This window comes from Aythya fuligula, chromosome 6 (assembly GCF_009819795.1).
Source record: "Aythya fuligula isolate bAytFul2 chromosome 6, bAytFul2.pri, whole genome shotgun sequence".
Taxonomy (NCBI): Eukaryota; Metazoa; Chordata; class Aves; order Anseriformes; family Anatidae; genus Aythya; species Aythya fuligula.
The window spans coordinates 14,101,371-14,218,739 of NC_045564.1; the positions used below are offsets into that span (position 1 = coordinate 14,101,371).

General features: G+C 40.3%; 3 protein-coding genes across 6 annotated transcripts; 1 reads left to right on the forward strand and 2 right to left on the reverse strand.

Annotated features, from left to right (window-relative positions):
* Positions 1 to 504: 504 nt before the first annotated feature.
* IDH1 (isocitrate dehydrogenase (NADP(+)) 1) lies at positions 505 to 13,301 on the reverse strand. Of its 2 annotated transcripts, XM_032190089.1 has the most exons (10): positions 13,218 to 13,271; positions 10,971 to 11,052; positions 10,733 to 10,860; positions 8,821 to 9,112; positions 7,004 to 7,109; positions 4,287 to 4,464; positions 3,740 to 3,891; positions 2,930 to 3,070; positions 1,961 to 2,123; positions 505 to 1,442 (listed from the first exon to the last, which is right to left on the reverse strand). In XM_032190089.1, exons 3-10 carry the CDS (start codon positions 10,852 to 10,854, stop codon positions 1,349 to 1,351), a joined length of 1,248 nt encoding a protein of 415 aa, XP_032045980.1. In that variant the 5' UTR covers positions 10,855 to 10,860; positions 10,971 to 11,052; positions 13,218 to 13,271; the 3' UTR covers positions 505 to 1,348. The 2 variants fall into 2 exon arrangements, with proteins under 2 accessions (XP_032045980.1, XP_032045978.1); XM_032190087.1 differs by lacking the exon at positions 10,971 to 11,052 and having other exon boundaries at positions 13,218 to 13,301.
* Positions 13,302 to 15,487: 2,186 nt separating this feature from the next.
* On the forward strand, positions 15,488 to 72,494 carry PIKFYVE (phosphoinositide kinase, FYVE-type zinc finger containing). Of its 3 annotated transcripts, XM_032189810.1 has the most exons (42): positions 15,488 to 15,502; positions 15,617 to 15,798; positions 17,283 to 17,462; positions 23,364 to 23,482; positions 26,561 to 26,732; positions 27,386 to 27,593; positions 30,049 to 30,138; positions 32,064 to 32,202; positions 34,892 to 35,049; positions 36,061 to 36,172; positions 37,918 to 38,065; positions 38,555 to 38,722; positions 43,630 to 43,692; positions 45,713 to 45,842; positions 46,128 to 46,308; positions 47,584 to 47,658; positions 48,323 to 48,430; positions 49,712 to 49,852; positions 50,299 to 50,425; positions 51,486 to 52,672; positions 54,730 to 54,830; positions 56,000 to 56,071; positions 56,575 to 56,746; positions 58,034 to 58,212; positions 58,724 to 58,837; positions 59,120 to 59,228; positions 59,341 to 59,495; positions 60,103 to 60,193; positions 61,207 to 61,267; positions 61,848 to 61,991; positions 62,096 to 62,216; positions 63,332 to 63,427; positions 64,086 to 64,169; positions 64,640 to 64,731; positions 65,559 to 65,723; positions 66,165 to 66,224; positions 66,701 to 66,877; positions 67,487 to 67,590; positions 67,858 to 67,986; positions 69,219 to 69,480; positions 70,036 to 70,110; positions 70,978 to 72,494. In XM_032189810.1, exons 2-42 carry the CDS (start codon positions 15,627 to 15,629, stop codon positions 71,091 to 71,093), a joined length of 6,357 nt encoding a protein of 2,118 aa, XP_032045701.1. In that variant the 5' UTR covers positions 15,488 to 15,502; positions 15,617 to 15,626; the 3' UTR covers positions 71,094 to 72,494. The 3 variants fall into 3 exon arrangements, with proteins under 3 accessions (XP_032045701.1, XP_032045702.1, XP_032045703.1); XM_032189811.1 differs by lacking the exon at positions 38,555 to 38,722; XM_032189812.1 differs by lacking the exons at positions 15,488 to 15,502; positions 15,617 to 15,798; positions 17,283 to 17,462 and adding an exon at positions 22,476 to 22,548 and having other exon boundaries at positions 70,978 to 72,493.
* A 7,166-nt stretch (positions 72,495 to 79,660) lies between these two features.
* On the reverse strand, positions 79,661 to 103,436 carry DNAJC10 (DnaJ heat shock protein family (Hsp40) member C10). The gene is made up of 23 exons (XM_032190239.1): positions 103,353 to 103,436; positions 102,731 to 103,088; positions 100,638 to 100,803; positions 98,791 to 98,841; positions 97,679 to 97,761; positions 97,361 to 97,492; positions 96,356 to 96,449; positions 96,047 to 96,124; positions 94,353 to 94,396; positions 93,850 to 93,987; positions 92,503 to 92,592; positions 91,734 to 91,847; positions 91,080 to 91,194; positions 89,935 to 90,062; positions 89,544 to 89,660; positions 88,168 to 88,269; positions 86,979 to 87,134; positions 85,519 to 85,652; positions 84,024 to 84,077; positions 83,493 to 83,640; positions 82,622 to 82,741; positions 81,296 to 81,409; positions 79,661 to 80,740 (listed from the first exon to the last, which is right to left on the reverse strand). The coding sequence occupies exons 2-23, from the start codon at positions 102,926 to 102,928 to the stop codon at positions 80,729 to 80,731; spliced, it is 2,388 nt and encodes a 795-aa protein (XP_032046130.1). The 5' UTR covers positions 102,929 to 103,088; positions 103,353 to 103,436; the 3' UTR covers positions 79,661 to 80,728.
* Between the last annotated feature and the right edge of the window lie 13,933 nt (positions 103,437 to 117,369).

A 117,369-nucleotide genomic window follows, 5' to 3' on the forward strand; every position in this document is an offset into this window, starting at 1 on the left:
TTTTTTAAGAAGATTTAGCATATAGTGAGTGAGGCTTTCAGCACTTCAAGATTAGTTTTACAAGGGGCTCCTTCAAGTCAGGTGTTTGTTGGTTACTTACTGTTGTAGGTAGGCCTTTTTGTTTTGAAGGGTTTGAGTCCTGCTTGGGGACCTGCAAGGAATAAGCCAGCCAGCCCTGTGCTCTGCCTCCAGCAGCATGGAGTTGCTAGCCTGTACTTACCAAAATGGTGCCCTTAGGCTCAGGAGAAAATATCAGTGGAAGGGGTACTTTTAAGTTCTTATGTACTACCTGATGCTTACCCCCCACCTTGCAGCTGACATATGGCCATCTCAGTCACAACAATTAACTTCTCTCCCTTCTCGGAGCAGAGTTTTATTTCATGTTTGTATCACATTCTGATGGTCTATCCTAATATGCACTTTGCTGAAAGGTACTAGAATCTGTTTCTGAGGTAGAATTTGGCCTGTAGCTGCTAATCACACAAAGGAAAGAGAAACAAAGAATGTTAGTTAGCTTTTATTTTAGTCTGCACTAAAATATTCTTTAAAAAATGGATGGAATAGTTCTTCAGTCATAATCTGACCTGCTTTATCACAATACGAAGTAAGAGTCCAGACAACTGGAAAAAAGTTTTGCACCGTTATGAATTACATGGGAAGGGAGGAGGGAACGGTTCCTATGTTCACATCCAGTCAGACAGAATATAACAACACATGTACTGCATTTAGGACACTGCAGCATGGTTTTATTAGGCTCTTAGCCTATAGGGTTTGTTTCCAGCATTTACTAAGTGCTTCTTTCCAAAATGCTAGTCCTCATTTAAGAAATACCTTGTAATCAGGATACTATGCTCCAGTTGGCACTAAAAATATACATTAAGAGAGGGGCTGCAGTGGAGCTGTGACAGTCCTGTGAGCTCATTTGTACTCAGTGGACACTACTGGAGCAATAAGGACGGTTCTGGTTTCTAAGATCTGTTGGACAGTAAGTCACTGCTGGTTTGACCAGAGGTGTGACAGAGACTGGATTTCAGTCTGAGAGGAAAGGAGGGAAAAAAAAAAAAAAATAATCACAGAAAGTCAGAGAAGAACCTCAACTCTGCTATGAATGACATAAGGAATCTAGTCCCACATTGAACTTGAACACTACCACATTCAGCTGCTTAGAAAAAAGTAAGGCATAGCCTAGCAGCTCAAGGGGTTTAAGAAAACAGTATCTTTTAAACATTTAAAGTTTACATTTTTTTGTCTAGTATTTGAAATGTTACACAATAGTGATACAGTGTCACTTAAACCACAGTATATGTGGGAATTTCCTTGTTAGCAGAGCTTGAGTAGAACCCATGCCTTAAAGTTTGGGCAGAGAAGCTAGCTTCCCCTTCAAGTTTTCAGCAAGCTTGTCCATGAACTCAAAAGTGTTCAAGTAGTCAGAACGTGTGACACTGTGGGGGAAACAAAACAAGACAGGCATTAGTTATAAAGCTTGTCACTTTGAGCACTGAGCTAAGACTGGTCAGAGGGGTGTTTAAGCCCTTCTCTGAAACCAGCAGAATCATCTGTTCATCAAGATGTCTTTTTTGTGAAAAGGCTCCAGAGAAGAGGTAGCTAGGTGGTAATTTGCAGTGAAGCAGGTATTTATCCTAAGAAATGGACAGGATGACATCTAACCAATGCACCCAGACTTAAAAAAAAAAAAAAAGGAACAGCTAAGAAACCTTTATATTATTTCCCCCCGCCAAGCACTTGTCATAAGAGCAGGGGCAGAGCAACCTAGACACTAAGCTACTTGGGGCAGGGAGTGTTACATGCTCTCTCTGTATAGCATCAGCTGCAGAAGAGCCCAGTTCTGTGACCAAGCACCTGCAATTCCTCACCATGTCCACTAGTAAAACAACATTACAACAAACATCAAGTAAAACCAAACCCCTTCCAAACAGAGTTGATTACTTCATTTACTTACTTAGGTAGGCCTTTGATACAGGCAGCAAGGTCTTTTGTCATGAAGCCTGATTCAATGGTCTCGATACACACTTCTTCCAGGGCAGCTGCAAAGGTCTTGAGGCTAGTGTTGTTGTCCAGTTTAGCTCTGTGAGCTAGTCCTCTTGTCCATGCAAATATGGAGGCTGAGAGAAAACACTAGATCAGTGTTCTTCTAGAACTCCTTAGATGTTGTACTAAACATATGTGGAACTGTTATTTTAACATTAGTAACACTGAAAACAGAAGGAAGTTTGGTGTTCTCTTTCTTATTACCAAACTTTCCATCTTCAGCTAGAAAAGCAGAACTTGGAAACTATCCCCTACCTCCAATAATCTCCTCTGTGTATCTGCTACTTTACCTTATTTTGTTCCTTCCCAAGTCAGAATGAATGACCTGTAAAGAGGCTCTGATTACAAAGAAAGCTGCCCTCATGACAGAGAACTTATGACAGCTGCCCTTAAGACACTCTTCTTCCTGGTATTACATTACATAGCATGGTCCTTATGCAATTGTAGAGGACTCTTCTCTTCATATACCATTCTAGTTGCATTTACACTTTAAGCATGTACATGGCTTAGAGAATGGCTGGGTTTTATCTGAGCACCAGGGAGCGGAATGGCTGGGTTTTATCTGAGCACCAGGGAGCGGAATAAAGTAACTAAACAACCTAAACCTTAAGCCCTCTGTGGCTATACACACATTATTTGGGGAAGAGCGAAAGCATGTTTCAAATTTTATGCTTATGTCTAGCTCATTGCTCACAAACTCCATTCCAGCCTGCTTTGGCTTGAGGGATCTCCCTAGTAGACAAGTGCATTATGAACTACCAGTGTCACTACTACTAGTGTTAGGCTCTCCAGAAAAGATGTTCTTATACCAAAAAGGTGTTCTTATACCAAACCTGTTCTTTTATGTGTAGAGATCAAAGGGCACTGAAAGGCAGCTCACCAATGGGGTTAGTGGAAGTTTCTTGGCCTTTCTGGTGCATGCGGTAGTGACGAGTAACTGTGCCATGAGCAGCTTCTGCTTCAACAGTCTTGCCATCAGGGCAGATCAGCACGCTGGTCATCATCCCCAGGGAACCATAGCCTACAGGATACATGGCTCAAAGAGTTTAGTGTCTCCTTCAGAGAGCTTTATCTAAATTGCTCTTAATCCCCCCATCCTACAAAACTCTCGTAGCCTTGCTGTATTCATCAACAGCAGAGCTGCTGCTGCAACTGACTGACTAGTTTTGACTGTTTAAAGTTAGACAGCTCATCAGAGCAGAAAGTACTGCTGAACCATGAGATAAAGACATGTAGACATTCTGTCCCACTTCAAGAACATTAATATTCTCACCTTAAGACTTTTTTTTAAACTGAAAAAGGGCAATCTGAGACTCCTAAGCAAGCAGCATTCATCTGACAGTTACTATCTCACCCAGATGGGATAGGAAACGAATTTGGGTTCTGAAAATTTTCTTGCTCATCTGTCTAGCACCTGCCAGTATGCTCACCACTGGTCAACCATTAGAATAGAACACATCTTGGTTATTATATTGCTAGGAACTCCCATCCAGTTAAGAAATACAACTAAATACATGGTTTGCATTCAGTGGATTTTCTTGTTAAAGTGAAATCAGAATTGTTTGCTTTTTTGATAGCCACAGGTGTGAAGTTTCCAAGACCCAACACCACATCTTGGGCCACTACATAAGATATGACAAAGAGACTGCTACTGAGTTTACTGCAGTACAGCACAGAAAGCATCTCATACCTTGTGCAACAGAATCAGACTGCACATCCCCGTCATAGTTCTTGCAGGCCCAGACAAAGCCTCCTTCAGATTTCAGGGCCTGAGCAACCATATCATCAATGAGCCTATGTTCATACCAGATCTTCTTGGCTTCAAACTGGGACTTGTATTCTCTAGAAAACAAAACCCAGAACACCCTGATATATAAAAACAAGCTGCACAACTCATGCAAGTAATGAGTTGTATAGGGGTGAGTTAAACAATGCTGGAAGAAGTGTGTGTCATCTTTGCTTTTTTCTTTTTTCTTAATTGTTATGGTCAGTGCAAGTCTGTTCAGAAACATAGAAGAACCAATATAGAATCCTATGGCTTTCTGTTAGAAGAGATGAACACCATAGCCTTAAATAGTAGTGTGTCCTGCAGGACATGGCAGACTGTGACAGGGAAGGCGCACAGACCCCCAAAGTAATTAACAGCAACAGCTCATAAGACTGCAGAAAATGTTTCTGCTACAGAATGACACACTGTAGTAGGAAGTTAGTAGGAAGTAGACAACCACCATAATTACCTGTCATAGATCTCTTGGAAGATGTCTTTGAAGCGGCCATCGTATTTCTTCAGGATGGTATTCTTAGTGCTCATGTAGAGAGGCCAGCCTTTAGACAGCGCCATTTGGAAGGAACTGTGGGCAAAGTCCTTGATAGACTGGTCAAGATTGTACATTCCCATGGCTACACCACCACAGCCTGTTAGCAGAGAGAGAACAGATTTCAATTGGATTTAATTTTGCTTAAGAATTCGCCAGTCTTATGGCAGGTAGGCATTATTCCCAGATAACAGTTTTCATTTTAATGCTGGTTCTTTCAGAACAAGATTCACTTTGCACCATCAGCTCAAAGCTGGAGCAGTCCCGTGGATAAGAAAGGTTCTTGTTTTAAAGGTCATAGTATTAAGATGTACTTAGCTAATACCCTTAAGATGCTTCTACCTAATCCACATCTAAGAAGCAAAACTGTGACAGGAGTGAGCATGCTTGAATTTCTACTAATGGGATAAATAATGGAGACTGTTTTCCATTAAAGCAGCAGGAGGAGGTTTGGAGTAGGGGACTCAGTCAAAGCAAGAAGTGGGTTTGCTCCCATCAGGCTTCCACTACACTGCAGAACTAGCTCCAGCAATAAGAGCCTGCCTTTTTTTTTTTTTTTTAAACCCAGCTCAGGTAAACAGGCCCCCACATGCATTCCTGCCTCTTTGTTTGCATGTGTTTGGCATACCCTGCAGCTTTGTTTCACCTGCTCAGGCTCACTTCCTGCAAGTTGTGGAGAGAATATACCAGTCATCTGGGTGCAAGGTAAAGTCTCCAAAAGAAGACTGAGGAACCATCAGTGTTCACATGACTTAGACTGTATAATGCATATGGATTAGCAGCCTGAATGGGAGTGCCTTAAACTTACAGCCCAGCTCACCTGGGGGAAAGCAGTATTCAGATCATGTGAAAGGCTGGTTGGGGGAGTGAAGGTAGGGTCTAGGGCTTAGTGACAAAGCTTTGTCATCTTCAGAACAGCTTTTTGTGCTCTTAAGTGAAAAAGGAGCTATGTTCTTCATTTCAAGCATCTTACTATTGTCACTTCTGTGGTTTGTTGTGCCTTTATCAGGGATCTTTGCTCTGGAAACAATCCAGGTTTATTTTACTTTGATATTGTGAAAAAAAAAAACACCTTTGTTTTCAATCTGTCCTTACCTCCAGATTATTATATGGATATGCATGCTGGATAAGCCTCCTCTGGCTTTTCCCCTCTTTATCTGCTTGCCAAGATAGCAAGGTCATTTAAGTTGGTATTGGCAGGGAATGGAATTCTTGCTGTTACCAGTGAAAATACATGTTGTCCCCCTGCCTCAGTCAAGGGCAGAACAGGGTCTGACCAAAGACTGTTGCCTCAGGAGCCATGATTTCATAGGTAGCTGGACAACAGCTATTACGTTTTACTCAAATACTTATTTGCATATAGGTAGAAAGCTTGTTGCAATCATGCAATCCTACAGCCAATTAAAGCCTCTCAATCCAGTGTCAGGGTTGAAGATATTAGTATAACGATGGGACAAGCTTCCTTTATGCACAGTGGAGGTGTGCTGGCACAGCAGCTGCCTGTGGGGTGGGGAACTCCCCCAGAGCAACAGCAGTAACTTGCTGTGTCTGCACTACCTTGCTTTCTGCTTGCTGACTCAGCACACCAGAGCAGTGAATCAGTCCGGCAGCTAGGACTGCCAGACACCTCCAGTACAGGCTCTCCAGTCACTTAGCGAATGAAAACATACTAGAACTGACAGCGAAGCAGGTGAACTCTGGGTGAGAGACTGCAACAAGAGACACTAGAGATTTGGTTTCCTGTGAGCAAGAATGCCAGAGAAATCAAGCATTACATACAGTCAAATAGTAGTTTTGGGACTTGGTTCCCAAGCTAAATGCATACAAACTAGGATTCTGTGTTGTCTGTGTTGTTTATGTGGACATATTAGGTCTTTGCAGCTAGAAATAAAGCATTGCACACTCACATACACAGGTCAGCATCAGGCTTCAAATCCTGAACCCTCTGATCACTGAAAGGCAAGATAGATGGCTGATGTGATGTTTTCCTCAGTCCTGCCTCTGAACACCGTGGATTCTAGCAAGGTGTATATAACTGTTTTCACACAAAGCCCAGTAGTGTCAGCACTCCCCCTCCAGAGACTAGCAATGCCTACAACCAGCACAACAACATTGCCCAAATGCCTTTGTGACTCCATCTGTTAAAACACAGAGCCTACACATCCAGCATCACCCTTGTCAAATCTCCTTTCTACCTTTTAGAGTTATTGTCAGTTCTCATTTCTATTGAGAAAGACTGCTTAATAAAGAAGGGTACAAACTGAAAAGGTGTATAGAGCCCAGCAAGACAAACTAGAACCAGGAAGAATTGTACCTGAATTGTTCTTAAATACTGTTCCCCTCGGGTCAAGCACTATTTAGCAAGTTTCCCTCTAATCAGAGGTAAAAGCATGTTATTACCAGAGTCATTATACAATAACACAGCAGGTGGCCAGTCTAGTACGGTTGGGTATTTGATGTGCTGCTTTGATCCCAGGAAGATTTGAAGTAACTTTCAGTACTTCCCAGATGAATAGCAAAGGCTCTAACCTTCTCCTACCTCTGCCTCCTGAAGTCATATTGTACCATCAAACATATCCAACTAATAAATGAATTAAGCCAGAAATACCAGTTCCAAGGAAAACAGGGGTAGTACCTACTTTCAAAGTTATGGACCAGATAGGTGACTGGTTTGCCTCCATCTCCTGGAGTATATGTCATCTCTACTTTTCCAGGCCCAGGTACCACAAAATCCGTTGCTCTGTACTATAAAAATAAAAAAATAAAATCACCACGATTACTTTATGTATCAGGAGGACAGAGCCATAAAGATAATGAGGGTAGGGTAAAGATGTAGAAATAAACAGTTTTAAAAAAAAAAAAAAAAACACACACAACAAAACAAAGGGCATTGAACAGGCTGTTATTTACTCAGCCATGTGTTCATTGGACTATCCTACTGGAGAGGAGAAAGACAAGAACTCAAGAGTCTGCCTGTGTCAGAAGTGACTTTCCTCTTCAGGGGAAAAAGCTTGCAGATTCTTGAGCTCCATCAATTGTCAGAGCATTTATTTTTGCAAATGCATAGAAGTTTTAAAGTGACAAGTATCCAGAGTGTTGTGTCGTTTTTGAGTAGAAATCTTTCTTTCTCCCCTCCAAGCTATTCATATCCCAACTGATCACAAAAATAAAGAAAAATCATACAGCATCTAAACAAAAGCCACTACTTCTATCCATTGTATGACACTTATAAGGCCAACTTGTAGTAAGAATTCTTGGAGTTCTGTAAATTGCTACACATTTTGCTCCTTTGAGCTGCACGGACTCAAGAGCCAACAGGTACTTCAAGTTTTTTAAGTGGTGTCTCATCTTTCCAACTGTCCAGAAGAGTACTATTTAAGGTCACATTTCCTTGAAGTCTATCATCCATTTTCATGTAGTTTCCCTTTTATGAGAAAATCTGTTCCTGTAACTTCAGAACAGCTCAAGAAGTGTCTTGCTAGCATGTCCTTCACATTATTCCTTCCATTTTTATCTTATACCTTGGCAGGGTATTAATCCTCCCCTTCAATCCATTGTTTCTCATTATTTTGACCTTCTCAATTATTCGGTACTGTTAAGTATTTTGGGCCACATTCTTTTCCACTGTCGGGACTCATTTTACCTTCCCACCCCAGCTAATCTTACAGCTTGCCCTCAGTGTTGGATTTACTCATTTAAGCAGTTGCCTTTTCATGGAAAACTTCCCTTCTGTCATGCCTGGCTGCTTTACAGGGCATCATTTCCTAAGGATAACAGTATGGCTGATACTTATCCTCTGGACTGCCCAGAGGCCACTACACTGAGTGCCACACAACTTTTCATTGCCTTGTACTACCTCTGCCAATGGACATTTCCCTCCTTCCATTCTGCAGCCTGATGTGTCTACTGTGAATACCAGCCCTGCAGGAGCGCTGTCTGAAACCCAGTTGTTGATGTCAAGCTTAAGAGGCAGAGCACAGTTTAAAAGAAAAACTGTGTAAAATAACTTCTCCCATTTGAGAAGTCACACAGATCTTTCACCATGAGCAACATTTGCCACCAGGAAGCCCTTATGAGAAGCAAAAAGATGGGCTGTGTAAAGCATATTTTCTAAAGGCATTTATGTGTAGGGAGGAGGGTTCTGTAGAGGTGAAGAAAACAGCTTAGAGGAAAGGAGTTGTATCCTGCATTTAGGTATAGCCCTGTCTAATCCAAGCAGGGGTCCCTGAACACTGTTTGTTAAACAGTGCAGCTGTATAAACAAAGGCATGAAACAGACTCTCCCACATTTTGTCAGGTGCTGTATCAAGTGCTAGCAAGTACCCACTCCCAAGTGGACTGCAAGGGATAAAGCAGCAGCACAGGGATATCTGAGTGCTCTGAAGCTCTACACTAGTTTAGGACTAAGGCTGTTTGTATAGCAAGAGAAGAAGGGGTAAGCACTGAAGTGACTCACTTGATCCCCATAAGCGTGACGGCCAATGACAATGGGTTTTACCCATCCAGACACCAACCGAGGGATGTTCTTGCAGATAATAGCCTCCCTGAAGACAGTTCCACCTAGGATGTTTCTAATTGTCCCATTGGGAGACTTCCACATCTGCTTCAGCTTGAACTCCTCCACTCTTTTCTCATCAGGAGTGATGGTTGCACACTTTATGCCAACATGGTATTTCTTTATGGCTTCAGCAGCTTCCACGGTCACTTTATCATTTGTAGCATCACGATGCTCAATGCCCAAGTCATAGCTAGAACAAACCCACAAAGACAGTCAGAATTGCCCAGGGCATTGGTTCACATCCAACAGGAAAGAAACCAGACCCCATAGTTCCAGCACTTTTCCCTAACTGAAGTTATTTCCCTTCCACTCCAGCAGCATTCACACTGGAAGAACATAGAGGCTGGTGGGAAGGTGGACAAAAAAAAAAAAAACAAAAACACAAAAACCACAAAACAGCTTCAGTTTATGTCTGAGTCTCTCTTCCAGTGTGGGACATAGCCAGTATCTTCTTCGCCTTCCCTCCTAGGCTTCCTGACAGTGGAGCTTCCAGCCTGGGTTTCTCATGGCACGGAACAGCACAATGCCCAAGTGAATATAGGCCTTTATTTCAAGCCTCGTACTGAGGGTTTTGGCTTCCTTTATATACTGAGTGTGTGAAGCAACACCAGGCTTCAAATTGAAAACTGCTTTGACAATGGACCCACAATCCTGCTCTGGCAGCACAACTGCTGAGAGTCCCCTCAAACAGTCAGAGGAAGCATGTTTCCTCCACTGTTTCACTAGCTTTTTGAGAACAATGGGTGCCCAGTGTGGGCTAGTCCTGAAGCATAGCCAGCTCTACATGAATCTAGCTATTGTGCCAGCTCAGCTGGGGGTCTGTTTTGCCTCCTCCCACCCCTCTTTGAAAAGGGAGGTTCTCCAGTCTGTGTGCATGTATTATGCTGCTGAGTTCCTGTTTGTCTGGGTCTCAACACCAGCAAGAAAAAGCCTGATGTAGGTGGCATACAAATGACATCAGGAACAGGGGAAGAGGTCAGACCTGTGGGTTTAATAACGGCAGCTACCACTGAAGGCCTTTTTCCACACAGCTAGGAGCAACACAGCTGGATATTTATCTAATAATTATAGCTCAGAGGCTAAAAAGGAAAAGGAATTGTTTATTCTGCTTGACCAGATGCTGTACATAGCATGCATGTCCTTTTTGCCTTAACAGCTGTATTTATTTTTTCCAAAAAGGAAGCATAGGACAGCCTAGGTTCAGGGAATAATTGCAAGTTGCTCACACTGCCAGCGGCAGAGGTCAAGCTTAGAGACAACATGGCAGAATTTGTGCCCTACAGCTGCCCTTTTGCCCTCTAGGCAGGTCTCCAAAAACCTGCTCAGAGTTCACAGATGTTAGGCTTCAAGCCAAAGAATGGCTGAAAAAAATAATGTTTCTAATTTTTTAGGCTGCAGGAAACCATGCAGGCTGCCCAGGTACTGGAAAGAAAAGACAGAGGAGATGAAGACGCAGACCATGGCCATAAGGGAACTTCTTAGAGGCACAGCAGAAAACAGGTAATTCGTTATTAAACATTCACTGCCTACTGCTGTGAAGAACCCCCAAAGGTGCTGCCAGTGGAGAGTTAGCCAAACTATCTTCATCATGAACCCACATTTTCCACAGTACTTAGTGAAATTGGTCCTTTAGGTAAGCTGACCAGGAAGTCAGCTTGGAATTCTACCAGTGTAAAAATGGGCTAGTAGCCTCTCTGCACTAGTGCTGGAAGAGCTACAAGTCTCTCAGTGATAAGTGAAACCTGATCAATGCTTAATGACACATGCAAATTGTAGCACCAGTCAGCTGTATGTCATAAAGAGCAATTACCTGTGCAAATCCAGATCTACATAAGGAAATATCAGCTTTTCTTTAATTAGATCCCAGATGACCCGTGTCATTTCATCTCCTTGCATCTCCACAACAGAGCCTCCTTGGATTTTTTTAGACATCTTTGTCTGTAGTAGATTAAATAAAAACAAAACCAAATCTGAGTTAAAATACACCAGTGATATACCAATACATGTACCCTGTGCTTTTACAACACAATGACTAGAGAGGTACTAACACTGCATACAGGACCTCTCCTGAGGTCTTGAGAACAACTAACTGGTATTTTTCTTGAAGCCCCAGCTCCCAGACAGATCTACCTGGAAATAAAATAAAAAGATTAACAGCTGAGAGTCAAGGGCCTGTGTTCTGAGCTTTAATTATGGCTTTACAAGGGAATTGGAAAGCATGACCAAACTGCCCCCCCCAAATTCCACAGAAATAGATGAGCACTTTTTAAGATTTCATGAGTTCTAGTCCAGTTGCCTATTTTCCTCTTTTTTTTTTCTGGAAAATGGTTGTTAATGAGCATATATTTTAATGACAGTTCAGATTACTGGCACTATTAATATTAATACATTATCAGATTCTTTATTAGCTTCCTTCCCCAAGGAAGATAGAAGCAGGTACAGAAACCCAAGGGCCACATCAACAGTACTTGCTCCTGGCAAGGTTTACTTCTGCTGTAAAAATAAATACCAGACTTTTTTTTTTTCCTGCATGGTACAGAGGTTTCCTAAGATATTTGTTCAGGCTTTAAAAAAATCAACCCTGAACTCTACCCTTCCAGTTGCACTTTGATCCTTGACAAAAAAACAACCTCACAAGCCACTGGACTTTCTTAACATAGTGCCCGGCTTTCTAACATCCATAGTTTCTTGATTCTTAACTCTGATTATGCAAGAGCTATGACTTGGCATTTTCTTCCTCCCAAGACAGTCCAGTTCTTGTATGCAGCTGCTAGGATAGTACAGTGAGATACCAAGCCCTTGCACCTGGATTTACAGTCTCACAGATACCAAGGCCCATGAATGGCTTTACCTAGATGAATAGACCCAGTGTTCAGGAGGGCTCCTAATTCTGGATGCAGTTATTCAGAGGTAAAACGTTTGTAGTGCAAGGGCCCCAGGCTAAAAATGCCTGGGGAGACTGCTCCCAACAGCAAGAACTACAATGAAAAAAAGCAAGCAAATACTCAGTAACTCACAGCCTCATATTGCTCAATTTCACATGAGCACATAAACTTGAAAGAATGAACTAGTCAGGCACTTTTATCCCAGAGGAAGATAAAAATCTTGGCTCATGTTAGATCTTTCTAGTCCTCATGGAACACTAACTTGTTTGCTCACACACAGTGCCTGTACTCAGTTTATTTATGCAAGTATTTCATGCCTAATTTTCAGTGATGACAGCTTAAATAGGGACCTTCTCACACTCCTGTGGCCAAGGCACAGGGTTACCAGCCAGGAGACTTCAGTTTTGCTCTTGGCACTTACACATTTGGAGAAACTTTGGTGATTCATTTAAGACAAAATGTACACCAACTCTCACCCACCAGGACTTGTTTTGTGGTTTGATCCCTACTTAAGCAAGGCAAATCAGACAATGTCAGTCTCCCCAGAGCAACAGGTTTTGCAAAGCTAGCTTAGGACCTACACAGCAGCATTGTCACGAGGGGAAGACATGGTACACGAGATGTGCCTGCACTTGAGATGCACACCTCCACCAAGATGTGGAAATCGCAGCTTCTTTAGCAACTCTGCCAGTGCCGTATGTGTTCGTCCGATCACGGCAGCAGCACCTTCCCTCCCCTGCAGCCCTTGCCCTGCGTACAGGCACAGCCCTGCAGCATCCTCCTTCCTCTGAGCGCCGGTGCTGCCGCGCCGCCGGCTGCGCTTCCCCAGAGCACACCCTACCCTGCAGTGTCAGTCGTCCCCTTGGATTTTGCACTCTCCAGCACTGCCAAAGGTCAGCAGGGTCCTTTCCCCACCCCTCCCCTTCTCAGCCATTTAACCAGAGCAGCTAAACACCAGCGGGTAACAACCCCCGAGCTCCCCTGGGTCTGCAGCGGGGCCCACAGCCGGCAGTTTGCGATTTCGACACCTCAGCTCCCGGCTGCAGAAGCCGTCTCCCGACCAGGCCTGCCCGGGGGCGAGCCGTGGCGGCTGGGGCAGGCCCTGCCTGCACTTGTCTCCCGGCCCCAGCCCCAACCCAGCCCCAGCCCCCCCAGCCCCAGCCCACCGGCGGCGGGGCGAGGCCGGGCCCATCGGGGAGCGGCGCCGAGGGGCGGTGGCGGATGGCGAAGGGAGGATCCGCCCGCTGCGGGTCTCCAGCCCGCAGCACCAAAACAAAAAAAAACACAACACAAAAACCCGAAAAACGCCAAGCCGCCGTTCCGGGGTCTCCCTGCGGGGAGGGGACACGGCACACCCGGGGGGCGAGGACAAAAGGCACGGCCCCGTCCCCAGCCCCCCCTCCCCGCTACCTGCAGCACTGCCCGGCTCCTCCTGCGGCGCTCCCAGCGGTGCGGGCCCGGCCGCCTGCGGAGCCTCTTATGGGGCCGCGCCCCCGCCCGGCTCCTCCTTGCTGCTGCTCCTCCTGCTGCTCCTCCTCCTCTTCCTCCTCCTCCTGCTCCTCCTCCTCCTCCTCCTGCTCCTCCTCCTCCTCCTGCTCCTCCTCCTCCTGCTGCTCCTCCCGGCGGCGGGGCGGGGCCCGCGGCTGCCGGACACGGACACGGCCCCGAGCCCGGAACCGGCCGCCCCCCGCCCGGCTGTGCGCCCCGCTGCCGGGCAGCGCCTGCCCGCCCCGCTCCCTGCCCGGTCCAGCCCAGCCCTGCCCGGCCCAGCCTGCGGGCACAGGCGGCACGGAGGCCCGGCGGGTGCCGCAGCGCTGCCCCCTGCCTGCGGGGCCGGCCGGGGGGGCTCGGCGGCCCCGTCCCGCAGGTACCCGGCCGGGGGCGGGCGGGTCGGGGCCGGTTGGCGCTGCCTCGGCCGCCATCGGCGGCGATCGCGCAGGGCTGGGGCGTGGGGGGCCGCCGGGCCCGGCCCGCAGGCGGCAGGCGATCGGCCCCGGGGGCTTGAAACGCCGCCGAGGCCCCGGGGAGCCGGGCCCGGCCCCGCCAGGCGAGCGCCGCCCCCGCGGAAGCAGCGGCTGCGCCCTCCGGCTCCTCCGGGCCGCGGCCGTGCGGGTCCCGCCGGGCCCCAGCCGGGCAGGGAGCGGGGAGGGGGGCTCAGAGCTGCTGCTCGCCTCCTGAGGGGGCTTGGCAGGCGGCGGCGGGGGCGGCGTAGGCCTGGCTTGCGTTTAGGAAGCAAGTGCCCAGTGGCCCGAGGTGTCGAAGGAAGGATTGCGGATCTGCCTGAAGGCATTTCCCGTGAGGCGCGGTGTCCACGCGCCTTCAGCTATCTGTTGTCTGAATGGCTTCGCAGGAACGCACAATAGTTGATATATACTATGGCTTGCAGGAGGGAAAGGTGTGGAAGCCTTCCAGCCCATAACACAAACTTACGTAAAGTACGACCAAAATTGCTCTTAAAACTTTGTTTGTGATGTCTTTTTTCCTTATGGTTTTGTGTATATTGGGAGAAACTGTTCCAGAGGTGCTCGCTGTACCGAGCAGTAAGCAGGCCCTGCAGAGCCGTACAGCCTCCAGATGTGTGCCTTTGTGCGCTGCTGGTAGGAGTGGTCAGGCCCCGTGGGCTGCAGCAGCTGGGGAGCAGTGCCCCTGCCACCCGGCAGCCACGTGGATCTCCTCTGGACTGTGCAGACTTTTCCTGTGGGTTCCTAGAGCTCGGATGAAAGCATTCTAGCCAGCAAAATACACGTATGCCCAAGGGGAAACTTGAAACCTTCTCCCATGAAGGAGCGTGTATCAGCTGCAAAGCAGGAAGCGGACTTGGAGAGCTTTGATCCTTGGTGTGGATAAAGGGTGTCAGCCGTCACTCGTGTGCTCTGTCAGCTGCCGGGGTTCCAGCTCTGTCAGATGTTTCATCGAGTCTTGCTTGAACAAAGATGAAGGTAGTAAGCGCCTTAGCTTGTGGGGAAAGACGTGTAGGCTTTGTGAGGGGGAGTGGAAGAAATCAGGTGTGTATTGAGGTTAAATAATACTGAGTGTGGGAAGGTATGACTCTTGGCCATATGAAGGCTTTGATACACAGCAGGTGGGGTCAACAAGTATAGACAGCTTTTTTTTTTTTTTTTTTTCTCCTTCCCTTGATGTAGCTACTTGTGAAAATAAGGAAGATGGGAGGTGTTACATATGAGAAGAGACCACAGGTTGGGTTGCTGCCCTGGTGACTTGCACAGGGTCATTGTACCACAGAGGGAAAGGAAGCAGTGCGCCACCAAACAAACTTAATCTTTCAGTCATGCTTTTATTTGCATTTAATTTATTTCTCGTTCTGAAGTTAACCTGGCCAAATATCCAGTATGCCGTGTGCTTGCTGAGGTGTTCCAGGTTTCTTGTTACAAGGGCTGTAGAGGTTGCAGCACTGACAGGTCTTCTCTCTTTAGATGAAGTTGGAATGGTAGTACATTGCATGTGGAGCCTCCATGTGAAAACTTCAAGCAAGTCAGTTTCCATAGGGCGTCAACCAGAGCATGCTGCCAGACAGCCGAGTGGCTGTTTACTTTCTTAGTCTGGTTGCTCTGGATGTTGCTCTAGCAGCTCTGAATTGCTATCTCTGAAGATGCTGCTGTCTTGCCACTGACCAGACAGGGGAGTTGGGCTCCTAATTTTGGCCATCTGACCTGTGCTAATAGCAGATGTTTGTGGTAGGTAGGGTGAACACCTCGCTCAGCATCTAATGAGACACCTCCTCTTCAGCTGACTGAAAATGTTCTGCTTCACCACCCTGTGTATAATGCATGTTGCTGAACTCTTTCCAGGGCACGTGAAATGGCAGCAGATGACAAACGGTCTCCGACGCTGGATTCTGCCAGTGATCTACCTCGTTCTCCTAGCAGTCCATCTCATCTCACTCACTTCAAACCCCTGACTCCTGACCAGGATGAGCCTCCTTTTAAATCGGCCTACAGCTCTTTTGTAAATCTCTTTCGCTTCAGCAAGGGTAAGTGCTTGGAGGAACATGTATATGTGGATTTTGCATCCTATTGATTTTATTGATGGCCTCTGCTGCTGCATAAACTTATAAAATCACCTCCAAACATAGGAGTATATTGTAAGACTACTGGCCAGTCAGATGATGAGCCAGTCTTTTGCAACTTGCTCTTGGGTGACATAGCAGAGCTGTGCCATGGGAGAAGACGGCCAGCATCTTGCAGTTAGTACTTGTGGCTGCCAGTGAAGGTCGGAGACAAGCTAGTCTGCAGACAGTAATATATATAGCTTCTTATCTGGGTGTTTGGATGTCCCTTGTCTTTATGAAACTTTCAGGGCTAAAAGCAGGAGTAACCCTCTGTCAGCCTATATGAGCAAAATACATGCCTGCCATTTCAAAGCAAGTTCTTATTCCTGTGTGTCTTGTACCTTTATTTGGGTGGCATACAGCTGAGCTACAATAAAGCAGCATGCTTATATGAGGTCCATTCTTAATTTGCATGGCTTAGGTGTTCCCAAATGGTGTTATGAAAGTTTTCTATATTTAAAAAGTCCTATTTGATGTTGGCCTTTGTGTTGCATGTGTCAGAAAACACTTGTGTTTTCAGTAAGCAAGCTCTTAAAGAACTGAGTTCTTGCTTTTTGCTTCTTAGGTGAATCTTGCATTATGATAGCTTGCAATCTTGCAGTATGATATTTGCATCATACTACAAATATCTTTGCTGAAGATGGCAGCCTGGTCTCCTGCTTTTGTGTAGTGCGTTCGTTTTCCAGCTCTGTCAAGCATACGTCTGAATACGTCAAGAATACGTCTGTTTGGGCTGGGGAAAAAGGGCCAAGATTAGTTTTTTGCATAAGTAAACTGATCTGTTAAGAATAATTACTTCTTATGACTGCTGTTAGTTTGTACAGTAGAATATCACTTGTCCTGATTAATTTATTGACAATAACATGAATTTGGTCAGTATTGGCTTCACTTGTTTGTCTCTGGTAAATGTAGCTGGAGTCAGCGAAGTTTTGTTTTGAAAGTATGGGAAAACTGCTTTGAAACAGCACACAAAATGGGCATGTTGCTGGAATCAATGAGAACCTGTCTATACTTGATCCTCTGATGGAGGAGGGTGGTTTATTAAAGACTGCAGTAACTGTAGTGTGACCACAGTACTGGCTTCTAACATAACTGAAAATCTCCTCTCAGGGCAGAAACTGATAATAAAAGGTGACTATTCCATATGTCAAGAATAATTCACATCTGCCATTTTTTTAATCACTTTTCACATTAGGGATATTTCTGCAATAGCTTGAGCCTTGCCAGACAAGTTCTACATACTGGCCTATTTCCACATTTTTATGCCACTTTTCAGACTAAAAAGTCATGTCCTTTTTATGTATAATAATGATCCAAATGAGCTGTTCATGAGGGTTTTGCATGTGATACTGTTTTTTTCTGTCACATATGAACCGTTGATTTCTTGTTCTTTTTGTCACCTCCAGATGATGGCAGGCTTTCATCCTCAGCAGAGAGAGCAGAGGCAGCACAGGCTGATCCACAGGCGCTGAGTGGTGGCTGGTCCAGTCCTCAGCATCCCACCAGAGCTCAGTCTCTGAGGTCACCAGTTCCTTACAAAAAACAACTATCTGGTGAGCTGCAAAGAAGAGCTTCTACAGCGCTGGGTAATTTCTACTCTTTATGCTACAAGGGAATATTGTACCGGCCGGTCTGGGATGCTTTGGAGTGAGGTGAAAGGAGGTAACAAAGGGTTCATTATGTAGATTGATAGCAGAACTTTTTGGTGAGCTTGAACTTTGATCTCAGAATAGTCCCACAACATTTCTCAGTGTTCCAGCAAGACATAGTTTGTTGTTCTGCTGTTTCAGTTGCAAAGCACTGGAACAAAAAAGCCTGCTAAAACATGTCCGACATCTTAAAGCCACTTGAACCTTGATTGTGAAAATCGGTGTTGTCTTGAGAGACTTCAGTTTCTTAACAGCTACAAGCAGACTACAACTTCAGAGCTCACACTGAATGGGGTTGATGTTGATGTCTTCAAGGAAGCTTTAAGTGCATTTTTTTTTTCTTGTAGCTGTTATGAGGGTAATTGAATAGGTACTTGTCTGAATCTTTTTATTTGTAACCTGGGGACTATTATCACATGCTGTGGTGTATTTCTTGTAGGTGGAATGGGAATCAAATGTCATCTCAGATGTGCAACTGTGTAATGGCATTATGAAAGGCTGGAAGAGCTTGTTAGTAGATTGCAGGGACTCCTGTTGAGATCTTCTTGCTTGTTGTTAGCAGTTTAAGGTAGTCTTGAGCAAACTGCTAAGCTGGGTAAAGATCCTGTACCAGACAGTATTTCAAAGACGATGGTACTCAATGCAAACAAATCTGATATTAAATATTGTTAATTTGTGTGGGTTTTTCAGAAAAGTGTCTAGTCCTGGTAACCATGCCTAGTATAGACAACTTGTATTTTCATCTTTTTAAGTTATTTGCATTCTGTCTCATTGGATATGTTTATCATCTTCCTCTTTCCCCTTCAGTGCTGTTTGTGCTATTCAGTTGTACCTGTCACAACAAACCAAATAAGTCAGCTTGTTTGATGTTTTTTTTTTTCCTTTCTTAAGCTTTTTCTCAGGCACCACAAGTACGGCCGTGTGCTCTTGACTGATTTGCCAATTTACCTTATTTCATTCTTAGTCACCTCTTGTAAATCACTTAAGTATTATCTCTGGATTGTCGGTTAGAACCCTTGAGGCAAGGTAGGTCATTTGGTACATAAAAGGCAGGAATAATCTTCATGTTTGACATTCATCGGCAGTAGGCAGTCAGGGAACTGAGATTTAGTCAAATGTGTGCTGCAACAAAACTGTTGCTGCATTATTCCAACTCCTTTTCAGGACCTCCATGCCTGTCCTTGGGTTTAGATGAAAGTATGCGTAGAAAAACATGATGTTGAATCAGCCTGGCAAGGAGTAAAGCTAGACCAAGTAAGACTTGCTGACTTTTTGAAGAGATTTCTGTGATATTGGGTACTGAGTGGCCTGACTCATGGGTGAGTACCTTATCCCAGATGTGCTACTAACCTTGGTGCACTGTATCTGGCTGGGATGGAGTAAACTTTCTGTCCCCACAGCAGCCTGTATAGTGCTGTGCTCTGCCCTTCTAGCTAGAACAGCCTTGATACTGCACCCAGGTTTTGTCTGTTGCTGAGCAGTGCTGGCACAGCACCAAGACTCCCTCTGCCCCCCCCACAGCCAGCAGCTGGGGGTGGGCAAGAGCAGCTGACCTGAACTGAGAAAAGGGTTATTCCGTACTGTGTGCTGTCACGCTCAGCAATAAGAGGTGGGGAAGGAGAGGTGTGTGTGTGTGCATGTGAACTCTTGTTATGAAAACATCTGTCCTCACAAACAACCACTGTGGGAAGGCCCTGCTTCCCACAGTGTGGCTGAACATTGCTTGTGGATGGGAAGTAGAGAATAATTGTTTTCTTTCTTTGCTTCCGTGTGGCCTTTGCTTGTGTTTTCTTTTTTTTTTTTTCCTCTTCTTTTTTTTTTTTTCTTTCCCTGTACTTAAATTTTCCTTATCTCAATCCATTAGGGTTTTTTTCCCCATCATATTTTCTTCTCCCCACACACCTACTTTGAGGGGTAGGGGGAACTGAGAGACTAGTTGTGGTTCTCATTTGGTACTCTTAACAAAGATGAGCTGTGTAATTCAAGTAAAAGTCTACAGGGTGGGTGGGGAGGTTTCAGAGGGGCTTTTCAGGTCCTTCTTGCTGTATTTGAAGAGGGAAAAGGCCTTGCATCTTCCCTCTCCCAAAATCAGCCTTTCTGTTGAAGCAAGCTTTAGAAAATCATTTTTCCTGCTTTCTTTCCTCTTAAGAGGTGCTGAATAAACAGACCATTGAGGATTTCTGAATATGGAACAGAAGAGAATTTTACTTCTGCCATTGCAGCTGGTGCTGGGTTGCACAAATAATCTTAGAGATTATTCTCAGTAAAGAATCACAAATATATTTATAGCTCCTATCACAAGTATTTTTCTTTGCTCAGATACCAAAGGGTTGAAGTAAGTGATGTGATATACATAAACAAACACCTAGATGTGTAGATTGACTCACCCAGTCAGTTCAGTGACAGTGAGGTGTCTGATTGAGCTGAGCTTTCTTGCAACCTCATATCTGTCAGTCTCCAAGTGCTCTAGGCCTGGCCATTACTCCTAAGAGGTGCTTCTTCCTAATCGCGTGGGCAAGTATAGGCAGGAAAATGTTTAAGTCCCTCACAAAGGTCTCCCTAGCCTCCTTGAGTTTAACTAACACACAAAGTTTAAACAAACTGAAATGAATAAATAAAAGACTGAGCAAGGCTGCGGGTGCCTCTAAAGAAAGGCGGAATGCAATTGCTCCTGAAGATGCAAGAAGATGACTCCTATCCCAGTCTCTCCCTCAGCCAGCACTGTCTGTGCAGCAGATACTTCTGGTCCTCAGGGACCGTGCTTTCTGACAACTGCAGGTGCAGAATAAGAAGGGATGATGGCTTTTGTAGGAAAGTGTCTAGCATCAAATATGTAGGAATTCAGTCATGTGCTTCCTTGTGACTGCTTACACTAAAACATTATAATAGCATCTTCATGGCTTTTGCAAAAATAGGAGAAGTTGCTGGATACTGGGTTAGGTCAGAGATGTTTTCTGGGTTGTGTGGCGGAAGAACCAGTACTGAAACTCTGCACTGGCTTGTGGCCTCCCTCTAGGGTAATCTGTTGTATCCTTATTTACAGCAGTAGGGTGCTGGAGAGCTGGAACCACTTCTACAGAGGCAGCGTGCCCAGCTGGCTGTACTGGAGTGTGTGGTGTGTGTGCCACCTCTGTGTGCTGCCAGCTGAGTGATTTCAAAGTGCTGAAATGAACAAAGATAATCTGGTACTGAGATGATGTCACAGCTTCCATTTGAAGGAAAACTAGAAGTGCTAACTTATTGGAGGTGGGGGAATTGTTAGTAAAAGCAATTCTAGCTTGTCCCCCCCATCTTGCAGGATAATGCTGTTGGTGCTATGAGATTGTAGCTGACTGGCAGTAAGACGGAATGGGAAAGGGGCTTAGCAGGAGTAAGGAAAGGCCAGCCAGTGCATGAGGGAGGAAAAAGGCCTGAGGAAAGCCTGTGGTGGCTATTGGGAAGCATCAAGTACGTGACCACAGCCTCTTTTCCGTTGGAAAAGGCCTTGGGAAATGAGGTATTTCACATCTTCCTCGAGTCACTGACGTACAGTGTTTGAGCTGTCAGAGTGCACTTGAATGTGCAATTATGTACTTTGGCAATGGATAACTAGAAAGCAGTTTGGGTTGTACTAGCAAAACTGTGGCATCCCTGGCAGGGTTGATTTTTTAGTGTTGAAACTGTGTGAAGCTGCCTGTTCTACATCTGCAGGTAGTGTATGGTCAGCTGCCTGTAAACTGAAATTACCAGTTAGGTTGCAACAAAGGAGTTATTGTAACATTTTTAACTTGTCATTCACCTTAAAATGAATAGCTGGGATGGTATTCCAGGTTCCCAGAACTGATCACTGTTCAGATGAGGAGAAAAACATGCAGTGTTTCAGAGGGTATGTTTTTTGGTTTTCCCAAAAAACTTTTCTACTTTGAATACATACAGGAAGGATGAGGCTTACTGTTGACATGTGTAAATGTTTTTTGGATCTGTAGGAGTTAATTTTTTGCTTATGGAGAACAAATAGCTTAGAAATAAGCCAAATTGGAAATATAAATGTTGTTCCTTTCATATGTAGAGGTTGTGTTTAGTGAATGTACAGATGAGAAAGAAAAGGATAGAAAACATGATTGCTGCATAAGCTGGTTGTCCTGAAAAGACTTTGATGTTTGTGAAAGTGAAGGTGATTTTTGCAGATTTATTGATGAAATAAGCAAATACAGATGTTTATGCTTTCAGTACTGTAACGGTAAATCATGTATGCATTAACTAAGAAGGTGACCGTGGTGCTTACAGTGATGGAGTTTGAATCAGGAGCAAGAGTTAACCTTGCTCCTTATCAAGTTGAGCTTGATAGAGATGAATCCTGTTGTGAGAGTGGTGTTTTGGACAGAGTGTGTCCTGTACTGCAGGGACTATAGCTTATTCCAATAATTTCCTGACAATGATTTCCTGAATTGGAAGCAACATTCCTGGAAAGAAGATACTCTTGAAAAGTCACAGCAGGAAAGTCCAGGAAGTAAATGCAGCATAGACCTTTTGATAGAAGTAAGGAGGAGCCAAAGACTTCTACAGTATTATTGTTTTCTTGAAATATTAAAGTCACTTTATTCACCCTAAAATATTCAACTTGGTCCTGCCAAAAAATATATTTATTTATTTTTTTCAATAAATCCCAAGTGGCTGGCCATGAAACTGCATTTAAGCACTCTAGGGTCTCTTTAAAATCCTCTGTGTATTCTTTGTTGCACAGAGGTCACTATGTGCACGTGTGGGTTGATTAACTAAAAATACCTACTAAGAACCTGAAAAGGAGGCACGGAATCCCACAGTTTTAATCACATTACTCTAAGGGCTTTGATCTCCTGCCCAGAGAGGCACAGCCTGCTTCTTGCTGCACTGCAACAGTTAACACCCTTCTGCTAGCGCTGCTGCCAGCATTCCGCTGACATCAGTGGTCTCTAAAGCAGTAAACAGAAAGCCGCCATGTCTGCTCCTCCTGGACTCGGGAAATCAAAATGAAATGCTAGTCAGATGGAGAGCAGCGAAGCTGGTAAGGAAGTTCAAACTGTTCAGGAAAGTTGTCGATATAGAAAAGTGACTCTGAAAACGTTTAGATGTTAAGGTAAATACAGCACTGTCTGCAGATCCTTCCGGAGAGAAGGACCATTTTTGCTTTGAATTATTGCTGTACTAGTTATGATCAGGAATTTTGTAGGAAAGAAATTATCTGTTACCTTCTTATTCAATATTCTCTTCGGTATAGTTAAACAAGAATACCTGTACAAATTCTCAACAGCTCCACTTTTTAAAAAAAAACTTTTTCAACAAAAAAACTGCCTAAACTTCTGGATAAATTTTATTGTGAGTTACTGTTTTGTAATAGAAACTGAGTATGGAGTCCTTAGACTTGCTATAGTCATGTTTAAGTATGTTCAGGTTAAGGCATTGGCTTATACCAGTCCTAGAATGAATGTAGAAATTATTACAGTTATTTTTTGAGTATTAATATCCTAGAAGGCATTTTTAAATGCCTTCAGTGCTTTCTAAATGATTACAAGATTCCTGTTGTAGACTGAATCTCAATTTTCTACTGTAAAAGATGTTTTTATTCTCAGAATTTAAATCAGTTCTTGTAAACACTTGGAGACTAGGATTTTAAATGTCAAAGTAAGCTATCTGGCATTAGAAGCTCCTTTTGGGGAAGAGGAATGTAGGGCAAGAAATAATAATACACACTAACTTTGTAATGTGCATATATATATACACAAACATTTTTCTCTCTAATGCACTTTCATATTGTCATGTAAATAATGTAAATATGTATATGTCATGGAAGAAATATTACTGTTCTCCCTTCCTTTCCAGACAATCGAAGGAAAGTGGAACCACCTCTTGGAAGTCATGATCCTCGAACAGCAGTTCAGTTAAGAAGCCTCAGCACTGTCTTAAAGCGCCTCAAAGAAATCATGGAGGGGAAGAGCCAGGTACTTCTTTTAGGAGGGCTTGTAGGCCGAAGTATCTAGAAACTGAACGGTTTACTGGGCTTCCTTGAGCTTTGTTTTTGGATACATCATGCAGATTTTTTTTATTTAGATGTATGAAGAATGAGTGAATAAGTTCAAAACTTACTGTGTGAGCCCAGGGGAAACAAATTTAAGTTGATGCTGACTTCTGACATGTCAGAATCAGAAATCTGCCAGTTGTTCAGTTTTCTGAACCTGGACCAGGTGTTCTCATTTTACATTCCTTCCTATTTCTGTATTACCTTGTCTTGTATTTCCTGACTGTTTTCTTCCTTGAAGGAAGGAAATGGGAGGAAGTGAAACACGTTGACAGTCACAAGTAGTAAGAATTCTGGGAGTGAATTAAATCTACTTACCATGGTAATAGATATTCAGCAATATTTGCTTGAAAATCTTGTCCTATTAACCAATTTGATTCAAATGGCTAAGGGTCTGGTGGTTGCTACTGACTTGCTGCTTTTGCCTCCCTCTCCTCTTTTGGATGATGCCTTTAAAAGGAGGATCTAGTTGAGAAAAGAAGCCACAACTATTTATAAGTCATGATATAAATAGCTGTGTCTGGGACCAAGATGTGAGGAAGCAAAAGTAAAGGGGGCTTATAAAAAAAAAAGATGGAGAACAACTTTTTGCTTGGGCAGTTAATGAACAGAGCAAAGGAGAATGGTTTTAAACTAAAAGAGAAGAGATTTAGATTAGATGTTAGGAAAAAATTCTTTACTCAGAGGATGGTGAGGCACTGGAACAGGTTGTCCAGGGAAGCTGTGGATGCCACATCCCCAGAAGGTCAGGTTGGATGGGGCCCTGGGGAACTTGGTCTAGTGGGTGGCATCCCTGCCCATAGTAGGGGGTTTTGGAACTAGTTTTTAAGGTCCCTTCCAACCAAAGCCATTCTATAGTTCTATGAAAGTACATTTAATCAAATTGTTTAAACTGGAAAAAGGCTTTTGGCTTGATAATCTTCTACAGGTAGACTTTGAGTAAACTCACTTAACTTTCAGTCCCATTCTGCTTGTAAAAATAACTTTGTTTTGTCAGAGTGATATTTTTGAGGGCAAAACTCAAGCCTTTCATTGCAGCGAGCAGTACAGTGAGGGTGGCCCCTACTAATTTTTCAACTTGGGTCAGCTTCTGAAGGCACTGGAAATTCAGATGTCTTTGAGGCTGTTGGAGAAGTTAGTGCTCAAACAGGCAAGTTGCAGCAGTAAATGAATGAGTTAAGATGGAAGCAGTCTGTTGTCAGCATCTGTACAAATGGTAATGCCTTGCTGCCTCTGCCTGCATCTATGTCTTGCTTGAGTCACTTCAGGCAAGAGTTTCTTTCACTGTGGAGTTGGTTTAGTTCTACAGAAGGCCACTTTACTATTGTAGAAAGCATGTCAGATCCTGAAAGGTGCTGTTCAAAGCAACCTTTACTGCTAACAGGGGCCAGACCTCTTTTCCGAATCCTACCTTGAAGGCTGTTCCTGTCATGAATGTTGGTTCCAGCGTGAGTGAAGCAGAGAGCTGGAAGGTGTCTCTAGTTTCCTGCCTCCTTACTTCTCTCTAAATACGGAGAAACCAGCAATGGCAGAGTTTCTGAACACCCAGCCACGTGCAAGTGTGGCAGAGTCAGTGTGGGAGGGATGGTGGGCAGAGGCTCCAGAAGCTATGCGCTGCTGCTTGGAATAGCCCCTCTGTCCATGTGGCACAGAGACTTGACTCATCCTGCAGAGCCACAGCAAAAACTGTTTATCGGGGTCCCCACCAGCTTTGCAGCAGTTCCTTGGCAAAGTTTTTCTTTGCATCTTTTCCTGCTTGAAGTTTAATATTCATGTTAAAGGTTTCTAGACTTTCTTGAACAGTTTTGGACTCTTTCTGTGTGAGTTGTCTTGAATGAAGAGCAAGAAATTGTTGTTGTGTTAATCACAGATGCTTTAGCTGCTAGTTAAATTTTGAGGCCATGTCAAACCTCACTTTGTGAACATCCAAAAATAAGCCCCAGTTCACGGTATGCTTTTTTTCCCTTATGTGAAAATTGGAGTACAGATAAGCTTTATTTTCTGTGCTTACTCCTGGCTTGTTTTGAGAAAATTCATGCAGTGTTTTCTCTTCCTAAGAAAAATCACACACATTCAGTTCCTCTGAAAAGGCTAATTACCAGAACTGAACTCGAGCAAAGAATGATTCACAGTCAGAGCCATCATGTGACCGCTAGCAGTTGCCTCCATCCATGGTGATTGTGTCTGCTGTGCTCAGAATTTTAACAGAGATTTGTCCTGTTCTTTTTTTATAGCTACAGTAACAAATAGAGGTTTCGCCTCTTTGTTTTCAAACCTTAAAAATGAGACAAAACTTCCTGTGGCTGCAGCAATGCTGCATAACCAGTATATGATGTTACCTGCTCAATGTGTATGCCACAGGTGTCTTCACGTGGCAGTTAACCTGGAGTTTTGAACCTACACCAGTCTGGGACAAGGGTTTTACAACTGTTTACTGTTCTGAAGAGTTTGACCATGTAATAAAACTTTTTTACATTTATCCATAATTGTTTCAAAGTACATCCTAATGTTAGCTATTGGAATTATCTTTGCATTGAAAATTCCTGATAGCTTAATTTACCCCGGAAAACTGAACTTCAGCTGATTTTAAACTGTGCTGGTTAAGGGCCTGTTGTGCCAGGGGCAAATTAGAAAGAACAGCAAGTAATACTTCATATGTTTGCTGCTTCTTGACTTTTATCTACACTTCTTGATATTTTTTTTTGCTTGTTTATTTTGCTTTTCCTCTCGTTATTTGCCTCTCATGCTGGATCAAGAAAGCAAAGGCTTATTAAACATAGTCTCACAGCTAAGAACTGCTGTAGCTTTCTGGCTTCTTATAAAACCCTGTGAAAAATTCTTTCTGTGCATGTATGTGTTTATACCCAAGAGCGTGCACATGCACAGATGGACGTGAAAAAGTGATATTGTCATTTTATGTGCACAGTCTACAAAGCAATCATCAATGTAAACATGCTTTTTGTATTCACAAATGAATTTTCTCTGCTGCCTTCCCTTGTAGGACAGTGACTTGAAGCAATATTGGATGCCTGACAGCCAGTGCAAAGAATGCTATGACTGCAGTGAGAAATTCACCACCTTCCGGCGGAGACACCACTGTCGACTTTGCGGACAGATCTTCTGTAGTCGATGCTGCAATCAAGAAATCCCTGGAAAATTCATGGGCTACACAGGTAGGGTTTATTCTCTGAGAAGTAGAACATTGTCTGTGTGCTCAACTCTGTTTGGACTACTGCATTTTAGATTTTGACATCTGCTAGAGATGTTGTACGGGTCTCCAGCAGTCTTAGAAATAAGCATAAGGAATGACAGGACTTAATTCTACTGTTTTGTCCATGTGCATTGGTGGGTTGTGCCGTATCTGTTTGTTTGTAGCAACACTGTTCATGATGACAAAACAAATAAGGCCACTGTGTAACAAGGATGTTTGCTGCAAAAAGTGTGCCCAAGTAAAAGCTATGCTTAATAATAGTAATTTTAAAACATAATGGGCTGTGTGCTCTAGTTGAGGGTGAGAGAAATTTCCAATACCAAATGTGAGACATCTCCTGAAGGAAGTCCTTACCTCCAAACACTGGCTGGTAAGTCATATCTGACTGGCTGTTGTATCATGTGTTACCCATCATTTGACTCAGAGAAAAACCCTTAGTGTATAATTATTTGGGGTTTTGCTCTTTAAGGGAATATGAGAACTGGACTTAAATATGCAAAGAGGTTCTGAAGCAGGAAATCATTTTTTTCCCCACCACTGCACACCTCTGATCCTGCAGGAACACAGCACTCTTTGTTCCTGTTCACTTACACTGTCTGGTTCCTCTTTTCATAGGGGATCTCCGAGCCTGTACTTACTGCCGCAAAATAGCCTTAAGCTATGCACACTCCACAGATAGCAACTCCATTGGAGAAGACTTAAATGCTCTGTCAGATTCTGCCTGTTCTGTGTCAGTGCTGGATCCTGGCGAGCCTCGTACACCGGTTGGGAGCCGTAAAGCTAGCCGCAACATCTTTCTGGAGGAGGATCTAACCTGGCAGAGGTAAGGCGAATGGCTTCATGCTAAGCTCTAGAATCTTAACTGTATTTTCAGGCTGTCACCTGCTGAGACAAAAGCTGGTGGTTTATATTTGGTAAACTTAGAAGCATTTGTCTTGTCAAAAGATTCTAGTCTTGTGCTTGCTTTTAATATTCTCAAGTTGAAATGTGAAAACTTTTCTAGTGGAGTTTTAAATTATTTTCAGTTTTTCATTTAACTTACTGAAGCATCGGTTCTATACCAGTGACAGAGCAGAGGCTTTGGTGTTGGTGTATGGGTGTGGTATTTTTTTTTTTAATCGCTTCTAACCACCACTGTATTGAGAGAAGTCAGTGTAACACTGATAAGTTACTTGTCAGGTTTGTGATTGGGCAAGAGAACGTAAGAGATGCTCCCTGTGTAAATAAGAGAAATGGTGGCAGTCGCCATCTGTGTCAGCTGAAGGGACAGCTATAAGGGTTCTCTGATCTCCTTTCAAAATATGTTTCTTTCTATCCCTCTTGAATTAGGGAGTTTTTATTTTTGGAAGATAAGTAAAATAAGTCAAGGTCTTCAGCAACTAACTTGCATACTGTTTGAGTAGAAGTACTATGTTCTTTTAATATGTGGGGGAGGAAGAAATAATCAAATATGGTGTTTGTGCTCATTTCCCTAAAAACAGAAGAGCAGTCAAGTGTGAAACTACTGAAGAAGCTTTGAATCAGAGCCTTTCTGAGGGCTCTGGACCGAGGGGCAACATTAGTGATATATGCCTCTTTCAGGAGAGCTCTTCTAGTGGTTCTGAAAGTATGAAAGGAAAAATCTCAGCGGGAACCATCTTTAGAAGATATGCTGACTCCTGCTTTGCATATTGCTCTTCAGAGTATGGTGCTCCTATATGGAAGCAATGAAATAATCGACATAAGGCCTAAATAAAGGGAAGTACCCTTAGTTTAATGTCATAGTCATCCAAAGCAGCATATTGAAGTGCTTGGGATAAATACTACCACATTTTGAATTGGGGAATATTGTGTGTTCAGAATGCTCTTTCAGGTACAGAGTAATAGGAGGTATTATTACTTCCATCTTCTGATCTGTTTATTAGTATCTGTGTCATCTCAATACAACAGATTCTAGTCATGGGCATGTACAGAAAGTATTTGTCTTTATTATGGGCAGTTTATAGCACTGGAGGGCAGTGGTGTCTGTTCTTGAAAGGCTGATAACTGTTGCTCTTTTAGAATGCTTAGTCTTTCTGGGAGACCCTGCCTAAACATGATCTGTTTTTATCTATGAGAGGGACAAAGACTAAAATTAGGTAGTTTATTATTGCTTAAGGGGGATTCAGTGTTTCTTCAGTGCTTGTTGCTGTTAAAATAAAAAACTCCACAATGGGTTGCAGTGCTTTTTTAATAGTGCATTTGGTAAATTCCTAATTGATCTTCAGAAGTTTAAATTCAGGACATTAAACTTAAACTGCAGCGCAGTAGAAAGCGGGAACTTGGTGCTCTATGAAAGCAAACCTTTCTATATGTGGTTTCTTTATGTGAAGTAGTTTGCTTCAAAAGAAAACTTGGAGGTTAAGTCTCTTCCCAAAATGTATGTAAGATGAGGCTTATGCCTCTACTCCTGTTCTGTGGTGCAAAGCAGTGAGAAAGGCATTTAGGAGAGTGCTGCTGTGTTTACTTGTCTGATGCTGCTCTGATCTTTGAACTGTTGTAGCATAGAGGCATAGCTGCCTGCTTTAACTAACTTGAAGGGCCGTGTCCTTTAACAGCCAAAGAGTAAAGTGGGAAAGTACAGCTAAGCTACTCAGGCAAAGTTGTATTGTGTACGTTTTCTCGTGAAGACCGCTTATTATGCTGGTAACATGTCTGCAACCCAGAGCACAGCCAGCACAGCTGTTATCAGCTGGAGTGTGGTGGCTTGTATCTCGTAGTTTAACCAGTAGGAATTTATGTTGTAGGTCTCTGTACATCTGATCTCCTCCTTCCTGGGGTGGAAGGAAGAGGGCAAAGGTGATAAGGATAAGGTTAAACAATTACAGAAGCTTTTCTGTATCTTAATAAAAGCTGTTAAGCAATAGCTGCAGATAGCATTGCTTGTATTGCAAAGATGAGGTGTTGGAGATGGAGGCAATGCCTCTACCTCCAAAGCACAGAACAGTAGCATGTAATAAAAGGGAGAATCTGTAAGAAATGGATGTAAGAGAAGAGTGCAGAAAAGCAGGTTAATATAAGAGGGTTGAAGAGTTCAGGACTTGAGTCTGAAAGGAGACTTAAATGCTGTCCCCCTGTTTTCATCGGCCAACATACAGGGAAAGATTTCCTTATGTCACTGATTTAGCTATAATGGGTGTGAATATGAGGTAGCATTATAAGGAACTGTATTTTAATTCCAGCTGTTCTGATGCTGCTGCAAGTGACAAGTCTTTCAAACTTCTTTAGCATGCTCTTTTTTTTTTTTTTTTCCCGTACAGTTTGATTCACCCAGACTCTTCAACTACCACTTTGTCTGCACGCCTTGGTTCTGTTCAGGAGGATGCAGGGAAGTCTCCAGCTAGAAATAGGTAACTAATCGTATCTGTGTATTTCCTGTTCTGGATGCAATCCTAGCACACTCTTCACTGTAAAGCCTGTATTTTGGGTCTTGTTTTTACTGAGCATGCTGTTACATATCTAAAACTGGACTCCCTGAATTTGTATGTCATGGTACGGAAAGACCACTTCTGTACATGAGACCTTGAGGGCACTTTTCTGCTTCCTGTGTGCATTGACATTGTCTACTTTAAAAGCATGTTTTCTTCCTACATGCTACAGTAAAGGGATGATTCTAAGCTGGCTGTGGCAGGCCCAAACTACTTGTTGAAATTAACATTTATGTCTATGCCTATTCATGATCTAGCTGTAGTATATAATATCCACTAAATACACTTGAGTCCTGGATATAATTGGTGTTGATAAGCACACAGATATGAAATGGAGCGTGACTGTTCTGGCCTAGCTTAATGTCCTTTCATGTAAATTAAAAATCCCTGCTGCTTACAGATAGGCAACACAGTTAAAGTAGCTCTTGTGAAATAAGTGGGAGGAATACTTAATAAGGGGCTTTAATGTCAGTCTCATGTTCCATGTAAGAAGGAGCTGTTCAGCTGCATTACACTGCCAGACTGATTTATCAGTTCTGATTCTGTTCAACTTCAGGACATCTGAGTAGTAGAAGACAGGCAGAGTTTTAGCCTCACTTGAATGCCTAGGACAGAAAAATTTTGCTTATTATCCCTAAGTGTATAAGGATGTGTAATGCCAACATAGTTTCCTTTTGATTTTGCATACATGACTAAAAAGGAACCAAGTAAAACTCTTTATCAGCCTAGTATTCCTGCTCAAAAAAAAAAAGAAGTAGCTGTTTCTATTGTACTTTCAATGCATACTACCTTGCTGAAGCAATGCCACCCTAATTCAGCTTTTGTATTTAGCACTTGGGCTTGGCCATATTTTCCATTGAGAATTCTTGGAAACAGAGTATCTGTTAAGCAGAGCTTGCTAATTGGCTGAGTTTCATTCCAAAGACTATGGGCTGGCACCAGTTCTCACTACTGAGACTACTGCAAGCCTCTTGGGTCAGTTCAGCATTGAAATGTTGATCTTCCCTGTTGTTGTATGCAGAAATGTTCTCCATGTGCACTCCTTATAGCACTGTTAGCATTACTAGCTTATGCTGCATCTTTGCAGCTGCTGTGTGATAAGAACTTGCACTCTTGTTATTCAGAGGCTTAATCTAGCCATGGGATACTGGAGCAGAGGTTATTTAGAGTTTGTATGTGCGTTTGTAGCTTTGCAATGATTATTGCAAAATGGTATGTTTGCATTGGAGTGCATCGCCCAGATTTCCTAACAGTTGGGCTTAAGATCAGGTGAATGCTCTGTATCACAGTACAAGGAAAATTGTCAGCTGGACAGGACTCCAGGTCCAGCAGACAGTCTAACAAACTTCTGACCACTGCAAACTGTCAGTCATGTATTTCAGAGATGTGAGGAGAAGGAATTTTGAATGGTTCAAGGGTAGGGAGAATGTCTGTGCCCTGTGACAGGGATCCTGGTGTTGGCTGCCCTTTCTGGCATCTGCTTTGCGTTCAAACAGCTGGACCTTCTGATTATTCAGCACCTCATTCCTTTCCCACTCTCTTCAAATGCAGGCATGTATGAATTGCTGTGCCTAAACTTAGCACTTTGTAGAAAACAGATAAAGCTTTATAAGAGTTTTCATTTAACTTGGATGTTCCAGAAGAATATATACTTGCTTCCTAGGGATCTGTTCTTCTCCTTTTACTGGGAGGGAAAAAGGGGAACTTTAAGCAAAGTCTGTACCGAGGAGGAAGAACAGTGTCAAGGAGTTAAGCTCCTTCTGAGCATGCTGTAAGATCACTGCGTGCTCCCATGAAGCAACTCACAATGAACACTCACACTTCAAACCTTCTCCCTCATACTTCAGGTCAGCCAGCATCACTAACTTGTCGCTGGATCGCTCGGGTTCACCGATGGTGCCTACCTACGAGACATCTGTCAGCCCCCAAGCCAGTCGCACGCATATGAAGGCAGAGACCAGTGAGGATGAGCGCAAAATCCTTCTGGTACGTTTCATGTTTCTTTTTGTCTTGCTCTGTGAAGGCAGTAACATTCAGCTTCCTTGTATCATGCAGTGGGAGAATCTTGCTGCCTTTAAGGAGCCTTTTCTGACCTCTGCACCACCTGGACCTCTCCTCCAGGTGGTGCAGGGATGGAGGATATTGATACTGCTTTGGGCTTTTCTGTCCTCCTGAAGCAAATCATAGTTCTATGTGGTGTTTGCATAAAGATGTGTAGAGTTGTAGTCTTGGGAAGTGTGTTAGTGTGTGGAGTTGGTATACCATAGCTTTGTGTGGATTCAGCTTGCCACAAGTGCAGTTGAAACCACATGATCTGATTCTGTATATCTCCACGTTCTTTGTAGCCTACATAAAAGGGAATTTTAAATGGTTGTTTCAGAATGTTATACCCTGATGAATGATTTAAAGCTGTTGAAGCTTATTGGACCTAAACAAAACTTGGCCCCTCCCCTTGTTTGCAGAATGAATGTAAATGTTTTTTTAGAAGGTCATTGTAACATACTTGTTCAAAGAAAAATCAATGTGTAACAACAAAGTGTTCTAAGTAATTCTATTATCTCCTCCCTTCTGATGGGAGCACTGTAGGTGGCAGTTATTTTACAATGTTAAGTAGAAAATGGTGTTCCTTTTTGTGGGGAAGAGAAAAGTTTCCAACAAATGAGGCAAAACAAGATGGAGCAAAAGGGAGGGGACTGCTTTTTCACACTCAAAAATTCAAGATAACCTTCCTGATTTTAAATGACAATGGAAAGTAAACTTCTCAGGTATTTCATAGAATGAATCATTAAATTGGTTGGGTCAGAAGGGACCTTAAAGATCATCTAGTTGCAACCCCCCTGCCACAGGCATTTGTCTGATGTCAGCAGAATGTATGTGAGTAAGTTGAAACACTTCTGGTTTGCACAGCTCTGTAAAGAGACAGCCATGTGAGACAGAAGCATTTTTAAGGCATGTCTTTACAACCCCTCTGCCCCACACACAAGTTAATGCAGAAAAAGCAAAATCTAAAATGCTATGCATGCAAGTTGGAGCAAGATGATCAAGTTCCAGTGCATTTCAGCTTCACATTGTTTAATTTTGTTGTTTGTTTTCTTAGCTGGGGGAAAAGGGGCTTGGTAGTATCACTTCTGTTCATGTAAGTACATGAAGTAGATGTAGTGTTAGTTAATGTCGGATTTGCTGTGAATTCCCACTGTTTGTGTAATGCCTTTAGCATGTGGGGCTGACTTTGTATCAGGACATAATTGAAAGGTTAGCACACTGCATTCAGAAAACTAATGAACTTCGCTTATGAAACAGCGGGAAGATGTACGTACATGGAGTAAGCACATACTTCTATAAAACAGAGGTCACAATCCTTGAGTTGAAAGGATTTGTTGTGTTCTGCCAGTTTGTCCAGCTTTCTGAACTCCCTTTGTGAGTTAAGGGTAAAATTCAAGGCAGCTAACTGTGGAATTGCCACGTGCATGAAATCTCATGGTCCTGTGACACATACAGTGTCAAATGGGGGAGGTACAGAACCTGGTGTGGCAGTGGAGCTGCTGACATTGGCTCTAAGATGATGCCCAGGACAGCCAGTGCTGGAAATAAAAGCAGAAAGGCAGCTGGTAACAAAAGTGGAGCAAAACCCTTAGATCTCATGGCACCCTTGGGAAAATAGAATAATACGGGTCTGGCAGTTAAGTGGAAAGCTGGAATTAGTTAAAATTTAATTAAAGCTTTTTTATTGTTGCACAAAAGTAGAATGAGTAAGGCATTTGAGAAAGTGAGCTGCAGTGGCACTTCTCTCCATTCCTTGGGGTGCTCTGTTGCTCTTGAAACAATCCCAGGGTATATACCAAGTTGCTCCCACTCAGCAGCAACAGTTGTTCTGTGCTAAACCTGGGTGCATTTGTGAAAGCAAAAGGGTCTGGGTGCAAAGCAGACAGTTCAGTTTGGATGGAGCATAGCCTAAACAAGAGCTGGCACACATGCTTAACAGGCCTGAAAATAAGGTCAGGGCACAGGTTAAAGTGTTCCAGTTGGTGAGAAGAGATCTGTAACTTCAAAAGGGATTAGTTAAGTTTTTTTGTTTGTTTGTTTGTTTGTTTGTTTTTCCTTAGTGGCCAAAATTAGTGGTGGCTAAAAGAGACTGACTTCATACTGGATGCTACAAAAGGGGGCACTCAAATGGTATATCAGAATGTGAATGTGGCAGAGTGCATTGCAGTGTCAAGTACTTGCTTTCTCTAGGCTGGATAATGAATTAGGGTGCTTCACAAAGCCTAGGATGAGCATGGAACAACCCTCTTCCAAAGGATGAGTTTTCCTTGGCCTTGCACACACCACCTGAGTTTGAGACGAGGGTGCAAGAAGGCAGCAGCGAGAGCATAAGTATGTTGTAGGTAGTAGAAAAACTTGGTCTGTTAAAACCCCAAACCCTCTTAACTCTTTTGTGTATCCACCTTGTTTCTTACTTATTCTCTTTTTTGTATAAAGGATGCAAGGAGCTGATCTCATGTTAGTCTGCCATTTCTGTTTTACAACTTTGCATAGGTTGAGCAGAATGACTTAGATTTTATACCTGTTTCTAGAGGGTTCTTGATCTAGAAGCTTATCTGAGGACCAAGGCTGATGCTCTTGAAACCAATGCTGAGGTCAGACTAGTAAGTAACTTGCGCATTTCCCTATCCAGGACTCAGTCCAGTTGAAAGATCTGTGGAAGAAGATCTGCCATCACAACAGTGGGATGGAGTTCCAAGACCATCGCTACTGGCTGCGGACACATCCCAACTGCATTGTGGGAAAAGACCTGGTCAACTGGCTCATCAGAAATGGGCACATAACCACAAGGTAAGCCTGCTGCATTAGGAAGACAGGTTTTGTCTGACTCTGTAGCAGGAGGATGTGATTTTCAGTTAATGTTAGGTACTTCAGACTCCAGAGATAGATCACTTTGCAGGAAAATGAGAAAGAAACAAAATTCAGACCTACCTCTTTGCTGCCTACCAAAGCAGGTAGGGTTCTGATTCACTGTTGCCCAAATAAAACAAGGAACAGGGTGCTGGCTGGTTCAGAAGCTGATGTGAGAGGCAGATTTATGGGTTAAATATCACTCAATGGGCAGAGAACCATGAATACATTATAAAAACTCTCTTTAAAAATAAATAAATAAAAAAATCTAGACCTCTGCTATCCTTTTGTAAATGGAAAGCAATTGCAGAGTCACAGAGCAATGGATGTTTTGGATACCTTTTAGCAAAAGCCTCTACTTCATAACATACAGGTCAAAATGAAAGTGTGTTCTCCCAGCTCCACAAAAGAGATTTTGGCCATGCAAAGCATTTCCGTGTTGCTAAATGGGGAAAAATCGACTTTAATCTGTTCACCTCTGGAGTGCAAAAGCAAACTGTGGAGTTCACCAATATTTCAAAGGGCCAGTCTGACCTTGGGATCAAAAATCACTAGTAGAGTTTGATAGCTAAATTTTAGGTGGGCTCTCAGTATTGTAAATAGGTATAAAGAATCAGGTGTATTTAACTATGCAAGAGAGATAAAACTAAGACGGTTTTCATATTTGTCTAGCCAGGGTTCTCACTGAACAGATCGATATCTATAACTCAAGCTAAAGCTATACTGTTTATACTCCTCCAATTATCTTCTCAGTTTAGAGCACTGAGAACTTCTTCGTCTAACTCCATACTTGAACAATACACTCTGCTGCCTCTCCACAACATTTTAAATAGTGTCTGCTTAAATGTCAGTGGAATACAGGAGTCAGTGTAGCAAATGATTTTTTTTTCCACTTGTACCGTATGCGTTTAAAACCAGACTTAAAAACAGTCTCTGTTCTTATACCTCCAGAGTCCAAGCCATTGCAATAGGCCAAGCACTGGTTGATGGACGTTGGCTAGATTGTGTCAGTCATCATGATCAGCTCTTCCGAGACGAGTATGCCCTGTACCGACCGTTACAGGTAAAAGGGTGAATCTGATTTGAGGGAGGGAGCAGGAATACTATGGTCCTTGCTGTGTTTGGCTGCTGACTAGAATCTCTTTCAGTCCCTTTCTCAGCAGCCAATGTGTTTCTCTAAATAAGCTCTCCTGTGTAGAGAATTAGAGTCCATGACTTTTCCCTTAGTGGTTTAAAGCCTGAGGAAGCTGCATTTGCCCAGAAAACTTTGCGGCTTTCCTTTGTGGAGGATGAGTTGCTACGCTTAGTGCCTAAAGGGGAGGAAAAGGCCTTCAGTCTTGGCCAGTGCCTCTCGTGGTGGACATCTTCCAGAGGCCTTGGAATGGCAGAGTCAGTGTTTCTGGCAGCTGTTTGTAATGTGCATAGTCTACAGTCTGCTGTGCGAGGACTGGTACTGAGCTTCGTTAAAACTTTTCAAAGAATGAATGTTTTAGATATACAGTGCTGGACATAAGGTAACCTTCTTCCAATCTCCAGTGACAGCAGCAATAAGGAATTCAGTACCTTAGCCGTGTAATTAAGGACTGGGAGGAGGTCTCTGTCATGCCTGCCAATTAGGACTGGCTAACTGAGGGGAAAGCAGGGAACCAGTGATCAGAGATGCTATCCTGCCATATTTCATTGCAGTCAAACTTGATGAGGGGTAAAAGCAGTCGCTGGCCAGAGTGGATTGCAGTGTTTTCTTGTTTTATTTTTTTCACTCGAACAGGATACATCTAGTCTCTGTTACCTGTAAGCATTTAGTTTTAAGTCTTGCATGTTCTGCAGCTTCTCACAGTGAAGAATAGCTCAGTTTTCCTGTGAGCCACAGTCAGAAAGCTTGCAGCCATTAGCATCCTGTTTTCATTGCATGTTTCAGCTTTTGGCCATAATCACGTGGTCTTCTGTTGAAATTGCTCTGAGCTTCATCCAGAATGTCAGCTGGTTAACCACATTATCCCAGCTCGCTATTAAAACCTTGCCCTTAACTAGCAAATGCTTGTGGATCTGTTTGTAACTATTTGTAAGGGAATTACATTACTCAAGTTTTAAAGCCAATTCTGTTCTCACAGTTGAAGCTGCTATGTGATCCCATTTCTCCTGGTTTAAACAAGAGTCAGGAGAAACTGTTGGTGACTCAGTTGCTTGCTGCACTTGCTGTAGCCAAAGGGATGATAGTAAGAATTTCATGTTGAGGTGGCATGGGGCATCAGACTGGCTGATGGTTATTACTTAGGTAGTCTCTGGGTTATCTGGTGCTATAGCCAGGTGTTCTGACACAGGAGCCCCTGACAGAGCCGGTTTCATGTGAGTGAAACTTAGAGCTGCTCTGACTGGTCAATCACAGAATCACTCCAGTGGTTTAGGCTTAGTCTGCTGGATTCTGGGCAAAGGATAAGATCATCACCCACTTCTGTTGGGGATAACAAACATTCAGAACTGCTTAGGTGGGTGCGGTGACAGAAAATGTGTAGTAGAATGAACTTGTCCTTTAGTGCCACTTAGTCACAACTTCTCTGGAAGTGGGGAGGAAGCAAAGACCAGACACTGTGGGAAGTGTAAGGAATTGCTTGTTTCCCATTCAAAACTGTTCCTGTTTTGTGCTGAAGGATCATTTTATGACTAACCTGCCTCAGCCCAGAAGTATTCTCTAATTTTAAAAAAATGTGATCTGCATTTGTAACTGGCTGCTTTTTAAGGCTGCTTAATGAATATGCTGAAATCATCAGAGCTGCACTTTAACACCTTTTTTCTTCCTTGTCTACTTAGAGCACAGAGTTTTCGGAAACCCCCTCTCCAGACAGTGACTCCGTGAACTCTGTAGAGGGGCACTCTGAGCCATCCTGGTTCAAAGACATCAAGTTTGATGACAGTGACACAGAGCAGATTGCTGATGAAGGAGAAGATAACTTGGCCAGTGAGTTTCAGCTGAGTCTCGTTCTCATTCTGCCTTCTTCCCTGTTATTCGCAGTCCTTCAGGACATAGTAGTTTAACCATGTCTTGCTTTACTTGTGTGTATGTGTGCATGGGGCTGTAGGGATCTAAGCAAACTATAACCTAGCTAGTTTTCCTGTTTCTTCTGATGGATGCAGTGTTTTTTGTATTTAGTGGAACTGAAAAAGCTTCATACTTCTAGTGGAGGAGAAGCATGTAAACTGCCTTCTGTTTCTCAAGCAGACTTCTGCTTGATTTGTGGCTCTATAGTAATGCACTGAAGAATGCTGACCCAATATGTCAGCATGCACAGATCAAGATAAAGTAAGAACTATGAAAATACTGTATTCCTGTAGTATTTCACACTGGTCTTTATGTATTAAAGACAATTTTTCTCCTCTCTGGTACCCTCATGATACCCGTTTGAACCCGTCTCCTCCATGTATCTTCCCCCTTACCCAACACTAAAAGACTCCGCCAGCCCTAGCAAGCGCACTTCAGTCAGCAGCTTCCAGTCCACAATGGACAGTGATTCAGCCGCCTCCATCAGCCTGAACGTGGAGCTGGACAACGTGAACTTCCATATCAAGAAGCACTCCAAGTACCCACATGTGCCCCCTCACCCTGCCGACCAAAAAGGTATGAGGTAGTCACCAGCTGGAGTTGCACATGATGGAGAGCTGGGCCCTAATAACACTGATCGATTTGGACACTACTTTAGTAGCTGTCTTACAGAGGGGGAAGTGTGATATCTAGCTGGCACTTGCTTGCAGTTTTGATACGCTTACCTCTGAGGAGGCTCACGAGACATGTTGAACTGCCTTCTCTGCAGTGTGTGTAACTTCCCCTGTGACTTTCTCTTTGCAGTTGAAAGGAGGTGTCCTGCTGTCCACACATAGTAGGGCATATCCATGCATAAAGTTTCTGGCTTGCTGGGGTGGAAAAATAGTCCATGCATAAACCGGTTTGATACCCATCTCTCCAGTTTGAGATGAAACTGGAAAAGCAAGCAGAAAAAAAAAACACCAAATGAACAAAAATAAACTGATGAACTCTACTGGCTTCTAATCCTACCTCAGTAAACTTACATTTGACGGAAGAATAATATTATTAATGGGCAGTATGGCTTAACTTAATCCATATACATTCAATTTTTTTCAAGAGAACCTTCTCTTAAGTAGCAAGAAATCAAATAGTGTTGAAAACCTCTTTAGATTTTTTTCTCTTAAATGCTGAATTGAAAGATTCCAAATATGAGCAAAAGACTAAATATGAGCAAAAAAAAAATAGTGCCTACCTGTTTATAGTTGCATTACATAAATTGCAAAAGAACTTAATGAGTCCAGAGCTTGCCAGTGTCATGGGCGTAGTATATTCTAGTTGTTTTACGTTCTGGGTATTTTGATGTCAAAGACAATTGATGTCTTTGCTTTCTTTCTTTACAAGTTACAACAACTTTGCAAAGTTTTGTCCTTTAGTGCTTCTGAGGAGTTTCTTATTCTTAATTATGTCTCCACTCCCATAACACCCCCCTACAGAATTTCCAACTTTAAAAGATGATCCAGTGTTAAATAACTGGAACTCCTTCTAATGAGTTCATCCTTCCATGAAGTCTAGCAGGTCTCTTCTGTTAACATGGATCAGTTTACAAGATTTAGCTTTATGCTTACATACAGATTGCATTCTCTGAAACTGTGAAATTCTCTCTGAAGAGAAGGAGGGAGAAGAAATACTACCTGCTGACTTGCTATGTATGTTAGATATTTAGGGAGGGAGAGTGAGGAAAATTAGAGGGAGCATTTATCAGTAGTTATTCAAGTCACCCTTTTGTTATTTGCTAAAAATATATCTAGAAGAACTGATTTTTTTTTTATTTTCCCCTTCTCCTTAAAAAGGAGCACAGGAATTCTGAAATTTGAGTTGATTACAATGACTTAAAATAGGGAGAGTTGTCAGCACTACTGACAACAGTTTGTTAATGGTACCTTTTGTCTTGTTTCCAGCTCATGCCCTAAACAAATGAAAAATTAATACATCTGCAAGGGAAGCAAAAATGTGGAGAGGGAAAATGTAACAAGGAATTCCTATTAGGAAAGAGAGATGTTGGATTAAGAGAGCTTGAACAAGGCCCAGGTGTGTTGCAGTGTCCTATGAATTTACAGCTGTAGTAGGTTTATCTTTATCAGCATGTGTTGGCATTAAAACAGGCTGTAGTCAGCTGCTTTGAAACTGGCTGTGGCTAGCGTTAAAAGACTTGTAGAGCAGTAATCCTGGTTTTGGATGCATCTTGGTCTTTCTATGCAAAAAGCTTTACGTGATGAAGGGGAAACGTAAGAGAGCCTATCTCTCTCAGAAGCTGTTAACTAGGTCAATGCTTTTCATAGCCAAAACTGAAGCTCTTGTGAAAAAGATCTTAACAACAGAGCGCTCAAAGAAGATCATCAGAGAAGGCAAGTACGTGTAGTGAGGGAACTGAAAGGAAAGACACTTCTGCTTTTTGAATTGTATGTACTGACAGCGCTGTGCTGTCTTTGGATCTCAGCTATCTGGTGTTTTAGTTGTTCCTGAAATGTGTGGTTCCTTAATCAGGTTATTCTGTAGGAGTGTAGTTTATAGTAGAATACTGGAAACAATTCCGTTTAAGAGAATGGATTTCCCTTACAAGGTAATGAAATATCTGGCTTTAAAAACTTTGTTCCCGAACGTATTGAAGTCTGAGTGAAAGCAAAGACTTTTGGCCAGGGTAAGTTGAAAACACAGGCTATTTTCTACAAAAGGTATGTTGTAAGGTATTGCTGGTTATTATGGTGATACTGTTCAGACAGTCAAGACTAGATAGTTAAACTTCTATACAAAATGGGACATGTTTATTTTAATAACAGAGCACTTACAGTTACTCAGTGGCACTGTGTTTGTAGCTTCCCTGTGCCAATTATGTCAAGAGCAAAGGGCTAGATTTCATCCTAATTGCCTTGTCTTTAGGCTAGGTGACAGTGATTTCATTTTCATTGGAAAAATGAAGCAAAATTGAAGATGATGTCCACATTTTGAGTGTAGTAATTCCTTTTCCTCACAGTTGTGTAAATTACAGTCACTAGGAGAGTACTGAGGGGGTAAAACATCAGTGCTAGAAGTGTGGGTTAACTTTGATCTAAGTGGTTACTGAGTTTCTTCATCTGATTAAGGGATATGCAGCAATTTTCACTGGTCACAGAGGTCAGCTGATTTGAAGCAATAGCCTGTGATATACTGGCTGAGGTGTATAACAGTGATTTGTGTATAGTCTGGGTCTAGTGGCAGGACTTCTTATGATGTTATAGGCTGACTAATGTCCAATGTGTTCCTGTGAAATTCTAGTGACTCTAAGTTAGCTGGCATGTAGTATCTTACAAACGAATATAGTGACTCATTTACAGTATCATCTACCCAAAGATAACGGTACTTTCTGGGATGTATCAAAATTGGAAACCAAGTGGTACTGCTCTCTGTATTTAAATTGGGGTAGGAGATTTAGTGATGGGATCAATTTATTTTAAATGTTACTTTTAATTGCAGTTTTCAAAGAGGATACAGTCGTCAATATGGGAGACTATTTTCAAAATGTCCTTGCAGCCGAGTATCTGTGATCCTGGTAGGGCAGGTGTTTTGGGAGTTTTTGATGGCAGCATCTACTTAGGAAAGGGAAAGAAGATTTTTGGAGTCCGGTTGTCAGAAGGTGCACCAAAAGAGCTCCTATTAAGAAGGTGCTTGCTGGTTTACACTGGAGACCTTTGAATTTGCGTGCATTGTGGTATTGGCTTCCCTTAAATATTAGACTTAGGAATTTGTATATTCTGGGGAGGTGATTTTTTTTTTTGGGGGGGGGGAAGGGAAGTTGATCAGGGCAGTATATATGATAATTTATTAACAGCTAACTGCTTGCAAACAGGGTGGAAAATATGCCATGGGAACCTCTGGGTGTCCTTGTGTCCTGTTCTTCCCCTCCATGGAGTGTGATAAAAGTAGGGATGATGTGAGGTGAGAATTGTGTGTATTAGCCACTCGCACCTATTGGTGTGTTATCTTTCTGGTCTAGTAAGAGGTGTGGATTTCTTACCTTGTCAGGAGCTTCCCTTGGGACACAAGTGGAAGGAAGCAAAGTTACAGGAGGTGAAGCTCTATTTTTGAGAAGTTTTCTTGGTTTGAAGGTGTCACCTGCTTCTTTGGCCAGAGAAAAACTGAGGTTAGGTTTCAGCTAGGGATTACTCCTGCTTTGGCCGTGCCAGGCAGGGTTATATGTCAGATCTAATTTCAGTGCGTTTAAAGTAAGAGCTTCTGCCCTGAGGCTGTTGCAAGGTAGAGAGGGTTCGAGGTGTTGGTATACATGTTTGTGCATAGGGGCAGTCTGCCACGACTTTTTCTAGCTAATCTGTGGAGCTGTGGGTGAATGCTGAAGGTGAGACAATTTATATAATAAGGTAGGTTGCTTCTAACACTAAATGCTTAATCTAAGCAAGAGGTGAAAGGAGTCTGCAAATAACCATTGAGCTGCAACAGATACTTGCACCTCCTTGTTGTGCCCCTTAAGTTTGGAGCACTGATCATCTGTTGAGTATGTGGTTTCAAACTGGGTAACTGCAGACAAGCTCAGATCTTTAAAATGGTGGTATGTAAAGGGTCTCTTGAATGCTGCTGTTCAGAGAGTTGTGATTGCTTGTGTCTTGTCAACTTCATGTTGCTTTCTGTTGGAGTATGAAGCCTGGCTTTGCATTGTTTGTGGCAGTAAGTCTGGACTGTCCTCAGGAAAGGTGATAATGAATGGTCACACTGCATAAGAAATGGAGCTACTGTTTGTTTTCCTACTAAAATCCCTTCTTGTAGAAGCTAGTAAACTAAATGCACAACAGGCTAATGGTCTCTAGAGGAAACAAGATTTGTGTAGCCAGACGGTCTGCTTGAAAGATCACTGTGCTATTTTAGTTGTGGTGATCTAGCAAGCTAAAGAAGTGTAGTAGGTAGAGCTTCATCTGATTTCCCAAATGTAAACTGCCTTTGCTTCCTTCACTGTGCAAGATAAATCTTAAGGCTGGTCTCTCACTGAGTCTGAGATAACACCAAAATATTTTATTGGAGTGTGAGATCAGAATGGCTTCGGAAGCTGCATTTTTAGATCAGAATGAGGAGGCCATTTGCTGTCTGGACATTCCCATGGTGTCTTCTCACAGCCTGACACAACTGTATTCAGATCTTTAAGAAGTGTGTGCCAGTTGAGGGAGCAGACTCTTTAAGGGCTGGTTCAGTCTGTGCTCATCTCTGCTTTGCTTCCTTGTTTTCTTCGCAGTAATAAATAGTGTTTTCTTGTCTTCCTAGAGCTTTTTGATAGAACAAGACTGAGAGGATATTCTTGTCTTGATCACTCACTGATTTAGCAACAGCTTGATGACTAAACGCTTACATGAGTAATGCTGCTTCTTCTGGTGTGGGCGTGTACATCATAATTATATGGGCATACCAGTATAACCTGTCATTTTTGTCTCCGCCTATCTCCCTCTTCTCTTTTCTTTCAGAGTACTTGAATCCTGACAACGGAGGGCAGCAGATGTTCTCTATAAGTGATGCTTTTATTAAAGGTAAGGGGAAACTTCAAATGTTGCAGTTGTGTGCGTGCTTTAATATAATTATGCAAGTTCTTCAGTAGTCCTTTAACAGGTTTTTGACCTTTTAGAAATATTTTCTTGATAGTAAAAATGAAGCTACTTGTGGCAAAACTGGTATATAGACTATATTTGGTTGTTTTTTAATGTGCTTACAAGCTCAAATTTCTTTCACTTCTCAAATTTTTCATTCAAAAACACTCAACCTTTTATTTTATTAAAGTAAGTGTAAGTAGCAGGGTTCATCACTTTTGTTTGTAACTTCCCCACCCACAAACATTTATAAGACACCAATTCTAACTTTCTGTGCAAAAAAAAAAGATGTGATAGGATTAATTGCACTCCTTCTACAGAGCAATTCAAAGCTTCATCTCATTTTTTTCTGGATTTCTGGTCACCAGCACTACTACTTCTGAAATGAAATGTGATCAGACACTGTTGTGAGTTGTAAAATCATCTGCCTTCCAATATTGTAGTCAGGTGCACTTGTGGGATTTTTGTTTCCATTTGATATTCTTGATTTTAGTGAGCTCAAAGGAGAGAAGGAAACAAATGGGGAAATCCCAGTGTCTGTGCAGCCAGAAGAATTAAGTCTTTGGCTAAACTAATACTTAGCTTTTAACTGAACTTTTGCAGGAGAGGAGTAAAAGGAGAAACCCAGCTTAAATTCCTCTTATCTTCTATACAGACAACTTTGAGTATGGAGTGCGTGGAAGAAGTAAATTTTTTTTTCCAGTATTCCTGCTCAGGTTATTATTAAGGATTTTGCATTCAGATCATGCACTCTTAGTTGTTTTAAGCTTGAACTCTGAAGACTTATATACTTGCTGATGAGAAGTTACACACCAGTAGCATAAAAGATTTGTAATATAGTCAGCCATTATGTGAATGGGGAAGTTATGATTTGGAATATCATAATACCTATGTGGGAAATAACTTAGTTTTCTGCAATTTGAAAAGAGTTACTGTGTAATGAAATAACCTCTAATCTTGGTAATGCAAAACACAGGATGTTTTCAAGGCATACTAAACAGTGATTGAAAGTAGCAGTTACCCCCTCTAAGTGGGGACTCTTCTGCACTGTTGAAACATGGTTTCTCTTTCCAAAACCAGAAATAAATAGTGTGTTGATGCTTAGAATTTAAAAAAAAAAAAAAAAAAAAAAGTATTTAGTGGATACAGCCTTTGTTGATGTCCTGTTTAACATACTGAAGAGTATATGATAGGTGAAAGGGTATGAGAAGATGTGCTGAGATTTTCTGAAAACTTCTGCTACTTTCTTTACAGAAAACTCTTAAACTTCAGAGAGAAAAGAGAATTCTGTTGTATTAAATACTGTGGCTTAGGCTAGTTGAGCCAGCCTGCTTGCAGCTCACTCTGCACCAGACTAGCAAGGGGGGTGGTGGTTTGGTTCAGGGCTACAAGTCATGTAAAGGTTCATCAGTAGCATAGTATTTTTTTTAATGTGTTTGGCAGACATGCTAAACAAGACCTTTACCAAGATATTTTGGCTACTTGTACTGCAGCCTGAATGGATTAACTTGATCTTTCTACTGCCACTTACATGTATAGGTCTTTAAAGCAACAGTTTTCTGTGGATCAAATTAGTGCCTGTGACTAATATTCTAAGCCTAAAAGGCATTATGATTGTGTATTATAAATATATAATGTATTTTGAATTTGCTGCTTATTTATGGGTAAAACTGGGATATAACTTCTGTTTTCTCATGTCTTAATTTGTTCTTCTGGAACTAAACTATGTGCTGTATGCTACCAGTACAAGAATTTCACTAATTCTCTTTTCCTCAGTGTACTCACAACTATTGTACTTGATATTGTTTGCAGTCTCCTATTACCATGACTTCTCAAACTCAGTCTTTCAAGAGGCTTAGACTTACATCTTAGTAAATTCTTTCATTTTCTAGGTAGCCTTTCAGAAAGGTGAAGGAATTCAACAACAAATTTTACATTAACAAGGTTCGTTTATCTCTTGCAGAGTCATTATTCAATAGGAGAGTGGAGGAGAAGTCCAAAGAACTCTTTTTCACACCATTAGGCTGGCACCATAGCAACCTGGATCTGCTGAGGGAAGAGAATGGGGAGAAACAAGCCATGGAAAGGCTGCTGTAAGAAAAATATAGAAAAAAGAATTTGCATATTTTGAGTAACCATTTCTGAAGTCCTCCTGTTCCACTAGCTTTCAGTAGGACTTGATCTTCTGTGGACAATACAATGAACTAATTTGCATTAAGAAAACAGCATTTCTACAGTATATTTTGATTGCTTTCTTCCATGTGGTTTTCTATGTTGAAACAGAGGACCAGAGAGTCCACTCTCTGAAAGTAACTTCTGAAAGGTGACTTCAGCTGAACTCTGCTCTGTATCTTTTTCACTTTTTTTCTTTTTTACAGCTCTGCTAATCACAACCACATGATGGCACTGCTTCAGCAACTTCTATACAATGAGTCCCTGTCCCTGTCATGGAGGGATATCATTGTACCTGTGGTCTGTCAGGTAGTTCAGACAGTACGGCCTGATGTCAAGAACAGAGATGATGACATGGATATCCGCCAGTTTGTCCACATCAAAAAAGTAAGTTTGAGACACTGAATGTAGGGAAAGAAAGTATGGAGTTGCTGGCAGCACCTGCTGTTTGAAGAGAAGGGTCATCCCCACTCCCCTCAGCATGCTCAGTGGTGTAGTTGGCCAACATGGCATTTAGATAATGTGGGTTTCTAGGAAAAGTTGTATAGAAAGAACTTTGTATCCTGGGAAAGGTGTTTTAATGCCCTGGAGCTGGCCTCTTCTTTCAGGCTGTAAGCTGCAGAAGGCAGGAAAGAGCAACACCTCTGTAATGACTTGTTTCCTTTTTGGGCGTCTGCTTGTTTTATGCTTGGATTGGAGAGGTACTAAACATGGGATAAGTAAATTTCAAGACTCTGTATAGCAATATATTGCTCTGTAATTCCCTGTTATGGAGGATTTAACTCCTCCCATGCTAATTGCAATTACTTTTTGTGGAGGAAAACTTGATTGTTATGGGATAGTGCATTTAGGTCTGCCAGATGGCAAAGACATGACATTGCTGAACTGTATGGCTGGATTTTTGGCACGCAGAGTTTCTTCTCAGAGGCTGATGTGAAACTAACCTCTAAGGAAGTAGCCTCACTGAGGCTCACAGGCTCAGGCTTATTTTTGCATTGCATAAGCAAGTTAAGATATGAGGAGAGCCTTGTGTCACTCCTGACAGTTCTGTAGGCTCTCTTGAGGCAGCAACAACTGATGCTGCCTGTCCTGAAGCACAGTTTCAAAAAGCAGATGTTCATAAGTGAAAACTCTCATAGGTATTTATATATGCCAGTACCAGAAATGTTCTCTGAAACATGTCATTAGGAATCTGTTTCATGCTTATTATTCCTGCGATTGGTTGTGACTCTAGGCACACCAGTCAACTGCTTGTGTTCAAATAGTAAGTAGAGGTTTGTTTATTCTCTTTTGTCATTACAACTCCTGTCCATTATTAGTGAAAATGGTATGTGCAAAGGCATATGCTCCTGATGGCCTGTAGAAACTTGCATTCCCTTACTGTCTTCCTGAGTGTGCTTGATTTCACAAATACGTATTTGCTGGGAGGATCTTGGAGATCCTGGAACTTAATACTTGCTTTCATGTTGTTGTTTCTAGTTTACCAGACTTTAAAGGAAAAGTTGTATGTCCAGCATGACAGCATCTGGTCTTTCATCTGGTAATTGAGGGTATAGATGAAGTTTGCACAATAGCCACAATAGCTATTCTGTTAGGTTTACAGCATTTAAGTTATGGGAATGTATAACAGTTCTAAGTGTTTGGCTTCCTTTGCTCTGTTAGATTCCTGGTGGAAAGAAGTTTGACTCCATGGTGGTGAATGGATTTGTTTGCACTAAGAATGTTGCCCACAAAAAGGTAATGCAGACTGGATTAATTGAGTGCTGGCTATAGTGCATGATGAGGAAACACATGTCCCATGACTTCCTTTGCACTAGAGGCTTTTCTCACTAATCTGGAGGTGTATGGGCTTTTTTCAGTTTGCACAGCACCTGAATGAGAACGTGTTTTAATGTGTTTCTTTTCAAAGCTGTTTTCTTTTGTCTCAGATTCTAGTGTAGGGAGGAGAAAAGGCTTTCCTCGTGCATGTATAGCAAAATATTTTTTCCGCCCCTATCGCTCCAGAATGTATCTAATGATTACCCCAAGGGTTAGCTGAAAAAAAAAAAAGACCTTTATGGTCATGATCTTTGACAGTACAATAAAGTGAAACTTTATTTAAAGCTGGAGGTCAAAGTAGAAGTGATCTGAATGGAGGCTCCAAAGTATTTGAAGAGTTAGTGTGACTTGGTGTAGTTGGGAGGGGACTGCAGAAACTTCCAACACTTCACTCTTACTGGAGAGTAGCTGTGAAATTCCAAGAACTGGGTGTAACATGCTCATAAAAAAGAAAAATGTATAGTTGGTGTAGAGAATAACTGAGATGCCTCTGTTTAAATACAGTCACGGGTAGTCTGATATGTTTTTTTTCCTATTTACTTTTCCAGCTGTATGTCTTCTAACTGTTTTGTTTCTTTCCTAGATGAACTCTTGCATAAAAAATCCCAAAATTCTTCTGCTGAAATGCTCAATTGAGTACCTCTATCGAGAAGAAACCAAGTTTACCTGCATAGACCCCATAGTGCTGCAGGTAAGAGCATGGTTTTGTTCATGGTTGAAGTTGCCTGAGACTGATTCACCCTTTTGAAGTGCACATCTGATTATTCAGTATGTAAGGTTGACTTTAGTTATTGGGATTGTGTACCAAAGAGATTTCCTCCTTTAACAGCTAGCTAGGAAAACTTTTGCACTGAATAGAGTACAGACTTGTAGTCTTCTGAGGGTTTTTGCCATCAAGAATTACACATACTGGTAGATCTTGATCCTTACAATTAACAATTTTAAGAAACATTTTTCATTTTTAATGATAGACTGTGTAAGGAACACACAGTTCAGAAAGTCACAGCTAGGCATGGCTTAAGTGTGCAGAGAAATACTTAAGAAGTGAGTATAAGTGAGAGTTCAGTTGTACCCACATTATTCTTTGTCAAGCTTGAACAAATGGGACAACACCCAACCTAAAGAAGTGATGAACTACAAAATGTCCCTTTGGAACAGGTGCCCAGCCCTTGAGAGCAGGGAGGTGCTTGTGTATGAAAACACTGAAATGGGCGGATGCTCTTTAATGTACTGCATTACTCTGAGTAATTAGTCTGAGGATCAGTTTTCAGGTTTTTGGTAGGATATTTGTAATTTGGGTATTTGGTGCCTTACTGAGCTCGGGCCATGTTTTTTTTTCCCATCTTTGTCTGTTTCCTTAAAATTCATTTAAGACCGCTTTCATTTGGTGCTTAATAGACAGACTTACAGATACAAAAACTTACTTCTGAAGAGTGAGCTGGTTTTCCAGTAAAAGCTAAAGCTGAGTCCTGTCCTTTGTCTTGACAATGTAGAGGTATCTACTGTTCTTTTTGACTGCTGGTTGCTGTGTTTGTTTCAGTATCTGCTTCAGAATGTGATCATAAGCTTTTGTTTATCTGCTTTTAAGGCCTATATGGCGGAGAATACTACAGAAATACTAGTTCAGTTGAAAAGGCCAGCTTCTGCTGGATGGCAAACTGCTTTTGTGGTACCTTTCTTTTGCCCAGAACCTCTAAAACTTGACTACCGTGAGTCACAATAACACAACTGAAAATACCTGACTTGGGAAGCTGTATTATATTATACCTGATTAGGGTATATAGCAAACTACTGATAAACTGGGTGGTGCGGAAATGTGCACAATGGAAAACTGATGGTGTTTTCTGGGTAGCTGGTTTCCCTGTTCCATAGGAAAGGTCAATATATAAATGAGAAAGTAATACTAAGCATTTAAATTGTTTTTTTAGACAGGTTTACTCTATTTAATTGTCATGCATTGTTCTTTCTGCAGGAAAGGGAGTTCTTGAAGAACTATGTACAGCGGATAGTTGACGTTAGGCCCAACTTGGTCCTTGTTGAGAAGACTGTGTCCCGAATCGCGCAGGACATGCTGCTGGAGCATGGTATCACTCTTGTCATCAATGTCAAGCCGGTGAGCGTTTCATGTCAGACATCAGACCGTATCTTGTGGTGGATCTCTAACTCTTCTTTGTAGGAAGTGTATTTTTTTTAATGGTCTTCACTTCCAAGGAGACAAAACAGACCTAGAAAGTAATTTTTCCTCACTAATCTCTACCTACTCTCTGCTGTGCCCTTGGTGGCAGGTCTTTGTACCCTGGCTGTGTTTTAGTTAACTCTGAGTCATATTTGTAGCAAATGCTACAATATTCCCTCTCACCAGTAATAACTGCCAAACTGCTTTTCTATGTTTTGTATGTATTGGGGTGTGCTTGTGAATGACTGGATTTAATCCAGAGTTTACCTCACAAAGTGGGAGGTTGCCTGGATAGTACTGGCATGTTTTTTTAGAGCCATCTAAAAAATACTAATGTTTTGTTTGCACTGTAGATTCTTACTTTTTCTCTTTCACTTTCACAGCAAGTGCTAGACAGAGTAAGTCGAATGACCCAGGGAGACTTAGTGATGTCAATGGATCAACTGTTAACTAAACCACGTTTGGGAACCTGCCATAAATTTTATATGCAAGTGTTTCAGTTGCCCAACGGTGAGTAAATCTTAATGTGTCTTGGTCTGTGTGTGTAAGAGGCTAAACGCTTTGCTCTTGTTAACAAGGTTTGAACTGTTGGGTGCTTTGTGTTATCAAGTATTATCTTTTCTATTCATCTGTACTTCTGTTACATCTTGGAACTACAGCGAACTAAGTCTGAGCACACAAACTTCATCAAAAAGTACAAGGTCTTCCATTCTTGGTAAGGTGAAAGATGCTAGATTTTAATTAGACTGGTTCTTTCCACTGCCCTGAAGATTGTCTAGTCTAACATCCTGTTCAAAACAGGAAGGGTTAACTACAATGCAAGATCAGATTTCTCAGGGACTTGTCAGCAAAATGTTGAAAATATTGCAGAATGGAGATTTCACAACCAATCTGGGCAGCTGTTTAGCAGTTTAACAATCCTCACCATGAAGAATTCTTCCTCATTTCAAGAAGGCAAATTCTTATCGATTAACTGTGCACTCTACCTACTCTACTCTTGTCTTTTCATTGCACATGTTTGAGAAACCAGGTTCCTTTTCCTCTGTAACACCCTGTAGGTAGTGGAAGTCTTCAAAGGAAGTAACCTGGCAGATCATCAATGGTGCTGGCACACAAATGTGGATGCAGTTTTTGTGGCAATGTAGTCTTTGCATCTCTTCTCCTTCAGGTCTGCCTTACCTCCTTCCAACTACTAAATTTCACTCAGTCTTGTAAGCTGTGATGCATAAGGATGAGTAAACATGCAAAGGAGGATAATGGTTCTTTTGCTTCACTACTGCATTCCCTGTCCCCAAGTCTGCAGCGATCGTAGAATAATCTGTTCAGATTGTATTCTATGTGGTCTGTGGACTGTACGATGACTTTTTCGTGAAACAGGAGGAGTTTTTAGCAAAAGCATGCTTTGCTTGCAAAAATAAATATCTCAGTACATTTTATATAAGTTTCTGCAGCTGGAATGTGCTACCAGTGTTCCTTGCTCCCAGTTTCCATTACAGTCTATTCAGTGTGTGAGACGCCTAAGAGCAGGTTGTCAACCTAACTCTGCTGGTTTTGTTTATTTTCCTTGTAGATCAAACAAAAACACTGATGTTCTTTGAAGGGTGTCCCCAGCACCTGGGCTGTACTATCAAATTGTGTGGTGCTGCAGAGTATGAGCTGGCCCGTGTGAAAGAGATCCTGATCTTCATGGTCTGTGTGGCTTATCATTCCCAGCTGGAAATCTCTTTCCTTATGGACGAGTTTGCTATGCCCCCTACTCTGACAAAAAACACCTCTTTTCACTCCCTTATTGAGGAACCAGGAGATGAAAACGAACAACAGAACCTCTTCAATGGTGAGGATTTCAGCACAGCAGTCAGAGACATTGAACTCTCCTCTGAAAAGCTTCCAGCAATCTCGGAGTCTGTGTCATCTCATGAGGTCACCTTGCTTGAACAAAGAGGATTATTTGAGAGAGGTGACCAAGAAAACAGTCAGCTAGAAACGATGTCCTCAAAACAGCAGGAGCACCTCAAATTGGACTCGTCATTTCCAGTGTTCCACTCTGTACCTCCTGCAATACCTGAAACATCTCTGCTGCCCCTCCATGGCATGGACCAGCACTTGGTCACTCTGGATAGCCAGCCACTAGAGCCTCTTCAACAGGCAGATGATCTGCAGGAATCCAAGAGTCAAATGAGAGTCTTCAGAGACCCTCTCCAGGATGATAGTGGTTTATATGTTACAGAAGAGGTAACTTCTTCTGAGGATCGTCTCAAGACTTACTCTGCAGCCTTTAAGCAGGAGTTGAAAGATGTTATTCTCTGTATTTCTCCTGTAATGGTGTTCCGTGAACCATTTCTTTTGACTGAAAAAGGCATGAGATGCCCTGCCCGAGAATACTTCCCTGAGCAAGTTTATTGGTCTCCTCTCCTTAATAAGGAATACAAGGAATTGGAAAGTAGGAGGAAGAGACAATTATTGCGGGATCTTTCTGGATTACAAGGGATGAATGGGAGTATACAAACCAAGGCTATACAAATCTTGCCTTCCCACGAGTTGGTTAACACTAGAATAGCAGAGCATCTAGGTGATAGCCAGAGCTTAGCCAGGATGCTGGCTGACTATCGGGCCAGAGGAGGGAGGATTCTACAGAGAAGTACAGATCCCTTTGCCCAAAGTAAGGATGCGTCCAGTGTCCCTACTGGAAAAACTGGTTGCAGGATTGAAGAGGATGAGAAAGGACTGGCTCAGAGTGAATCCTCTTGGTCTCATAAGGTAAAGATTCAAACTATGCTACTGAAAACACAGTTATATTATTTTTTCCTGGTAATAGAGAACATTAAGTGTTTAATACTGAATGTTAAACTGGAGGCTTTTGTGACTGGGTCAAATCTACATTTTGGATAGCAGTGCTCTGGGCACTTAAACCAATTTAACCAAGTACTAGGTAGATATGAGAGAGCAAAACAGACTGCAAAACTTCCCTGAGAAGGGTAAAGCCTGTGAGGCTCCATTTTCTCTTATCCTGAGAAGTGTACAAAATCAGCCCATAATCAGTTTAGTACATTGGCTGTTCAGCTCAGCTGCACACAACTGATTCATGAAAATGAATACATGGAGGGGGAAAAAAAAACCTTTTTCTGAAACTGAGCTTCCCTGCTGCGTGTACTGGTGATTTCTAAAAGTGTAATGCTCAGCCCTCTTTAGAGGGATTAGCGTCATGGAAACAGCAGTAGGCTGTAATTACATGGAAGTATTTGATTGTTTGCAAAAGTTTGGGTGATCTGGAGAAATGTGAGAATCTCTTAATGGAAAGGGTGGGATCTTGTTAGGAACTTCCATGTAAGGGAGTGTGTACTTGGAACCAAAAAACAAAGGCATGGAAAACTGCCGTGACCACTGCTAATTTGCATCTGAGGGAAAATGTATTGGGACTTCTCTCGCACTGGAAGCTATGTAGGAAAAAAGTCAGTCAAGAGTAGCAGAACTGGTCTTGTAGCAGTTGTACGTTTTGGAGCCACTATCAGCTCCTAAGTTCATGAGTAGAAATCACCTTTTAATTGATGCTAAATGTAAATCTATGTAGCTTCACAGGCAGTAATCTCTCAAGCTGTAAGAGTAGCTGTTGCTCTAGATCAAAGTGCTCTGTTCTGTATAAATTTATAAATAAAATTATAAAGTCAAACAATACCCTAAGTTGGAAGGAAGATATAAGGGCACTGAGTCCGGGTCCTGGCTCTGCACAGGACCACCCAAAAACCAGACCATGGGGCTTGAGAGCATTGTGCAAATGCTTCTTGAACTCTGCCAGGCTCAGTGCCATAACCACTGCCCTAGGGAGCTTGTCCCAGTGCCCGACCACCCTCTCAGTGAAGAACTTTTTCTTAACTTCCATCTCCATGCTTTTTTCTTGTGTCTTGTCGCTGTCCCCAGAGAGCAGAACTCAGCGCCTGCCCCTCTGTTCGCCTCGTGAGGGAGCTGCAGGCTGCCATGAGGCCTCCCCTCAGCTTGCTCTACTCTGGGCTGAACACACCAAGGGACCTCAGCTGCTCCTCATATGTCTTCTCCTTTAGACTTGTCACCATCTTTGGAGCCCTCCTTTGGATGCTCTCTAATAGTTTTATGTTGTTTTTATATTGTGGTGCCCAAAACTGCATGCAGTACTCAAGATAAGGCTGCACCAGTGCAGAGCAGAGATAAAATCACTTCCTTCAACTAACTAGCAATGCTGTGCTTGAGGCACCCCAAGATACTTCTGGCCCTTTTGGCTGCCAGCGCACATTGATGCATATTCACCTTGCCATCAACCAGAAGCCCTGGATTCCTTTCTGTGGGGCTGCTCTCTAGCCTCAAAAATATTTGGTAACACCATAGTTCTGTAGGGAGTAAAAGTGGATATGGTTCCATGCTGGTAGCAGAGTGGTAAATCTCTTTATAGAAAAAGGCAGAAAGTTTGAAGTCCTGTAGTCTCAATGAGTAACTGAGGTGTAATATACTGGCAAAGACTTGACTCCAAGGTGCACTAAACCATTCAGTGTCTTGGAGACTCTGGACATCTGTCTTGGGGTTTGGATTTCTGTTTTGGCCCCCCGTTTTCCTTTCCACAATAATATGGTTAAGTTGTTTATATTATATGTATTAGTTATAGCTTCTAAAAAATGACAGAACTTACATTATCTTTGAGCTTCAGGTAAATTTAGGATTAATTTGTAGAAAAGGAACAAACTGGGCTTTAAACTTAAATAAAATTATTGGAATAATATTTTGTCATTGGTTATGTGTGTGGATGGAGGTGTCTGTAACCAGTGAATGAGCTGTTTTCTCTCTACCAGGTGGATTGTCTGAGTCCAGTAAACCATCAGAGACTCTGTGTTCTCTTCAGTAGCTCTTCTGCGCAGTCCAGCAATGCTCCAAGTGCCTGTGTTAGCCCCTGGTATGAAAAACTACTACTCTACAGCATGTGTAGTTATCTTTTTTTTGTTTCTGAAGGCAAGGTTAGTGCTCACTTCATAGAAGTACTTCTTTGAGGACTTCTTGGTAGGTTGTGACCATCTTCTAATGGGAACTGTTGCCAAAATTTCATCTTGCCTGATTAGGTGGGTCCAGAGCAATATTTCACAGCCTTTCTAATCCCTCAGGTATGAAGGAGAAAGCTCAGCCTGAAACTGAATGTGTTAGTTGGACTTCTGACTGCAGAGTAATGTGAGTGTAGCAAGGACACTGCAGCCGTGTGTGGAAGAGTTACTCTATATAAACAAAGAAGAATGTCCAAGCCCAAAAATAAATCTTGAAGAAGAATCTTAGACTACTTCTGAATTGTATTATATGAGAGTGGTATTTGAATATAGTACTTCCTGTCTCATAAAGTTAACAAGGTTAAGCTTTAACTGTAGTTTTAGCTTAGAGGGCTATAACTTGTCGATTATGTTGCAATTTATGACTTTTTTTAGCATAGCTCCTTGGACGGGTCTTTCACCTAGTTCAGGTGAAAATACAGAGATGTCTCTCGTACAGGAAATCTAAATCTTCCTCTGTAAAAGCTAAGGAATGAACAAAAAAAAATGTTGAGCTTCTTAAAAAGAAGTGATAAAGGGGTATAAAGCAGTGATAGTTAGAAATGTCTGAATTGAGACTTAAATTGTTACTTATGCATTTCAAGTGGCTTGGTCACTTCAGATTCTGAGAAATTAAAGCTGTTACTAAATTTAAAGCTGTTTTTAAATTTTATATAAGATTTCTAGGATTTTTTTATGTACTGTGTGTGCCCCTGTTTAAATGTTAATATCCAAGGCTTCAAGCTGTGCCTAGACTTCTGTGCCTAGGTGTTCTTGAATGTGATCTTCAAAAGACCAATTGAATTGTGTTCCACTTTTAAATGTTAAGTTTAAAGTTGTTCTAGTAAGAACTTAAATCTCGTTATTAGCAAACTCGACAGCAGGGAACCGGGAAGAGTAGTCAAGAGGTGGGGGAAAAATAGCCTTTGGTATGCAGGGCTGAGAACAACCAAGCAGAAGGTACAGATCTGTGTACTTCAAGGCTATTGCACAGCCAGCAGTGGCAGGATATTCCCTCTAAAGCTTTTATTTTTTTTCTCTGCTTTAGGATTGTGACCATGGAATTCTATGGGAAAAATGACCTGACACTAGGGATTTTTCTGGAGCGTTACTGTTTCAGGTGAATTAATAGTAAATCTCATTCTAAACAAACCAAAAGCCTTTAACAGCTCAGTGAGGTTGAACTGACACTTTCTTTATAGACCCTACTTCCTGTGCACTCAGATTAGCATGAGCCTGTTGTATTCTAGGAAAGCTTACACCCTAAATTTGCTGCTCCCTTTGCTTTATGAGCATGCTGTAGTAAGCTCTTAAACCTGGTTCCTGTTTTACTTCCTCATGCTCGCTTCTTACAAGCAAATACATCCACTACTTCCCTACTTCTGCCTTGTGCCTATTTATTCCATTATTAAGGTAGAATAAGTGGAATGGATTACAAAGCAAGAGTTGTAAATTCATAGAGTACAAGAAACTGTGCAGAAACAGCCTTCATTAAAGGCTTAGGAAACTTTTACAGTAAAGATAAATAGTACTGTGATGTTAAAAAGCATACTAAAGGTGTCGAATCAGCTCTTCAGCAGTGCCTAATGTATGATCATAAGCATTTCCATCTTTCTCTTTAAGGCCTTCCTACCAGTGCCCCAGCATGTTCTGTGAAACACCAATGGTTCACCACATTCGTCGTTTTGTACATGGGCAAGGATGTGTGCAAATCGTGTTAAAGGAGCTGGACTCCCCAGTTCCTGGGTACCAACACACGATTCTTACTTACTCTTGGTGTAGACTGTGCAAACAGGTAAGGATGAGGGCTTAAGAATTATTGCTATTCCAATTTAGTATTCCTATTGTAATTGGGCATGCATGGAAAGAGTGGATTTTTGAGAAAGTGCTTATCCTTGGAGCTGTGGCTAAACTTGTACAAAGCCTGTTGTTAGTACAGATATTCTCATGTTTCTACAAATCACTCTTGTAGAAACTTGTAGAATTGTGGCTGTTGAGGGTGAAACAGACATAGTGTGGTGGAAACAAATTTCTGACACACGGAAAAACTAGAGTTCCCTTTAAGAGACAAAGAGCATTGTCTCTTCCCTGCAGTGAATCTATACAAGCATCAGAAGAATGTGCATATAGGGAAGGGCAGATGCTGAGGCCTACTGGCTTAGTAATTGGCTAAAACCACTTGGTGTTCTTTAATCTATTTTAGACTGGACAGTCTGTATTGAGTCAGTGTGATGTCTAGACTTCCTTTAGTAGTCATTAGAAAGTAAATAAAATCTTCATTAGAAAGATGAAAAACCACAAGGTTGCAAGATTTGTGTACTATCTGAAACTTGTTCTTTAATTTAGCTAAGAAAACATTGTCAGTTGGATACTCATCTCTGGCCAAACTTATTGTTAATCTTAAGAGCCTTCTAAGACAAGAATGAAGCTTAATTAAACAAGATTCATGCAATGCCTCAAACTTAAAGCATCTTAATTACCCATGCAAATGACTCAGTTCACGTACTTATGCTGGCTTAAACATAGGTGTTGGATGTAAAGATATCTGGAGGAAGTTAATGTAATTGCTGAAGGCAAGCCCTATGCTGCTGTGTGTATACCTGTTCTATAACCTTTTATTTCTGTATGCTCATGTAAACACTAATAAGCTTGTGGCTAATAGGTATGTTTAAATGGCTACTCTAAGCTTGCAAGCACTGCTGAAGTTGAAATATATGCTGATGTTGCTTTGCAGTATTCATAGGTAAAGAATCACCAGGGAAGAAGCATGCGATGAAACTGCTGCTGGTGACTGGACTGCTGGAAACTATCTCTATGCAGAGAAACAGCATCCCAGATTTAAGGATGTATTTGCACTCCCCTGACTAAGCACCTGTTATCATCAACTAGCAGTTGTCGCTTATCCAGTTTATTGCATCCATCTGTGTGTTGGGCTTAGCTTTGTATAAACACTGTCTTTGTTTGGTATCTTTCAGGGTTGTGTGTGCTTCTGATAATTGAAATACCTAGATTACAGTCTAGGTTAGCCTGTCCTTAATCCTAGTTGAAGGGTGAAATTAAGGCACTTTGCTTTTGATTTCAGGTGACACCAGTTGTTCCCCTTTCCAATGATTCTTGGTCTATGTCTTTTGCAAAATACCTCGAGCTGAGATTCTATGGGCACCAGTACACTAGAAGGGCCAATGTGGAGCCTTGTGGTCATTCCATTCACCATGACTATCACCAGTATTTTTCCTATAATCAGATGGTGGCATCTTTCAGGTGAGGTTCACTGCTTAAAATACATATATATTTTTTATATATATATATATATATAGGGCTAGAGAAGTTACACACACGCATTTATGAAGTGCATGGCTCTAGTAAGGATTCTTCAGGTGTGTCCTTCGCTTTGAGTACAGCATGGGATAGCATGACTGCACTGTAACTACAAATGCAGAATTGTTTGCTGGTTTGCAGGAGGCTTTGCAGGTCCCATCATTGTCATGGATGGGATGGGAAATATTCTGAAAAATGAATTGTGCCAGTATACGATAAAGAAGGGAAACACTTCTGTTTAATCTGTAATACTTTTAGAACTTCATTTTTGCAATGTGATCTGTGGTTTTACTTTTTTCCTGAGATAAATGATGAAGGTGTTATGTGCTACTAAAGGTAACTAATGTTCCAGACATGTTGACAAGTACCCCTTTTTATAAAAGCCACAAGCTAAAAAGGTGTAGACTTAATATTACATGGGGAGTTATGAAAAGCTGTTGCATTGTCTTCTCAGCTACTCTCCAATCCGTCTGCTTGAAGTATGTGTCCCACTACCCAAAATCTACATCAAACGACAGGCTCCATTAAAAGTTACTATTTTGCAGGATCTCAAGGACTTCTCTCAAAAGTAAGTTTTTATTTTTAATGCCTTCCTTGACTTATATGTATTTTAGACTTCTAAGAAGACCACTAAACCATTTTTGCTGATGTAGATAATACACTTGCTAAATGTTCATGGTTTAGAAGGAAAGTGATGATTTTAAACATTCCACATTTATAGGTGTATATATAATTCTAGGGGAGGGTGGTATTGGATCCTTCTTTTATACCTTTACCCATTCCATCAATATTAACTCTCACCTTTTCATCTGGTGCAATATGGCTTAACTGTTTGCATTTCTGTCCACAGGGTGTCACAAGTGTACCTTGCTGTCGATGATCGCCTTGCTTCTCTGAAAACGGATACTTTTAGCAAAACAAGGGAAGAGAAGATGGAAGATCTGTTTGCACAAAAGGAGGTAATGGACTACTTCTGCATCAGCAGAACATACACTGCAAAGCGCGTGGAGAAGTGACTTGGATTGAGTGTTAAGTCCTGTGACAGTACACTGACTATTTTTCTTTTGGCAGATGGAAGAGGGGGAGTTTCGAAACTGGACTGAGAAGATTCAGGCAAGACTGCTTTCATCGTCATTAGACACACCTCAACAGTTACAATCTGTTTTTGAGTCTCTGATAGCTAAAAAGCAAGGACTGTGTGAGATGCTGCAAGCCTGGAATAATAGGTAAGAGGACAGATACAAGAATCATGAGCAACACTGGTGCTGTGTTGGTTATAGAAGGGGAAGATGGTCATCAGTACTGTCTCCTCTTGTAGTGCAGTGGTTATACAGAGGGTGCTACGACAGCTTGTGATGAATGTCTTCTGCTGGTTGATTGATTGGAACAGAAAATCATTAAAGGCTCGATGTGAGTGTTGTGTTGTAGAGCACAACTTACACCTGAGAAGAGAAAGTTCTGTTTGAATAGAGGTGGAAGAGGGGAGCATGTGAAAGTGATTGGGTGAAACGATCTCAGAGATGGATAGAAGCCAAATTAAATGTTTGACAACTTTGTTGCTGTGAAGGCTGTCCTCTCCCCTACTGCAATGTAAGTAGGGTGTAGTGTTTGGAAGATCTTCTGTTGCTATAGTGTTCATTAAGGCATGAGGAAAATGTTCTGTCTTGGGCTGTTTGAAGTATAGCTTTAGCACATATTAGCAGCCATTTCAGTTTGCATTGAAGACTTGTGAAGGCATGCTTGGCTGTTTTCTAGTTTGGAGAAACATCACAATTTTTGCCTTTTACAGCTAATATGTGTAATCTATGTTTTGATTGTGTTTTGTTTTTGAAGATTGCAGGATCTCTTCCAACAAGAGAAAGGGAGAAAGCGCCCTTCAGTACCACCCAGTCCTGGAAGACTGAGGCAAGGCGAAGAAAGCAAGGTACTAGCAGCAGTCTGGACGTATACAGACTATTTGCTGTAGTATGAAGTTGAATTTTAGTTCACTTCAACAATTAGTTAATTTGTCTTACTTCATCATATAACTTTGATTTGCAAACATTTGAATTGCTTGTTAGCGTATGCATCTCTCTCTACAGACGTGAACCAAGAGCTTTATTATACAGAAAGAGAAGACTTCTGGACTGTTAATATAAATACTGACAGCAGAGAGCTGCACTCATTGCCAAGGGTACATCTAGATAGGAAGGAAGTAAGCTTGTTAGGCTCTAGGTTTGGATGAACGTAGAGTGAGAAAATGACACAATGGCTATTACCTATGAAGCTTACCCTTGTGAAAAATAAAATAAATAAAAAAAAAGAATAAGGAGAGGCAGAGCAAAGAATGCAGGAAGAACTAATAATCCTGTAGGTTGTGTAAATGGGAGGATGTGTAAATGATCTTGTACTGTTGCCCCTCAAGAACCCTCTGTACGGGTACAGCTGGCAGTGTGCTGAACAACCACCCTGGGGGAGCTGGTACTCTGAGAAAATATCCAGACTGCAAGGCAGTACAATGTAATCATCATACAGTAGTCATCATACAGAGGCTGAACTTTGAATAGTTCTAATGCTAGCAAGATACGCAAAGAAATCCAGTGAGACCCTGGATTTGCTCAGCTGCATGCATATGTGTTGTTTCCACTTCACAAATTTGTTAATGCTAAAACACACTTAGCCTTGATCTAGCAGCAAGAAAGCTTATATAGAGGAAGAGCGTTCTCTTTAAAGCAGCATACAGAAATGACAGCAGTCATGAGCAGTCTTGTGAAGCTGGGTTGCTCTTGCCTTGTCTCATTCATGTGCTGACAGAGATAGTGGTGGTGCTGAAGCTGAGAACAGTGGGTGGGAGTTCTCTGCTGTGGTACATCTGCTTTTGCAGGTGTTCCACAGAGAGGAAGGGATACGTCTGTAAAGAGCCTGGCATCAACATTGATCACCTGATATTCTTCCTAGATCAGTAGCATGGATGCTTCCCCACGCAATGCTTCTCCAGCACTGCAAAATGGAGAGAAAGGTCTGTTATTTATTTATTTTTTCTTAGGCTATGAAAAGAAGCTTGCTGTAACCCTTTCTCTGACATAATGTGGGAGGTTTTGTACGACTAAACTATCAGATTTGATGGTGAATATCCATTGTACAAGGTGGAGATAAGCCAACTATAAGCTTACTATGCTAAGCTTCTAATGTGAGGTTGAGTTACTATTGATGCTAAGTAGGCTATCGAAGGCTTCCCTTTGAGTATTGTTCAAAAACTTTCAGAAGCTTTCTGAAGAACCGCATGGAATTTGGGAAATGCCTCTTGCATCTTCTGTGAAGTGGTTGTGGGTGCTGAGACCTCTTACCTGTGAGGCATATGTAGTCTGTGGTAACTAAAGGTACTGGGTGTGTGTACATCTGCTGGAGCTTATATACAGTACATTGACTGGCTGCTAGTTCCTTTGCTCTGAGAGATGCTACCTGCTTTTTAAAGAAACTTCTTGAAAGTAGACGGTGGTGATAGCTTGGCCTGGAGGCAAGCAATATCACTTCAGACAGCAATGTAAAATGCTTAATGTTTTCCTCTGTACTTGACTTGACTGTCTTGGTGCTTTCAGAGGATCGTTTCCTGACTACTTTATCAAGTCAGAGTTCCACAGGCTCCACCCATCTTCAGTTGCCCACCCCTCCAGAGGTTGTATCGGAGCAACTGACTGGTGCTGGTACACTGTCTGAACAGGATACAACTAGTAGCTCAGAAGGTATAGTTCCATTGTGGTATTGTATTCCTTCTCTTCATTTCCTCTGGCAAGTGTATAAGATCTACGCAGAAAATGGCAAACGTGGTAATGTATCTGTGTTTCAGATGTGTTTGATGGACACTCATTGGGATCTACAGACAGCCAAGTGAAGGAGAAATCTACTATGAAAGCTATTTTGGCTAACTTGTTGCCTGGGAACAATTATAACCCCATTCCATTTCCCTTGTAAGTACTGCTAAATACACATTGTGCAAAATTAGCAGCCTGGTTAGGTTGCAAACAGCTATGCATGCTTCCTTTGCTTCACAGATAATTCAAGTCATCAACTGGGTTTGCATCCAAATAGACTAAAGATCTTGCTCAACGCAAGGAATCTTCTTTCCATTCTAGGGGTTTGTAGGTTACCCCCTTTTCCTGTTCATGTCACAGATATTTCTATGTCATCCTTGTGCATATGCATTATCAGTTTCCCTTCCTCCTAGTATGCATGTCTACTCAGAACTCTTGAGAGAAGTGAAAGGGAGGGGGAAAGAGGTACATTCTATCTTCCTAGCTGCAGGGAGAGAGCTGAAGTGTCCTTCCTCAGTAAAGACTTACTAAAGCTACCTGCCTGCTTCTTGTTTTTGCTTCTAGACCTCTTCCAAGGCTTGGACTCAAAAAGGCATTGTCTGGGTGTAGGTCAGGTTCAATGGCTACTGCATGTGCCCTCAAGTCCTTCTTTCACGTGAAAATGAGCAGGCTGGGAAGTTTTTCAGCTACTCTGTCTGCGTGTGTTGTAGTGTTTCTTGCTTGACTTGAACCTAATGTTTGGCAGCCTAACTTCTGAATTCTTCTCCAAGGTAGTAGTGGAGATCATTGGCTAGTGAGATTAAGGTTAAAAGTTAAATGACCCTACAGATAAGTAAATCTCTTAGAAATTGAGGAGGCTCTGGGGAGGTTTTGGCGCTAAATTTCTTTGTCAAAAGAGTTCAAGCTTATCTCCGAACTTCACTCTGCAGGCTATACTGCAAGACAGTCAGAGCAAACTGGCAGGTTTTAGTGTTGTTAAACAGTGGCTGCTAAACAGAGAGAGACTCTTACTCTAACTTGGAGCTGATCCTCTGGTGTAAGAAGCTTGCTTGAAGTGATGATTGTTCTAACACATTGCTGGTTAGATTTAACCACATAACTTTGAACGTGTCTATTAGGAGAAGCTGATCTGGGGCACTTTGGCTCTGTGCTGAGACTTGCAGCTTGTGCCTGAAGTGCAGTGAAGAGATTTTGTGATTAACCAAACCTTGAACTTTTTTTCCCCACGGACTGTGATCTACTAACACTCTCCCTATTTCGTTTCCATTTAGTGACCCAGATAAGCACTACCTAATGTATGAGCATGAACGTGTACCTATTGCAGTCTGTGAGAAGGAACCAAGCTCCATCATAGCTTTCGCCCTCAGGTACTGGTGTGATTTGATCTTCGTCAAATGTACATATTCCTTGCACAGAAAAGCTGCAAGAGTAAGTTAAATCCTAGTGGTAGGGAACAAGCATGACATAATTTTTTCACTCAGCTGCTTTGAGAGCTTTTAAATATAGGTTTTCCAACTTGCAACTGGATTTCAGACATTCCTGTTGAGCTCAAGTACACAAAAATGAATTGTGGTGTTCTGTGAAAGCTGATAGTATTAGTAAGCTTTATTTGCATTTCTTCTTTCAGTTCCCTAGCCTGGAGAAAGTGCAACTGAGTTAAGGAACACCAATTGGGTGTTTGTAATGCAATCTCTCCCTTGTTTACCTTCAGTCATAGCAGCTCTTGCTACTACTTGGCTCTACGAGATTTACTGAAGCTGCTAGTCTGGGGCTTGTTTATCACCAGGCAGAAGACTTTCAGAGTAGCTCATTCTCTTAAATTGCAGAAGAGGGAGTAACAAGGGGGGACTTCATACCACAGGAAAAATCTTGAGCAGCGTCTGTCATAAGGGAATTAATCCTAGCTGTAAGGAAAAAACAAGGGGGAGGTTTCCTACTGTGGATTTGTTTCCTGTCTCTAAACTGAATCTTTGGGCAGGTATTGTGGGATCTATCAGAAAATTTTTCTTTTTCTTTTTCCTTCAGTTGCAAAGAGTACAGAAACGCCCTGGATGAGTTGTCCAAAGCAACTGTGAAAAGCAGTTCTGAAGAAGGACCACAGCCGAACAGGTTAAATGCAAGAACTGCAGTATTTAGAGGAAAGGCAAAGTGATTGTGGTAAAGAAACCACAACTAGAATGGGGAAAGACCCTGAAAATATTCCTGTTAGGATTTCTGCTTTCTTATGGAATATGGCACAATCTGTGTGCCAACACATTCTTGCAGTATCTCAATTTCTGTTTAATGCTGGACGGTGTGCTGGCGCCCTCACCTGGTCCCTTGGCCATACACACATGGTAGGGAGCACTGGCCCTGCTCAACTTGCCGATGGTGATGGAAGCAACTGTTGCTATGGAGTTCTGAGAAGCAGGGAGGTAGAGACAGTCAACTTTAGAGACTTCTGCATCATTACTACTTTAAACTATATCACTTTCCCTTAGTGTTAGGCTTGGAAGAAACATAGCTCTGCAGGAGTAAAGCAGTAGTATTTTGGGTAGCAGCGTATGTTGGTCTTATTATGACTTTTTTTTTCCTTTCAGCATGTCAGACAGCAAACCAAAGAGCAGTAGCCCTGTCCGCCTGCCTGAGACTACCACGGGTCCTTCAAATCGTACTGCAGAACCTGAACAACGTAAGACAACTTTCCCAAAATCATATACATGATACTAAGCTCAGTTCAGATTTAAGTCTACTAAACCTGAGTTTAAAATAGTGTGAAAGTTATAACAAATTGAGTACTAAATTAAAATTGTTCCAAATGGGCTTGTTGAGCTTTGTCATGTTGAAGTTGTAATACATCTTGTAGTCGACTTGATGTAGAAAATGTTATATATTTTTAAGTCTGTAATCACCTTCTCTTGATTTTTATGAGATCACGTTATTATCTGCTTTAATGCGTTATTATGCAGTGTAACTGGAGTTATTATTGGATCTAGCCTGTTCAGTGGGTCATGATGCCTCTGTTCTGACCTCTGCCTTGTTTAAAAAGTAGGCAATTTATTTTAAAATCGAGAGGAGGGAATACTTTTACGTTAAAGATCCTCACTTTGGTCTGTGTTTTTAAGATGCTATTCATTCTTCTAGTGGGGCAGGCTTCTGTGTTGTAGTTCTTCCTTTCCATGTTCTTAAATTACGACTGACTCTTCACAACTCCTGTTTTGAATTGTATTTTCTACATTTGAAATGTTGATGCTTCACCCCTGCAGTTGCAGTCATCTGAAGTGTTAATTCCCTGTTTCTGTGAAGTCTGCTATGTGAAATGACTCCAGCATTCCCCAGTGCTACTTAAGCCAATAAATCTGTTGATACTGATATTGGTTGCCTGAGGAATACCAAATTAGTTGAACAACATCACCCCTCCAGTTAGAACAATGAGTGGAGAATTCTTTTATGAGACAAGCTTTTATTAAACTGCCTCTCATAATGCCAATACCAACTTCTTTATTCTTTTCACTGTAGCAAAGAAATCATCTGGCGTTTTGTCTTTCTTTCGTGGCACGGGAGGGAAGAGCCCAGACCTGTCTTCCCAGAAGAAAGAGACCTTACGTGGTGCTGACAGTGCCTACTACCAGGTTGGACAGATGGGCAAAGAGGGAGCAGAAAACCAAGGAGCAGAGCCTCAAGGTACATCACTCTGGCTCATTACTCTTTCAGCAGTTTACTTACCAATAGTTCATGTTTCAACCCAGTGTGCATTGAAAATGAATGATTTGAGTGTAAAATACAGGTTTCTTTTGATATTACTGCTTTGTTTTATGAGAAGAGAAATGGGGTGGAGGGCTTTCAAACCCCTGTAACTATAGGAACATTAAGATTTAACTTCCATTGTTTCAGCTCATGGATAATAAAGAAAACAAAGAAACTGAGAGAGCTTGTACTTGTGTTCCATGAATATCAATGACCTTCTAGCAGATGTATGATTACAGCTGTCTGATCCTACAGCTCATTATCTATTATTGAAGAAAAAATAATTATCTTGTAATGAGTTTACAAGCAATATCTTGCATGGCTTTCTGGGTAATAATAATGAACAAATGTGACTGAGTGGTATCTTTATGCCTTCAGATGAGGTAGATGGAGGAGATGGACAGAAGAAGCAGCTGGTGAATCCCCATGTGGAACTCCGTGAGTTGCTGTACATAATAACTTGAAGTCTTAGCTGATAAACTCCTTTCTTTGTGTGAACATAACAAATCTTCAAGTTTGATTTATTTTTCCTTCCTGTCCCATATAAATGAAAAAAAATCAAGAACAAAGCAATGCTGCTTTTTTACTTTAGTCAATCCGTGGTACAGAAATACCACATAAAACTGTAGTTGTCTTTCGGTTTTGTGTGGTATGTTTCACTCCCCCCCGCCCCGCCCCGTGTTGGGCTGTTGTCTGGACGCTTTCACATATACTGTGAGCTATCCTAAAGGGGTTTGATTTTATTGCAGGCTTTTAATTTAACTCCTGTTGGTTTAAATTTCCAAGGTGCAATAGTTGTCAGATTAAGATATTAAGCAAAATAATGTTTTTCCAGACATGAGTAAAATCTAAGTATCATCTTAGGTAGTCAGTGAGTATTGTGCACTGTTATTGAGGAAGACCTTTTCTTGCAGAATTTTCAGATGCGAATGCCAAATTCTACTGCAGGATTTATTATGCTGGCGAGTTTCACAAGATGCGTGAAGTGATTCTGGGGAGCAGTGAAGAAGACTTCATTCGCTCCCTCTCTCACTCTATGCCCTGGCAAGCACGCGGTGGCAAGTCTGGGGCTGCGTTCTATGTGACTGAGGGTAAGTGGCCTCTTTCTCTTTCATAATTAGAGGGTGTTTGGGGGTAGTGATGGTTTTGTTGTATAATCCTTGTTCACGTCTAGCCAGAGAGTTGCTGACTGTCAAGTGACGACACAGAATGAAAAGCTGTATAGATTTCAGAAATCAAAAAGATCAGTATAATTCAAGGACAACTGTGGTTTTTAAAGAAACTTTTTTTTTTTTAGATTTCCACATGTTGTAATTGATTTGTAGGTGTTTTTTTTTTTTTTTTTTTTTTCAACAGTGGCTGATTCTAGGCTGCTACTTTAAAGCAAGTCATGAATGAAGGGTCTATAGCCTGTTTTTTATCCTATGTGTAAAGAGCCCATGCAGCTGAGGCAAATCAAACCTAGGCAGTCTTTTCTCCCTTGTTTACTACTGGGCTGAAATTCAGAACATACCCACTTAAAAAAAAAAAAAAAAAAAAAAAATATTCTTAGCAACAGAAGTTGATTTCAAAGTTTATTTAAGAGAATTGCAGTCCTTTAATTTTTTGACTATTTCAGCTGCATGACTGTTTTAAGATCTTGCAAAAAATACATCACTTACAGTATGTAAGCCTGTTGTTTTTGTCTGATATTAAAACAGATGATAGATTCATCTTGAAACAGATGCCTCGTCTGGAGGTCCAGTCATTCCTTGACTTTGCTCCACACTATTTCACTTACATAACTAATGCAGTTCAGCAGAAGGTATGTTTTCTTTTTCTTTTTTTAAAAGAGGAACTGTATTTTAGGCAGTGTTCTGTATTTTACTGACTAGTAGCTGTTTCTATCACCTCTTTTCATTTAAGCAAAAAAGGGAAGTTGGAGGTATGAGTTACAATAATGTGTTTTTGAGATGAAAAGTGGGAATTCTGCTGGAGCTTCTAAGGTGTAATGCACAGTCAGGATAGTGGTACTTCTCATATATGATTGGTTTCCTGCACACTAAGATCTTACCCAATATCTTCTCACCAGAAACCCACAGCACTGGCTAAAATCCTTGGGGTGTATCGAATTGGGTACAAGAACTCTCAAAACAACACAGAGAAGAAGCTGGATCTGCTTGTCATGGAAAACCTTTTCTATGGAAGGAAGATGGCTCAGGTAGGGGTTAAAGTGCTGACTGTATGTGACCAAGCGTTCTGTTCCACTGCAGTGTAGTCTCTTTCCTGGCTGAGAGCAAGAGCAGGGTCACTGGTATGTATCTAGATAACTTTGCATGTGCTCAAAGTTGACACTTGGAGCCTGTTCCTTGTTATGTGATCCTCAGTAGCTTGATGACTGTATTGGCTAGTTCAGATTGCTGTAGTGCATGCTTCAGTTCTAAGTCTTTTGTCCTTACATCTCTCTTGGTTGCCAAAAACCAAAAGGTGTCCTTGCATCTCCTTTCTTTGGGAAAACTTGTCAAGCATTTATAAAATTCATTAGGATTACAGACTAATTTATTTAGAAGGAGAGCCTCACTAATGGTGATAGTGAGCTCTCTGTGAAGTTAGGGAAAACTAATAATGCTTTAAATCCACTCTTTCTGAACCACAAGGTTTTGAGTTCAACCATGCTCTTTAGCAAAGGGAGGGTGGCCTTTGAGGCAATAGAATGGAAACCTTAAAATGACTGAAAATTCTCTTCAAATACAGAATCAATGCTGAAAAGGAAGTTCAAACAAATGTTGCATCTAGTACTATATAGCATCACTTCTTTCTTCCTTCCCTCCCCATACTTGACATCAAATAGTGGATAGCTATGGGAAGAAGTGAACTGAGAAAGATTGTGGACTCTGTCCCTGGAATTAGAGCAGGTTGTTCAAATCAAGATTTTACTAACTGGACATGCTTCAAGTTTAAAGCATTGGACTAGAGATCTCCAGAGGTCCTTTACAACCAGATTTGTTTACAAAACAAATGAAGTGGTCTGTCTCTAACCCTGCAAATGCCTGCTAAACAGTACTTCATGCAAGACCCACCTCCCTCTTCAGTGCCTTTGCTGTTAGCATTTGAATCAATAAGCTGACTGGGAAGCTGAGTTTGCCCATACGTGTCAAAATTAAGGACACAAGTTTTTTTGTTTAGATTAGGCTAAATACTAGTGAAATAACTTGCCTGAAACTGTGGTTTGAAGTAGCAGAGCTTTCATGTAGGCTTACATACTACTGTCTGCTGAGGAAACTATTTTTTTCGTTGTATGAAAATACTTTGCTGTCTTTCTCCCTACTGAGAAGGCAAGAGTTGCTTTGCTGTGATGCCTGCTCAAGCACTGTACTCAGGCATGTTGGGGTCTTTAACCTCACAGAAAACTGAAGAAAAAAGAAAAATAGTAATGCCATTCTCCATTTGCAGGTTTTTGACCTAAAGGGCTCCCTCCGGAATAGAAATGTTAAAACAGACACGGGGAAGGAGAGCTGTGATGTAGTCCTGCTGGATGAGAACCTTCTGAAGATGGTCCGGGACAACCCTTTGTACATCCGTTCCCATTGCAAGGCTGTGCTAAGAGCTTCCATACACAGTGATTCCCAGTTCCTTTCCAGCCACCTCATCATAGACTACTCCCTGCTGGTGGGTCGTGACGATACAAACAATGAGCTGGTTGTTGGGATCATTGGTAGGTTGCCTTTTGCTTTTGCTTGCTTTCAGCGAGTGACACTGCTTTCTTTTGGTTTAGGCATTTTTAGTACTCTTAGAACTGCACCACCACCATGGGGATGTGAGTCAAGAAAGCTCATCTTCTCCCTGATGGAATACTGCACTCACCTGTCATGGGTGTTCAGGGTGGTGGCAGGAAGTCTTTTCCTTGCAGCCCCCTTTTCCATTCAGGGTTTTTTATGATGTTTCCCATCCTTCATTTCATGAAGTGGCAAGTGTTTACTTTGAACCTGCAAGCAGCTACAATAACACTTAAAGCTTTTAACTGCCTGGGCAGTTTTTTGTTTGTTTGATTCGATAGTGAGCTTCCTGAACTCTTGAGCTATCGTATTCACCCCAACCAAATATAAGAAATCTTGAATAATCTGGAAAGAGAAGATGCTTGCAGGGGGAGCACCCAAGTCCGGTCTATGGAAGTCTACTGTGTTCTTCTCCCAGTTGGAGTAGGAATAGATACATTTTAGAACACATTGCTTGTGTTATAGCAGATATGATGTGTTTTTTCTTGCAACAGATTACATTCGCACTTTTACCTGGGACAAAAAACTTGAAATGGTAGTGAAGTCAACTGGCATCTTGGGAGGACAAGGTAAGGCTAGAATGAAGGAAAGACTTTTGATTGTGTTTATTTCTTACCTGGAAGCTTCTGATAACTGCTAGTAAACCTACAACTTCTCCAGTGTGTGAAATTGCTACACTTCAAATCAAGATGTGTAGAGTAGGGGAAGGAATAAGGAATTTCAGAAAAAATCCTACCTTTTAAGAGAGATCCTTTAAGTACTTGAAAGTCTGGGCATGGGAGATATATGACTGTTCTCTTGTGTTTTGTTGTTATCTGGTGCTCACACAAACATAACTGTAGAGACATGCTAGCAAAAGCCCTTGCTGCCTGGTTTCAGAAGTCTTGAGTCCAGAAAATCAGTTATCTTCTGGACTACTGGTGTGGAGGAGTCCCTATCAAATGACTGATTACTGCTACCCAGATTTTGAGGAGCTAAGTTCCCATTGTGGAAGTGAGAGGAGTACTTGTGCAGAATTGCATAGTATTGGCTGCATGCTAGTAGGTGGTCTAGAGAGGGGTGGGGGGAAAAAAAGGAAGGGAAACACTTGGACATCTGGAGAAGATAAGAGCATGTTCCTGGGAGAAACTTGCTTCTCTGTGGGGAACGCCTGTAAAGATATGTAAATAAGAGAAAAACCAACTGGGGCTGGTTGTGAAAAGCCTAGATAGTTTCTCCAACTTGGTGCATCTGAGTTCACTGTTAAGGATGCAGACCTTGATCTCTTGTCTCCCAAATGTACTGTTAGATTTTATTTAGTTTTGAAACTTGTTAGTTCCATGTACAGTACGCCTTCATTGTTGTACCATCTGATGCTGTAATTTCACGTGAAACCTGTCTGTACTGCAGTGTACTCTTTAGCCTATTTCTAACTGCTTTTGCCTCTTGCATGTTAGGTAAGATGCCAACTGTGGTCTCTCCAGAACTGTACCGGACCAGGTTTTGTGAAGCTATGGACAAATATTTCCTGATGGTGCCAGACCATTGGACAGGGCTGGGCCTGAATTGCTAAACTAAAGCCCATATTGGGAAAGCACAAGAGGACAATGATGTTACAGGCCACTCTTCCTGTGGCCTGCCCAGCAGTAAGCAAGAGGATTGCAGTTCCGTGTCTACACTGACCACGTGCATCATGTTGTGGAGTGAAATTTGCTTGTTGCACTTTAATCCTCTCTTGGAGGCTGATGGGTGAGCCAGCCTCATTAAGGATCTAAGCTGTAAGGTACCACTGAAGAGCGCTGATTGAGACATTCCCTCTGTCAGTATGGAAGGTGGTGCTATCTCCATGTATGAGCACTGAAACCTACTGTCCAGTTCTGGTGGTGTAGAAGTACATGATCTCTGTAAGTCTTGCATTCCTTAAGGGGTGTTGAATATGAACAGCTTACATTTCTGTAGTGGATGTGTGGTACTGCAAATGTGAAATATCCTCCCACCCCATGAGGGTGAGTGAGAGAAGAATGAAGTTAATTCCTAAGTTCTGCTTTTTTCTTCAGTGATCTGTAGTTGACCTGTTTAGGATCCAAGAATAACTTGTCCTGCTTACACTTTGTAGCCTCCATTTTTACTAGGTTCTGTAAACAGTACTTGAGGATGGGGAAGTATGCGTGTGTGGATTTGTTTTGGTTTGTTTTTTTTCTAAGGCAGCTCCTTAAATGCCATAACTCTCCAAATCACTACATCTTTTAATAGTGCAGTACAGCTCTGTCTCTGTAACTTCATTTTAGCTGAATCCCATGAAAATGGGTTGTCAGTGATCAGCATGCTGCAAACCTCAAACATATCCCTTCAATCCAAAACAGGAATTTGATCAAAATATTGCCCAACTCCCTGGAAATGGGTAACTAAAACATACCCTTTTATGTAACAAGGCTCAATTAATTATAGTTATGAAGCTGGTTAACTCTTCCCTTAATAGAAGTCACCAATTTGCCAGATGAAATGCATACAGCCTTAGATTGACAACTTTCTCCTTAATGAAACCATTATGCCTGGCAGATCACTTAAAATCCATTTCAGTTCCTAAAGCCTTTGAAGCAATGTATTTACCTCATGGTGAAATTTTGCCAGGAGAATGCTGTTCTTGTTTGTGACATGCTGATGAGAATAAGCATCTAGATCTTATCACACCGTGCTATTCCAATGGAAAAAAAAAAAACTTTCTTCAGCAGTATTGATTTTTTTTTTTTGCACCACTAAGATGAATGTATTCTTCTGAAAAAAACTGAACTAACAAGTATCTTGTATGATGGATAAGATGTGCAGAGATCTGAGAATCTCTACGTTATGAAAATAAGCACCTCTTTCCATTTTTATTATTTTTACCTGTTTTGTAGGTGACAAGTTTACTTTTTAGATTCAGTATAATATAGGCCAGTAAATAAGAGTTATGTTTTTGTTGTTTTGTTTTTTTTTTAAATGCAAGTTTGAGAAGCAAGAATACTGTCCTTGGACTTCCAGTCTCCAAGATGACTTCAGACATTGGAGTCTGGGGCAATATAGCTCTTTATGACCACTTACTCATTCTGATCAGTTGCCTGGTGATTTCATCTTCACTGTAGCTGTGGGTTGAAGGGTGCATTTTTTTCACTCCTCCTCCTGTGTTCAGTATTTTCTTCTGCAGCAGATGGTGGTGGCTCTGGTCAGGAGTGACACCTGGGCAGCATTGGGCAAGGAGAGGACAGTGAAAACTGAATTGTTGGCTCTGAAAACAACCAGTGCAGTTCAAGTCTGAGCTGCCAGGAGACAACAGTCATTTTTGTTGGAAGAAGTCTTCCCTACTCCCCACCATCATTTCCAATGATGAGCAAAAGTACTGGCCTTGAAGCAGCAGAAACAGAAGTATTCGTGCTTCCTCTGTGCAATGTAATCTCTGTTTCTGGGGGTGCGGTTTGGAAGGCCTCAGTGATGTGTGCTGTGCAAAGATGACACAGTTCTGCTTGACTCCCTCTGGCATGGAATCCTTCCAGTTCAGCACAGGGCATCGGGTGAAGCTGATTGCCTCTGAGACATGTCATCTCCTGTATCGAAATGTGCTCCCAGGTTGGTTATTTGTGTAATGAGGAACCAACCTGTCCATCAGCTCAATGCTACTCATTTCTGTGTCTCCTGCCTTCTGTCTTGGTCCATTGATGTGCAAGAAAGAGCATGACGTGTAGCCCAAGTCTGTTCTGTTCTCCATTATAGTTTACATGTCAACTTTCTCCTTCCTATCCTGAAGTTTATAGGGAAAATACTTGACTTGCCCAAAATCTGAGGTGACCCTACAGCGGGTGGTTATCTTTCACTTTAGTTAGTATGTGCAGTGGATGACGGACCATGAATATGGGCAGTGTCATGGCATCTGCACTAGTTTGATGCAGAGCTGGGCTGTGCTAGCCCTGTCTTGTCACCAGTAACCCTTGCTCCGGAGTGGTATGTGGCTGTTCTGCTTGTCTTCCAGAGCCCCAAGCAGCTGGCTGTAAACGAACTTGGTCATCTGATTGTAGTTAATGTTCCCCTGTGTGTAGTAGCATGAGGCCTTTGGCACTGGACAAAGTGGGAGAACCCTCCCCTCTGGCCAGCTGTTCTGTAGGCTGTGAATGCAGAGCCCAGTTGTTTGAATTGCAGTCTTGGGCTGAAATCATAGCATTTGGAGAGGTCTTGGGCTGAAATCAACAGCTACCTTTTGGTCAGGATGTGGCTGATAGACTAGTACTGACCAGCCTGGAGTAGGTAGCAAACTACTAGTCATGGGTGAAACAGCAGCATTAACTGGAATTGGGACATCTTTGGGTGCCGTGTAACCTAAAACTGGAAGCATTGCTAGTTCAAGTCCCAGAAATTGAATAGATCACCCAGATGTTTCCTTTTCAGATTAAGAGTTGTCCTAGCATTTCACTTGCTACAAAGGTGATGTTCTTGAAAGGAGAACAATAGTTCATGCAGAAGAGATCCTTCTTGTGGGGCTGGTAGGCCTGTGTCCCTGCAGCATGCCTAAGGATGTCTTAATGGAGTGGCCTGGGTATTAAATAAGCCCTTTGATTAGAGCATTTTATTTCCTTGTAACGCAGGTGTAGTGTGTGTTTGCATAAACAAAATCCAGTTGTAAATGCACTGCAAGACTATGTTTTTTTTTCCGGAGTTGCACTGGCTCATCTGTTGTCTTGAACTGAGGCCTTGTGACAAACATCTAAATCTTGTCCCATTCAGAAGCAATGACTTGTTTCAAGTCGTGTAGACAGCAGGTTGCCTTGCAGTAGCCCAGGGCTGCGTTCTGTTCCCCAAAAGCACACATGAGGGACTCTTGCTAGTTAAGGAGCTCCACTGGGCTCAGGTGGAGTTACCTGTGGAGTGGGCTGTCCTCTGTGAGAATGACCAAAACCAAATTAATCACTCACTAGCAGGAGGCCAGACTAACCATTATTCAAAGCACTTCATGTATCATAATGTATGTATTTCTAATCTACCTTGGTTCAACTGTATTTTATAAGATTGATGTACTAAACTATTTGAGAGTAACTGCTTTGACTACTTGGAGAATCAAAGTGTAATGTATATAGATAAAAATGCAAATAAAGTGACTAAAATATACTTGGGTCCGTTCCATGTGGTGAAGTTCTGTCTCTTGTAGAATCCCACTTTCCTGATCAGAGGCCAAGCCCTGTGCCTGCTCTGCTGGAGGTTGCCTGCTTTGCATGCAGTGTAAGCATGCTTGTCATCTCTCTGCCTTGCAGCTTGGATCTTCTGATGGAGCAGGACCTCTGAGCAGCTCTCCAGGTCAGTGTTTATAGAATGTGCAAATAACCTGTCATGCTCTTCTCCCGCCTTCTCCCCAGCTGCTTTACAACATAGTGCTGTGTGAGACAGGGAGCCAGTTTTGTCCACCAGGTGGTGATGTTTCTGTGGCCCAATTCTTCCAAGAGGTGGAGCATTCTTAGAAGTTCTCCAGGTATTTCTGTAGTTTTCTCTTAAATGGGTAAGATTTAATGATGATAATGATCATCCAAGGAGGTTTGAAAGCTAATGGCTTGTCTGGATTGCTTCATGTTTCTAGTATATAATAACTTCCTCTCTTACAGCTAAAAATGATGTGTGATTAGATCTGGGAAGGGGCCTTGTTGGTTCTTAGAATGTTAACCTCAACCTGAAACATAAGGATTTTACTTCCATTATATGACATCCTCACTTTTGCCAGGTGCGTTTGGCTTCTGTTGTCTACTGCTGTATGAAACTGCATCAGAAGCTGTCACAGCACAGGTGTGTGAGCAAGGAAAGGGGCGGGATGCTCAACTTAGGGTGGTGCTGCCTTTACAAGGTTGAGCAGCAGAACTTGAGGAGCTTCTCTTGGTTTGTTCACAATGAATCCCAGAATGATAGAGATCTGATGCAAAAGGAACTAAGTCCAGCTGCCTAACAAGTATAGGACCAAACAGCATCAGTACTTCCAGGTATGACTGTTGATACTCAGTAAAAGATAAACTTGTGCTTGTGTGAGTCAGCACAGGCAGGCAACAGGAACAACCAGACTCAGCTAAAATGCAAAGAGTAGATTTATTCTCGTTACCTTTTCAATTGGGGGATCCCTGAAGCAGCACCTGAGCAGAGGTATGTGAGCACAGGCACACAAGTGAGAATGCAGGAACTGCTAAACAAGGTCCATCCTAGAAGATTGCTGACCTCCTGGTTTCACCTGTTTTTACAAAACCTGTTTATTGTGCAGGCACAGTTTTTACCACCATGCTGTGATTCTCACTGTGCTTCTTTTTTTTTTTTTTCCCTGTACCAAAGCCCAGAGCTCAAGCACAAACAACAGCAGACATAACTCATGTTTTTTTCTGCATTGCTGCTCCCCAGACTTCATGCATTCCTAGCTTCAAGGTCACTTGAGCATATTTACAATCCTTCATGCTAGCTTCCTATTCTGATCCCATCCTCCTCACACACTTCTAGCCCATTCATCACAACAGTGCTCTAGGCAAAACTTCTTTTGGATTACACTGAAGTCAGGGAGAGGGACAGTAGGCTGAGCAGGGTGAAAATTACTGTTCTGAAAGTACGTTTTAAATTTTATTTTTTTTAACAGGCTGATTGCTTTCTAGAGGTAGAGAACTGGTCTGTGGAGTGTGGGAGGTGGCCAAGGGTTGCCATGTGCTGGTCACAGCTGGCTCCAATGAACCTCCTGCAGGGCACAGCTGAGCCCATCAGCAAAGCTGGTGGTGTCTGTGTGAAAAAGCACTTCAGGAAGACAGCAAAGGGAAAAAGAGAGTGAGGAACAGCCCTGTGAATGCCAAAGCTAGTGACCTGTGGGGAAGCCCGCACAAAAACATGTTCTCCTAATAGGAACTGTGACCTGTGAAAAGCCCAAACTGGAGCAAGCTTCTTCTGAATGACTGAAGCCCTTGGAGAGGGCCCACACTGAAGCAGGTGAAAAGCATGAGGGGGTGGGAGCAGCAGAGGGAAGTTGTGGTGCCCTGACCATGGCCCCTTTCCCCTGCACTGCTTGCTGGGGGGTTTGTGTGTGTGGAGGAGTTGGGAGTGGGTGAGGCTGAGCTTGGAAAAGGTAGGGGGAGTTGGGGGGAGGTGGTTTCCAGTGTTTTAATTTAGCTAAATCTGATTAAATATGGTCATTAATCTCTAAGGAGTGAGGTAACACCTAAATGGACAAGAAGATAGGGAAATGATGACACTGAGCTGATTTGCTGTGGTAGTTTGCTCCCCACCATAGGCTGTACTCTTGGGAGGTGCAGAAGATTGCCCTTCTTCTAAGGGGAGCTCTCAGTGCTGCCATGAGGCAGTCTGCTCCTCTCTCATTAGGGCAGAAACTGCTGGTGGCTGTGGTAGGTGGGAGGAAAGGCTCTTGTTAGGCCACCCTGAAATACCAAATGCTGCAGAGCTGAAAGGCTTCCTGGGTGGAAAGAACTTGAGGTGACTTCAAGATGTTGAAATGAGAAGGTATTTGTAGGAGGGCTGCCTGCCAGCCTTCACCTGAGTAAAACAGTACTGCCTAAATTGCAACAGAAAACTAGACCCAGGGAGCAGATGTGTATGACAAAACACACAGTGAGATCTTTCTGGATGATAAATAAATGCATTTTGTGCACCTGGCTGTCCATTTGAAGGCAGGCTAGAGACTGAATAGTCTGCCTATTAAATCTGTGTTTTCTCCTGACTTCTCTGGTCTTTGTGTGAGAACCTGTAGGCTGAGTTTTCTCTGGCTGATTACAGCATGTTTTATAAATGTTTTCATTACAAGTTTGGCTGTGTCCAGCTCTGAGTTGACACTGCATGAGAAACACTTCCTGGAGGAGAAGCAGCAGATGGTGTTGATTTTTGAACAGGCTGCTTGCTTCCAATTTAGAAAAGAACAGTTTGGCTGGAAGGGACCTTCAAGGATCATTTAGGTCAGCTGCCTGACCGCTTCAAGGCTAAACAAAAGCTGAGGGAGCTTTCTGACTGACTCTTGAATACTGCCAGGTATAAGGTATGAAGTACCTATCTAGGAAGCATATTCCAGTATTTGACCACCTGCACAGTAAAGAAATTTTTCCTCACACTCGGTCTGTCCCTCCCCTGGCACAGCTTTGTGCCATTTCTCTGTGTCCTGCCATCTGCTCCCAGGGAGCAGAGACCGACACCTCCCTCTGGGCTGCCTCCCCTCAGGGAGCTGCAGGGAGCAGTGAGGTTGCTTCTCAGACAGCCCCAGGGCCCTCAGCCTCTCCTCATAGGGTGCGTCTCCCAGCCCTTTTACTAGCCTCCTCTGGGCTCTTTCAAGTACCTTAACATGCTTTTTATACTGTGGAGCCCTGAACTGTGTGTGGCTCATCCCAAATTGTGGGTGTGATTCTGATCTAAAAATGGTGGGTGCTAGCATGTGAATTAGAGATAGCAACTACAGGACTGTAGCCTCTGACTACCTGAGATGATCCTGAAATTACAGTTCTGATCGAAACTTCATGAACTTGCAGCCTTCAAAACAATATGCTACTTTTTGGTATGAATTTGTAGGATGATGTCCTGTATGTTGATACTACTTGTATTAGGCGTAGGGACAAACTGGCTTGAAAGCTTACTGCAGTTAGGAGGCTCTCTTCGCTGAAACGGTTTGTCTAAAGGGAAAAGCAGGTGACTGCTATATGGTTACAGCAGTGGGTGACAGGCGGCTTCGTTTTGCTTGTAAAATAATGGCGGGGGGGGGGTCTGGTGGGCTGCAGAAGACTGAATCTTTGCTGCCACCTGCTGGCAATCCAGTTTAGTTTTTCAAATCCTTAGTACAAAGGCTGGCTGTATGTTTGCTTAAAAAACACGACAGGATAGCAAAACAGGAAGACAAAATACGGTTTTAGTGAGAATTCCGTGTTGTTTTTCAGGTAGTCTAAATGTACTGTCGGTCTACATAGGAAGAGGTGGAGGACTGATGTCGTGGAGTAGCTGAATAGGTACCTCAGAGAGGACAGATACCATTTCTGTTAGTGTGTGTGGTCAGAAAAATGAGGGCAGTATTTTAGGCTGTATGTACGATGCCAGCTGTTGCACAGCATACACTTATTTTGTCTGATTGTGTTAATGCTTTCTTTGTGCATGTGTGGTTAAACAAGGTCTCCTGCTTTGACTAGGAATAAAGGCTTCCCCCCCGCTTCCCCGGCCTCCTGAAAATTGTCAGAAATGGTAACTAGCAAAAAAACAAACATAAACCAGCCCCAGATTTTGAAAAATCGCTTGGAAGCCTGTGTAGTCTACAGCTCTCTTCTGTACTGAAGGTTTTCCTATAATCTATACATGTTATTTTTAATTTTAACTTTTTTTTTTTTTACAAAAAAACTTATACAGAATTGAATCTTAAAAATTAGCTTTTATTGATTCTTTTTTTTTTTAACTGAAATCCTGTGGTTCAAAGTAAGTAGCCCTTATAAGTCAGTGTGTAGGATATTTTTATGAGGAGAGTAATGATATCTTTTTATAGTATTTATCTGTATATTCAGCTAAAATAGAAGGAAGTTGCATGTGCTTTTTATAAAAAAAAAAAAGTATGAGTTGAGCCACAGTAAAGCCAGCACATTATGTTACTGAGGAGACTATCATGAGGTACTTGTATTTTAGTCCTACTATTCTATTCCTGTTAAAGGAGAAATAGTCCAATCCTATATTAGGTCATTTTTGTTTGGAATTCTAATAGTAGGATCAAGAATATGTAATGATGACCTTTGGCTTCAGGAAGAAAGGAGATAAGGAGGGAAGTTAAAATTAAACATGGATGTAATAGCTGACCAAAAGAATAGACTTTGTATTAAAGTCACCAGTATAAAAATGTTCCTTTTTTGACTGTGACTGAGTTTGAGATTTGATTTAGATGGGGGAAAGGTCAACTTGATTAAAAAAAAGCACCATGCCATACCTTTTCTTCCTTATTAACATACTGCAGAACCCAAAGCAAGGAGGAGGAAGCATTTGAATGCTTCTAAGTTACTAGAATCTCTTCCTTTTATTTATTGCTGCTTTCTTTATAAAATAAATTACTTATAAGTATTTACAAACTTAAAATACTCAAACACTACAGTGACTAGTCATGACAAATTAAATACATAGCAGGGGAGAAAAATCTGACACTCAGCAGCATTTTATTGAAAAAATGAAATACTTCAATGAACTCCTAAATGTAATGGTTTGTCTTCAGTATTTTTTGTCTAGGGAGAAGCTATGAAAAATATTACTGTAAAAACAGGATTTATATTAAGATGCATGAGTAGATGTTGCAATGTACAGTGTTCATTATTAAATTAAAAAGGCACTTGCTATCCTACTTGCCAAATGACTATTTGAAACAAAACTCACGTCTTCAGAGAAAGGAAAGAGCGGTTAAACATGTCCACAGAATACATTCATATTTAAAAAAGACAATAGCAACATTATAAGCTAATACCTTAAACAGATTCTTCTATGGCATAATTCAGATCTTGAAAGTCAGTGAAACACAAAGTTCAAAGTCCTTGATTTATTTTTTGATTTAAAAAAAAAAAAAAACACAAAACAACAGAAACCTCAAAGCCAAACAACAATAGAAGCTCTTCAATCTTAATCCTGGTACCACCACCAGTGCTACAGTAATGTGCTGAAGGGCAGGAACACTGCAATTCAATAAACCTATCCTGCTGCTAATTCTTGATTTTAATCTCTTAGCAACTGACTAAACAATAACACAAACCCAAAGCAGATTAACTGTTTGTCTTTCAACTAGACAATCCCTCATTGTGTTTCTGCATTGCAGAGTGGTTTGAGTGCATATTCAGCCATAGGCTGAGTGCCACATTCAAAAGTGTTTGGAAAGAGACAAGAAAAACATAAGGAAATAGAAAATGGGTAGACAGAAGCAATACAGTCCATGTTTCTGGTCAACTCCAATGTTGGACTAGGAAGAAGGTAGTTGGTGTATCAAAAGAGGGACACAGTTCATTTGCAGAAACATTGAATGCCTCCACCAAAACAAAAATGCTTTCATCTCCCCACAGTTTAACAGAATTCATATACGCAGTCACATGTGCCCATGAACTCAAACTATTTTCATTTGTCTTGTCATGAATGTAACTGGCTTTGTTTTCCTTATGGTGTCTTCCATATTCACAGCTTCAGTGTACATGTATTTTTAATCTTATCTACTGCCTCCAGTACCATTTAGAGTTCATCCTAGTGACAGGAAAATAAATAGTTATTTTAATAGTACCAATAAGTCTTCAAGATTTTCTACCCCACTTGCAATGTTTTTTCTTTGATTTTAAGTACTAACTTATCTCAGTTGGACAAGTGTTTCTTAAAAAGAGTTAATACTTCTTCACAACTGCATATTATCTTCTGAGGTAAGATGTCAATCCCAATCTTGAACTAATCAGCCTCTGTCTTTGGGTGTTACGAGATTGGTAAATCTAGTCTAAGGATTGCACATACATTAAAGACTGTTGAGATGCACTGTATTTTCATACAAAAGGGGTGGTGTCTGTGAAACATGAAATCTATAAATTCATCGAAGTCCTGACAACTGATGTATCAGAATACTGCTGTTGTAATATCTATAGACATGGAAAACTGAATAGTAACCAAAATAAGCTGAAGTAAAATGTATCTGGTGCTGTCAGAAGAGATAGCATTTAATACCTCACAGAAAATGAGCAAAGGCTAATGTTTTAAAGGGCTATTCTTTAAAATAATGTCTCTTGTAAAAATCCCCAGAATAAGTGTTCTTACCTTATTTCTAGATTTTCTTTTTCCTTTATCTTCAATTGCTTCTACTTTTTCATTCAAAATGTCAGCAATACCTTTTGCATCTCTGCTGTCTATATATTCCCCAAGAACACTTTTCTTTTTAAAAAAAACAAAACAGAAAACAATTACAATGTAGTAAAATATTATTCATGCTTTATACAGAATAGAATATGCGCTTGCTTTCATTTAAAATTCCAGAAGAATGCAGGGAGGCAGGCAATGACTTTTGCAGCTTGATTTGTGATTGATAGACATTTTGCCTGTTTCAACAATGCTGGTTCTTTTCTCTTACAAACCACTTTTAGCTGCTACATTTTTACAACTGTACAAGTGTTGTCTTGGTCATTAAACTTAAAGAAATACAAAATAGTTAGAGTTTTCTTGCATTCATTCAGCTAGCTATGTGATGTTGACAGCGATTAAAGTTTGTGACTTTGCTCTATATTCAATACATCTGTCAGTGTGGGTTCACTGCTTGGGAGACCTGAAAAGCCCCTACTCTTAACACAGAAAAGTCTCTCAGAATTTCATGGGATTGTGTGAGGAAGGATTTTAATACTTTAATACTCATTTAAAAGATTGAGCTTTAAAAAAAGCACAGTTGAATTGGTTTAACTATGAAGATGCATTGAATAGTATTCTAGACTAATAAATTTAAAAAGATGATTGCAACATTCTTGAAATTTAATAGCAGTCAATTGCTTTTACAGGAATAAAGGCAGTTTCCTAGAAGCATCTGAACATTTCAATTTTAAAATCTAATATATTAATACTCCTATTAGTAGTGAGCATTAATAGGAGCTGGTAGTCTGATTAATTTTTAATTGAAGTGGTTTGTGAAGGTTTGAGGCAAAATGCAACTAAATATTTTATACCACTTTTCTATCTTGAAATAGTTTAATTCAAAATTATAATGAAATATTAATGATTACTTTGAAAGTATTTCTCTTTAACCAAAATTACGTTGTCCACATTTTGTTTTAAGAGAGACTTTACCTGCTTTGGGAGTTGGTGATTAAAAAAATTGTATCATTTGAGACTCCTGAAAAATTAAACCCTGGTTCTGGTTAAGTCTACATCTTGATTGCTATTCAATTAATTTACAATATATTTTTACAGTAACAGAGTGGTGTTGTATTATTTTCCTAGTGTTTTAAGTTTAACGTGAAACTGAATGCAAAAAACTTTCTATAACATATCAAAGTACATTACTTAGATATTCAAGAGATACAATTATAATTGATTTCAGTAACACTTATCTCCTACCAGTAGCTACACAACGTGGTACACAAAGGAAACACTTTTTACCTTCATTCCTTGGTAGGGGTAGAACTTAACAGTAGGGTAGGCTCTGATATCAGCACTTCGACAGGTCTGACCATATGCTTGACAGTCTACTTTTCCAGCTTTTACTTTTCCTTTAACAGCCTAAAATGAAATATGTTAATTAGAATCAAAGATCACATTTTCAGGGCTGACTGTAAGCAAATAATATGAAATTTTAAAATGCAGCTGAATGAGCAAAAAAAAAAAGTTGCTCAAATCTTTTAAAGAGTAGTCACTTGATTTGTTCTCACTGTTAACTCTTATAGCAGAAGCTACACTACATTCAGCAGAGCACTCTTGAGTTTAGAGCAAAGCATGTCACAGTTAAAAGGTTATCCTATCACGGGCTGACATCTACCTCAAAGGGTGGCCCTTGCGTGTGCACCTGTCTACACAAGGTGCAATACCCCCTGGCAAGTGGGACCTAAAATCATAGACTTCTACTAAGAACATCTGAAATTATGATCAGTGAAGTTTTGAAGACTTTGTAAAACTAGACTAGACTTTTAGAAAATAAGAAATGTCTATAAAATGGCAAGAAACATTTTCATACTATCACCATAAACACAAAATGCTCTAATAAATTGCTACCTGTATCAGAAGAACAAGAGGTGCCTACATTAAAAATACTGAAGGTGAATTAATGATTATGCCTCAAACTTAAAAGCCACAGTGAACTGTATAACAAACCTAGAAAGCAACAGTTTATTTCATTTTTTAAATACCTGAGTCTTTTTTTCTGTAAATAGAAAGAGGTATATGACCTTTGGATGGTTGCTAAGAACTAATGTGCTGTGGAGTATTGTAACCAATAGTAGTAGAAGAAAATTTGTTAATACAGTTAAAAACCTACCCTTGCAAGGATCTCAAATTCAGGAGCAAAGTTTTGGCAAGGTCCGCACCAAGGAGCGTAAAAATCAATGACCCAGTGATCTTTCCCGTTCAGAACCTTTTCTGTGAAACTCTGAGGAGTCAGGTCTACAGACACTTGTGGTAAATATCTGAGGAAAGGGAGAGTAAAAGTCATAATCAATTCAGTGCTTAAACCATATTCAATTTACACTTAAGGACAATAGAACTTTCTGAAATTAAGTGTACTAGTGATCTAGAAATCCTTACTTTATTTTTTCTATTATTAAGGAGTCACCTTTCAGATGTGGTAGATAAGATAATACAATCTTCATGAAATTGGTAGACAATAATGGTATTTCTCCCCACTTTTAAAAGCTTAATTTAAAAAAGGTGGAAACAATATCTTAAATAAAGCAATACATATACATCAGTGTTTCAAATGCTTGACTTATATACAATTTGGATATTGATTTCTCCTAGCAAGAAAACTATATGCACAGCTTGTGAACAAAAGTTTCATGCTGTAACTTACCCTAATGCCCAGCCTCTCAGTGAATACGAATCTCTGTGCCATCCATTGTAGCTACTATAAAAAGATTAAAAAGAAAAAAATCCAGTCAAACAGTAGTTTGAATTGTCTCTGGAGTACAGATGATGAAACAATGAACCTAAAAGCATATGCTTCAGAATGTATTTTTGCCTTGTTTCAAACCTGAGAAAGACTCAATACATTTCAAAGATACAGAATTAAGGACCAGAAGAACTAGAATGAAGAAAGGAAAAGGAAGAAAGTTATGTGTCAGGAAAGTAAGAAATTTGGTTTGAAGCACATGAACTTTGGTAGCTGGAAGTATTTTGAATGAAGGATCTTTGGTAATAACTCCCAGATAAAATTGCAGACACTAAGAAACATAAAAATCAAATAGAAGTATCTTTATGTGTTTTCCAATTGATGCCCCTTCATTAAAATACTACTATTACTAATTAGGCACATTATCCTCAATTTGTGGGTAGAAAAGTTAGGCAAACTAGTAACTTTGAAATGCCAAGAAAAAAATTAGGAAGTCATGATTCATATCTACTAATTTGCAACTTCATAACAGTATTTTCAATATACAGATACTAGTGACAATCTGACCTGATACAGTTAGGTGAATTTTATTTTAAGAGACAAATACCCATATTTTTGCTGGAAAAAAACAACCTTACCATTAGGAACTTGGTAACAGTCATGTACGCTAACTTAATTATTTTCAACAGAAAAAAGAAATATGCTTTTTAAAGAAGCTTTTTCTAGCAGAATCAAATAAAAGCAATCCAGTGATGAGAGCTACTGCAGGCCTGCTATTAGGCACTAAGATAATATTATCATCTGCCAGCATTTAATCAGCTTTCTAATTTGTAAGAGAATGAAGAGATATCTACTATTTCAGACTTTTGTGTATCTTTAAATATGCATATGCCTCCTGAAATCCCTGGATATTCAAACAGTACTGTGAAATGAAGGGGACAGGCTCTTTGGTTTTGGCCAGATTTAGTTTCCCATAGAATTTTTTTTACTCATTAGTGACTACTGTTTCCACACTCATCATACAATGAATGGGATAGCTAGATATATGAAGACAATTTTTGCAATGGAACTAAGACTGTTGCCAGTGAGGATGATCAGATGGCTATATCACACTGTTCTTTGAAGTTGCAATCAATTAGGCCTAATAATGTTTTTATGTTATGTGATTTATATCATCTGCTTTAACAGACTACTGAACTTAAAAATTTGGCCTGCAATAAGAAATAAAAATCAAGGTTCCTAAGAGTTTCTTTTCAACTTACTGAAACAGAAGAGCAAATTAAAATGGTATGTTTGAAGTATTGAAGTCAATAACATCTAGGACACCAAGGACACCAAACAACATCATAGGATCCTATTTTAATAGCTTTGATGAACCTTTTCCATACAACAGAATATGCAAATACATTTTGTAACACAGCGTCTATCATTTTCCAAAATGAAGTAAACTACTTACTAATATTGATGAGTAGTCTTTGATTTTTGAGGAAAGAGTCTTATTTCAGGATATCCCTGGACACTTTCTTGGTGACAGAAAGAATAGTATTTTTGACAGTCCACACTGCCTACACTGATTAATCCATTTAACATCTAAAAAAAAAACCAACAAATATGCTAGTCAATAATACTACAATTTCAGTAGTACTTCAGAATTTGTGCCTTAATCACTGGAATGCAAAGCTGGGGAGAAAAACCAACAACTCAAGGCTCTCATGAGGCTTTCTTTCCTGTAAATGTATCAGTGGTATCCAATGGGAGCCAGCTACCCAGGTGCATTCCCAGCATTCACATAATATTTTAGTGTGAACTGTACAGACATGGTTAATGGCACTTGTCTTACGTTAAAGGTACATACAAGCATGGCTATTTAGTTTGACTACCATCTTACCATGTTTTAAATCACAGGCTCAGCAACTATGACAGATCCTGGTACAGTGTAGATGAGCTATCGCTTTCACAGTTTGTGTCTGTTTTGAACATGCTGGATTTGTTGCAAAGGCCTAAACCATGTGGCGTGGGCAAGGAAGCCGATGATTACTGATCGTATACTATAGAACTAACAATACTTCCCAAACATTTGACCAGAACATAGGTAGAATCCTGGACAAAATTCCTAGTCCAAGTGAGTTTTAATGTCTGAAAGTTATGGACTAGTTTCATGTTTTAACCAAAGTTTCTAGTTCAAATTCCTGAAGCATACCTAGGAAAACCCAGATGGTTGTCAGTGATTGTGGTATTTGCAAATATTACTTTTGCAAATAGGAGAACGCTGTAATGACCTAGCAAAACAGAAACATCCTCTCTCAGTACCAACAATTGGGTAGTTAAGTGTATGGAATTCAGCTAACAGTCATCCTTAAAGCATATGGAATTTAACATTTATTTACTTTCAATGAAGGAAAAATAATCTCCAGAAAAAAAATCTTTTAAGAAATAATTAGGTAGGTAAGATTGAATTCCTTTAACCTAAAATTCAAATCAGAGATTTCACAAAGGTTTAAGTGCTATCTTAAAAGTGATTAATGATCATGAAGACTAACTGTGGATGAAGTGGCAAATTATTTCAACTAGTTCTTATCCTATCTATGGGTAAAGCTTTAATTTTTCATATTTTATTTTAAAGCAACGAAGGGTTGCTATTTCTGCAAAGCATTAAGCATTAAGTTAACTTTACTTGAAAGTTTCTCACAACTTCAAAAACTCACCTGTATCAACAGGAAAAACTGGGCTACAATATTAATGTATTAAGAAACAAAAGGAAAACTTTGGAACAATATAAAACTGTTAGGTAGGAATTTCCTATTTTGTCCATCATATTAATCACCAGACTTTCTCAGTGACAAGTTTAAGCAATTGTTCAGTCTCAGTAACTGCATAAACAGGACACAAACAGAAAGTGATCTGAATGTCACTTACCCTGGCCATTTTTTTCCATTCTGGCATTAAAGCTTGACAAGGTCCACACCACGGAGCATAGAAATCAACCATCCAGATTTCCTCTCGTTTTCTTCTATCAACTAATTCAACAAAAGTCTCTGGTGTTAGGGAGATCACTGATGGATTCCTAAGGTCCTAAATCAAAGACAGTGTAAGGACATGTACCTTGCAATAATATCCTGTAAACCTGTACCTACTGTCATCACATACAGACTGTACAAAATTCTGAGAATGCCCCTTTTTTACTGAAATCTTCTTGATATTGTGGTAGGGAAGACTCCATACCACTGAAAGGCACGCACGCATCAGATGTCGCATGCCTGATTTGATGGGAAAAATGTATGGGAAAAAAAACAAACCCTAAAAGACTGCAGAAGGGAGTTTTGTCTTCCTCTTCTGCATAAAGGGAGGCAAAATGCATGAAACTCAGCTCACCTGGCAAGAACAGGGATTATGAAATTCAGCCATGCATTTTAGATGGGGATGCAGTAGAATGCATATGGTGCATTAGGTGCCTTCAAGTATCAACTGAAAGAGACTGATCTCTACCTGTTCCTGCACAAGCACTCTTGCACCTGCTTTTTTTTTTTTTTTTTTTTAATAAGCTGTCTGAAAAGAATGAACAGTCTCTTTGAAGAGGGAAAAACAGCCCATAGCTCTAGCAGTTGAGAGAACCTGCATGCTGGAGGAAAGATGGGTACAAGAACTCTGGCAGCAAGAATGCTGAGTATCAGTGATTTGCAGTTCTGTGAGTTAAAAAAGTTGGAGGAACAGACAAAGTATAGAGGGCAGCAAGTTAATTGACAAAAAAAATCCTCCTAATGTCAAGTTGTGTGAGATTTTCACCTTAATAATATAGCGCTTCATATTTTAATTTATTTATCTGTTCTGTGCTGTAGAAATCATTACTATTATTCTGTAAATTGGAAAGGATCTTAAGACATTTGCTAATGACATCAAAGGAATAGGCTGTCGGAGTAGGGAAATAAATCTGCTAAGTGTCAAGTCCCAGCCTGATAGTTGCTGCATCACTTCTTGCCCAACGTGTTTTTTCCACTCCTTGTCTTACTAGTCTAATTAAAATAAGTCTTAGAATCTTCCAACTAAAGAGGTATTGATATATATTGCAAATACAGCACAACTGCAACAAGGATTGTAACTTACATACCTCTATAAACTCCAAGATCTGTTCAGCAGAGTGATGTCCTTCATATTCATGAACATCAGACTGATTGAACACAACTGTTGTTGGATAAGCTCGAATATTATGCTAACAAAACAGACAATGAGAAATTGCAAGGAATTAGTAGGCATCCCGTACTTTCCTTTAACTGCCATCGATATTGGTGGCTCACTTTATCCTTTCTGTGAAGTACAACTGCTTAAATATAAATGCAGGTGGGAGTTTGTAACAAACCAGTCCAGAAAAAAAATTGCCAATTGTATTTAGATAGTATAGTTTGTCCTGAAGTTAAAAAACAGCCAGTAATTCATTTGCTGTACTCTGCAATACAGAAATTAACCCACAGGCCTTCTAAGCCTTTAATTTTTAAGACTATCTTTAGGGCTCAGGTGGAAACACTTGTACCATATGAAGAACCATATTGTCTGCTATTGAACACAGATGCTCCCATGGTTTGAAATCATCAGTGTATAAGCACATCTACATGTAAAACACAACTTTAAAGTTGTTCCTTTTTTTTTTTTTAAACCTAGTTTTCATGTATTTTAAGACATTCACATTTTTAATATAGATACAATATTCTAACATACGCTCTTATAAACAATAAAACACACAGATGCAATTTGGCAGGAAATCTGCCAAACTGTATTTTCTGGAAATCAAGAAAGGCAATATTATTAGTTTTTACCCTGCTAAATTAATTGAAGCAAAAGCTAAGCAAATTTAAAAATGGAAAATTGGGCAAGATTTTAATAATCTATGTTTCACTCCATTACTATATTTTTGAATAAGCATAAGCTGATAAGTAATAAGGTTTATTACTTCAAAACTGATCCTGCACTTAAGCCCCACAAAAGAAAAATCAGTCATTTAGGGTGAACTAAAATAGAAGTCTTTGCAGACACCTTCAAAAAATGCTGTATCAATATAAACCTTGTATTTTTTTTACATGCTCTACTATTCCCTCTTCACATGTGAAGAACAAAATTAGTGCATGTATGCATTTACAGAAAAAAAAAAAACAACAAACTTTCTGAATCTGCTTTTATTTTTTTTTTATTAAAGATAAAAAGAGGAATTTCTAAATTCTAATGGTTTCCTGAGTATTCCAATAACACTACCAAATCAGACCAAAATTTGACCTGTATTTTTGCATTTAGGTATTATCTGTAGCGACTGTATAGTTTTTTTTGCTTTGGAAAAAAATCTTGATACAAATGCCCTGTTGGGGTTACTGACCTTAAAAAAAAAAAAAAAAAAAAAAAAAAGTATGGAAAACAAGCATTGTCTGTTCCCACCAATAAATATAAAAAATTTGATAGGAATTCCCCCCCCCCCAGTTTAAAATTCCTACAGCTTACCATGTTGCAAAGCCCTTCGTGGACAGTACAGTCTAGCGTTCCAAATTTAAGCTGACCATAAAGATGTTTTGATGCTTTTCTCAACTCTGGTAACAAAGCTCGACAAGGAGGACACCACTAGAAAACAAAATGCAAATAAACACAATTGCTTTGCCCTGCAGTTGGCTCTCAGGAGAATGTAAGCTGTTTGAAATGAATAATATGCTGCTTTGACAACAGACTCCACTAAATAAAAAGCCCACACAATCTAGGAACTAGTGCTGCCAAGGACTGAGAAATTACAGTACTGTCTCATGATGTCGAAGGATGCTTTCAAAATACTAATAGCATTTTGTTACATATTTACATAACAGATTTTAGAAAAGGGGAAATGTAGATATTAAATACTTACTGGTGCAAAGAAATCCACAAGCCATGGCTCCTTCTCTTTGCCAGGAAAATTCTGAGGTCCCAGTGTGATAACATGAGAGTTGACACTTTCTTTGGCAAATGCAACGATGTCATATAAGATCTTCTTTCCTTCAAAGAACAATGTAGAAAGGAAACTTTATTTTTCCCTACGAAGATCTCTTTAAAATATTATGTTGTTATAAATACTGGAAAAGATCTAGAAATGCTGTATGTATACAACCCCTGTCTTCTTTGTAGGGGTGGAAACTGCAGGTATGTAAGGTTTTTCCCTGACAACACTCATTGGATGTATGGAATCATCTTCGCCCTTTAGATATGACTGATTTATCTAGGTGGTCAAATGATTTTCCCCTCTCTTCTTTAGTATTACATTTTGACTGAGATTTCTTGCAAGCTGTTCCTAGTAGCTGAGACTAGAACCTCAGAATCAGAACCTCATCATGCATAACTGCCTTTTGCTGCATTCTGGATGAAGCTACACTGATTGTTGAAACAGAACTGTAGCAACTGGTGTTGTTCTCATACCATCATTTTTCAATCCTTTCAGAGGTATGCAGTAACATAGTTCCAACCTTTCATAGAACCAAACTACTACTCTGCAAATGAATGTAAGTGGCAACATCTCAGTATAGACTTTCTTGGATGGGAATCAATTAAGTAAGGAATTCATTTCAGTGCAATGACACAAAATCAAATCCAAGTTTATTATGTGGACAGCCCTGTATATCTGGCACGTTAAGCCTCTGTGACTGGTGTGCCTTGCAGCATTCTTTGGCTGTTCTACCCAAAGCATAAGCTGTCTTGATCAGCTTCAGAGATTTCTTTCATATGTAAGGATGTAGATGACTGAAATAGACAAGACAGTAAATGCAAAATACATCTCTTAGCATATGGTGATCCCTTACTGGGGCGGTGGTGGAGGGGGGGGGGGGGACCAAAAAAAAAAAAAAAAAAAAACACAAAGGAAATGATAGGTCTGTGCAAGGCTACAATAAGGTCACAGAAAAAAGAGCAAATACTAGGACTACAGAACTGTTCCTTTGGAAAAACAAATGCAGTGTGCCAAAGATGGTGTCATCTTAAAGTGATTATGTAAAGATTTAAGTTTGCCAAAGTTTCCCTTACCATGATGAATTTCATAATCTTCAATTCCTTTTCCTTTGAAGACTGCTAGACACGGCTGATAGACATATAGTTTGTTGCAGATGGTTGGTGAGGAAAGACAGTCAAACTTGCCAACCTATTTAACAGACAGCACCATTAAGGCATACAACTTTAAACAGACCAAGATATTCTGGAGGGCAGTAAAAGTTAGGATAAATTCACAATATAAAGGCTAAGTATGGACTAGTAGTAGCCTTTTTTTTTTTTTTTTTTATAACAAATATCAGAGGTCTACTACAAAGTTTGAACTTGGTTTCTCTTTATTTTCAAAATAATTATATATATATTTTTAAATTAAAATAGTTTCACATATATCAATTTGACACTATAGTGTTAAATTTTGATTGTTAACTGAAGAAAATCTGTAGTGACAACATTTGCTACAAGAGATGATTTAAAATAGAATCTTACTTAACTACTTTTAAATCATTGAGACATTATTTAGTATGGAAAACTTCACTGCTTGCTTAATTTTAAAAGCATTACTACACATCTATCACAGTATAGCATCTCTCTTTGATACTTGAGGTGGCAATAACTAATAATGATAACAACATGCTGATTTGTGCTCTGAATGCAAAGGGAAGTTTAAAGTAGGTAAGCAAGCATTCTTACCTGAATATGCTCATCTTTAAGTAAAAATTTAAGTTTCTTAAATTCCTGTACACTTGATTTGTCATTTTCTCCAAACTGGAAGAAAATTAGCCATCTGTGATGAGCTAGACGGTCCTTTAAATGAGGTGGGAAAAAACACCATTATTTCCTACTTATACCTGTTTATAAATTCCTTTTATGTTTTAGAATGACGAATGTCCAATTATTCACTTGTTCTTTAAGTGATGTCCTCCTCTTCAGTAAATTCTTTCATATAGTCCTTTCACTAAAATTCCTTCAGTGCATCTTAAGTGAACAGTGGAAGAAGTCTGAAACCAAGCTGGCTACATGCTATTCTCTACACTTTGTTTCCATTGCATTTCCTATCAGAGGTCAGGCTGCCACTAATACAAGTGTCAAAAGAGCCTTCCTTTCCTTCCCCTCCCACTGCTGCAAAACATGACAAAGTTGATTGAAAAAAAATAACAACTAGAAGGTTACTGTTGCAGAGTGAGTTCCAAAGGCAATGTCTGTGGTTTTATATTTTCCTACTAAATATCTATCTACAAATAAAAATATGTACACCCTTCTGCCCCCACATTTATTGTGCTAAACTACACAAGTAGTAACTAGTAATAACTAATCTTGGCTAGAGGGGAAAAAATATCATTTTCAGCAACAACAATAGTAGGTTGTCATACCAACAGCATTTGAAAAATTTAAAACTAATAGTTGATAAAAGATTTTCATAGACATTGTAACTTTTATAAAAAAAAAAAAAAAAATTTACCTCTAATGATGCTGCAGAAATAATTTCAAAGTCAGGCAGATGCTTCATTACTTCCTGATATATTTCTCTGGCATCCAAGGAGTTAAGAAACTAGAAAGGAAAGTTAACTTTGTTTAAGAAACCATGAATATCATCCTGATTATTGATGATCAGTACTCAAAGCATCAGGGAATTTATTTTGTTTTGCTCTTTTCCATTAACTGAAGGGTACAGTTCATGTTATTTGATCAGCTTTTTTCATTTTTACATATAATTTGACAACAGCACTCAGACTACTGCTTTTCAGATTGTTTTCCCACGTCATTAAACTCAAGATACCATATTTTGAGTGCTGAAAGTCCTCAAATTCAAATTTCAAACCAAATTTTATGATCAAATTTACAAGATTTCAAGTCTATTTTTACAGCCTTCCCTGATTGCATCGTACAGATCTTTAAACTTCAGTAATTTGTAAAATTTAGGAATTTGTATCTGTCAGTAATTCCAGAGGTGTGGTAAGGTACAATATTGTTGCCCAGAGAAGTTGTGGATTCTCTGTGCCTGGAAATGCTCAAGGTCAGGTTGGATGGGGCTTTGGGCAACAGGAACTAGCGTTCCTGACAGGGGGATTGGAACAGGATGGTGTTTAAGGTCCCTCCCAACCCCAACCATTCTGTGATTCTATGATAAAAGTTGAAAATGGGTAGGTTGCAAATCTAATTTCCTCCTATTGAGGCTAAAGGTAGTGACAACAGAGGAACAAGCCATGCTTTAAACTGAGAAATGCCTCCTATCACTTAAGGAAGTTAAAATTACCATAAAAATGTAGGAGGAGGTTACAGTATTAGAATAGAGCCAAACAGCATAAGCCATACTGACAGACAATGTAGGAGTACTTTTATCACATATGTCAGTACTCTGTTTGGAGAAGCATTTCTCGAAGCTGTGATACGTGGGGCATATTCTTTCTGGAGTAAAAATTGGGGGCATATGGGAAATCTAAGCTTGTCCAGGATAGCTGGATAGCAGTTTCTGGACTAGGCTCTTGGGTCTGTCACAAAGCCCCCTGGATTCCCACAGCTACTCAGTGAGGCTCCTGAAGAGATGGTTCAGCAGAGTTACAGGCTGATGCTACTGCAGTGTTCTTGTTCACTCTCCCAGCATACCAGCAAGCTGGGGACTACCACCAGGGATCACTGCCTTAGAAACCAAGAGAGATACATACCAGGATACACAAGTTTAGAAGACAAAAAAAACAACTAAAAACATCTTTTCAGTTGTATATAATCAATCTGGTAATTATTTATACATTCCTTTGTCATCACCGTATCTTATCTAAATACAGAACTGTTTAGAAACAACTCGTACCAAAACACCTCCTTTCTCTTTGTTATTTATGGTGGCTCCAGGTGGAAAGTATGCTGTAGTACTAGATGAGATATCTAAATTATCACAAAGCTCACCCTGAGTGCCACAGTCCATCCAGCCTACATTAACAAGGCCTTCCTGTATTAAAACAAAACAAAAACGAAACACAACAAGACAACACAAAAACGAAGAATGGTATTTTTCAATGTCAGGTTCAGAAATGCTTTTAAAAATCCCAATACAACCAATTATGTACAACATTTTGAAAATGGAAGGAGACAACTGTCATTCATCACTTAATATTAATTCATTCATATTTTATATATATTAATATTTAAAAATAATGTAATCCCAACAGCTACTTAGTCAAAATATTTTGCTGTTCTGAAAATTAATGGGTGAAGTCATAGTTCCACTAAACTCAGTAAGAATTTAGCAATTCATGCTTTCAACTATGTTATTTTGTTTTAAATATAACAGGTGAAAAGTAAAGCACTGCTTACCAACATGCCAGCAAGCTTAAGACGTGTTTGGTAACTCAAGCAATCTGCAAAATAGAAGTGATTTACTTACAAACATAAGACTTCAAATTATTAATCCACTAAACATACTTTTGTTTAGAATTACCCCTTTCCTCCCAGTAAAGGTAACCGCTTTAACAGACATACTACCTAGCTAGTCACACAACATTTTAGTGACTAAATTTTAACATCTAATAGTCATCACAATTGTATACTGTAAGTTAAAACATAGTGTGAACATTCTTTTGCCTCGTGAACAAACAATTCTCATTTTAAGTTATATTAAATTTTTATTTGCTGTACTAAGACTCACCTTAAAAAATTCTTGTATGACTCAATGTTTAAAAAACCACACCACATACATACATGCTGTCTTATAAGGAGATTTCAATTAATTCCCTGTGATTACAATAACTTAGTGTAATAAATATTAGATGCTCTAATTACCCATCCAGACTTAGTTTGAATAGTTAGCTTCTGATGCAGACTTTTCTGAAAAAAGATACATCAACCTCACTGTAACTAGACCAAAGTTGAAAACCTAATTACAAAAGGATTACAACTTGAAACCAAGCTATTTACAAATGTAAATCTAACGCTAACTCTGATTGTTCAATTCCCAGAACAAAAGTCTCTTCATAAGACTGGGAAATCTTTATTTGTTAAAGGTGTAGCAAATTTACTTAGCTCTATCAGCTAACCAAGGCAATTTTCTCCTACTGTATCCAATACTGATCCCAAGAAAGTCCATGACAAAACAAATACTGAAAATAATGCAAATCTACACTCTGTTGTGACATTGGTAAGAGATGATTACTATGTCCCATCCTAACTTACAATTTGTTTTATGTATGTTAGATAGTATCTTTCTGTGTAAGCAGTGATCGATGTTGAGAAAGCTTTCAAATTAAGTCGTGCTTCTGTCCTTTCACAAACATGCTGAAGAAGTAGCAAATAAGTCTGGTAACTGGTTTCAAACCAATGGCTTATTAAAAACAAGAAGTCCAGCAACTTCAACAGTGTTTATTATTATAAGCAATGTGAGCATTGCACACAGACTGCTATCACATGTGATGTCAAATCATAGAACAGATTTTTAATGGTAACACTAAGAACAACTAATTTTGGGGTATTGGTGGTTTAAAGTGAGATACATCCTTTCTTCTGGATGCCCCAATCCTGGAGGTGTTCAAGACCAGGCTTGGTCTAGTGTGTGGCATCCCTGCCCATGGCAGGGGGGTTGAAACTGGGTGATCTTTAATGTCCTTTGCAACCCAAGCCATTCTATGATACAATAGGATTCTACTCAGGTACCATGACAAGCTGCTACGTGCCTATATGCAGTATCTGTCATTTGAGCTTGTGCTGGAAACTGAAGTCAGAGATACTTCTTTTCGACCTGTTCCCTTCCCTTAGGGGTTGTATTTGAGTGCTGTTCTAAGGACTCACATGACATTAGAGAAACACAATACCATAATCTTTCTATTAATGTCCCTTTTGTCAAACTGCCCACAGAATGGAGCTTAAGTGACCCACACTCCACATACTGTGGCTTCTAAGATTTTGAATAAATTTACTCTTTGTTATAAGTGAAAGGGATTATGTCATTGTCTACAAAAATACATTTTCATTTCCCCCCCTGCTCATTTTATTTGACTAGTATTTGACATACTTACCCCCACGTTCAGCACAGAAGGTGATCAACCAACCGAGGCCAGAAGCAAATGAAGTTTCAATGGCATTAACAAAGTTTCCTAAAAATAAATCAATTTGCATAAGTTTGTGACTGGTCTTGGTATAATTCAACGTGACTGAAACGAAGTTCTACATTAACAAACTAAAATAAATACTATTTTTAACCTCAAATGTAACACTTAGCAACAGTGGACAGATTTGATTTCATACGTAGCTTCTGACGTCTTTTATAAAAGCATATAAAAGCAATTTCAAAAACAACACCCCAAGTAAAAATACATGAAAATTACCTGCCCATAACTCCGTGACTGTGCTTGTAACATATTGCATAGCAAAGTTCTTTAAGCTTTCTTTTGACCTGTCTCCATAGTATTTCACAGGTTGCTATAGAAGACAAAGAATAAAGTTAAAAGAATTTAAATATACACACATGCCAGTGTTCTTCATAACAGTACTTATGCAATTGCTACACCCCCTTCTCTCCCTGAGACCTTAGCTCTGTTTTTAACCTCCTATATTGGAATGCCTGAAATTTAACCTTTATTTAAATTTCGTAATGTGATTTCTTCCTAAGTCAAGCAATGAAAGATAATTAAGTCTTAAAAATACCAGCTCCCAGTGATTGTATCTTTATTTAAATAAAAATTAAAATGGCTCACATCAGTCCATTTGCATGTACGTACAATCTCTGCACCTAACCTGACAAATTTTATCATTGTCAAAATGCACCTAACTATTCAAGTCTTTGTACACCACTCCCAGAACTACTACTCAACAGGCAGTTACACAGCATGACGTACATAATTCCTCTTAGCATGGAGGAAGTCTTGTGGAAGCAATTTCCAAATTTCTTTAGGTAAACGGTCATATTCGCTGAACTCAAACCAGAGACCGTTCTTTGTATTTTACAAGTCCATTGCAATAGTATAACCGAAACCGTTCAAGTGCTTAGACTCACTGCTTTATTAATGCACCACTGCTGACAGTATCTTCCCAAATCAGAAGTTTACTGCTGCACAGTAAAATGCATTTTAGGAAGAAAATCAGAAGTTTATGGATGAATAGCAAAATGATTAATAAACAAACGGGAAAAAAAAAAAGCACTGTATAAACCAGTTACTGAATTTAGCTGTATAAATTAGTTTAGGCAAGGTAAGGGTAGAGTAAAAGTAATTTCTTATAGAGAAGTTAAACAAACGGAAAGCTTTATATAGATACACAATTGAACAAGTATTAAAGAAACACTCTTCCAGATTTTAGTCATTCTAAAAAATGCTTAAAGTTTTATCACTTACCATTCCAGTTTTGAAAACATACAGACTTGGATAACTGTTAATCCCTTTAATTCGACAAAGCATTCTATTATCTCCACAGTTGACAGCTCCAATGCGTATTACTCCATCCATTTCTTTAGCAAACTCCCTCCACTAGAAAAAAATAGGGAAAGGGAAAATGGATATTTTGCTATGAAGAAATACTGAACAATCAGCATATGTTCTCTTCCTGGAACCTTGAGTGATTGTCTTTGGTTTTGACTTCAGTGTAAAAATCTGCTTTGTTAAAATTCAAGTTGAGGAACTGAATTTTAGGAGTCGCTTGTCTGTTATACATACCGTAGGTGCTAAATCATGGCAGTGGGAACACCGAGGAGAATAAAAATTCACAAACCACAACTCTCCAGAGTTAACAGCAGCATCTAGATCAAGAGAAGAAAATCACATATAAGTAATGCACACCTACAATGTAGATATATCTCAAATGTACATTTTTACTATACTGTTTTCCTTGAAAGCCAAATTAAGTATTTCCTTATGTTAGACACAAGTTAGTAACAGTAACTGAAATTGGATAAAGATTGCACTTAACTCATTCACAAGTACTTGCTGCTGTAGGCAAACAAACAAAAATCATACTTTGCCACCCTGACTTTCAACATGTGTTCTATTAAGAATAATTAATCTTTACAGATTAACCTGACTGAGATGTTTGATAGCGTAAGTTCAGTTACCTTAACAACAAAACACAAGTGCTAAAGCAATGTTACACGACAGTACTTTCCATTTCCTGATAATCACTTCTTTTCAGTATTCCACCAGGTAATGTTTTTAGGTAGAATCCCTGCCTAACTGGTAGAAAACACAACTTAATCAATATAGTTACTAGAAAACTCACGGGAAACAATGCAGTACTCTCACAAATTAAAGAAAACAACGGCAACAAAATATACGCATCCACATTATCAGCTTGAATTACATATCTTTCAGCCTTTGTATTTTTGGACATAGTTTTTACAGTGAGTTTTAGAGGTTATATTTGTCTATATTAAAATATTCCTTAATCTTCTTGCTTGTGAGGATATATAAGGAAAAAAATATTCTGAAAAAAATGAATAGAAATAAAACAGAAAAGTAATTCTATCAAGCACATTTTTAGACAAGACACCAGGAAGGTGTGATGAAAGATAAGGAGAAACTAAATAAGACAAATAAGTTCCTCTTACAGATCTCACAAACCAAACCAAATTGTTTATTGATAGAACTATTTGCTTACTAGCATTTGCCAGGAAGTGTTAGGGGTTTTTTGGTTCTCTCTTACGAAGATGATTTCCTGACAATTTTTTTTTTTTTTTTTTTAAGATATATTATAGAAGTTTATAGATATACAGCTAAGAACGTAAACATTTTTACTTTGGATTGTTAAACTAAGCTATCTATTTAAAGCTTACCAAATTCTCCTCGATCCAATGTTATAATTTCAGGATCATCATCATAAATACCTATCAAAAAGTAAACAGCTCCTTTTAATTTCAACATTTTTAAAAAGAAGAAGCAAACCATAATTTTATTCACAACACAGGAAACAGAAAGCAGTACACATAAGTGAAAACAGCAGGCTGGCAGAGAGAGGTTTTTACAACTAAGCCATATTTATTTAGTAATATGTAACCTAAGTCTAATCTCATATGAGCTGTCTTGTCTTCATGCTACAAAAGCCACCAGCAGAACAGAAGAGTTCTTTTGGTATTTTAGTAGACCAATTACTGAGTGAGCAAGAAAATTGAACTACCACTTCCTATCAACAACAGGCTTCTAGGAGACAGTTATGGTGTTACAGCAAGCCTATTAGGAATAGTGTCAACTAGTTGTCAGATTATAATTCAAGAATCTCCAGCTCTCAGTAAGAGCACTATATGTAATGTCTGGAAGCTTGAATGTCTTCTCTGAGCCTCTAGTTATCTAAACTATTTACAACAAAAAGGTGTTTAAGCCACAACCTTTTTCACTAATAGAGTGTGCAAACAGTGCAATAAAGTGCACAGAATAAAGTTAAGAACAGCAGTTTTCCTAAAAAGCTACACAGTTCTACCTAGAGCATCACTGCAACTGGTATACTACTTCAAGTACTCAAGAAAGCCATTAACGAGATACCAAAAGTACTATACGTTATATTACGCTACTATGACTACAGTTCTTTTACAGTACCTAACATGTTGGGATCCCATTTCACCTGAGGTATACAAGCATTAAATACAAATAAATGACAAGAAATTACTTTCCACGGTTGACAGGATAGTTTTTATGTTACTATCCATTCATATATAATGCAATACATTACACTCACCCATGCACTTAAAAAAAAATATAAATATTAAATCTGTATTTATACATACACATATATACAAGAATATATCCACATATATATATATAAACTACTCCAAACGACTGGTTAATAGACTTTTAAGGATACTGTTTCTCAATTGCTGCCTAGAGTAATTTCTGTTTTTTTCTGTGATAGTTGCCTCTAGTTTAATCAATTCCAAACTGCACAGGCTTTTTTTTTTTTTTTTTTAAGAGATGGGAACATATTACATCAACCTACACAAGGGAAAAAAAAAAAAAAAAAAAAACCACGGAAAAAACTACTGGCTTTGACTATTTTGCCAGGGTGGAGGTTCATTTCACCTTTCTTTTTCACATCAATCAAGCCATGTTCCTCAACTGCCTGTTTTAAACTTACTTCCGTCAAAATGGCTCTGAGAATAGTTCATCCCCCCTTTTTCCCACACCTATAAAAGCTCTGTTGAGATAAACATAAAATTATCTTGAGACAATTTATTTAATTTATGATTCTATTATTTTTCTTCATTTTCTTCTACCTCTAACTGTGTAAGTGAATGTAAAAATGGGCTTGCCAGTGCAGAAATCTCCTCTCAAAATCCACTTGAGAATGCAATTCCTATACCAAAAAGAATACCAATGAAACAGTAACATTGGAATTTAAAAAAAAAAAAAAAAAGCAAAAAAAAGCACCTGACATAGAGTAAGAAGATAGGGAAGATAGGCAGCAGGAACAAAAGGCTAGGTAGATAGAGCATCATGTTATTTTGTGGGTAGCCATTAACATGATAAATAAAAAATTGCCTCAGAATGAAAATGACAGCTACAGAACAACCAAGCAAGGAGAAGTCTGGACAGGATACATCAGAAGTTTATAAAAAGATTGATATAGATCTGAATATAGCATTTCCTTGTGACTGCCATAAACAAATCACAAACACACATCGTCACTTACCAAAATCATAGCGATAGAAGTGCCAGCTTTCATAACGACCTCCTTGCTGCTGATCTTCAAGGCCTTTCTCTCCATATTTATCATACTTCTTCCGTAGATCTTCATCTTTAAGTACTTCGTAGGCTCTATTTATTTTCAAAAAATTTTCATGTGCATTTGGATCGTTCTATTTAAGGAAAAACTATAATTAGTAATTAATAAACCGCATGGTATGCATAACGCTGAGAAAATAATCTTTGAAAATTTTTTGCCAGTTGCAGTGGAAGCTGACACTAGTGGTCTCCAAACAAACTACAGTAAAGTTTTCCTTTCCTAAAGCCTAATGCATATCCTTCTAATTTCTTGATTCTCACTAAGGTACCAACTGAAATACAAAGCAAACTGTTAGGAAGCTGTAACATTCTCCAGTGATGCCTCTTCTTTCAACTCTCCTAACTTTTGTTTGATCTCCTCTCCTTCCAGATTAAGTTTCCTGTGCAACTTCTATTCCCTTGAAAAGAATACACAATGTGTGTGTAGAAGTGGGGGCATACATGCAAATTTAGCAGGATGCTTCTTCCAACAAGTAAAACACTGTCAGTGCATCTCCCAGCTGAAAATATTTTGTCCTTCTGAGCTCAGCTCAGTAGATTAAATGAGTTATACTGGTATATGGACTTGAAAAAAAATACATTCCCTGTTTTCTCCTATTACTTTGGATCCTTGTATATAATGGACCTTGTTTTGCAAATACAGAGGAATGAAAAAAACAAAAAACACAACACACACCAAAAATCCTTAAGAACGAAGACTTACGATTTCCGTATATCTCATGGCTTATAGGTTCCTTTACTTATCTGAAAAGCATTCTTAGTTCTAGGTATTCTAGGTTCTTAAGAATTAGAATAGTGAAAAATGTACTTGGAACTCCAGTTTGGGTCCTGAGCTGGTGCAGTGTAACAGTGGTGAACAAGATCTGTAGTGCTCTCTCCCACCTTTTTTACTTCTGCTTACACATTTCATTCAAAAAGCACTTCCTTAAAGATACTTCATTCTTAAAAATACTGCACGTAATTACATAGATGCACATGAAATGAATTGCTATTATGGAATTTGTGTAATGGCTTCATCGTCTACGATCATCTTCAATGTTGCAAGCAATATGTTGAAAAATTGTTTGTTGTATTTCAGTAATATTGGCATACATCGAAGCTATAGAATCTGATCTGAAATATTAATATTTTGAACGTTTAACCCAGTGAAACCATAGCTTGCTGTTAATAGGTACAAACCGGCATTTCTAACTTGGTTGGGATCTGGCTTTCTCTTTGAGCTTTGTCATACTCATATCCATTGTAAAAACATCGTTTGTACTATGTGCAGGCAGGCCGTGAGCCTACACAGCACATCAGTGTCCTGTGTGTCTCTGTGCAGGTGTAGTTGCACATATACTTAGCACATAAGTGCCAAACCACCATATTTCCCATGAACTTCTGATTAATTAAGGAAATCTTGAAAAAAAATTATGGCAATTAAGTTTTTAAAAATTATTTCTTTGTACTTTGGAAAATACGGTATCACACACTGAACCATTCCCAGTCATGTTTCTCTAGTCACCCTACAGCTCCTTTTTACCCTCCTTCATTAGGCCTTGGCAGTCCTAGAATTTCTGCTTTGTTCTGTTTGACACCTGGAGACTGATGTCTCAAGACAGGCTGGTGTTGTTTGCTCTTTGGTTGAGACTTCACAGTAGGGAAACGGTAAGGTCCCCCAAGCTAAATAGAAAAAGATAAACTCATCAGTTTACCAACAAGGTAATATGGTACAGATACATGTTTTCTTGTATTTACAAAAATGCAACCAAGAAGCAAATGATACTGCATTTTTCCTTCAGCAATTTGACATGACCCAAATGTCAACAGAACCATGTATACTACCAGTCTACCCCTTCTGGTAAGTCTTCTCTACAGAAAATCTGAGCTAATCCACGTTGCCAGCTCTGTACATTACTTCACAAGAACAGAGAAACATTTTAGATAAAGTAAAAACACATCCTGTTTAAACATTAAGACCCCTTACCTCAACATCATTGACCTGTTAAAGATGAAACTTACCTGATTTTTATCAGGGTGTAACTTTAATGCCAGTTTTTTGAACGCTTGTCTTATTTCTCTACTGCTTGCTTCTTTGGATACTCCAAGTAAACTATAGTAGTCCTGATCAGTGCACACAAGAACTATTGCACATACTAAAACTAACAGTAAAAATCTCAGGTATCTGGTATGATCTCCTTTGGACAATACGAACTCCATCGTGAAGCTTCTGGAAAGTTTACAGGTTCTGATTCGAGCAGGCTTTGAGAAGAGTCTTTGGTAAATCCACTGATGTTTGGAGATGGGCTGTACTTATGACAGACCTCTTCAAAATCCTGGTTGTCCTACTTCACATCACAACTCTCGCAAGAATTACAATCTATAAAAAAGAGGGGGAAAAAAAAAACAAACAAGTATATACTTCAAGTAATTCAATATACACGAGTAAAGAGCTGCATCGCCAGGTTTTGCGGTCTGCACATGAAGTTTCCTGACGGCTGGCTACCTGCTTCCCGAAGGCCACTCAACTAACAGACCAGCCCTGCATTCAGCGCCTTGTTGACTCAGGCAACGAAGCAAAGCCTGAACCAGGCGGCTGGCCCAAGCGCGTCCTGCCTCCGGCCCGCTCCTCCATCGCACTTACTCGCAGCGCCCCGGGGGACGCTTCTCCTCCCAGGGCCGGTGCTCGGGGCCGCCGGGCGCTTTCAGCCTCTCGCAGACCGGCCGGGCGCGGGGGCCGCCGCAGGGCCGCGGCCGTGAGGTAACGGAGCGGCGAGGCCGGGGGGCGCCGGGGGCCGCCCGGGGCGGGGTCGCCGCCTGCTCCGCTCCGCTCCCCGGCCGGGCCGTGCCCGCAGCGCGGCTCTCAGCGTGCGGCGGCGGCGGGCCGGGCGCGGAGCAGCATGGGGCGGCGGCGCCTTCTCCCCGTTGCCGGCGGAAGGGCGGCCCGCGCCGGGATCCGGCTCGGGGCCGGAGCGGGCGGGGCGGCTCCGGGATGACGTGGCGGCCGCGCCCGCCCCGGGCGGGGCTCGGCTCCTCCCGGCCGCTCCCTGCGGATCGGCCCGCCCCGCCCCGAGCGGGTTGGGGTACTACTACTGCTGCTGCTGCAGCCCGCGGGGCCGGCTGAGGGGTTGGCGACAGCCTCGCCGCGCCCCTCAGCGGGACGGAAAAAAGCTCGAGATAAGGGCAAGGAGGGCGGGCGGTCACCAGTTGTCCCTACGGGCACAGCACTGCCTTGAGGAAAATTAATTAATTAATTAATAACGGCAGAGCAGTGAGAGCTGAAAACAAACTGGAAACACCCTCCTCCCGCCCGCCCTCCTCTGCCTCTTCTTCCCGAGCGGGGCGGGGAATGGCGGCCAGCCCCGAGCGCTTCGGCTCCGGCACTTGGCCGTGGGGGCTGTCCCGCGAGGGGTCCCTCCCGCGGCAGGGCTGCTCCGCGGGGCTCTGTGGCACGGGATCCGTCCGTCAGGAGCGGGCTGCTCGGCACGGGTCCCCCAGGGCGGCAGCTCCCTTCAGGGCACATGCACCTGCTCCACCAGGGGCTTCACACACCACAGCGGAACTTCTGCTCCAGCGCCTGGAGCATCTCCTGCCCTCCTCCTTCACTGACCTTGGCGTCTGCAGGGCTGCTTCTCTCACGTTTTCACTCCTCTCACACAGCTGTGGCACAGCGTTTCTTGCCTGTTCCTAGATACATCGCCACAGAGGTGCCACCAGCGTCGCTCACTGGCTTGGCTCTGGCCAGCGGCAAGTCTCTGTTGGAGACGGACAGAACCAGCTCTTACCTAACGTGGGGCAGATCCTGGGCTTTCCTCACAGAAACTGCCCCTGCTGCTCCCCCACTACCAAAACCTTGCCACACAAACCCAAAACACACACAAACATGGCCATTATGTGTGAGGACCTGGCTGCATCCTCAGGGAGCCTCCAGCCAGCTGAGGGAGGCTGGTAGTGAAGAGATGCAAGTGGCAGGAGGAGGAGTGCTGAGGAAGCTCTGTGGTGCCAGGCCTGCCTGGGCACGACCGGGATGCTGACACACCCCAAGCTCTCCAGTATGTGGCCAAGCCCTGATCTCTGTCCTGAGCCCAGAAGCCTCTCAGTGGGTGCCTGAAAGTCTCTGAAGATAAAGACAGTCAAGGAGCCCATTTCCTCAGGAGTGCTGTCCCACAGCACAGGGAGCTGCCCTCACCTCAGCGAGGTTCATGGCAGAGAGAGGCTTCAGGAACGGACAGGCTGCAGTGATCTCCTCACGGTTGGTCACTTGTCTTTCCTCACATATCTGCACAGGAGCATAAATGTCTGAAAAGAAACAGACCTGAAACATTGCTGGGGATGCCCTGCTGAACACAGTTCTTCCCACTGTGAGGAGGGAGGCAGAACAAGTAACCTGAGGTGTGGTGGGGTTGTGGGACCCCTCCAGGAGCATGCTGGGGTATTCCTCACCCAGGTCAGGCAAAGAAGCAAAGTCCCATTTGTCACAGTGAGGGCCATTAAAGGATTCAGAAGTGGTATGGTCTTTTGAGGGAAGTGAGGGGCTTCTTTATAAAGCTCGAAAACGGTTAAAAACTGAGCTTGCTACACATTATTGCTATTTGCATAGACTTGTTTTCTGATCAAGGCCTGGAAAGTGGGTTCTCAAATAAATGTGCATTGCAAGAAATACTTGAAACACTGCCCATGCAATCCAGACATGCTTACAGTTTGACTCTCCACACAGGTGCTTAGTTTGAAATTATGTCAGATAATAGTTCTCTATCCTTTTTATGCAGACAAAACTGAATGTAAGTTACGTACTTCAGCCCAAGTCAAGCTGCCATAGAAGCGCTTTAAGGGTCATTGATGAAATGACTTGATTCATACTGTTTGTTTACTTTTCAGTCTCAGCTATCTAAACAAATGTTTCCATTGTGAAATATTTGGGTAAAAAACAAACAAACAAAACAAAAAACAAACCAAACCAAACAAACAAAACCAACAACAGTTTAGCCAGTGAAGACAAAAATATGGAGTGTACCTGAGAAATTAGTTTCTGATTTTCATGTTATGAAAACATTATGGAAATCAAAACATCTGTCAAACTAATGACAAATATATATATATATATCTGGTGAAACATTTAAATTTCCTCCCTAATAATTTTGTGACAAAGTAGGTTAAAGTGAAAGACACCATTATTTTTAATTTTCAATTTAAAAAAAATAAGTGATGCTTTATATTACACATTTAAATGCAACTTTTATCTCTTTATGTGGGCACTCACTGACTTGGTATCTTTCAGGTGGGGTAGGGACACTTACTGCAATTGTTAAACATAAGAGATATGTTAGTCCTAAGTTATTTTAGTTAGTTATTTTTTTTTTTTTTTAATTTTTATTTTTTCCAGATCAAGCTTCAATGAGAGGAATACAAGCAACTGTTAGGTAAGTGAACTCAGTCATCGCTATGATATGTAGCTAGAAAGCAATGTTAGATGTATCATTCATTGCAAAGGGTAAAAGCTTTCTTGTTTAGCTAGAGGAATACAAGAAAAGGCTTTTCTTGATCTTCAGTCATGATTAAAGTGTAATAACTCTAACTTATTTTAAAGTAATGCAGGTACAGTGGTTATATATGTTATTGAAAACAATGAATGTCTAAAAATATTCCTGAAACTATTTGCTTCAGTTCCTAATGGTAGTGAGTTCCATGAGTTAATTATTCTGCTTTTCTTTTTGTCTGTGGTTGTGAATGCTGAATGTGAGTGTTAATGGAGATGAGAAGCAGACATTCCTACATAGTTGTAAGGACAGAGTTCACTTTAGCACCTGACTGTCCATTTATCATATTACTTCAATTTTCTACTGCTGATATTCTGATTTAGTCAATAAAATGCCATTTTCTTTTCTCAACTGCTATTTTAAATCAAAATACGTCTGTACAACTAGATGGCAAAATAATGTTACTTCTGTGTTTTTCTGCAATGTACAGTAATATATAATGGACTGGGCTGTTACATAGTTGATTTTCATTAATTAAGGAATACCTATTAATGTTTTGGTTTGCTCCCCTACTCATTAGTGTGGGTTTGTGTTGGGTCAAGGTGATCAGAAAAGTCCTCCAAAGTTTCATGGAGTTCTGAGGTGTGCAGTGCTGAACAAATGCCTGGAAAGAATGAGAAAAGCTACTGTAGGTTAAAACACTCTCTAGTGGTAGAGCTTTTGATGTAGGTGGAGGGTGTAATGACCTGTGACCCTTGTGACTTTTCATGACTCACAAGCCAACTTCATCCTCTTCTGTGCTTCACTTTGATAGGCTTCTGTCATCTGCTTGTGCAAGGGTTGTAGTGAAGTGTAACTGAACAAGTCCATTGATGTGGGGGTTGGCCTGTTCTCCCACGTGCCTGGTGACAGGACGAGGGGGAATGGGTTTAAGTTGAGCCAGGGGAGTTTTAGGTTAGATGTTAGGAAGAACTTCTTCACTGAAAGGGTTGTGAGGCACTGGAACAGGCTGCCCAGGGAAGTGGTGGAGTCACCATCCCTGGAAGTCTTCAAAAGACGTTTAGATGTAGAGCTTAGTGATATGGTTTAGTGGAGGGCTGTTAGCGTTAGGTTGGAGGTTGGACTCGATGACCTTGAGGTCTCTTCCAACCTAGGAAATTCTGTAATTCTGTAATTCTGTAATTCTGTAATAAATGATAATACCTTTTCATGTGGATTTTATCCAGTTTGAACTATTAGCCATGAGAACAGTTTGAAGCTCATTCTAATTTATGGCTGTCTTTAGCAGTCATACACTTGAACAAGCACACAGCTTACTGCTGTTATTTGTCTATTTTTACCTTTTACTACGTCAGTTTTGCATCTGCTTTAAAAAGTCATGCCAGTAACTATAAATAACGATAGTGAAAGTCGCTCTTTCACTTGACTTACCACATCGAGTTTGTATTTAGTAATGATTTAATTAAAATTTTGACTGCTGTGCTCAGTCTTTCCCTTGCATTCCTCTTTTACTTCCAGTGATGTGACTGTGGTTTTATGGAACTAGGTAAACTGATTTTATTTTTTCCCTGGGTAACTCAGAGACAGCATACGTCTTCCCAATTGTCTTTCATTCATGGCAGGAATTTCAAGCAATTTCTTTAAACTGTCTTCATTATTGTTTTGCTCAGATCTTTCCCACACATTTAGCTGTATCTTACTATGATAGTAACATCCATATCTATATCTTGTTTGGAGTTGGTTTGAAGTCCTCCATAAAATAAATTCCATCTTATTTTTTTCTGTTTCTCTATTTTTATTTTTGTAAAGGGAATGGTATGGGAAAATCTAAAATACTGGCTTTTGAATTAGAACTATTTAAAATAAAGGAATCTAGCAGAATTATGAAAAAGATAGATGTTAGCATTATCCCAAAGAAGAAATAAGAAAGAGGTGCACCATTAAATTTTTCACCCGTATTAGAAAATACACTAGATTTGTTAGTATTGGATATGAAGATTTTTATGAATTCTCATTTTAATATGGCATATATATAAAATTACTTTGTAATTTAAATTTTGAAAGCCAAATCAGAAAGAATGCCATCAGATAGAATTTTACAGGGTATATAAAATGTTTAATTAAGCAGTAAAGCCATGTAAACCATCTGCTTCTGTTTAGATAGTCAAGATGTTACAGAGCCATTTCTTGTAATTTAAGACATCTATGCATTTTTGATTGCTTTAAAATTAGCATTCAGCTTTCCTGAGGACTTCTACAGAAAGTCCTCAGGAAATACACAGTGAAATATATAATTGTTAGCAAAGAGGATGTTCTGCAGAAATTCTGTTAATTTTACTACATTTTGAATTTGAAATTATTGACTTTGGCATTTGAGTTTTTTATTCTTAGTAGCTTTAAACGGATAAAAGCTGAAGTAGATGGACTGTGAGAGTTTGAAGGTTTTCATATCATGGATAGTGGGTAACTTAGGAGGATTTGGGCTTTATTTTTTCCATTCATCGGCTGTGTTTTTTTCCTGTAATCTATTTGTTTGGTGTCATATGATACAGCTCTTCGGGTCCTTGTGTTTGCAAACTAGTTCCCGTTTCAGGTTGTTAAAGATCAACACAAACTCATGTTACATGGAGCTGGCAGGAGAAACTGAGCAGAAAGGATACATCTCTTCTGTCATTCCTGGTAGCAGGATTCCTGGGGAACCCTTGCACAGATGAAAACTACCTGCTGAATCCTAACTAAAGCCTAACACAGGCATTTCATAGCGTTCCTATCAGATTTTAAAATTCTGATATGTGGCATTTGGTGTTATAAACACTCAGAGCTTTATTCTATTGGAACTTCTTACTTTCTTTGGATTTTCTCTGATGCAATTGAAAAGCTGTTTGCAAGGTGCTTCTCAGAAGGACAGTTTCTGACAGTTTAGAAAAGATGAGAAGATAAAATGAGGTAAGACTGTGGGGGCAGAAGTTTCCTGTAACGTATACTTCAGCTTAAGGGTTTCTTCACAGATCTTGAATACACAACTCTACTTTCCATCTGACTTGATCTGCCAGTGGTTGATCTTATGAATTCCTGATTAAGGTTCTTTAAGGTGTTTTTCCCTTGTACAAGCCTTTTTTTGCTTTCTTATACCCTCAAAGAAAAAAATTATATGTTTTAATGCATGGTTTAACACATACAGATGTTGTTATAAGAGCATGAAGTGCTGACAAACACTTTTTAAAGTCTTTTTAAGTAGGATAATTTTTTATTTACAAGTAAGCTTTGAGTTGCAGTATTGTATAAGGTTTTCAGATATATTCTCTGAAGAGGTGTTCAGAGATTGCTTTTTTACCTTTACGTGGACTACAACAAAATTTAACAGACTTATTTCCAAAAGTCCTGTCTTTCCTCTACTCTTAGTAATGGCTTAACAGTTTTTCCTAACTCAGTAAAAATTTAAGGGTGAAGGTGACTGACTTGGTCACAACGTATCCATAAACTTCTAAAAAAACTCCATATCCCCGGAAGTGAGACTTTAGGTAGAAGTGGGCGCGCAAACAGCCACAATGTAACAGATGGTGTATTTGTCCAAGTATTTCAACATTTGATGTTTTAAATATTGGTGAGTCAGTTCTTGAGTTCCTAGTATTCTTGAAAGTTTTATTTATTTATTTACTTTATTTATTAAACAATAGTAGTAACAACAATGCAGCTCTTCAAAAAAAATAAATATCTAAAACCAAGCAGAAACCTTCAAAAATGATTGCAGATGTGTTACTTCGGAGAGATTAGCAGAGACGGTCACCTGTTAATTGCATAAAAAAGAGAAGAAAGAGCAAACAAAGCATGGGAACCACTCTTAATGTTGACAGTATTTAGTAAATGGGCAAGATGGGCTTACTGTTTCTCATTAATTATTGATTAAAAATTTCCCAAAGGGAAAATCTAAGCATCCTATTTTTATAGGATTAGATAGCATCTTATTTTTATAGGTGAAATTTTTAGTTTCACATTTTTAGCATCCTATTTTAATTCTACTGACTTACTGCCATTTTGGATGCTGCACAAGTACTTTTTCACGACTATTAGCTGCCTGGCATGTTCTTGAAACAAAACAAACAAACAACAACAAAAACAAAGAAAACAAAACTAAATCAAAACATTCTTGTTGCAGCACTAAGATTACCCATCTTCACAAACTGCCATGGTCCCATGAACATCAAGTCATATTGCGTGACTTTAAACTGATGATATGAATCCAGATTAGATGAGACAGGTCTATATTAGTCTTCCTTCCTCCCTTCACCGCCCAGCTTTCTCATTTCTCAGCATTAGGTCTGCTAGCCTCTATGTGTACGTGTGACTGAATGCCCTGCTCCAGGCTGAAGCCCAGACTTCCAGCACTCCATTCATGGGCTTATGCCTAAATGTGGTGCTCTTTGGAGTGTGGTTACTTCTGGTTGACCATCTAGTCCAAATTTAGCTAGACTGTAACTTTGACTAGAAACAGCTCTGCTCATGGGCAGAAGAGAGAAAAGACAGAAAGGAGGGATAAAAGTCAGTGATCGGGCACATGGAGTTGAGGTAGGCAGAGCTGGACATTTTTAGACTAGAGGATATAAAATCATGCCCGTCAAAGGGAGTGAAAGTGACTGATGGGCTCATACTGGGTTGGTTATTTAAAGATGAGTATTTTTCAAATTATTGGCTTAAGTTGTGATCCTTTACTCGCCAATGAATTCACAAAAATAGTTCCTTTGACATCACAAACATTATTCTTGTAAATGTTCTTCAAAGCGAGGGCTTCGTGATTGGGCTGTATGGTGCTATTTGTGGAGGGCAACTCCTCTCATCATCATGCAGGTGTGTCACAACTGTATTTTACTAGTCTTCATGCCTCAGTATTTCTTCAGGGCTGTTATATTTCTTCTAACCTGAACCATAACACTCAGTGTAGTGGAAACCATATGTCTTTAACAAATCTCTACATATTCTCATGCACTGTAGGAGCAAGCTGCGTGGCAGCTTCTTTGAAGACTAGAAACACAACTTTCTGTTGTCACTGAGGTTTAAAATCATCCTCCCTTGGGGTACAAAGATTATTCCTTTGGTATATTTAGTATTTTACCAGTGAAGGGTTGAGCAGGTGTTTGCCTGCTGTTGTTGGCAGTAATAATGCTACCCCTTCCATTTTGCAAGCAGATAAAAGTTTATTCATTATGGACATATTCTAGCACTGGAGTATCAAATTGTGTACATGTATGTGGCATGTTAACATGACCTTTTCTACTTATGTTGTAGCTATCTAAGTATACAATAAGGTTTTTGTATTAGATACTATGCTTATTTTGATTTCTGCAGGTGACAATGTGAGTAAAAGCCTTCTTTTCTACTGGTATGACACATATTGTTTATAATTCTAACTGTAAAAGGTGCTGCAGTTTCATCCTTTTCTGAGATAGTACAGGGAATTTAAAACTGATTGCCTTGCATTGTCCATCTGTTTACCTTGTATGTGTAATTTTAATGAAAAGAAAATGTTTAAGAAGCCTGATAGAAAAAAAAACAATGTATTTTACATTTCTTGTGATTCATATTCAGTTATCATTAATGAGCCTGAAGAACAGTAACCAGCTAAACTTAGCTCATTAGTTTGGAGCTGATGTTAATGGTATTATTTTTATCTATATTCCTTCAAAATTGGTCCCTGTGCTCCTGTTAAAATTCATAATCCAAAAATAGATGCTTAATTTGCACTCTGAATCATCATATAGTTTTAACTTCTATGATGAAATTGTAAGAATGTGAAGATATCTAATAAACACTAGCTTTTTGAAGTATCTATCAATTCAGCAAGTTTGCCCATGAGATACTTGCAATAAACTTACATGCTAAAGACTAAATGCCGGGTTCAAATGTCCAGCATGCTTGCTGGGCCGGATCCTGAGCAGAGAACTCTGCTTTCACTGTGGTGTGAACTGGCATCGTTTTACAGAATTGAATGGGAGTTGTCACTGTGTCCTCTGCACAGCTTTGGAAATCTCAGCTTTCTGCAACTTCTTTAGTAAGTGATATTTGAATGAAGAAAGTCTGTTTATGTTTGATTGTGACTCTGTGCTCAAATGGTGTTTAAGGTGAAAGGCCGTAATAATTGTGATCTCTTGTAAGCAAATTATGAGGATATTAGTAGGGCTGTTAGGTCTGATTTCAAAGTAGGAGGAAACTGCTTAGCACACGTGGTCTCAGTTCTGTAGGCAATTTGCATTTATGTGCACATGGAAAACAAACGAAAAAAAAGACAACATTGAAGTGCTGTATACTTAAAAAAAAAAAAAAAAGATATTTCTGTGTGCAAGTGTTTGCAGAATTTAAGTCTGTACAATCAAGGTAACAAATCTGACAGTTGTAGAAATGCCATAATGTATTAATGTGATCCAAGAATGTATTGAAACATGGTGGAAGCCAAAGCGACTGTGATTCATTTTTGTTATGTAAACTAGCATTCATACAGAGACTGCAAATCAAGATGCTTCAACCCTGACTGTCTTTGATGTTTATTTTAAACATGTAAGCATTTTTTAGCTGGTTGGCATTTGTTCAAACATGCAATATTTACTAAGAGCTTTGTAGCTGTTTTAAAAGTAAACAGCTTTAATATCAGTATTCATTTTTGTGACATTCAGTGCATTAGAAGAAAATGCAATGATTACCTCTTAAATCAGGTAGAGAAGAGCCTATTTGTCCTAAGATCTGTTTCTCAAAATATCTGTCTCAGTAAACTGTGGTTAACCAGACCTCACTGTTTGCATAGTTCTAGTCATGTTTCCATTCAGGAAGTCCCCCCAAAGATGGAGCTGCCTGCCAGAATGGGATGGTGCCGTGGATTGGCACGAGGCAGAGTGGGCACAGGGCTCCACGGGGCTGTCCTCACCAGGCGCTACCTTCTCCTTACTTCTTGCTGGCAGCTGCAGCGCATTCTGTTCGCAGGACATGGCAGGTGCCAGCTTCATGGCAGGAAGATGCCAGGCTCAGCTGAGAGGGATGTTTTTAACTCTCATCTCCTTGGAAAGGAGAAAACCTGGTTGTCTCAGCTAGGATGCAGCAATTTAATGCTCAGACCTCTCAGTGTTGACTCCATCCTGTCTACTGATGGTGTCAGTGCTCCCAGAAGTGTGCTGCCTAGCTTCTGGGTCAGGAGTATAAAATGCTTAGCCTCAGCTCAGCCCCAGGCCAGACACGCTGCTAGACTAGCAGCAGTAAGGGTGTGGAGCTGCAAAGTTACCCTGCTGGGGGTTGGCTGCCGTGGCTGCTGATTTCCTATGTAGACAACTGGTTTAGAGGAACTATTTAATTTATTCATGTTTGAACATATTTTTTGTAGGATGTTGTTATAAAATGGTTTTAATCACAGACTAAATGTTACTATGCTTTCAGATGGTGTATTGTAGGATGCCATGCACTGAGGTTTTGTGATACACATTTACTGAAAACCTTTTAAATAAAATATAGAGATACCAGAAGAGGTTCTCCCTGAAGAAATCTACCTTGATAGTCATTCATTCCTTTGATTATTTTTCAAAAACTTACCTTCCAAGCATGCTCAAACCGCACATCTTTTACCCAACTCATGGGGAGCTGTAGGACCTATGGAAAAGAAAGCATGCTAATGTGACTTCAAGGCACACTGAGCTCTGTAAGAAGTCTTGAATTGGTTGTAAACTTACTTGATGCTGTGTATAATATTTGATAGTCCTTTCCAACAGATGCTAGCATGTTTTATTAATGGATGAAACTATAAGGAAGATTTACCTGCATTAGTAACAGAAATTCATGTGATGTAATTATTTTGCACTGAAACATAAAGAAAGGAAAACATATATCATATAACGGATTTATTTCTATTTGTCTTGGTGCTTACAACCCAAATACAAAGTGCTTTTCAAAAATCATTAACTTTCCTAGAATACTGCTCTTGGTCTGGAGTCCTATTTACCAACTGGACTCTGATGTACACATATCAAAAGCCCAAGGGATTGCACGATTCCATTCAACCTGTTCTTCTCTTAAGCAGTGTCACTGTTATTTTAAGAGACTATAAAGAAAATTTCTGTGCTCAGTCTGTGTTTAAGGAAAACTGAGATAGCCAAGGCAGCAGGCTCTTGTTATACCTTTTCATGGCCAGATTGCAGAGAATGACTACGATATCTGTCCTAGCAGTACTTAGCAAACAGAAAACAAGAAATATGAAATAACTGATAATCTGCAGCAAAAATCTATGACAACTCCTCTTAACTGTTCTGAAGGAACCTTCAGAATTAAGAAGACATGTCTTAATCTAGTAATATGCTTTTTTTTTTTTTTTTTTTTTTTTTTTTTTTTTTTTTTTTAAGGTACAGCATAAGATAGAAACTGCAGAGCAAAACGAGCATGAATACTAGCATTAGGAAGTGAAATGAGCATTTTTGGTTTGTTGTATCTCTGTTAATGACAAATTAATGTTAATCCACATGTTTATTTTGAGTTGTAATTTATGTATAACTAAGTTAATTACATAATTGTAATTGTCAATTTTATGAGGCAGTAGTGCTTTCTTCATTCTGGAAGAGGCTGCATGTCTACAATACACTGTTTCTCTGAAGGCAAAGGCTTTTTTTTTTTCTTCTTCTTCTCCAAAGAGTGGGAAACAAAATAACATAAAAACACAAGGCTGGAAAGGTAACAGCTTATTGTTGTAAAATTAATGTATTTCCTTCCTTAGAATTCATCACTGCTGGTTGTATTAGGTGGAAAAAGAGGTACTATATATTTGCACCTCACAGAATTATGTCAGGGAGCATATACAGTCCGCTTCCCCTTTGCTTTAGAAGAAAAAAAGAATGACAGCAGCTTTTTTCCTGGCTCAGCTTCTCCCCTATCTGTGCTTGTTCAGCTCTGCTGCCCTGGTGTATTTGGTGGGGGAGAAGACAGCCCAGCCTCACCCTGTTGTTCACCATCTTCCCTCCACACTCTGTCTTGAGGGGGGAAGACGAGCATAAGTGATGTGTTAAAATACAGCTTTCCATAGCTGATAGCAAAAGTTGCCCACCCACACTTCTTGTGCTCTTCTTTAATTACTCTGGAGCTAATAATCTGATGGCATGTTCTCATGTTCATACTGGTACAAAAGTGTCTATTGATGTGAATTAAACAAGATCAAACACTAAGGTAATGCAAGTTTTACTAGAATTACTACAAAAAAATTAAATGGTGTTTGAGGGGAAAAGAATGTTTTTCCATACTCTTAACATATTTATTTCAAGATCCATTTTTTTTTTCATACAGATAGATGGTTCCAGTTCTACACTTCGCTTCAGGTTTTTGAAATATCTCAAAATTTATTTGGATCTTGTGGTAAATATATACAAGAACAAAATTTACTGTGCTGCATTAAGAATTTAATTGATCTGTACAAATACACAAAACTATTTAACTGGGAATGTAAAATTTTCTCACTTGTGCTATCTCAGAACTTTTTTTTTTTGGAGAGGAACTGACTATGCTGTTGATGCATATAAATGATCTATGCAATCTTTTTTAATTCAAAGTTTGTATCAGAGAAAAGACTCTAGAGGGAGCCCATTTCACAGTTTTCTGCAGTGAGAGAAATTGCTTTACAAAGATAATAAATCTATTTCTATTAATATGTAATTTAATGTAAAATCTTTTCTGTCTCTGAGATGCAGAAGAAATTATCTTGGCACTGTAGGACACTTATTTACCAATATCTTTGGAAATTTCTCAGTTCATAAAGTCATTGCTATCTCACCATTATCTGTGTTTTTTGAATGCTAGGGAAGATTTGTGGTTGAAGAAATACTATTTACATAATAAGAGACAATTTATGACCATTTTCTTTTAAAGAAGTCTCAAGGCACCCTGAGTGCAGTAGCACAGAGGAAAGGCTTTCATCTGTGTGTCTTGAGGCATTCTACTTGTGCAGGCAGTGAGAAAACAAGAAATTTGTTGAAGAGGTCGGAATATGGCATTCCATATTTGTGAAAGCATATATATTGCATGTAACTTCCTGCTACACATCAGTAGGCACGTGAAATTTAGTTTTAGTTTTGTAGTTGTGTTTTTTTTAAGCCATGATTTGTGACTAGCTAGCCATGTGTCCGGTATCCAACTGGCAACAGACTTTGCATAGTGTTGCAGCAGCTTGGAGTTCATGGCTAGAGTGATAATTTAATTTTAGCCTGTTGATTGCATTTTTTCCACACTAAATAAATAAGCTTAAGAATTTATCAAGGTGCTTGTTCAAGACAGGTTGTTTAAGGTTGTATTTGCACCATATGATGTCCTTTCTACCCTGTAAGGCTGAGTTTCTTTCCCAAAATGCTTCCAGAGTGACAGGAGAGGAAGAGCAGGTGATGGTGCCCACCCAGGCACCTCCTGTTAGTCATGGTGCTTGCTCAAGTCCAGGAGATGGGAAGCATTCCCAGCTTTGGTCTGGATGCAGCTGGACTCACCCAAAGTGAGAGTGGAAGTCTGGATCAGAGTTTAAAGCACACTTTAGTTTCAGCTGCTTGGCCTTGTACACATTGTGCTGGATACCTTCATTTCAAGGCATTGGGAGATGGAACATTTCCAAAATGTATATGAATAGAAAACAGTGGAGAAAAAACCTCTTGTTTTGATAAAATGCTAAAACAGAGGATTTATTAATTCTGTCAGATTCCATATTTCATGTAGCAATTTGCAAGGGATTTAGTACTGAAGACATTCAACCTCCTAATTGCACTTTATGTTTAGTTTCTTGGTTTATAAACGATAGAGCTAAATCCATCAAAAATCTGTTTACAAAGTCAGTATTCAGTATTAGATGCCTTTTGCTTGCATTCAATTCACTCTGTCAGGCTTCTAGCTAACACCAAGCATTTCTTCAACACTTCACATTAGCAGAAGATTATGTAAGTGTGTACTGCAACTTATTCACAGGGTAACTTGTACCAACATGGTATTTACAATTCAAATAGGAACAGAAATGTATGTAATTTATCAGGACACACTTTCTCCATCCATCTGTTACTTACAGCATGCTCTTAGAATGCTCTGTAAACTTAAAAGAATATTCAGAAAATACTAACCCAAACATCTTACCTCAGTGTATGTAACATTTGTCACCATGAGCTATGCTTGTGGTTTAGTCCAGTTTATTACCAA

Coding starts and splice junctions, on each gene's coding strand:
- IDH1 (XM_032190087.1), bottom strand. CDS start 10,854: ATGTCTAAAAAAATCCAAGGAGGCTCTGTTGTGGAGATGCAAGGAGAT. Junction 4,465..7,003: donor TCTGGTCCATAACTTTGAAA/GTAGGTACTACC, acceptor CTCTGCTAACAG/GCTGTGGTGGTGTAGCCATG. Junction 3,071..3,739: donor GTCTGATTCTGTTGCACAAG/GTATGAGATGCT, acceptor TGTATCCTGTAG/GCTATGGTTCCCTGGGGATG.
- PIKFYVE (XM_032189810.1), top strand. CDS start 15,627: ATGGCAGCAGATGACAAACGGTCTCCGACGCTGGATTCTGCCAGTGAT. Junction 15,799..17,282: donor TCTCTTTCGCTTCAGCAAGG/GTAAGTGCTTGG, acceptor TGTCACCTCCAG/ATGATGGCAGGCTTTCATCC. Junction 67,591..67,857: donor CTAATGCAGTTCAGCAGAAG/GTATGTTTTCTT, acceptor TCTTCTCACCAG/AAACCCACAGCACTGGCTAA.
- DNAJC10 (XM_032190239.1), bottom strand. CDS start 102,928: ATGGAGTTCGTATTGTCCAAAGGAGATCATACCAGATACCTGAGATTT. Junction 91,848..92,502: donor TTTCTGCAGCATCATTAGAG/GTAAATTTTTTT, acceptor CCTCATTTAAAG/GACCGTCTAGCTCATCACAG. Junction 87,135..88,167: donor AGATCTTGGAGTTTATAGAG/GTATGTAAGTTA, acceptor TCTTTGATTTAG/GACCTTAGGAATCCATCAGT.